The sequence below is a fragment of the Ambystoma mexicanum genome, chromosome 3q (assembly GCF_040938575.1).
Source record: "Ambystoma mexicanum isolate Mex_15411 chromosome 3q, UKY_AmexF1_1, whole genome shotgun sequence".
NCBI lineage: Eukaryota > Metazoa > Chordata > Amphibia > Caudata > Ambystomatidae > Ambystoma > Ambystoma mexicanum.
Window position 1 is genome coordinate 309,516,870 of NC_090926.1, and position 144,179 is coordinate 309,661,048.

At 46.9% G+C, this 144,179-nt stretch overlaps 1 protein-coding gene across 1 annotated transcript; it reads left to right on the forward strand.

The window, feature by feature from the left end:
- The first annotated feature begins 27,604 nt into the window (after positions 1 to 27,604).
- On the forward strand, positions 27,605 to 84,168 carry RND1 (Rho family GTPase 1). The gene is made up of 5 exons (XM_069653851.1): positions 27,605 to 28,225; positions 48,836 to 48,923; positions 68,759 to 68,868; positions 82,620 to 82,754; positions 83,184 to 84,168. The coding sequence occupies exons 1-5, from the start codon at positions 28,103 to 28,105 to the stop codon at positions 83,427 to 83,429; spliced, it is 702 nt and encodes a 233-aa protein (XP_069509952.1). The 5' UTR covers positions 27,605 to 28,102; the 3' UTR covers positions 83,430 to 84,168.
- Positions 84,169 to 144,179: the final 60,011 nt, after the last annotated feature.

Here is a 144,179-nt window from a genome sequence, read left to right on the forward strand (position 1 = left end):
GGTGCATATGTGCATGTGTCTGAAGAGTGAGTGTGTGACTGGCCAACACTCCGGGATGGATGTCACTTGAGCATTAGATTGTGTGAATGACTCATGCTGCGAAATTGACCTCTAGTGCACTCTGACGTGAAAGCTCCATTCCCTGCTTCATGACTGTCAGCTGATGTGTGTGAAGAAGATGTCTATGTCCCATGGTGCATGTGAGGTGAATGCACAATTTTGAGGTGCTGACGGTGTCTGTCCAAGGATGCGATTGTCTGTTGAGAATGCCAGACATGATTGTGCATGTGTGTTAATTGCACTAACCTGTGTGTTGTGGACGGTGATGATGGTTGTGACCTTTAACAGTGCCACTCATGTACATTTGCTTTCTGCAAAACAGACATATGTTCAGTACCCTGATGTTTGTGTTCTATGTCTCCCTATCCACAGCGACGATGGAAGAAGAGGGCGGAGAAGGCGCTGTGGAGCAAGACAGCAGGGATGCCTCCACCAGGCACAGACACAAGGCTCAGTCACGCTCCCAGCTCATATCATCTTCGGGGAGCGAGAAGACTAGTGCCGCATCTGACACAACAGCCGCAGCTGCTGATGGGAGGCCCAAGAGGGTGAAGTCAGTGGGAGGGCCAGGTGAGGTAGCACTGGGGCAATCCGATGCGGAAGACGGTGGGGAGGCATCCAGGTTGGCGGAGGAGGAGACCGCATCAGCCCAGCCCACAGGGCCCAGCGGGGGTGATGACGTGGGTGTGATTGGTGCAGTCCAGACTCGGGATAGGAGGCAGTACAGATCGCTGTGGAGGGGCCTGTGACTGACCCGGCCCCTGGGACTGCGACTGCACCAGTATGCACCTGCGGGCATGCCCCAGGCTGGACCCATCCGCAGGTGGCAGATGGTTCCACCCAAACGGAAACACCAATACCTGCAGATGTTACCATTCAGGACTGTGTGGAACCAGTGCTAGCCTGTATCATGAGGCGGACAGGCACCATCCGTGATGATGTGCAGGCTTCCAATCTGGGGCTTGCACGTCATTACAAGGAGGTTGTGCGTCTCGTAAACTGGCTAGCACATTTCCTGGTCTCGATGTGGGTGTGTGGGCTGGCCACTTCTGCGACCCACTCCTCATCTTCCTCCTCTGTGCGCCAGTCACCCTCCCTGCCATCTTCCTGTCCAGATGTCACAAGGGCCCCCTGTGTACCTGTCCCAACCCCTGCGGCAAGTCTGGTGCTAGGGTTTGACACATGGACAGACCAATGCTGCAGTAAATGTTGTTAGGTAACGGTATGTTTGCCGTGTTCACAATCATGTCTTGAATCATTCCTCGGTGCTTGTGATTTTGGTACTACTCTGCCCTGATGAGGTCCTGTGGAAATTTGCTATGGTGAGCTGTGTTCCTTCTGAACTTGTCATAAGGTCCCCTTGCATGCCACTTGCACATCCGCACTGGCTCACAGGCATGCACAATCTTTAGACTGTTTTTATGTATACCAACAGACACCTACCGACAGTTTGCAACTCCTGTTTTCACTTAGGCTTGGAATTGACACTGGCTGTCCGGATTAACTTTGTTATCGTTTTGTGTGTTTTTCTTGAGGTGTCCTTCACATGTGCTTCACCTCCACAACCACATTTCACCTATCAACATTTCCCAAGTACGGGCACTGTCTCAATGTCACATGCCCAGACAAATTTCTAGTGTCTGTCTTCACTCAGTTCCCCCTCCCAGGACTCTTTGGCCCTTTGCACACTTTTGTACATGTGCATTGCGAATGACATGTCATTTGATTGGATGTCATGTCATGTCCCTCACACATGGGAGGGTCACTCGTGTGTTTATGGGGTAACAGGTTCATGTTGTGTGTGCTCATTGAGACGCACACCAGTCAAATTTCTCTTAATGTGACCCAAATCGAGGGTGCTCTGAATTCTGTCTCGGTGTGTGTATTTGTACGTGTGTTTTTTTTACATTACTTTGTCACATGGCATGCAGGGCCGCTCTTTCGCACTTTTGTGATATGTATGTTGGGATGTGGTTGCAGTCAGCAATTGTGTGTGATCAGCTGGGACACTGATGCGTGTGGGCCAGGTATATGGCTTTTTTGTTGTTTGCTATATGTTTTGTGGACAGGAGGTTGAGGGTGGTGTCAATACATGGCTTGCAAGGAAACAGAAACGCCATCAATCAATGGAGTGTACGTGTGTCACTATTTCCGCATCTGGCATGCAGGTGGTGTCCAGTATACAGGGCCTGTCTGCAGGTTGTCGTGGCGTGTGTCACGTGTGATGGGGGTGTGCCATGTGGTGTGGGCTGCCTGCGGGGTATGGTCATGGGTAATGGGGGCTGGGGGATCCCTTGTGGTGTGGGCTGCCTGCGAGGTGTGGTCATGGGTGAAGGGGCTAGGGGGTGTCCCATGTGATGTGGGCTGCCTGCGGGGTGTGGTCACGGGTGATGGGGGTTCCCTTGAGGTGTGGGCTGCCTGCGGGGTGTGATCACGGGTAATGGGGGGGTCCCATGTGGTGTGGGCTGCCTTCGGGGTGTGGTAACGGGTGATGGGGGAGTCCTATGTGTTGTGAGCTGCCTGCGGGGTGCTGTCACAGGTGAAGGGGGGGTCCCATGGGGTGTGGGCTGCCTGCGGGGTGTGGTCATGGGTGATGGTGGTGTCTCATGTGGTATGGACTGCCTGCGGGGTGTGGTCACGGGTAATGGGGTGTGGCTGTCCCGAAAGGAGGCATTTGCTTCCCGTGGATTTCAGCGTGTATCATGGGATACGCGCTGAGTTGGGGTGCGGACGGGCTATGCGCTGAGTTTCCATGCGATTTGGTGGGGTGTGGACGGGCTAATTGTGAGGAAACACAGCGCGTCGCCCGTCTGCACCCACCAAATCACGTGGAAACTCAGCGCATACCCCGTCCACACCCCATCCGTATCCCGTGGAAACTTTGAGCGTACCCCATCTGTACACCAGCCCAATCGCATGGAAACTCAGCCCGTACCCCGTCTGCACACCAGCCAAATCACGTGGAAACTCTGCGCGTACCCCATCTGCTCCCCAGCCAAATCGCGTGGAAACTCTGTGCATACCCCGTCCGCACCCCATTCAGGTGGAAACTCAGCGTGTACCCCATCCACACCCCAATCAAATCGTGTGGAAACTTACTGCATACCCCGTCCGCACCAAGTTTTCACGTGATTTGGCTGGGGGGCTGTATGCTGGACCAGGGATGGCACGGGGGCTTGCGCCATGTTAGGCATTTCACTTGCTTTTTAATGCACGTGGGGGCGTGTTGGGGGCATTACTGGCGCTGCTTGATGTTCCTTGTGCCACGGCTAGTGAGGACTCGGGATATCCATGAATACGCGTGCCGTGCAATTGTTTCTTTGTGCTACGGCTGGCGCACGCGTGGTGCACGCTCCTTCTCGGCGGGCGCCGCTTGCGCCTTTTCTGCGCTGGATTCCATGAATCGGGCCCCTGTAGTGTAGATATTTGCCCTTGGGTGGTGTACGTTCCATTGCGTAATCTGTGTTGTTTTGCTGCTGGAGTTGTGTGTTGAGATCTGTTGGTAGGCTAGAGGAGGCTACTTCTGTGGCATAAATTCAGTTCCCCCAATATGTAGTCATTTTCGTAGGACCTCCCTCCAGACTGCCCACTGACACCTGAAAGAGACAGCATTTAGAGCACCACTCAGTCTTACACGGATACAATGCAGCTGGATATACACTATGAACTGGCAACTGTGCACCACCACATCACAACCACAGTAATGCCAGCAAAATATGCATTTTGGATTTAAAACCTATCATGTTTCTAGGCCATGTCACTGGCCCAATGTGCATGAAATTGCACAGTGGCTGCTAATTTGACACCAGTGGTCATATACATTCCATTGGGACAACATACAAATAAATGTGCCCCTCCTTCACAAAGACTCCGAGGGGAGCCCCTCGCCTACCATTTGAGGCGTTACCTCTTGCCCCCCTAGTTTCAGTCTAGTTGTGCCCCTTCTGCTGTGCCCTGAGCCTGTTCCTCGTACAACGCCTCCACGCGCCTGTTCTGTTCCCTCACATTCAGCTTTATTCAGCGCCTTGTGAGGCCTGTGCTGAAATCCCAATTTGCCCTTTTCCAAGGTTCCTTCCCCTAACTTTTGCAGCGTCCGGAGTATGCACCCATGCTGCAGCCCTAGACCTTTCTTGTGCTGTACCCCTAGTCTGCCCTTATGCAGCTGCTCTCCCCAGGCCGAGATGTGCCCTCAGTGTGATGTCAAGCTAACCGCTCGCCCCCTTATCCCAGGTTGGAGGGGTGAAGGGCGAGCTATCGCCATCAGCAGCCAGTAGCACTCTCTCAAGCGCTGTCTGGTGACATCTTATATTTAATTAATGGTTATCCACAGGAGACCCCATGGGCGCGGGGGGGGGGGGCTAAAATTCGGGCTAAGGCTATTACCACCAGTGCTGACAACTGGCAACCCCCAAACGACCCCCATGCCGCCAGGGGCAATGTCCCCGCCCCCTAAGCACTTGCAACAACTGGGGTCTTGCAAATCCTCACCCTGACAGCAGGGGATCCGGGCTGAGGTGAGAAGAGCAGATGGCGCCGCGCGACACCGCAAGAGGTGTGAGGCAGGAGGGTCAGAGAACGTATAATATCAGGGAAGCTGCTTATTCAGGGAAAGAGCCGTGTGAACTCTCTAGAAGGAATCGCACGGTTAACACGGGGCTGTAAGGTTGTTGGACTGAGCGACTTACGACAGATTCCGGACTCCTTGCTCACTATAAACACGTAGCAAGAGCAAAAAAAAAAAAAGAATTCACAAATATCGATACTGGCGATGAGCAGCGTGAGAATGGAACAAGCAACGAGGTGTGCGACTATGGCGGTTCAGGCAGTGACGTATTATTAGTATAGTATTTATTGAGCGCGGACATAGCTTCGTAAAGCAACGGATCGGAGCGCTTTACAATTATAAGGGGGGAGAACACAGGTGAGGGAAGCAGAGAAAAAAGGGAGCAGGGAGCTAACAGGGGAGGGCGAGGGTGGGCAGTTGTCGGCACATCACCCACAAGCTAACCAGGGGAGGAGACGGCAGGGGGCAGATCACCGAGTCAGAGCTAGTGGGGGAGTGCAGGGTGTGTGGGCCTAGGTGTTCATTTAAATTAATTCATCAGCAGCCGTTCCGTTTTCGTCACACTACGGACTGTGTCACAACTCGCTGTTCTTTGCAAGGCATTAGCTATATGAAAATTCAGTGCCCCCCCCCAACCCTTTACCTTATGCTTGGCAATCTGACAATAGTGAGGGGATGACAGCACTGGTGGATACTGAGGACAGACACAGGTGTAACCACTGAAAGAGCAAGAGTTACAGACACAAGGGATTCATTACGAGTGTGGTGGTGTTCCGGCAGTAAATCTGCCGAAATATTGCCAAACTAATTTACCATGGGATTACGGTGGTAAGTCCCCGTTTTTGGAGTCCATCGGACTCCATAGGGATTTTTGGCGGATTTACTGTCGGTGGTATTACCGTGCGGTAAATCTGCCAATTATTGGCAGTAAAGTGAAGAATTGTCCTCTTGCTGGAGGTAAATCCTCGACTTTTCCGCCGAAAATCAGTAGATTTTCTGCACTGTAATACCGCCAGTGGCAAATCCACCAAAATGATAATTTGGCAGTATGGGAAAAGTGGCCATAGTGGAATTACCGCCACTTCTTCCCCGCACCACCAACCTTGTTATGGGTCATGAAGGGCCTGCAATAAAAACAGTCAAATGTGGTCTGTGTGTACACTATGTCTTATAGCCTCCAAGAAGGCCCAATCAAGACACTGTGCTGACTCTCCATCCATAACCTTACTCTTGAAGCCCTCTTTTAGACAGGTTTCGATAACATATACTTCCAAGTGTGTCAGCAACTTTAAGTAGACAAGGCACTCTTCTCAAAATAATTCTCTTCAAAAGGGGCAGCCTCTTTGCCTCTCTTGTCTGTCTGCCAAAATAACAACCAGGGTTTGCCTTTGAGACTTACATCTCTCTGTCTTCCACAGTCTCTAGCACTACAGGTGGTGTCAACTTCAAAATAGTCTTTACAAAAGCCAGTTTCCCTACCCCAACTTCGTCTGCACCTTTCTGCCAATTATCAGCCCAATTGATTACCCAGAAGCCTTGATGCCACTCTTTTAGCTTCAGGTAATATTTGCACACTTGTATCTTAGGCCGATAAATTGCTATCACCTTCACAGTGGCAGTTAGATCTCCTTAACTCTGAGAAAGGTTGGGTTCAATATGAATATAGAGAGACTCTTGGCTTGGGTAATGCTTGTATTCTTCTTCAACTATTGAACACTTTAACTTCTTTAGATGAAAGGTATGCTGTGTCAGAATAAAGAATAGAATTCAGTATCGATTCTGGAATGTTGGTGAGCAGGGCAGCAGCTTAAGCCAACTGCTCCTGCTCCCTCTTGGCCTGCAGATAATACCATATTGAATATGAATAACCTTCAAAAGAAGAGAATAGCGATACCTGAGAATCCTACATCCAAGAAACCAAAACAGGGAAGTGACATGGATGAAACTCCTGGAATTAATGATCTCTACGCCTTGCTGCTGAAGGTCTCACAGGATGTTGGGGAAATGAAAATCAGCCTGAATGATCTTTTTTTCTCAAGTTGGGCACCTTGAATCCAGGATGCCTAAAGTGGGGACTGAAAATGTAATCTTGGCTTCTGAGGTGGCCGGAAGTTATAGAGCATACAAGGAACTGAGCACAGAGATTTCAGTTCTGAAAAAAAAGAATTTAAGTTTGGAAGCAGAAAGGAGAATGCATAATATGCACTTACTAGGAGTTAAGGAAGATCCTGGAAAAGGACCTGGCTACAAGAGTTGAAGGGATTTTGGCAAAGGTGATGGGAAGGAAAGTACTGAATGATGGTGATTTAGATTATGCATACAGATCTGGGAGAAACATGGAAGAGGGCAAACCCAGGCAAATTATTCTGAAACTAACCAAATTCGAGTGTGAAGGAGAACATCTTGTGTCTGGCAAGGGAAAAAGGGAAGCTGTTACTGGAAGGCTCCACATTAGCCATATATCCAGACTACCCAAAGGAAATTGTGTAGCTAAGGAAAGCGTTCAAGGTGGCAAAGAACTTGGCACAGGAGAAACATATCAAAACTATTTTGGTCCAGCCGGCTATATCAAAGATTTTCCTGGAAGGAGGGGTTAAAACTACCGGAGATCCATCTGAAGCAGAACGTTGGCTAAGGGCAGAAAGGATCAGAAATGTTACCAACTGAAAATGGCTTTGTATGGTTTTTAGGTTTTGAATTTTTTTTGGATACTTCATTCAATATTTTAAACTTTGGACAAGTTATGTTGTTCTGATGATCCATTACTGTCTATGTTTCTTTTTTCTACTTTAAATTTTTAATAGATTACCGTAATTAGTTTTCTTTGTTTATTTTTAATGTTGGATATACCTGTTACAACCATTTCCCAACGGTACTTTCGTATTCTAATACGTGTGAGGCTCGTGATAGCTTGGGTTGGTCGGGGCTAGGTGCCCTTTTCTATTGTAATGCGCAGTGACGTATGCGTGTGTAGGAAGGTGCGGATGCTGGTTTGTTTTGGAGCTTGGCGCTCCGTGCTAATGATGATAGGCTCAAGGGTTGAACGCGTGGTGGTTTACATGGCATCCAGAGCAATAATATGCCAAGCTTCAGGCATCTCACTATATACGAGCAGTGCGTGTAACGCCTGCCTTGGTTAGAGCGGTAAATGTGTACGCGATAAAGTTACGTTGCCGCGCACTTCTGGGTTTCTTGGAGGCAGCCTTGGATTACGACAGCCGGACGTGAGAGGAAGGGGGAGAGGTGGATGTTACAGAGGTTGCAGCTCCTGAGTGGGCTTTGTGGGTAAGTTTAGTTTTCATGTTGTTACACATATGCCGTGCGGATGTATATTTATTTTTCTGAACCGCATGAGGTGCAAAAAGGTTTGTCAAATAGCAAAGTGGAACTCATAAGCATAACGAGGCACTGTTGTCTCAAGGCTACCATTCTCCTTGTCTATGCCCATTGCTTAACAAACCCCAACTGCTCTTAACAGTACTTAGAGTTAAAGTGACAGTCAAGCATACACTGCCATACAGTTCTTAAGTTAGTTAATAAGTTCAAATGGTGATCTCTTGATTTGACGCTTAAGTGGAATAAATGGTTTTTCAATATGTGTCGTGTTGTGCTATTAATTCAGCGTGATGGATGTTCTGGTGTTAGGGGCTCCTATTGTTTTTGGTCCTTTTGAGCAGAATAGGTGTGTCTTTCCGGGAAGTTAAGGGCTGATAACGAGAAGGGGCTGAATGTAGTTGACACAATTTGGTAGTGGGTGACTAACATATGTGTAATAAGGGAGAAGTATGGGCTTTCCTACTAGCAAGTGATATATGAGGCAGGGAACTCATAGGGAGAGACTAGATATATGGGATTGTAAATGGGTGGATTAGTGGGGCTACAGATTTCCATTCACTGACCAAATAAAGGTGGAAATGTTTTTTGTTTTTTATCAGTTCAGGCCTGCCCGTAGACCAAAAGGACTGACGGATAAATGGCTAGCATAGATGATGTATGCTAAGTTTGGGAATGTGGAGTGTACTTCTAAAAAGGGTATGCATTCTTTAAGAACAGAATTGAATTTGCATTTTAGGACACATCCGCAAGAATGCAGGTGTATTTTGCTTGCATAGGATGACAATTTCAAGACGGGAAAACTCCAGTTTAAAGTGCAATGTGGAGAAAGTAAAATAAAGTGGATGGTTTGCTTTGAGGTGGTACGATGTGGTTCTACAGAAATAGGATGAGGGGGGTGGGGGAAAATGTGAAGGTTTATAATCTAAAGATTAGATTATTTCTAAATAGGTAATTTGAAGATTTGAATCCTTAACAGGGAGTGGGGTGGTGTTTCTTTCTACCTTACTGTGGAAGGGAAATTGCAGAGGTTTGGGTTGAACAAATCCAAGCGTTTTGTGTGTTTTTTCTTTTTTGTAAGTTTTTTTTTGTTTTGTTGTTGTGGGGTTTAGTGTGTTTGTATGTTTCATCACAGGGATTGCAATTGATAATAATGACATGGCAACCACGCAAAAGAGGAGTTTGAGGATAATTTCTTGGAATGTTAACAGGGCGAATTGTGTGAGTAAGAAACAAATGATCTTGAAGAAACTTGATGAATTAGGGGCTGATACAGCCTTTTTACAAGAAACTCATTTGTTGGAGGTGGAAGCGGATAAATGGAAGAGAGAATGGTTTGGCAATGTAGTTTGTTCTGCCTTTAGATCTAGTTCAAGGGGGGTTTGCACCTTAATTAGGAAGAACCTGCCGATTTCCAAAATGAGTTGTGAAAAAGACAAGGAGGGTAGAATTGTATGTGTCAATCTGACGTTACAAAATATTGACTATTGCACCTGTAATATGTATGCTCCTAATGGTGGGGATGGTGCATTTTTTCTGAAACTCACCCAGATGTTACATAAGATTGATGGAAGGAACATCATAGTTGGAGGTGATTTTAATACTTTACTAAACCCTCTGTTGGATAAGAGTGGGGGAACATTCACAATGACAGCAATTCTAAGAGAGAAGCCTTGAATAAACTAAGAAAGAGGGGAATTTCACAGATGTCTGGAGACTACAAAATCCTCATCTCAGACAGTACACCTTTTTCTCTGCAAGACATAAATGTTACTCTCGTATTGATCTATTCTTGACATCAGGTTTGTGCACTAAACATTTCAGCGGAGCAGATATCAAGAGCATTACAATCTGAGATCCTGCTCCCATCTTGTTGGATCTGAAATTGACCTACCCGGTTCCTAAAACCAGTTCTTGGAGCATGAATGTGACTCTTCTTGAAGACAATGACATAGTGGATAAGATAGTGAGAGAAGCAAAGTTCTTTGTGGCGGAGAACCGACCTGGGGAAGTAGAAGTCCAAGTTGTATGGGAGGCATTCAAAGCATATTTAAGAGGAATGCTAATAGGAGTCTCGAGTCAAAAGAAGAAAACTAAGAACTTAGAGATTCAAAAACTGAATGAAGAAATTGAGGTCCTTGGATGACAAAATATGCAACTGTACTCTGAGAATACCCTTGATGTGTTAAAGGGAAAGAAAGAAAAGTTGGAGGATATGCTTACAACAAGAGTGGAGAGTGTTTTATTAAAAAAAGATGCAAATTCTACGAAAAAGGTGAAAAATGCAACATGCTCCTGACACATCGCCTGCGTGTGTTAGAAAGTGAAAAGATGGTCTGTGCTATTGAAAAGGAGGATGGAACTGTGTCATATGATCCTATTCAAATTAATATGATATTCAGGGAATATTATTCAAAACTGTATTCCTCTGAAAACAAGGTAACAAAGGAAGATCTGATGACTTATGTAAATGGTTGTAATTCCAAAAGAATTGACTCAAAACCAGAGGCGAACTTGAAAAAGAACTAAGTATAGAGGAACTTAAAAAAGCCACAAGTATGCTAAACTCCGGAAAAAGTCTGGGTCTGGATGGCCTTCCGTCCGAATTATATAAAATTCTTCCAAATGAGGTTTACAAACTGATGTTGGCTATGCTACAGGATTCTCTTAGGGAAGGGCAATTACCAGCGACAACAAGGCATGCCTCAATCTCAACCTTTCCGAAGGAAGGGAAATAGCCAGTGTTAATGAGCAGTTATAGACCAATTAGCATGATTAATACAGACATTAAAATCTTTGCTAAAGCACTGGCGTTGAGAATGGAACGATCATTACCAACAATCATAGACCAAAGTCAGGCGGGCTTTGTAAAGGGAAGACATGTTTCCGACAACATGCAAAGGTTGCTGTTATCTCTGTATGAGAGTAAAGAACTTAAGGAAGAGGTGGTGGCAGTGTAGTTGGATGCAGAGAAAGTTCGACAGGATAGAGTGGGAGTACCTCTTGGCAACCCTGGATGGATTTGGATTTGGTAATTACTGTATTAATTGGATAAGGATCTTATACACCTCGTGTACAGCTTGTGTGAAGACGAATGGATATAGCTCAGAGAGGTTTACTCTTGGGAGGGGCACGAGAAAGGGCTGCCCGCTCTCGCCAATCTTGTTTGTGATTGCGATGGAACTTCTTTCCATCAAGATTAGAGAAGATGTTGAGGTGAAAGGTGAAAAGTTTGGAGAGGCTTGCTAGAAAGTTTGGCTTTACGCTGATGATATGCTTTTGGTCTTACAAAACATCAAAACATCTGTTCAAGCGTTGATGAACCAGATTTAATCTTTTCATAGAGTTTCGGGTTACAAAATCAACTGGATGAAATTCTAGGCAATGCCAGCATCAAGCTCCTGTTCAATCTTCAGTATGAATACCTATGGTTTTCGATGGTGTTCAAACAGGATGTGATATTTAGGCATTTGGTTGACAAAAGATGTGTCGAGAATGGTGGAGATTAACCTTGCCTGTGTTATACAAAACCTGGACTCAGATCTAAAAAGATGGAATGAACTGAGATTGAGCCTCTGGGGCAGGGTACATGCCATCAAAATGACATCAACTCCAAGAATCAACTATGTACTTAGCATGATTCCTCTACAGATCAGAAAAAAAGCTTCTTTAAGAGAATTGAGAGTATGATTCAAGCCTTTTTATGGGAAGGAAAGCAGCCGCGATTGAAATTGTGGAAGCTGCAACTGTCTGAGGGGAGAGGTGGTCTGGGTGTCCCAGACTTTGACAACTACCATCTGGCGTTTGGTACAAAACATCTTGTTCCCTTCATCGAGAACTCAATTGATGTTTGGACTAAGGCGGAGACAAGTAAATCCTCCTCTCTTTCTCTGAGGGCTATTCGTACCTCAATTGATGGAGCAGGCAGCAAATCTTCTTCACCGACAACCTTTATCGGAGCATGTTGGAGTGCACTCCTGAGAAAAAGCAAACAGGATATGGTGGAGAAAGCTATTACCTCAGTATGGTTGAATCCTGACATAACAGTGAATGGGAGAGTATGTATTTGGCCAAACCTGCTATTAGGGGGCATTCAATGCCTAGAATACCTAATGGATGAACGAAAGTGGATTACCTTCAACCAATTATGTACAAGTAAAGACCTCCAGGATTGCACTCAGGGGGAATACAGAAAGCTAAAGAACAAAACTCCTTCTGGTGACACTGGGTGGCATACATGGCTGAAGTATTACAAAGCTGAAGGCCACATGGCTTCAAGAGTGTACAAACAGTTGAGTCAATACAAAGAGCCAAATTTAGAACGTTTGAACACATGGTCGGGAATACTAGACTATGAAATGACTGAGAATAGATGGCTGAACATTTGTAATAATGTGGCATTAACTTCTCTAAATCTAGGTGAACGAAGTTGTCAGATCAAGATATTGAACAAGGTGTTTTGGACTCCTGAAAGGCTTCATGTACGGGGTCTTATTGATTCAGAAGCGTGCTGGAGATGCAGACATTCTAACGGAATATTTGAACATATGATTTGGGAATGCTATGGGCCGAGAGCATTTTGGAGGAAAGTGTCTTTGAAAATGAATGAGGTTCTCATGCTTGATGTAGAATTTGACTATGTGAGTGTAATCTGGGCAAGGATGACTTGGTGGCTGATCTCACATATCCACAAAGGTGCTGGTTTTACAGTGCATCTAATTCTTCAAAAAAAGTAATTCTAAGAAAATGGAAAAATGTGGAAAGACCAAAGTATGCAGAATGGGTTTCGGACCTAAGACAGGTGGCCAGAATGGAGAGATTTATTCTCTATAGAAGCAAAAAGATCAATGTATTTGATCCTATTTCGGGTAGGTTCCTAGATCTATTTTCTGAAGAGGTTTCGTGCTCCTCTAGTGGTTGTCTATTAGCTTCTAATCAGCTGTGATGTTTGTGATGTATTTGATTTTATTGTGTTTGTATTTATTGTATTGATGTTATATTGATATGTATCTGTGGTTCTATGCATATTAAACTAATACAAATGTAAATAGAAAAAAGAACAGAATTCAGTCTTTCTTTCAAAATCAGAGTTAGGCACACACAGCCACTTCTTGATATAGTTTTCATGGTTTAGAGATTGGTATATAATTGTATTCCTGTGTGGAAGTAAAGGACAGAGCCCAGGCCTCCTTTGGGAATCACAATTAGGCGCACGTGACCATTCTCTGATGTAGTTTTCACAAATTAAAGATTGTAACTCTTGTATTGTCAAAGTTAGGTATTTGCTAATGGTCTTAACAGCGTTCCGTCTCTTTAATTAGGGACACGCAACCATTCTTTCAAGTAGTAACAGTTTTTGATAATAGAACAATGGATTTCAATAACGTTAGCTTCGCACGCGAGTAAAAGACCTTTCACATTATACGCAAGTCCTACATTGCTTGTTAATGTTATTTTAGATGCAACTAACAACTTCTACTCGCTTAAAGGCTTACACGAGTTAACAGGGAGCTGTATACTGTTGCCGGCAATGCTCGTGCAATGTATTAGAATGCCGTGCTTCACTCACCGGTTTCTTAGACACTTGCTCTGTGGGTCGCACTGCTTTCCCGACTTCTGCCACAACTTCTACTGCTTCTGGCTCACTGGGGACCCACACCCTTCTCCTGAAAAGGTGTCTCCGGATCGGCCACACAGCTTGGGAGCTCCTCTCGCTCCCCAGGCCCACGGCTTGACAATTGCTTCTTGCCTCGGCCTACTGCACGTCCACCGCTCGGCAACCACAGCAATCAGGCTCACATGGAGAAAGACAGCTCCTGCATGTCTTCCACTGCGCAGCCTCTGCACTTCAGAATTTGGGGGAACAGGACCCACTCAGAACTGGCAGGTGAAATCTTCTGTCTCCATGTTCCGGCATCCCTCTTGTTCTCCCACTTTAGCTTAGTGTGCCTGCCCTCGCGCCTTCTTCCTTCTGCTACTATTGCTACAGCTTGCATTCCAGTCACAGTTCCAGCTCCTTCCACTCCTTTCAATTGCCTGCACTTGACGGGGCCTTTATGCCTCCCAGGTTCCTCCAGATGTGGGCTGTTCAGCTTAATTGCCTGACTACTGCAACTGCATGCCTCTTCAGCCCTTTTCATCGTCCAAGCACTTCTAGGATTATGGGACTTGTAGTCCCCTTCAGCAAAGTTAGCTTTTTCACCAATTAAGCTAATTTTAAAGGCAGATCTACTTCCCCACCCATCCCTAATTTCTGCCCAAAGGCTGGAAGGGAGTTCCATTCAAGGGGATGGAATAACCCTTACTTCCGCTATTTAGATTTGCTAGATATTTTCCCCTTGAATAGTGGCGGGTATCCATAGAGGTTACTCCCGTGTGTGAACAGGCAGGTGTTTTTGTTCTTTTTCTGATTTAGTGTTTTGGCTGGCGGTCTCTGTAGAAAGGATTTTGGTGAAAAGTAGGTTAGGACTTTTTCCTTGGGTTTCTCTGATCGGGGGATGGCTGTCCTAACCCTGGTTGTTGTTTCCACCTACCAGGTACTGCGACGAAGAAGAGTAACTTGGATGCACTTCCAAGCTGTGGTGTCACATACAGACTTGGCTTACTCTCTTGTCAAGTACTGTCTGCATTTGTATGGCTCTTCTACAATTACATTCTTTTCACGTTCTTTTAATTTTCTGTGCAGACTTGGTTTACTCCCCTGCCAAGAATTGCTCTCATATGCTTTACGCTCTGGTTTCTTGGTGTCTCCCCATATTGGTATGGGTCCCAGACACTTTTGCAGTATTTTCGTGGAGTTTCCCCAATGTCCCTTGTACCTCTATTTTGTAAGTTGGACTTCCAGTAATTGGAAGACGATTGTTGACGGTTCCACCTTGGTACCGTCGCTCAGCTTCTACTGCTTCGGTGTACACTGCAGGGCCTCTGCAGTGAGGAGTAATGGGGGTCCGGAGCTCCTCTTCGTATCCTATTGGTCAGGTGGAACGTTTCTGCCTCACACCCACATCTACTTATGGTTTGCCGGTCTGCTGAATGCGGACCGATCTGGGACGCCACCTCTCTGCCTCTCGCGTCCCGGGTAGCCTTCTCTGCTCCCTGACTTTCAGCTTTCCCTGCGGTGGCTCCGCAGTGCAAAAGTGTTTCGGGGCTTACCTCGGCTTGGGCCCTGCTACTCTACACCTTTCTCCCGCCTGCCGGTTGCAGATGGTCTCTGCTTGTCCCAGTGCCATCTCTGAGTCTCGGGCAGCAGTTTTCTCTGCTCTCTCCCACCAAGTCGGATGGATCCTGGATCTGGGCTCCTCCGGGAAGGACTTTCTCTTCTGGGGTTCCTCCAGGGAGGAATGGGCACCTTGCCAGCTCCCAAAGGTACCCTGACTCCCAGATAGGCACACTGGTCCACAACCCCTTCTCTGGCAGCACAGCTCCACTCATCTTGGCTCATTGTGGGAGGGTTTGACAACAGGTACTGGTTTCCCTCTGTTTCTACTACTGTTGGACCAATAGGATGTTCGTAACCACTAGACTGTTCAATATGGACATCTTCGTGCTCCCTCACTTTTCCCTTGTCACAGTACTCATTTTATGATTCCCTTGTAAGTCGGTGGAGTTCTTCTTCATCACAGTACTCGGAAAGGGATCTTCACTTTGGGAATTCCTATTCTTCCTTGTCCCAGTACTTTCTAGGGGAATGGTAGAGTGACAATAACTCATGACCCTATATGGGAAGGAGTTGTTCTTAAGGTCATAGGAATGGGGTCTAGGGTCAGGTAATGGGTGGGGGTACTGCATTCTCTTCAGATAGTCATCCCTAGTCCCACAGGTGGATCCCTGCCCATGAGATCCTTCCGCTGAGTACCACCCTCAGGGATTATCGGTTAGCAGCCTCACCTCCCAGGCCTCACAAGGAGGGGCTCCCCCTAAGGGAGAAGGATGACATCTGAACATTCAGCACACTATCCATACGTAAATTCGGGATGAGAGCTCTCATGTGGGATGCCCTATAGTAACATTCAACGTTTGGGAACCCCACCCGTCCCCTATCTTTAGGCAAAATTAGCTCCTCACTCAGAATTCTATTCCTTGCCCTATCCCACAAGAACCACAAAATCGTTTCTTTCACCTCCTTAAAAACATGGTCTGGAACCTCAATTGGCAGCATCTAAAATAGGTATAACATTTTAGAGCACATAGTCATATTCATGGCTTCAATCGACCCAACCACAACATAGTCAGCCTCTCCCAAGTTCTCAAATCTCCGTACAACTTGGTAAGCACGGCTGAATAATTTCCCGCAAACAGGCCCTCCAATGTTCTAATCACCATCACCCTGAAATATTTAAACCTTTCCATTTGGAGTCAGGTCACTCAGGTCTGCTCCCGGATCCCTATTAAAAGGGAAGAGGATTGATTTCTCAAAACTGACCTTGAATCCCGCTAACTCACCAAACTCCTGAATCACCAATATTTGCCAACAGTATCGGCTCTCGAGGGTCGCAGAGATGCAACAGGATACCATCTGTATACATACCAAGCTTATATACTTTCTTGCAGACTTGAATAACACAAATCTTCTTTGACTCCTGTATATGCTCCACCAATGGCTTCAGGGTCAGGTCAAACAATCAAACAAGAGCGGGGACAATAGGCATCCTTACCTAGTTCCCCTCTGTAAATCAAAAGGAGTCGAAGTCACCCAGTTGACCGCCACCCAAGCCCTAGGTTCAGAGTACCGAGCACTATACCTCTGCGGAATCTATCACCAAAGCCAAATGTCCTTAAGACACCATAAAGGAAGCCTCATTCCACCTGGTCAAAGGCCTTCTCTGCATCAAGTGCGAGAAGTACCAAATTCCTCACATCTCCTTTGGTTTCTGCCATCAAATTCCAAGTCTTCCGCAATCTATCCACTCCCTGTCAGCCTCAGATAAAACCCACCTGTACTAAGTGCAGCATCCTAGGCATCAAACTCTCAACCCTCATTGCCAGCGTCCTTGTGAACATTTTCTCGTCCACATTTAACCCCCACAAAAAAACAGCCTATACCATCCACATTTCATAGGGTCCCTGCCCTCCTCGTGTATAACGGAAATCACCAACACCCTCTGTAGGAGTAGAGGCAAATGGGCACTCACCGGGAGAGACTTTGCCTGAAGGGACAAGGACTCTCGTTGTTCTAAATAAACCCAAAATAATATCCTTAAATGGCTTGTTTGGGAATATCAAACAACTTAAAGGACATACAATATAAAGATTTGGATGAAAAAAAACACTGCCATCTATTATTGGCAACCAGAAAATGAATATGTTTCTTTAAGAAGAAATTACCATTTAACTGGGACAAAGAAGCTGAAGTGGAAATAGACGCCGCAGCAACCGCAGGCAGAGAGACACATAAGTTGGCCAGGGAAGCCCCCGGCAACACAACCCTTGATAGGGGAGGAGACTCCACAGACGGCAAAGCCCACAATTTTGGAAACTGCTCGGAAGCCAACAGCAGAGCATGGGACGCAGAGCATCCTTCAAGAACACAGAAGACAGGTTAGTGGCTGAGGCGTGACTATGGAAATCCTGTGGTGGACTTGCGGTCCCCAGTAATACACAAAGATCACTATGAAGCAGTGACAGCCTACCATCCGGTTACCCTTAGAGATTTCAGTCCGTACAGAGAGAGAATACAGAGCTTGAAACACCAGAGGGAAACAAGAAGGCGAGAAAGCAAGGAAAGCAAAGAACCCTAAACATTTTTCCAATTACCCTAATGTGTAACAAAAGTTATGTTCCTGGAAATGAGTTCCGATGGGTTAAAGAAGGATTTGTACATTTAGGCATTCATGTATCTATGAATATCACTCATGTGCGAAGAATAACATACGTCAAACTCAGGGACATGATTTCAGACTGTAAAAGATGGTCTAGAATCAACCTTACAATATGGGGGAAAATTGGCACGGTTAAGATGACCATGCTTCCTAAGATTTTATATCTGTTCAGTATGTTGCCTCGTCCTCTTTCGCAGTCTTTGTTGGGAGAAATTAGAGAATTTTTATGGGGGATTGAAGTTCACCCAAAAATTCAAATCCAATGTGTGCTGAGTAGAGGAAGGGGGCTTTGGTTTTGCATATGTGAGGAAATATCAAACTGCTTTCTCCTTGAGGAATCTACATCACTGGGTAAATGATGATTCTGAGTCAGCCCCTATGTGGGTAGTGTAACGGAGGCATGGTATAACAAGTATGACACTGACACAAAAGGTACAATTTGTAAAACCTTTATTCAATTTTCGGGGTTTGAAGAAACTCCTGCTTTGCCCTATAGCTGGGATGGGAGTAATCTCTACAATCAAATAATAAGTAAAACAGTCCTAGTTGAGTGAGGCAGATCAAAATGGCCTATACTAACAAAAACGTATGCCTGCCATTTCTCTTGTACAAAAAGTGTCTAAAGGAGAATATGTATGCAAAGGAAAATCAGTGTTAGAATATAAAGAATATATGTGGCTGAGTCAGCTCTCCTCCCCAAGTTAGACAGCACGGAGTAAGGCGGTCCCCATAGACCTGATGGCACACTCTGGCTCATGTTCTCAAGACAAAGGCAGTTAAAAATGTGTATCACGGCTGCCTGGCCTTCCACGTTAAAGTCTCTCTTTCCAGCTTTCAAAACACAGTTCAACAAAAAGTTCACACCGGTCTCCCTCATTCGGGTTCGGACTGTTCAAAGAACAAAGTTCAATAGGCCGCCCTCAGTCGGGCTTGGACCTTTGAAAGCACAAAGTTCACGTAGGCCTCTCAAAGTCGGGCTTGGACCTTTCAAATACAACACTTGCAGGAATTCCCTTCCCCAAGCTTAATTCACATTGTTTAGGGGTTCCCTTCCCCTAACTGATCACACTTCCAGTCTCCCTCAGTTGGGCTCGGACATTTTCCTGAAGTCGAAGACTTTCGAATGTGCATGGCTTTTACTATAGACATCCGCAGGACCACTTCGACTTTCCCTTCAGCTTACACTCTTGTGTTATTTTCCCCAGTGTCTCTTGGTGTGTAGTTCAATGTGATAAGCGCAAAAGTTCAACGTTCCCCGTTTTACTCCCGCCCTTTCTCCTGGGGTTAATTTTGATCACTTTGCTTTTATAGTTTATTCACTTTATAGCTTCATAACAAAAAAAATTCACCTTTCACAGAGACTTTAGAGTGAGCTACTTCTTATCGCCGGACCACTCTGCTACTCAGAATCACTAGTTTCACAGCTGTCAGTAATTCAAAGTTTATCACAAGTCTGCCTTCCTTCCCGTCTCATCCCCCCACGTGTAGCCTTCAATTGTGCGATACACTTTTGCAACTTCAATCTTTCTTTAACACACAGGGGGTCATTCCAAGGTGGGCGGTAAGGGATACCGGGCACCGGTAAGGTCCCTTAGCGGGTCGTGCCAGTAACGGCTGGTCTGACCAGCCGTTATGGATGGGACCCGTTAAGAAACCAGGGCGCAAATAACGGGCTTGACATTCGCGAGCCTGTTATTTGTGCCCTCCCCATTCCCATTGAGCCCAAAGTGGGCTCAATGGGAATGGGGAATGGCATTTTCAATGGAGACTTACCGGTCCTGCAAAGGTCGGACTACACCGGTAAGTCCCCATTGAACTAGACCAGAGCCGGACCCAACCTCGGGATGAGGGCCACAGTCTTTCATGTCGCTTGCCAACTCACCGGCTGTGTGCATTTCTTTCTTGTTTTTGCAGTTTTTGCAGTTTGTAGTTCACATTTCAAGGTTAATACCACCGGCTTGGCCTCGCCTCCCCAACTATGCCGTTCACCCGGGAGGGTCACTGGCGTACTTGAAACACAATGCAGTCTTCTTGTCTGGGATTTGGCCTTCTCCATGTGTCTTTCACTGCCTTTTGGAGGTAACAACCTCCCGCAGGGAACACCTGGCGTTCTCTACCCTTTGCTCTCCTCCCTTGGTCCGTCACTCTGCTCCAGTAGGTTTGCCTTCACCCCACAAGTTCTGCTCTTGCTCGTGTTCCACATTGCTCAGAGTGTGTTTCCGCCTTTGATCAGTGTGAGGAGAACTAATTGGCATCAGATTTATGCACTTAAAGTCAAGTGCCTGACTTTGCCTGACCCGATTACCGGGATATGTCCAACGAGATATGTAAGGGTTAGCCTCTTTACTCTCAGTAGTCCTCTTCCTCTGTGCTTGTGTAAAAAGAGTGGGCGAAGTTGGGACAGTGAAGAATCCCATAAAATAGGATGGGTCATATGTACGGGAAAGGGGGAACACTGCTTTTCACCAACAGTCGCCTCACCCCCACTTCCTGAATGTCCCTCACCCAGGTGATCCTCCTGCACTGGTCCACCGCCAGGGTTGGATCCAAAGGTGATGGCCGTGCCCTGACCACCTAAGAGAGAGATCCCCAGGGACTTTTAGGTGAGACACCCTTTGGTTTCTCACAGTAGGGATGGAAAAGGACTCAGTGTCACCTATATCCTTGGGTTGTCTTCTTACAATGGATTATCGACTTCATCTTGACAACACTTTCCCTAAAGTACGACATATGGTTTCTGAATGGAAACGTGTGAATCACATAACTGAGTCAAAGATCCTGCTATCTCTGGAATCATGTATCTGAAAGAATCCAGCAGGTATTTGGAAGCTGAAACATGTTTTAGAGAATAGCACATTAGACCTTGGCTTCTTGAAATTTAAATATAAATTATGTAATTCTGAAAGATCAAAGTATATCGTGCTGAAAGGAATTTTGACATCCCTTTTCTCTCCATTAAATGCCAAGATACTTTACCCTCCTGGCCTATATGTCATGTTGAAGAACTGCCCTCTCTCTGCATCTGTGGTCCACCGCCTACTCTCTGTGACCTCTAAAGTGCCCTTGGAATGGCCAGAGCACAATATTTGGGAGTCTGTAATGCATGTGCATATATCTGATTCCAACTGATTGATAATATGTAAAAGCTTGAAGAAATTCCAACTGGACATGGATTTACGCTACACACAACAGAGGGTTATAGCCTGTCTGTATTGGTCACCATGGAGGATGAAAGTATGTAAACTTTCACAATCTGATATTTGCTGGAACTGCAAAAAGGAAATCGTAACCAATACCCATATGTTTTGGTCTTGTGTGCAAGTATCTCAATACTGGGAGCAAGTCCTTTCCTGAATAGAGTTTGTAAACCACTCAGTACTGCCAAGTACTCCACTATTCAGTGTTCTGGGCTTAGCCCCAAAAGGTTTGAAGTTATCGACTGTTTTTTAATAATTGGACATAAAAAGCATTGTTACTGGCTAAGAAACACATTTTGAGGAAATGGCAGTCTAAAGGGAAACCACAAATTGAGGACTGGTTTCAGAGTATGTTTGGCTGCTGGGGAAAAAGTTTCATATGCTAAAATAAATTTGGTTGAAGACTATCAATTAATTTGTGGTATTTTCAATGACGTATATGCTTAAAATATTACTGTTACGGAATCTTATAATGTGTGTATGAATAATGATCTGCTGGTTTGGCTCACCCTTGTCCCTTTTTGCACCTAGTGTTTGCTCATGTTGTTTGTCCTGTCTTTTCTTGGGTTGTGTGTTTGTGTGTTGTTGTGTTTGTGGACACGTGTATAAAGTGGGATTGGGATATTCTGTAATATTACAGCACTATGAGATGTTTTGATGTGTTTGCCATGTTCTGCTTTTGCTCTCATTGGATTACTTGCGTTACCATTTCTTTGCTTTTTACTTGTATTATATTTTGTTAACACTGTTGTATACTGTTTGTATTTGATCGATTCAAAATGATAAAATATTAATTGTATTTTCTCTGGTGTGAGCATTGAGAGACACAGTTTCAATTGTGACGAGAAAGACTGAGGTATAGTTAGTGTTGTACTGCAAAGAAGGAGAGTCAAGTGAAGATTGTGGGGTACTGTGATCAAGAAGAGTGAGGTTCTGTTAGTGGGGCACTGTTACGAAGAAGAGTGTGGTGGAGTTTGTAGGGGACTGTGACAAAGAAGAGTGAGGTGAGTTAGTTGGATACTGTGATGAGGAAGAGTGAGGTGGAGTTAGTAGCGGACTGGGATGAGGATGGGTGAGGTGTAATTAGTGGGGGACTGTGACAAGGAAGGGTGTGGTGGAATTAGTTAGGGACTGTAACAAGGAAGAGGGAGGTGGGGTAATTGGGGTCTCTGATGAAGAAGAGTGAGGTGGAGTTATTGGGGGACTGTGTTGAAGACAAGTGAGATGGAGATAGGCGGGGGCTGTGACGAGGAAGTGTGAGGTGGAGTTAGTGGGGGACTATGATGAGGAACAGTGAGGTGGAATTAGTGGGGAACTTTGACAAGTAAGAGTGAGGTGAGGTAGTTGGAGACTGTAACGAAGAAAGGTGAGGTGGAGTTAGTGGGGGACTGTAACAAGGACAAAGTGTGGTGGAGTTAGTGGGGTAATGTGAAGAGGAAGAGTGAGGTGGGGTAGTTGGGGACTGTGACGAAGAAGAGTGAGGTGGAGTTAGTGGGGGGCTGTAACAAGGAAGAGTAAGGTGGCGTTAGTGAGAGACTGTTACAAAGAAGAGTGAGGTGGAGTAAGTGGGGGCCTGTGATGAAGAAGAGTGAGGTAGAGTTAGTGGGGGACTTTGATAAAGAAGAGTGAGCTGGAGGTTTTGGTGGACTGTGACGAGGAAGAATGAGGTGGTGGTATTGGAGTACTGTGACAAGGAAGAGTATGTTGCTGGTACTGGGCAACTGTGATAAGGAAGAGTGAGGTGGAGTTAGTGGGGTACTGCAATGAGGATGAGTGAAGTGGAGGTAGTTGGGGACTGTAATAAAGAAGGCTTGATTATTCAACAAATACGAATAAGATTGCACCTGCCTCTTATCTGTGGTAACTACCTCTATTCATTGCTAGCCAATGTTCACTGTATTTTTCCCATGCATTGTCTTTGTCTCTACTGTAACAACGCTGTGATACCTCTGGGTCTGGGCGTTTCAAAAATGTAATAAATAAATAAAATAAATAAATAAGAGTGAGGTGGAGTTAGTGGGGGACTAAGATGAGGAAGAGTGGGGTAGGGTAGTTGGATACTGTGAAGAGGAATAGTGAAGTGTAATTACTAGAGGGCTGTGGTGAAGAAGAGTGAGGTGGAGTTGGTGGGGGACTGTGATGAAGAAGAGTGAGGTGGAGTTGGTGGGGGACTGTGATGAAGAAGAGTGAGGTAGTGACTAACAATGGACTGCATACTGCATTGAAAGCATGATACACATACTATAAGGGTGTTGTATATGTAACCCTTAACCTTGCACAATGTTTTTAACATACTTTCCTTAGAGTTTGGCCTAAGCTCATGGTACGCATACATGAAACAATAAGCAGGTCCCAGACAGATAATACACATTTTATATGCATGATGACGGACTCTAATCGTATGCATTGATGCTTTAAGTATACAATGTATATCCAGACGTGTCTGTTATTTCTTGTATTATCCGTTGGCACCGACTTATGATTCTACTTTTCAAATCTAACAGTCATTGTTCAGTTTACACATCACTCCTCACACATTCAATCCATGCTACCTATCTCTGTTAGCTCTAATGATACCAACTGTATTGAATAAAATACATTATTATACTAGTACTCACCATTGTACATTCATTTTATGAGGGGCAGAAAAAGGGGACTGTGAACTGTGGCAGAAACTTGAGTCAGCCAGTGGAACCATCAACCCTGCATGGCTCGGACATGAGACCTGCTCTGACATCAGCATTAAAAGTACATGAGTAAGTACCTACCACTTTCATCCACTTTGGTACATGCTTACATGAGGTCATGTGGGTAGTATAGGCGTTAGTGCATTTCTCAACCTACCTCTTGCACTCCCAAATTGCCCAGTGTTTTTGTCAGTGCCACGACAAGAGAATATACTCTATAGGTGACTTCTGCTTCCTCTCCATGCTTCTTCTTTGTACTTCCCACTATTTCCAGCTCTCTACTCAATCCGCAAGTTTAAAATGGAGGCTCTATGTGCTGTAGTTTTCCAGCCCTCCATTTCTGATGTGTATCCAATTTGCAAGGAGCCATGCACAAAGCCCCATCTGAGCCTTCTCCTTTCTCTCCGTACAGAACCTCAAATATGACAAGAGCCCTTACCAAAAATCTGCATTGTGTGCTAGGTCATGTTCATCCTTGTTAAATGCCCTCAACTATGGCTGAAGAGCACTCAATTGGTCACCAGTCACCTACCACAGAAGGAAAACATTTGGTGCAGACCCTAAACTGTATTTGCAACAGGAGTAATGAGTCATCATGACGTGTACATATCTCCTCTCACACATTCAGTCCAAACTTCCTACTTTTAGTAGCTCTGATATGAGGCCTACTATATTGAAATACTAAAAGTAGCCAAATCTATAATAGTACTCTAGTACTCCCTCGCTGTGCTAGGTATTTTATGAGGTGCAGCAGAAGGGATGATGCATTTTTAAAAACATGTTTTGAATTTTTCCAGTGGAAATTCAAAACCCAGGGTCCACAAAAACTAATAACAAAAAACCAAAAAGAAAAAAACAAACAGCGTGCCCCGCAACTGTCAACGGCACCCTGACAACATATGTATGATTGTTCGTAACTCGATTATAACTCGGGAAAACCTGCATGAGACTCCTCGTAAACCGTTCCTGCACCCTACTACGCTGCGTACGCACACCCCCAAGTACGATTGGTACCCTGTTTGCTTGCACACACGCCTCAATCCAACATGCAAACTCACCTCCGAATTTGCGAATCCTCTGCCAAGTACTTACGCCTGCTTTCGGGTGACCTAGAGTTGGAGGGCTTTGCGTGGGCTTTACGCAGGCGAGAGGTTGCACGGTCACATTCATGAATACGCTTTGTTGTGCACAGTTGTGCGCGTGCTATGGACTGCTTGCAGCCCGTCCCTCGTAAAACCCACTTTTTCCCTTGTTCCTCCTCATTTTTTGAGTTCCGCCCCCTACTCCACCATCTGCGCAGGCCTCGCCCAATCTCTGTGTGGTGTCTTGCGCAAGGCACTCCACTGCTCGAACAGGGATTAGCGGTTTGGCGCACAAGTCTCTTTTTTTTCCACATAGCTAATTCCATCAATAGGGTCCTCTATCTGCAAGTTAGTACTTATTTTAAAGCAGAAAACATTTGGGTGTATTTTATTAAACTACTTTTTTTGCACACATTAGAAGCTAAATATTATTATTTTTTTTAAGCCAAACCGATTCTATACTGTTTGTAAGTATGACTGAACAAATTAACGATCTTTTACATTAGATTAAGCAAGAGATTAGGTATTCGAGATAATTCCATTGTTTGCCATGTATTATAAGGAATAAAGTAGCCTTGCCATAAATAAAAAGGATTTTGCAAGTCACCTCTGAGTTCTGTCACCTTATAAAAGAACTGGCCTTAAGTGGCTTGCAATATCCTTGTAAGGTATGGTAGAGGGTATGTTATGCCATATATATATTTTTGCAGTTGGACTTATCAAAACGTATTCACAAAAGTGATTAGAGATTTAGAATCGCTTGCTCCTTGAGGAGACAGTGTGTAACGGGTTAATCTTTGCTTCATGTTGGAATTAATAAGGTGTGGAATGTAGAAAACAGGAGCAGAACTGCTTGTTCGGTATTTAAAATGAAGCGGTTTCCAGAAAGCACGGTTACAGCAATTCGTGTTTGGCAGTTACTACATAAAGACGCAGCGACTGGGTTATAGTTTTCAGCAGAAATGGACAGAAACAGCGAGGGCCGAAAACGTCAGAGAAAATGCCAAAACACGATGCATGTGGTTGCACTGTTGTGCATTGTTTCTATGTAATTCCAGTCTCGTCAGAGTCCTTGCTTGAAAATACAGTAAGCCCTGTGTTGCAAGGAAAATTGCCGGGAGGCGTTTGTTTCACCTTCAGTGCCACAGTGGAGTCGGATAATTCTGGAAGCTGTGTGTATGTCACTCTTGCTGGAGAAGTGAGTATGGGTCGTGTCCTTACTCCTGTGGGTGGTTCTTACTAACTGTTGCATGTCACCCCTGTAGGGGGACATGGTATCTTCCAATGTGTGTTGTGGTCACATGGCTCCCCATGTGACCACGTTAATAAAAGGGACGAGCTGCTTCCGGCTTGTCAGTCAAGACTAGAACTGGCTCCAGCATCGTTCCTGAAGCACCATGCTGGTGCTGTGCTGCATGCGCTGGGCCCAAGGACGGGGCCCAGCTCGAGGACGGTGCCCCTGCCGGGCAACGCCGTCCGGACGGTGCCCCTGCCGGGCAACGCCGTCCCTGTGTGTCCCTCCTGCCATGTGAGCCTGGCTAGGGTGGCGACCCCGGCCTGGGTGCCCCCAGAACCGGGGCCGCGGTGTGCCGGGTGCCCCCCGGCCACGTGTGGCGCTCCAGTGATCCGGAGCAGGTGGGGTGAACCCCCCCCATGAGTCTGCGGCGTGATCGCCGCACCTGAGTGTCCCGTCGGGTGCCCCCGACATGAGTATGGGGGCTGCCCGGTGACCTGGGGCAGCCCCACCCCGAACCCTGTCAAACAGAGACGTGACCTTTATATAAAACGTGAATTCATATTTGCATAGAAAAAGTAGCGAATCGCCGATCTTAACTGCTGTCTGCTGAGTGTAAAGCCTGGTCACTATTATTTAAGTGCAGTAGTCTTCCGCGTGCCACAAAGCGCATACTTACCAACATTCTAGTTGTAGAATTTTTCAAGTTTGAAAAATAATACTGTGCGTAACAATTACATGACAGGAAAATACAAACCATACATTGTTGGCACCAATGGAGCATTTTAAAATACACAACCCATCAAGCAGCAGAACATGGAAAGATGTTCAAATGTTTAAAATGTACAATTCTGAATGGTAAATTAACATCAAATTCAATTACCTAACTTCACAGAAGGTAATCCCACAGAGCTGGAAGGCAAAGTTTGCCACTGCTCTGTAGCAGCAGCCTGGCCAATACCTATTTATTCCTGCAGTGCAAGATGAATAACTGAACAACATGGAGACTGATAGCCTCCTCAGTCTGATATGCAGATGCTGTGAGATGGTGGTACGCTTTGTCACTTGCCTTCACTGGTGGTTCACCTAAGGCCTGTCTTGGCCAGAGTGCAGGGCAGAGTCATGTGGCTGTCAGGTCACTGAATTGATCTGAGCCCATCACTCAAAGTTATCACTTACCCACCCACCGCACAGACAGATTAATTACCTGCCACTGTAAAAAGCAGTAGGATCGGTAACCCAAATCTGTAGGCGGTAGAACTGCTTAAAAACCAGTAGCTTACTGCCTAAATCAGTAGGGTTGGCAAGTATGGAAGCGTTGCCATTTTCCTGCAGGAGTTGTCGGCGTTATCCCCCCCACCCTCAGAACCCCAAGGAAAAATGTTTTTAAAAGGCTTGGCTACGCTGTCAGAAAATGCTATCCTGTTAATGAATGACTGAGCATGCACAGACCCACTACAGACACACTACGCATGCTCAGTCAGCAGGGATAGCATTTTCTGATGGATAGCAAAATCCGACGTTACACTGGGCGCGCATACCGAATTAAGCATTTATTGCAGGGCCGGAGTGGGAAGGGGAGGGGCAGTCGGCGCCTCTGATTGGATGGCAAGCCAGCCCAGCCACTGCTTTAGGATTGGCCCGCGGGGGCTCTGAGAATCCTCCTGCAGCAGCCGCCAGAGCGCATCGGCTGCAGAGCGTCAGCAGCAACGGCAGGGGGAGCTCCACACGCAGCTTCGCATCCAGCACCGCGGGCATCTTCACCATCGGCATCCACGGGTCTATCGGCGCAGCGCTCCAGCGGGAAACCTCGCCAGCAGCCGCACGTCGAGGGGAATTGTCGGAGCTTTATTTGCCGCTGCCCTCCGCAGAGACACGTGGGGCTTTCCGTCTGGGCGCCACACGCACAGAGCCTGCTGAGTGCAGAGGTTCTGCAGCAAGACGAGCAGCAAGACCCCCCTGGGAGAGCCTGGGAACCGGCAGAGCTCAGGCTGCAAGAGCCCAGCCCGCGCGGCCAGAGCTCCCCTCACTGCAGCACAGCTAAGGGGGCAGCAGCAGCACCCGAGGACACTGGGGAACGGCAGCGGAGTGCCCGGCAGCAGAGCAGACCCCGAGGACAGGCTCAGCATGAAGGAAAGGCGCAGCCCCCAAGCCCCCGCAGTCGTGAGGTGTAAGCTGGTTCTAGTGGGAGATGTGCATTGTGGGAAGACTGCGATGCTACAGGTGCTGGCGAAGGACTGCTACCCAGAGGTAACCCCCCCCCCCCAAATCATCAATATGTTTTCATCACTGAACCATTTTACGGCCTCTTTACTCCAATCCCCCCGCTCACAACTAGGCCCTGACCCCCTAAATCGTAGGGTATATTTTCGCCGCATATACACTATGATTCTAAATCATGTGCTTTCATGTCACATTATACCCCTGCATTCAACCTTAAACTCCCGCCAATCAAACCTCGTCGCATTTTGCCTACTCTAAACCCCCCTCTATTCCGACCACCTTGCATCCCTTTGTAGTAACACCACTTTACCGCCTCTAACCAGGCCGACTTGCACCCCTTTTTATATCCACCACCCTAAACCCCCTTCTATTCAAGAAGAAAACCTCCACCTTTAAAACCTCTGAATCCAGGCCACGTTCACCCCTTTGTACCCCGACTGCCGTAAAACCCTCTTTCCAAAACAGCTTAAACCCGCACTAGCCACACCAATCCTCCCAAACTTCAACCCTCTTTCCGCAGCACAATGACCCTCACCCCCTGTTTCAGGGCCGTGTTAACCATATGTTGTAAACCCTTCTGTATCCAAAATGCTTTAAACACCTTCTGTATCCCACAGCCCCGCCTGCCCGTTGTAGCAAGACTGCCTTAACTCCTCCTATCCCCAGACCACACACCCTTCTCTTCTAGGTTACACAGACTAACCAAACATCCCCTCTTTATCTTCTATATGGCAAAATCGCCACAGTGCCCTAGTCCAAAACCGCCCACTCATTTGTATCCACTGCTGTACTCCCATTTGTGAACAGACCCCCATAAACCCTTTAATCTTTTGCCAGAACGATTTAACCGGAAAGCCTTACCCACGTTGTGTAGACAGACTACCTTTACCAAACCCTCTTAACCAAGAGGCCTAATCCTCTGTTTGGTGACCAACCTAATCACAGAGTGCAATAAACTCTATCTAGAATGCCTTCACCAGACCCACCTAAGCGCTTCATTCATGCCACCTCAGAAATCCATATCAGTGTTGCCTTAACCAGCCCACATTTACTAATCTACTGTAGTAACAACACTGCCAACCTCTTTAAAGTTATCCACCTTATATTCCCCTTGGCTCCAGCTCGCATTAATCAGACCACTACACGTCCCAATATAGCCAAATCACTGTAACTTGCCCCTGCCAACCCCTTTAGCCACGCCTTACATCCAGGAACAGTTACAGACCACTGATGTGTGTCTAGGCTGGCTAACACGAAGTCCCCTTGGTCTAGTTCAGGCTATTTTAAGGTCCCTATTGCTGTCCAGGCCAATTTCAGGATGCCTTCTGTTGGGACTAACGCTCCTTAGTACAGTAGGGGGCAGGGCACTTAAAAAAAAATGTACCTCTCCTGTAGGTCAATGCCCCAGTGATCTACTCTTAAACTACCTTAATGCTTCTGTGGTCCTGGGCGGAGCAATTTCAAGTCCACTGTGGCTTTGTTGTGGTGCATGCTGCCTCAATAACGGGTCTAGACCACCATATATTTCACTAAACGTGTTTAGGACGCTCTATAGCACCCATTGTTTTGGGAGACTTTGGTTTATGCCATTCTGAGTGGGTAATGCCACTGTATGTCGCCCATTATCTGGGTTCAAGCCACCCTAACATATCCCTCATTCGAGTAAATTATATATTCCTACTGTTTGTGTAATTAAGGACCACATATTGATCCATGCTGAGTGAAGGCCAACTTCATCTGTAACTGGGTTTCCCTCTTGGGAGTCCAATTTGCAACCCGATACAATGGTCTTGGTCAAGGCAGCCTAAAAAGGTTAGTCTTCTATCTCTAGGTGTAAGCTGCCTTTTAGAGTCTTTTATTCTGCTGCCATCTTGCCTTGAGCAATCAATGGCCTGAGACCAAATTGCTTTCAGGCCACCATGCTCTTCTCCAGTGCCTGTGGATCTAGGTCTAGTGTACCGCAAGGTCGTTGGTGTTTGTGTCCAAGGCACTTAAAGCCTTCATGATCTCACTCTAGAAGACTGTAAGTCCTTCACTGCGTGGGACTAGGTCGCATTAAAGTCTCCATGGTTTTGGACCAGGCTGCATTAAGGTCCCTTGTGTCCATGTCGACTTGATGACCCCATCATCAATGTTCAGGCTGCATTACTACTCTTGGCTCCAGGCTAACTTTAGTTCCCTATGGTCTGGTTCCAGCTCTTAAATTGGGTCAACTGGGGACCACATTGTCTGTGACTAGGCCACCCGACAACCCTTATTGTTTGGTTCCAGCTTTTTGGTTCCAGCTTGCCTGAAGTGCCTCAAAGATAAGTTCAAGAGCGTCCTGGTCTGGTTCCAGGTCCCAAAAGCATCCCCATAGCCTGGACTCAGATCACTGTTATTTTGCCGCCTTTTCGGTCCAGGTTACTTTATGCAACTCCTAATCTAAGGCCATGCCTCCTTGACTGCTTTGAATGCTGTTCCAGGATGCCCTATTGTCCGAACCAGCCTATGGTTCCCATGAAGGGCCTCCTGGTCTGCCTGTAGCCTGCCTCAAGGCCCGGTGATCATGTTCCATTTTCACTTAATTGTTCTCCCTGCTGGTTAAAAGCCATCATTGTTCATTTAAGCTGCCACAATAGGGTCCTGTGTGCCTTAATGCCTCCTTCTCCATTTTCCCGGCTGCCTTCAGCGCCCCATGGCCTGGGGTTAAAGATGCTATAAGGCTTCCGTAGTCTTGACTCGTGCTTCCTTGAGGGCAAAGTGGTATGTGTTTTGGACACTCTGGTGCCCAACTATCTCACTTCAAGGTTGCCATAAGGCTTCCAGAAGTGTAGGACGAATGGGGGAACTCTTATCCATGCTGTCAAGGAACCCTTAGGAACCCCATGATCTGGACCCTATTTGCCCTAATGCTTCCTTGATTGTGACGGTATTGCCCTTATGGTTCCCTTGGTGTGTGTCGAGGCCTCTTTTACTCTGCATCCAGGGGCCTTGAGGCCTCCATGGCCTGGGTCCAATGCTCCTTAATGCTATTAAAGTATATTCTGGGCCCCCTTAAGGTCCCACCACCTAAGACCCCCCCCCCCATGGTGTGGGGCATGGCTCCTTAAATTCCACCATGATCTTGGTGCTATGTTGCCTTAAAACCAGCATTGTCCTGGTCAGCGTTTGTATTCCTCAAGGTCCCCATGGTTGGTGTCTATGCATTTTCTGGTCCCTGTGCTGTACACCAAGGCCTACTTAGAGTTCTGCTGGCATTGGTGTAAGCCATTTTAAGGCCCCAGCAACCTATGGGCATGCCACCATACATCCCGGTGGCCTTTTACCAGGATGCTGTGAGGTTCACAGGTTTCATTCAGGCAACCTCCAAGCTCCTTTAGTCTGCATCCAGGTTATTTAGCCACCCCTTTCAGTGCCCATGCTATTAACTGTTTTTTGTACTTAATGCCCAACATTGACAGACTGACTTTAGCTCCCTGTTCATTGTTCCCAGGCTGCCTAAAACTCTTCTGGTCTGTGTCCAGGCCACTTCAAGACTTTTTCCCCGGGTGGCCTTGACACCCGCTCTGCTCACCCCATTAGTTTGAATATAGGAAAGTTTAGTTCCCTGTGGTCTTGTCCAAGTTGCTTTCATGATCCAAAGGCTAATTTGACAGCCCCTATGATCTGGATCCAGGTGCTCTAATATTATAATATTCCAGGGGTCTGCAACCTGCAGGTCTCAAGATGTTTGCACTACAACTTCCATGATCCTGGCCATTGACTATGATGGCCAGGGCTGATTGGCATTGTAGCTCTAAACATTTGGAAAGCCACAGGCTGCAGACCCCTGCTGTAGTCTTAGATCATTTGGACCCTATGACTATTTTCTTGAGTGCATTAATTGACCCCAGGGACTGTCAAGGCCATCCATGGGTCTCAATTGGCGGACCCCATGGACTATCTTCATACACCTGAAAGCCTAACTTGTCTGTCCACGCCACCTTATTGTGCACATAGTGTTGATTGTGGTCTGTGTTGAGGTTTTATTAAAAGCAGGCTCTGTCTTGAAGGGAGTACACTACTTGCTGTCTTTGTTGCTGGATTTGCTTTGCTTATTTGTACTGCCCTATCAATTGAATCCTCTTAACTATTTAGTCTGAGGGCTGTGAGATGGTGTGGAAAGAGATTGGAATAGGTTGGTTCTGAGATACTTTTCAGGCGTAGAATCCTCCAAGGCATTGGGCTGGACGTTTTGAGGCCACCTTTGGAAAGAAAAGAGGCCAACTTGAAGAAAGTGACGAGAAGTGGTGGTGCTTTCTGTCTGAGCTGTAGATCTGTATGTACTGTGCCAGGTAGACTGAAGCCCTGTGCCAGGCAGGGAGAAGCTTGGCCAAACTTGCAGGTGTTTATCCTCTGACCATGATGGGCTCAAGTGTTGGATTGCTGGTCTGCCTGGCTGTGAAACACTTGAGCTTTATGCGGGCAACGTATTTCATTGAGGTATCCGACCAGAGTGTTCCACAGATCTGGCATTGGCTATTGTGTCTCCTTGGCTGCCCTGATCGTCATATCATATTGACATTTTTATGCAGACGTAAAACAAATGGATTCCTATTGAATCTGCCTCTGCACCTGCTCAAGACCAGGTGGAATCCATTAATAAATGACATGTGCAAAGCGTTATTTGTTTGATGCGTTTATTTGTTCACAAGACTGGGAGGAAAATGAGGGTAAGAGTGAGTTTGCCTCACCTGTGCCTGGTGAATGATTTAACTTGCATGCAGGGGAACGAGCATCACGTACATGCTAACGTTGGTGGTCCCTGCATGCATTTAACTTGCCATATAAAATCACCCTGTTGCCGATAATCTAAGGTGGGAGCAGTCGGAGCCTTTTATTGAAGGCCGTTACTGAGTATTCCATTGTACACGTTACTGGTGCAATAGGAATGACAGGTTAAAGAACCGAAATCTTCCCCTTAGATTTTTGTACAGTTAATACCTGCTCCTTAAATTCTTTCCATGAGCAGGAACACATCTCGGATTACGAAACCAAGTTGCACACCCCAATACTTCAAGATTCTTTCCTATGTTCAAAACCTGTGACATCTTTATGTATCGAACAACAAGATGCATCACTGGGCAAGAGTAGCGCCGCCCTCGTAAAACCTCCAAAATGGACACCAAAGGGCAATCTGGTGACCAGTTGGTAATCCATTCCCGCAACATCCACTATTACTGCCTACCAAACCACTTAATTTCAATTCCTATGTCAACAGTTCTCCGCCCCATTGGGAATTCGTCACCTTTTAGAGGGTTTTATCTGGCATGTACAGTCTGTATATGACGGGTGTGTCAAAGTGGGATTAACATCAATGCCAACTTTCTGTGTTCATTAAGCGATGGTAATATGAAGTCAGGATTGTGAGACACACTGACACTTTTTCCCTCATACAGTTCATTCAAAAAACTGTTTTGCACTTTAATGCTCTGTGCACTTTATGGCATATTGAAACATCCTTGTTTTGGAGTGTTGCATTGTACAGCCCCTTATGCTCCTAATGATCCATGTTAAGTACTGTTGTCTATATCTTATTTTTTTACAAATACATTCTTTTAAATATTTTTGAATAGATTATGGTATGTTGTATGAATGGGTGTCTTGAGGGATTTGTAGGACCTAGTTGGTAGTCAATAATAGTGGATGTTGCCAGAATTGATTTCCGACTTTGTCACCAGGTTGACCTTTGGGGTCCATTTATGAGTTTTTTTTTTTACAGGGGAAGGGCTACTTTCTTGCTCACTGATACATTATAGATTTACCTCTTCTTGTTGAGTAGTAGTCCTTTCTTAGGATAAAGATGAGCCGTGATCCCTTTAGAGATTTTGTCGAACAAGCTGTTGAGTTTAGGTGCTTTCAGACCCGTGCAGCCCTTTTCGTTTTCGTACTTTGGAGTGGCTTTGAGTGCCCTTCATGTGGGTGAGACTTTTCCCTCCATGCTTATTACGCACTTACCTGTGGAGCCCTTATTGTGTGGCAGCTGTGACATTCAGTGTGGATAAGACAGTCAGTGTACACACACCACTTTACATCTGTAAGCATATGCTTATTCTTGCACTTCACCAATGTACCTTGCACTTTCTGTAACTGGCGCCCGGATGCCTCTGGGTTTTGTGCGCTGATATAAATGCAAAAATAAAATATCCTCCATTGGTGCATGGAAAAGGGAAGTCTTTTTCTGTTGTTCACATTGAAGCCCAAAATTCAATTGGCTGAAGCCACTGTCAGTCAACTGCAGCATCCCAGACTTTCGGGGTGCCATACACGTGGCTGTTGTGTAGGGAACACCCAGACATGAACATAGGTGTATTTCCTTTTGCAGTCTAAATGGATCAGTTAGTCCCCACACATCAGCTGAATACCTTTTTATTGTCCCGTGCTTTTCATGAACTGGTGGACACAGTAGGGTTGAGGCAAATCTATGTCGCAATTAATCTGCTGCACCTGTACAAATGATCTTTTCATGCCATTCTGATATTTTAAGCCCATATAATCAAAAGTAGTACATGTCAAATTTGGTCTTAGTAAATCCTAGCAAGTTTGGATTTGCCCCCGTTAAAGACATCAAACGGGATCCTGAGCCAATACATAATCCTTATGAGTGGTCGCCAGTTTTTGTTAAGACAATGGGATTTTAGCAATTTAAACTCCAGCTAATCAGTGTAACTTAATATGGGCAATCATATTCACACAAAATTGGAACATCTAACGTCACCCTCTCCAGCTCGTTGGATTAAAAAATTGATAAAGTGTTGAAGAGAAGTGGGGCAAGCACACATACCAAGCAGCTGTAGAGATCCCTCCCACATCTTATCTCTGCAGGTTTATCCCTATGGTGATGAAGCTTAATAGATGGGGACGGAATAACCCTGTTTCAATGTAGTTTAGGCCAGTTTACCAGATCATAAGCAAACATTAGGTCCATGAAAGCAATATATAATGTAACACCCTTGCTTGATGTTGTAAGTAATAGCTTTAGGTATTGTTGAGTCTTAACAATGTATGACCTGAAACTTGGCTGAGTGTCCGAGGAGGACATCCTTGTCCTCTAACCATCCTAGCAACCCAGCATCAATGAGTTTGCCAAATAATTTGGCACTCCCATCCAATAAGGTGATCAGATGATAGGGCAAAGTAATCTGTTTGGGGTCTTTCTTGTGCATCGAGAATATAATCGCATTTTTCCACGTGTAGGGAGAGAGCCTAGTACCAGCATTGCACGAATAAGCAACGTTAATAGGGGGCCTAAAGCTCTATATTATATTTGAGCCAGTCATCCGGGACCCATTGGGGCTAGAGCACTTGAATATCTGCTTATTGCACGCAAATTACTTAACTCGGATCAAAGGGTCGTAACTTAACGCTGTCTGGAGCACCTACCTGTGTGTTTGTGTTCTACATCTACCGAATATACAGCTATCAAGAGTGGCACACTTGCTCCCTTTGTATCTAGGGCCTAGTCCACGTAGAAGCTGGGGGGGAGGGAGTGGAAACCCAGCTGTCCTCCAGCCAGCTATATTTTCTGCAGCTTCTGTAACTCCAGGCAAGGTTTACATTTGCAACAGGGGGGGTTACATGGAGATCAAACCCCTATTTGTGAGTTGGGTTCTGGATGTGAGAGGTACCCTTTGGATCTTGATTGACAGGTATATCACCAACAGGATCAGTCCTGTTCGAGTCTCTCCTAGACTGTTTATACAATAACCTGTGACTATCCTGTACCTGAATGCCTCTCGGGTTTGACCATGAATAAACCTGCTCCTCATTGGATGGGAGTATAATTGTAATTTTGTGTGTTGGTTTGTCAGACTGTGAGTTTAAACCACATTGATACTTGCTTTGATCAACACTGCAAGGTGTTCTATTGGGCACGATTGATGTGCTGGACTTTGTTTCTGTGTAGCGTGTCCCAGGACACGCACTCCATGGCACAGAGCTCAATCATTCAGCAACCGTTTGGTGAATATTGTGACATACTTATATTTGATTTCTCTTATCTAGTGCTGACCATGTTACCATATAGCACCTTCTGGGAGTTTCTGCACAAACAATGGTTTACTCTATAAAGATGGGTGGCAAAGAGGATCTCATGTGTCCAAATATGGCTTCTTCGAGGATTTTGAAGTTATTAGCTATATAGTCGGGTATCAAAGCACTCCCTGCCAGGAGTGTGGCAGAGAGCATAGCTTTGCCATTCCTGTTGGTATGGGCGGCTAATTCTATGGCAGAGTTAAGACGAGGGGCTTGTCTAGTTGACTAATTAACATTACATCTCGTGTGCCTTCTGCTCTGCAACCTGGTGTATTTTAGAGTGTTTATAACATACCTTGTTTTGTTGGTATTTTTTTTCCCCACCTAGGGCGAGATGGCTCTAGAGGGGCCCCTACGTTTCTTGGCTTAATTCTCAGGGAGATCACATTTCCAAGTCATGGGGGCAGATGGGCCGCTTTCTTTTGGGAAGTTACAGTGATGAATAAGTAGTTCTGTTTCTCATGTTGACCTTTATTCCACATAATTAACATATATTCATTTGAAATAACGTTCTGAGTGTGGTCTTGGCACCAGGTTTCATGAGTGGCCTTAGGATTTGTGTGGGGTCCTGGGAGGGCATGACCAGGTACTGGCCTGATTTGGGCACGCTCAGATGGTGCTCTTTGGAACGTTTAGGTGGGACCTGGGTGGCCACCCAGTAGACTCGGGTGTTAATGTTGAGAGGCCGGTTCAGATGATGCTGTCACTGAAGTTTCAGGTGGTTATTAGCATGGTTTGGGGGAATAGGCTTCTTTGGTAGTCTGTGACAGACACAGATGGTAGCATGAAAGTCCTAGGGGGGAGGCTTGGCTGTGATTTTAGGGCAGGTCATATTGTATTGTGGGGTAGGTCATATTGTATTGTGGGGTATCTGAGGAAAGTGAGTTGTCTGTCTGTGTGGGTGGGTTCAGATGGACAAGTTTAGGTGATAGTTTAAGAAATTTGAGGGTGATCTGGGTATATGCGGAAGGTGTCGTTGAGTTGGTTCTTGGAATATTTGGATGTATGTGGAGAGCCTGTGCATTAGGTTCAAGTGGGCAGGTTCTGGTGTTGGTTGGAGGTCCGGTTTAGGTATTGATCAAGGGGTGAAGAATGAGGTAGTGCTCTGATGTGGGTCGTGGGGGCAAGTTCACTTTGGGGTCTGGATGTAGCTATTGGCTGTAGGGCAAGACTCGATGGTGCCCTGCATGTGGATCCCAGGTTAATTTGGCGATTGAGGGGGAGATGGTTTGTGTGGTGACCTGGGGGCAGGGTCAGTAGGTACCATGCTGGCAGCATGTGGTACAGATTATGGACTGATCTAGAAGCAACTCGTGACCAGTGTTGCTTAGGGGGATGGTGGGGTTGGGCTGGGCTTTTACATGGTGCTCTGTGGAACAGGCATGGTTGGTGGTCTCGGTGAAATCTGCATGGTCAAGTTGGTGTAGTTGACTAGGGGGCAGATGCAGCATTTGGTGGTCTGCTGGAAATGGTGGACAGCTACACAAGGTGGTCTGTGGGGTAGGAATTGGTGATGGGTTTGAGTGGGGAGGGAATTGAGGGGGCAGGCTGGCATTCGGGGTCAACGGGCTCCTCTGATGGTCTCCCTAGACCCAGTTCCCCCCACTCCTCCTCTGTCGGGCAGATGTACTTCTTACCTTGTCAGTGTTTGCTATTTAGTTTGCATGTTCTCTTCTTCATTGTACCGGATTTGGCACTTCATACGAAATTTGGTAGCCATCCAGGCCAGTGAAGGCTCTGGGCTTGCATCGATCTTCCCAGCTATTCGTGCAGTGACTCAAGTGGTACTGCTCGTCCTTGGGTTTTCCACAGTTGATATGTGACACGGGGAAGAGCTTTCTGTTCTGAGCGGAAGAGTTTAGTTATGCAACCATGCTGTCTACTGAGGGCAGAGGCGGTGCTACCACCCTTCTTGTATGACCTCTGTAGTTGGGTTTGGGGGGGGGTGGCTTTACTAATACTTTCTGTGCTTGGCAGCTGAATCACTTGCAGAGCAATGCTGTCGCTCCGTGGGGATGGGGTCGCTACCAACCTTCGTTTAATCGTGTCTGTACCAAGGTGCGGGGGGGGGCTGGGGAGGTTGCCCCTCCCCAGTCATAATGCTTCCTGTACTGCGGACGACATCCCTGGAATAATGTGTGCGTATGTCCACAGGGATGGTGAGGGGGTGCACCTCGTCATCTGTTGCAGGTACTATGGAAGCCTGCATACTTTAAAATGGCTGCCTATCTATGGTAATAACGGTACTGATGTATGGGCTAACCTTTTTTAATGAGTATTATGAAGTTGGCAATAGCTATTAGTACCGTTCTTGGAGGTGGGGGAATCCAATATTCGGCACTACGTAAAAACACTTGGAAGGATTAATATTCCTGTAACAATGTTGCCCGTATTGTGGGGAGGGGGACTAGTCCTTTCCAGGCAATAAGGCTGACTGTGCCAGAGTGGTGAATAGCCGCTTAACATTGTGACTATAACCAGGCTCATACTAAGTAATTGGGAGAAGGGGTCTAGCACCACAATAATGTTAATGTCTGTACTGGGAGGTGGTTGGGGCTACTATCTGTTTAATAATGCTGTCTACCATCATTCTTAAAATGCTGGCTGTATTTTTGGGGATCCAATCCTGTAATAACTGAGTCTGCGCTGAAGGTGTGCTTCTGTTCTTGGGTGGTAGCGTGCACTGATCCTTTGTGTGGGAGTTTTCCCTGTTATTATAATTTACTGCAAGGTTATTGTCATACCGTTATAATGCTGACCGTTCTGGACGGACTACGTTAAATCATTGAAGTGATGCTGCATAAATATGTATTGCCTGTGTTGGGGGAGGGGATGGGGTGGTCTATCTTTGTAATGTTGCTTCCTGCGCTGAAGGTTGGCTACTATTCCTCTAATTGTCATCTGTGCTCTTTGGTAAAGGAGGGTGAGGACGATGAGCCCTGGAATAAACAGTACATTGTGCAGGTAGGATACCACTACCGCTATTATAGCAGCATGGGTACTGGGATGGGGGCGGGGGAGGGGTAACCAGCCAGCCATAATGCTGTCTCATTGGAACGCCCTACAGCCAATGCTGTCTGTACTGAGGGAAGGCAGGCAACCTTCCCTGTGGTTATCTTGTGTTGCTGACCCCCAGAATGACATGTGGCTAGGTGGTCCACCGTCGGATAATGGAGATGGGAGGGGCTACTGTACATGTAATGGTGCTATTTGGGATGGGGGGGGGCTACATCCTTCAATAACGAGGTCTGTAGTAGAGGGTTTGGGAGACAACATCCATGCTGTGTGAACTCTGCTATGAAGTAGACGACAGTCTTGTACATAATGTTTGTAAGGGGGAGGGGAAGACTCCCCTATACTACTATCTATAGTGACGGGGAGGGCCAGCCGTGTAATTATGTTGGCTGTACTAGGGCCTACTCCCTCTCATGGAGGGATCTCTACCGTGGAATTGTAGAGGGGGTGCTCAAGCCCTAGGCCAGTGCCTTGCAAATGTTTTCATGCTGCGCCCACTGTGAGTAAAAATGTTGGCTGGGTCTCCCCCCCCCCCCCCCCCCCCCAACCCCCCCCAACCACCACACACCCCCAAATGACACAACGGATTATATTTGCAATTGAAATCGGTCACATCCTCCCTTTAAGCTCCACGCCCCACACAAGACATCCTCCGGGCTCCCCTGGTGGCGAGGGTGCTCCAGCCACCAGAGTTTAAAGACTACTGTACCGGTGGCTCCCTCCCAATATTAATTCAGAGCCTTGTCTCACATGACCGTGCTCTTCTGCACTGATGGTCGGTACCGCCTCGTCTAGTGTCTCGTAGCGCCTCCTTCCCCCGTAGTGTGCCTGGTGGCCCATGCTGGAATTATTCTGGTATTTCTGGTGTACCTTGGTAACTCTCGTGTCGCTGGACTGTTATGGCTTATCCCTCCCTGTGGCTGCTTCAAAGTGCGAGGAGGAGAAAAGGTGGGAAAAGGCTGTTTTGGTTGCTTGTGGAATGCTGCTCTGAGCTTCAGGTTGCTGAAGGAATGGGGGAATATTTTGGGGCTATATGAGAGACAGGTGGTGGTATCTAATAGCCTGGAAGGGTGTTCGTGTCTGTTAGGACTGTAGTTGGTACCTGTGTGGTGGTGTCTGGTGATGGCTAGTTTGCCATGATGGCAGTTGCACCATAACACTGTAATGCGCTGTTGTGTGGTGTCGTCTGGTCTTCTGCTCTTCAATGGCCGACACATCCACGAGGCACTGAAAGGCGAGTACCCCGCAACCAAGGGAAGTAGAGGCTTCTCTGCCTTTGCAGCATTGACACTAGCAATTCGAACTGTCACTTAAACGCTACATTGACAGCAGAAAAACACGTAAATCCACTAAACTAACATGCGGTTGCTAGAATTTAAAATCGGGTATTCAAAGGGAGATGGCTGACCCTCCCAAACATATATTTAAAACGTGAGGAGATGGACTTTCAGAATAGTTGTTGAATCCTGACAAGGTTCGACATCTAAAAGCATAGGTGAGGCAGGAATAGACTTTCTGGTAATCGTCAAGCAAACCAGAACCTAAGTTTTCCAAAGTTGGCTTTGCTGAAATCCCCCCTCCCCCCTTGAAACTAGCATTGGCAGTCTGCAATGCAGGCTTTTTTGTAGGCATGGATAGGCAGTTGCCAGGCACTGACCTAATGGTACTCCCTGGCCGTATGATGGTAGCGCCCAAAAAATAATGAATCCTATACACAAGCCAACACTTTTTTATGCCACGTGTTGGGCAACATTCTATGCAGTACCCTATGGGAGACTGCACCAGCCTTGTCCTCTTGGCGATAGTTAACCCTATAAGTCTGTACTACACAAGTTGGTAGAGTGACTGAGCAGCAAGGCTTATCTCAAGATGGGTCAATGTGAACTGTAGGGTTATTACACACACAGTGACAAGTATTCAACTAAACACTTACTCTCCAGGTTTCTTGATTAACAATAATTAATTTATCAGTCAGTTGAATAAGCCTTTAGAATGGAGCAAATATATGTAACACAAAAATATACTTTAAAATACACACTTGGTTTCTTTAAATCAGTAGGTACCCATTTGTGTTGGCACACAGATACTTCCTACACCCTTAGGTGACTTCAATAACTAGGACACTGTGGACATTGACATATCACTGGCACATTTAGAGCAACACTGACTTTGGTGTCAAAAGAGAAAGATGAGGGGAATATAACAATGGTTAACAATTATTCTTTAGCAGGTAAGTACTTTTTAAATTGTACCTTTCCTCGGGAAAGGTAAAGCACAAAGTCGGAGGTAAGAAGTCTTTCGGGGAGCCAGGATAGCCAATGTTAGTTGAGCAGAAGTCTAGGTGAGCTGTAGCACTTTGCAGGCAAGTAAACGTCTTGCACAATGTTTTAGTTATATAATGAAATCGCTGTAGGGGCACAAGCTGGGAGGCTTGTGAGGGGCAAAGCTGCAAGCAACTCTGCAAAAGCAACCAAGACAAGTCTCAACTGAGAATTAGCAATGCTACACAACAAGAGGTATGTCGCCTTTACAGTACCTTGTTAGAGGAAAGTGGCTCCAGCTTGCTTCTGTTCCTGTGTAGGCCTGCAGATCCTGCTGTTCCTGGGCCTCAGTTGTGGGGACAAGAGGGAGGATGGGCAAAATTCAGATCGGCAGCACTTCGCGGTTTCAGCTCCTCACGGCTCTCGCAAACAGCACCACTGCAGTTCTCGGATACCACTATGGACTTTCCTCGCATCTGGAGTCCAGCACTCTGTTGAGGTGGCTCAGTCCTGCTTCATGGGAGTCAGGAGGATCTTCCAGGATCTCGGATCCGACTTAAAAACGATGCACTCGATTCTGGTGTTCCTCTCCTTGGCAATCGGTTCCTGTAGCAGCAATGTAAGTACAGCCAGCTCCGAGAGGGTGTCTAGGCGAGTGCGCTTTGGGGTTGATTGGTCCCACCAGCCCAAGGGGAGAAGTCATCCGTTGCAGGGCTTCTCTAGTCTAGGCGAATTTGGAGCTTCAGCGGGCAAACAAACATTTCAGGAATTGGACCAAGTGTCTCTTCCAAGTTCTTCTTTGTATTCCTTTGTCCGGTGGTCGACTCTGCCTACCAAGCAAAAAGTCTTGCCTTTTATGCAGTCTTCTCCCTTCATTCGCAGCCTAGCTGTCAATCAAGCAGCAGAGTGGCTGTCCTCTGAGGACAGCCGGCCTGCCAATCACTCTTTGGGTGCATTCCCGTAACCAAGGGGATTAATCAGAGTGAGTTTCGGGCAACTTCCTCTTTTCCTGCCCCTGCCAGACACGCTTGAGCCAGAGGCAGGCTTCACCAGTGAATCCTGCCAAAGACCAAACGAACAAAGGGACCAAACCTGGTTTGGCGCACAGAGTAAACCTCCAAGGACCTTTACAAAAGGAAATGGTGAAAAAAGACCAAGGCCATTTTGACAAAATGGGTGCTTTAGTGCAGTTGCAATTGCAGCCCGCGGTAGAAACCCGCAACAGTAGTAAAATGTAAACCACTGCCACCAGCCATTAATCGTAGAAAGGGTGACATCAAAATGTTACATGTCCCCCTAGACAAAGGGGATACTAAGTAATCCCTCCAGCACCTTATTGGAAGATGGTGTGTGTGCTGGCTCTAGAAAGTTACAAAATGTGTCAATTTCACTTCACTGCTCTTGGAACCAGTTTCGCCAAGAGAAGGTACTTAAACCTTTGGGAAATCTAAGACTTCCCTGTGTCACTGCACTGAAGGTGCTGTGTGTCGCAATGTAAAGATGATGCCTATGGAGTTGTCAGACTCCAGTCAAAAAGAACCACAGAAAAACATGGAATTAAGTACAAGTCCCAAAGTTCAGCAACAGAGCTGGGGGTCTCTAAGGTGGGAGGAATTTAGCACTGAACTGAAAATTCTCCCTAACAGCACTATAGTGCAAGGAACTGATGCGAGAACATGCATACTCATTACAAATCATAGGGGCAGAAAACCTACTTGGGTAAGGAATGTAGTAAATTAGTAGCACATTTACAGCTGCAATTAATTCATTAACTGTTAGACTGCTTTAACACGGGTAGGCCCTATACATATGAAGTCTGTTTCTGCCAGATAAAGCTAGGAGGATGCGTTGTGGGGTGGGTAGTAGCAGGTAATGAGTGGGAACGGCAAGAGGGATTTCCATGGACAGCCAAGGGGTAGTTGAATAACCAAACGGCCACAAGCTGTGTCAATCCTCACACCGAGTCGCACCCCCCACACACTCTGTGCTGCAGTGCTCACATCTCCTCTCTATCTGTACTCCAGTGCAATCATTTTGGCTCAAAGATGGCACTTCGGCAACACATAAAACTAAAATAGCCACAGGTAAGTGGCTCTGCGCAGTAAGTCCTGGGTCAATTTAAGTGACCTACTTGCAAAATCAAAACTTTAATAAATCTCCAGTGCTGTTGCTCATCCTACCCTTGTTGTAATATATAGCCTTGTTGGTGTTGAGCTAAGAAGGGGAGTGGGAAAAGGTGAGTTTGAGGGCTGTCAACTACTCGTGAGCCAAAGGACACTAGCAATAAGGATAGGAACACTGGCTGTAAAGCCACCGTCTAGATCAACTGGGTTTGGTGGGTGAGCCGAGCCCTCCCCGTTTGCGGAATGATGGAGGGAGCGACCCACCCTCCACTAGGCACTCGCCCTGCCTACAAAACCTGGAATTGTTTACAACCCTGCCTATGACTGCATGCCATTGTGCAAAAAACCGGAGTCGGCAAACGCAGCCTGTTTTCAGAGGAGTGTACCTACTGTTACATCTTAAAACTGTTAGGAATTGACACAAGGTGCTGTAGAAAATGTGGTGCTTGTATAAAGTACCTGGAATGTAGACTGCTCCAGCCGCATGCGTTCACTTTTGGACACCCCACCCCCCAATGATGAAGTTGGGTGAAATGTCAACCCTACTACCCAGCTGATCAATAAAATCTGTCCTGGACAATGATGAGCATCTAATTTAGTGGCGCGGTCCGCATGGTAGTCCATGCTAAATCTGGGCTCTGCCCTTTTCTGCTTGGGTGCAATACCCATGGGATATTACCCCAATTCCCTGCCCCCCCCCCCCTTCCCCTCGAGTGGTTGGGATCTTGCAGCAATTCCATAAGATTCTTTTATTTCTTCACATGCCTTTGTTTTCTTTTACTACTCTTGCCGCAGTGTAGGTCTTTCTGTTGGTCGCTAGTATCCGCATGGTGTATGCACAGATCATTTGGCTCCTGGCCTCTACTCCTTGTGCTGGGCACAGATTTGTAGAGCCTGAGCGCGCGCTCACACTCACACTCTGCCAGCTCCAGGCGATTTCGTATAGGATCCCTGTACATCAATTTAAAGAGTTTGCACAGAGGAGCTGAACATGCATGCTATTCGGAGCGTTGTTGCTCTCGGTTGGTATTGAGATGCTGAAGGATGGCCGGCCCCTGCATACTGGCTGGTCATATTGCTGTCGGTGTTTGCAAACATTAAGGGAGAAAAATGCCCAGCTGGGCCGTGCACACTACTTGGTTGGACTGGAACTTGATTGCCATTGTGTACCAGCGGCTAAACCAAGTGCCCTATCTATTCCTACTCAGTAGGTAGACCCACTGGTGTAGTAAGTGCAGGGAATGAAGATCCCACTTCCCAGGCTTGACCGGTTTGCAGGCACTATAAGAATGGGTCTGTCCAAGGAGTACACATTTGTGTCCAGCATAGAGAGTACAGGCTAGGAGCCTGCTTTTGTTACGTCTGGCCCTGTTCTTCCCGACTATAAATGAGGAGCTAATGTGTCAACCTAAGCTAGAAAGGCATGTTAAGTCTGGAACGTGACTAGCCCCTGTGATTGGAGGGGTGTGCTCTAGAGGTGCCATGATTGTAAACGTTCTCTGTTCTATAAACCCTTTAATTGCCTCTACGTGTGCATAGTCTACTTCCAGCCGCTCTGTAAGGGTCTTGCAGGTCCCCTGGGCCGGCCTCGTGCCACTGGAATGAGAGCCTTGTTCAGGGCAGGCACAACATTCTCAGCTGTTAAGATGCCCCCTTAGAATTCTTTCCTTGCTAATGATTGAGGTGGCAGCCTTAGGCAAGGTCTCAAGGGAAACGGCTGAACTCCTTCCCGCAAGTTCCGCCCTCTGTGTGGGGCGCAGGGGGTTCTACAGAGATTAACGGCTGCAAATGGCTCCATCTGGTTTGCCAGTTAATGCAGAGCAATAGTTCTGTTAAAGCCTGGATTCCTTAAGGTGTTGCTTCCTTTCCATTCACTAGACTGTGATGAGATTAGATGTCTTGTGGGACTGAGCTAATGAATGCTTGCGATTGAAGGGGCATCCTGCATAGGAGTCCTTTCCTCTGAACCAGTGTCTTTGGACATGGGGTTCCTAGGGTGACCTAGTGCTCCGACGTCGGTCCTTCCTGCAAACTGCCCACACTCTTTTTAGTATCTCTGGATTTTGTGTGTGTGTTATAGATTGATTACAGGTCCTTCCTAAATGTGTGTGCAGAGATGGCCATCCAGTTCTTGATTGAGAGGATTGTAGCTTGAGCTTGCTTGCACCATTTGTGGTGCTTGTTCTGAGATTCCTCCCACACCCTCTGCCTTTCTTTGGACCTGCCCTGGGCTATTGCATAGATCTCGGGCCTCCCACTGCCCGTCCTCCTCTTTAGGGTTGGAACTTCTCTGGGATCAGATTCGCCTAGACCTCCTGGCGCACAAATCCATCCTCTCCACCCTCCTTTCAAAGTCGCCTGCCGTTCCTCCCAGCTCATTTCGTGGGAGAGTGTCTGGATTTAGTTTGATGGTTGGCTGTGAGTTTATTATTATTTTTTTTTTTTTAAGTAATTTAGTGATTAGGTTCCGTACATCTTAATCTTTATGGCTGGCTTTGGCCCCACCTTTTGGAGACTAGGAAACTTAGAAGCAATGAGCTGCCAACTGCTCTACATGGTTTTCTGCCCACCCTGAGTACTTACATTGTATCCAGAAGGTTAGACTACAGGTCAAGAGGGGGGGGGGGGGGGGCACTTGATGCACCAAGTGACCTTTGGAGTACCCCGGGACACCATCTATCACCATGTTCTGCTGCAACATTGTCATGCTCCCCCCCCCCCTTCCGTCTTCTCTGCCTGAAAAATCACTTGATTATGTTGCATATTGCCCCCCCTCCCCCACATTGCCTTCTTTCTCAAAGAAGGCAATGTGGGGGGGGTCTGTTTCAATATAATCGGTCTGTTTCTCTCCTGCTTCTAGCTTCCCTACTGCCAAGAGATGACCGCCCTCACCAACTCTATCGACGTTATCTTCATAATGTCAAGCACACTGTCTTCTTCCTGTGTGCTGTCTACTTGCCCAACAGCTCTAGTCGTCTGGCTCTTTCATCCAGCTTCATCTGGTTCTCGTTCTTATGCTTGCGCTTTGTGGACAGGTTTTGGGTTGACGTGATCTGTGGTGTCTTCCTTTCCTCAATCTTGGGGAGGAAAGCGATTGCTCTGTCTGTGCTGCATGCAAGACAGATGACAAATCCTTCCTTGGGCATGGTTGCTGCGGCACTGGTGTTGGCTGCTCTCAATAGTGCATTTGTTAGTTGGGCTCTCAATTCATCATCCTCCACTGGGTGTTGCCTCCATGTACTTCCATCCCCTGAGAGCTACACCATCTGCACTGATGGCTCAGTGGACACATGAGCCTCAACGGGGCTAGATCTAAAAGCTAACATGTTCTCTGCCTTTTTGTATTTCCAACAGCATGTTCATGCATTGAGCATCTTGTGGTTGTGCTTGATGTGTCGTACCAATGCCTACACACAAGATACAGGGGAAATCCAGAGGCAGTGAGCACGGCAAAAAGTCAGTGAATTGGGAGCCCTGTCGGGTCACCAGGCTCAAACTGCTTGAATTGTGGTAGCGGGGGAACGAGTTTGCAGAGAGGTGGATCTGAGCAAGAACAAGGGGTACTTCTCGTTCATAAAATGACAGACCGTTCTTTTAACCAATGTGTCTTTACTGGCATTTAAATCAACATATTCAATACGAAAAATCTTTACATTTCTGTGATGAGGATTAGACCTTGAGACTAAATCTAGACTAACAAAGAATGGGAGGAAAAGTCGAAGGGAGTCGGTAATAATGGTCATTCTGTGTTGTTCATTAAGGCAATGTTGGCATGCTTCTAACACTGGTAAGCTCCTTGAGGAGCCGCTTCAGCAGTCTGACAACTAGCTAGGTTAGGGACGGGGGTGGGGGGGGTCAGAAGACTACGGAGGCTGTAGGTCACCTCTGAGCCAATGGAACACACGCACAGCCGATAATAAGAAACTGACCTGTGATTACACCAGTTTTCCTGCGACTGGTTGTGACCCTGCTCTCATTTCTGGTCCGCCCCGAAATAGAGTTGCAGGAAGCTACACTTAGCCCCATCTAGCCTTACATCAGAACTAAACGACAGCTAGCTTAATTGGAGCCTTGCCTTGATGGACGCAAGTCCATAAACTGGCGTTTGTTCTGTTAGGCAGTAAAAACGGAACTAATTAATATGGCGGATTTTCTGCAACCTTTCCTTACACAGCTGTTGGGTGCACTATACATGCATCATTTTCATTCATACCTACTACCTTGCTGCGTATCTGTGGAAGGGCAAGCAAGGGATACAGTCCATGAGGCTGTATTCCAATCGAGTAGAATGAGATGGCACCTGGTTGCGGTGTCGACTAATGAGCCACCTGAGGCAAGACCTAGCTTGAAAAGGGGTGGAATAAGGAAAGGGGGTTCTTCCCAAACAGCAACAACCATCCGTTCGGTGTCCACCACACCCTGATCCCCTTGTGTGACCGGGATGATAAACCGGATCCTTGTGCAGCTCAACCAAGCGGGAATGACCAGGGGAGAGCAGTATGAGCACATTTGCAGATTAAGGGAAACCACCACAATAATCTTATGAGTCCAGGCTCACTTAATACTGATGTACGGTGGCTCGAGGTCTGCTCAGTGTCTCTGCTTTCTTTTTCAGTAGTCCGTAGTGTTAGAGAGGCTGGTGTGTGTGTTCCTTTGGAAATGGTGCTCAGTATAGTAGTGGCTTTCCAATGATGGTGTCCTGCCTCTGGGAGCTGTGTACTTGATGGAGCTGCCGCTGTCTCTGATAGTGATGTTAATTTTGGTGGTGTTCCCTCCTCCCGCGTCCCCCCATGTTGTCTACAATGGTGGTGTCCTCTATAATGCTCTGTATCTCCAGTCGTGGTTTCAATGATGGTAGCATGTCCTTCTACTCTGTGTAACGTGTTGTTAAGCAACTTATGTGTAGTGGATTAGCACTGCTTATGTTGGGTTGTTCTTATTTCTTTGCAGTGATCTGTCTCCAATGTGTATTTCCTCTTTCTTCCTCCCCTGCCCCCCTTTTCTATACTTTATTTTTTTTTTCTCTCTCAATGTCTACATATAAGGAATTCACCACTGCTTGCTTTTTGGGGTGGCTGGTCGCTGTCCATTGGTCTCGCCTGTGGCTCTGTCTTTTCTTGTTGGCCGTGTGTTGTAGCATTGGTGTCAGTCATTGCTTTCTATGTGTCTCTCTCTGTTTCCAGACCTATGTCCCCACAGTGTTTGAAAACTACACAGCCTGCCTGGAGACAGAAGAGCACCGCGTAGAGCTCAGCCTCTGGGACACCTCGGGTAAGTCCTGCTTGGTCTTATCAGATCGGACAGAATGTCCATTCACTCTTCCTACTCCACCCCACGCCTATCACACATATACCCCAGTGCTGCCCTATGTATATTGAGATTCTGTTCATCTCCATGCCTTCGCTGTACTGCCATTTCCAGTCTGGGGGGGAAAATGCCCGATCGTTGCTCTCTGCATCAGCCTTGCTGGCTTACCCAGCCACACTGCAATGCTGTTGGGGTCTGCTCGACCAGCTACACTTCTGCTCTTCGTATGCAAGCTGCGATTTGGTGCTGTGAACCGTACATGCTAGGTCTTCATGTGACACATTTACATCACCTCTTGTTCAAGTGAACACGAATGGAGTACAACAAGAGCAACATGGATGGCCGATGATCAAATTGTAGCGGGATGGGGGAAATGAAGGGTGAGTGTGAGCAAGCCATGGGGTAGTGGGCCAGTTGGCAGGGGAGGTGGGGGGGTTATAATAAGCGTGTGGGAGCAAAGATGTGCTGGGTGGGGGCAAACGAGGGATGAATTGATGATTGAACAAGTGATGGTGGAAATGTCGAATTATGGTGCAACTGAGTTTGTTTTGCGCAGTGTGTGTGAATTGCAATGTGAATGGGGCGAAAGGTGGATAAACTTGGGTGTAGAAGGAAACGATATGTTGCTGAAGGTGAACTATCAATTGATGGAGGTAAAAAAATCGATGGACTGGTCAAGCTATGGGATCCTAATGACAACTGAACAGGTTCCCCTGCTTCCTTTGGATGTGTGCATGCTGCCAAAGTTCCTCCTGGCCCTGCGTCATCTTGCCTAATCCCACGTTTACTAATCATATGTGCTTAAAATGTTCATGATTAGAAATCTTGTACCTGGTTCTCTGCTTTTATGTGTTCTATCCGGTGACTACTTTGGAAGACATGGGTGCTACTGTCCTTTTTTGGCATTTCTTTTATTAGATGGGACCCTCTGTCTGACCCTAATGAGCATATTCTGAATGAACTGTTGTCTGGCATGTCTGATGCAAAGCCGCTGTGAATGTAGCCGCCTCTCCCCCTCCCCTCTCCCACCCCCCCCCCTTTCTCTTAATCTCTGTGGTCAATTGTTTTGTAGTGTTATATACCTTTTAGCTAACATTCACTTGTTGGGACAGCTGGTGATACTCACGCCTTGAGCCTGCCAGTGGGATTGGGTTCCTAATCACCAGTCTTTGGGTCTGGTTATGCTGTAGCAGGTTGCTTCCTTGGTGTGTATTTCGCTTGCCCCTTGACCCTTCATGTTCTGATGGGCTCGTCTTGCTCTAGCTGCATCTGGGAGGATTGCCTGGTTATTAAGATTGTGGCTTTTCATGGTAGGTGTATTTCAAGGGCCCCGTGTCTGTGGCAGTCCACTGCTGTGTATGTCGTTACCCCTCTGTTTGCTACCTATTGTTTTAGATGGGGTGTATTGGAATGATGACAGGTCACTTCTCTTCACTGCAGCATTCCCCGGTGGCATTGCACAGTTCCCCTTGGTTCAGCCTAGGTCTAGTATGCTCTTGCCACTTTATCGTGTACTCGGGTTTTCTCAATCTTTTGACATGATTAGCCCTCAGATACTGTCTGTTTCCTGTCTACGTCAGTCCAAGGATGTTTAATGGACATGGTTCTAATATTCGTATATGCTTCTTTTTGGGGCATGGTGGGGGAGGGGATGGGATTGTTCTGTTGGTGTGTTTTTCCTGTGTTGGGGTTTCACTGCCTCTCGCAGCTGATTTCCTTTGGATGGCTACTTCTTTTAATAAGGGGTTCCTTGCCTCTATTTCCAGGTGCTGTGAAGTGACCTTAGCGTTTGTTTTGTGAGTATCTTGTGTTGGAAATGTACTGTCCCTGAAACTGTTTATGGTGGTTCAATGTTACCCGATCTTGTTGTTTTGGAGGTGACTTTTTCTTGCACTGTTACATGCCCCTGTATGGTTCTGGTGGGAATGTTGGGCGTCTCTCGGCTTTTCTGTTGCTGTCCGTTTCCTTTATTCTGGTTCCCCCTGTATGCATTTTGGACTGCTCAATCCCTACTTCGTTTAGTACTTGCTTACCAATTGCAGTCTGACTGTCCTGTACCCCTGGTTGCTTATGATGGGCGTCTTGCTCACCCCCCTCAGGTCGTGTTCTGAATGTATTTATTCTGCTTCTGGGGTTTCACTATCCTTTTTGCTTCTGCATGTTTACAGTGGTATTGGTTTCTGCTTCATCAATGTGTGTTTTCATAGTTCCTTGCCCCATGCACTCACCATGGAATTGTCATGTACCTAACCAGCCTCATTGTTTCGTTGGGTCCTTTTTTATGTGACATGGGTGTTCTATCCCTTGCGGTCATCTACTTGCTGTGGCTTAATGTCCCGTTCAGTACCTGTTGTGTTGGTGTTTGCTTAGTGTCTGGGGCATTGTTTCCTTAACTTTTAATATTTTTTTTTTTCTTTTAAAGATTGTAAATGTAAAATCATCAACTTTGTATCCAACGTAGTCCTCCTGTAATGTATGGTCCAGTTAAAGGTTTGTAGTCCTGCGTTTAAACATCTTTAATTTCTTTGGTATCAGTAATAAAGTGCCAAAACAATTCTATTCTAAGATGCAAGCAGAAACCATGTTGTCGGCGCACTAAGAGTGCACTAACATCATAACGTGTAGCATTGATCTTCTGCAAACGGGACTAGGTTATTATTTTTTTTTATTTTTTTCCTCACACTAAGGTTTTATCAGATTCCAATGTAGTATTTTAATAATGAATCTTTTCAGAATCTACTAGTTAATGCGTTATACTTTACCTGTGATTTTTAAGTGGCCCTTCCGTCTGCTGGCTTATGATTACCCCCCCCCCCCCCTCTATTGAGCTTCACAAATACCTGCTCTTGTATTCATTCTCCTGATGCTGTGACTGGATGCGTCCTTAAACCAGCTCTGCCGTTGCCAATATGAATTGGTTGCTGCGTCCCTGGTCAAACTGGAAATCCGTGCATGTCTTGATGGAGTTAGTGTTTGTTGCATATGAATGTGCTCCATGTTTGTTATCTTTTTGAGGTCTGGCATAGTTTCTTGAGGCTTGGGTTCACTGACACGCATGGGACTCTCGAAGGACGCTCCATGACTAGTGCTACAGATCCGTACCTGTTCATCGGCTGATGCCATCTTCAGCCAAAGCACTGGCACTGGTGAAGTACAAGCGCCTTCATTCCTGGGAGCATTGTTAACAAAAAATACACTTGATGGAGTCCTTTCAGCATCTCAACAGCCTCTTCCCTCCTGCGAAGGAATAACTTCTGCTTTGCAGGACTACAGTGATGAGTAGTTCCTGAGTCCCACACTACCGCTAAACCAGCAATGATCCCAATCGTAAAGGTGAAGCGTGCATAGTCTGACCAGTGTTCCTCCTACACCTCTTTTGGTAACTTGGGATGAGGGTCGGTTTTCCCTCCAGGAGGACATGAGCTGATGGTGGTAGCAGCACAAAAAACCTTTTGTACAATGGATCCAAAATAAATGTCCAATCAAAGGTCGATGAAAAATGGGGACTTTGACAAAATGTTCAAACTAATCAAACATCAAAAACCCATACCTGTAGAAGAAACACAGAAAATTAAGAACTTGGATGTGGCAAGGCTGCTCTGGGTTGAAAAGCAGGGCTGCTCAGGCAAGAGACTTCCAGTAATATCAATTGTTCAAGCATATGTCTTTGGAAGGTATACAAATGGGGTGGTGGCTTAAAAATCACCACGGTCCTTTTAAAATGCTCTTGGGGGGGACAGTACTTCATCAAAATGATGTACTGCTTGTGTTTGGGCGCTTGCCAATGCAGGGCTTGTAGGCACTTTTCTATGGTCAAGCCGATGTTAAGTGGTGCACTCCCACTGGCGAGTCAGCTGTTAGATGGGTGGGCTCTCGTTGTTTCAGGTCTGCATTCATCAGGGGCGGGTGAGGAATGCGACCATCCACACAGGTAGAGGGCGCTGGCCTGGGTTATTTTTATTTTTAAAAATTATTATGAAGAATGAAGGATGGGAGATCAACCTCAGGAAAATGTGCGGCCCTTCCCACGCTCACTGCACCGCAGGAAAAATAGTCATGTACTCTGGGAGGACACAGCTTACTAGCACCGCCCTCCCTGTCATGTGTAGATGACACCTGACCGCTGTGGGTACATCAAAAGCCTCTGCCCGTTGGCAGCTTGATAGCATTTCAAGGCCCCATGAATTTGCATCTCTATTGTTACATCTTGCTGGTGGCAGCAGATACTGACAAATGTTAATTAGCAGGCCGCAGGGAAGGCCTGGGTGGGACCACAGACCAACATCTTTAATGCAATGTGGTAACTTGGTACTAACACCCCTTCTAAGTATGAAAGGGCAGTGAATGTCCTGTCTGGAACCACAACTTTCAGAGCAGGGAAGTATGTGAATTGTAGGACGACAGTCTGCCTGCAACCCATCCCCTACTTCAAAGGAGGCCCATGTTGTGACCAAGTGCGGCATAGGGCTCATATGATTAGGGAGACACTTTGATGTACAGCAGACAGGAAGATGGGTGGGACTTGGAAGTATATGTTGTCATCCCACCCCCCCCCGCTCCGTCTGTTGCAAAGTGCTCACTGAAGATTGTTGGTGGAGACCCAGGATTGGTTCATTAAGGTGGGCTTAGTCCGCACCATCACTGGGGCCAGTTCGGCTTTAAAAGAGGGATGAGCCCCTCACTGATCAGATCATCTGAAGACTTTGTACCTTCAGCTCTGGTCCAAATGAGTCCTTATTCTTTGCAGTCTACCTTGCATGTTCCGCCATTGAAGGAAGGCCAGGAGTTCCAAGAGGGAAGCCAGATCTTCCCCTAAACAGGGATCAGAGGGCGATACCAGATTTATAGGACCCGTCCAGTAGCTCCAGAACCCGTACCCAGTGAGCACACATCGTGCCCTGCTAGGTTCTGACGGTAGCTTCCTAGGTGGGAAGTGCTGAGACTCTCTGGACAAAGGACAAGGCTGTTGCCTAACACCCTCCTCAGCTTTGGCCCATCCGCCTTGAAAGGACACGAGGCCTGTAAGAGGAGTGCCACCCAAGCATCATCCAGCGTCCATATTTTTAAGGACAATTTCGACAGTTGAGTTCTCGAACCGCATCTGGCTACCCCGCCAACCGTCATGCTGAAGCCGTCCAAGATGCCTCGACCAGCATTCTAGATCCGCCAACCAGCACTGAGGCAATGATTCTTGGCCTGAGCTGCCGTGCCGGACAGACTGCAGACGACCACCCTGCCTCGCTTGCTGAACTGCCTGTCACCTGGTTCCTGCAGCTGTTTTCCCACCACTAACTCTATGTCCAGGGCAAGTGCCCTGGAACCACCCCGACACTGTCGAGCACCAAGAACTTCTCCAGCACTAGATACATTGTGGTTCTGCCCCCACCCCGCCATCCCCCCCTGGTCCTTCTCTGAAGGCCCCTAGAGACGGCTACGGCCTTTTGCCCCTTTTGGTGTTGGAACGGATAACCAGGAACAGTAAGACTGATTGCTTTATCAACTAACCTCCTGTCAGTATCCAGAGTGCATCTCCTTTATGAAACTCTGTCCTCTGTGTTCCTTTACAGTGTCAGTTGTAATTGTAGTGTGCTAGAAACTGTCTGTTGTTGTAGTAATAATTAAGTTCATATTTTTATACAACCTTGACTGGACAGTACCATCATTGGGTAATTTTGCTGTGTTGCAACTAACCAATGATCCACGACCTTTCGGAGATAAGCCGTCCATGTTAACAAAATTGGACATGGAGGTCTTATAATTTACTTGTATTACAATCTCTTTGTTTAGAAACCGATATTCATCCCTGGACCACCGGTGCCCCGGAAGTTGATTCGTAACAGTGAGCACATCAGGTCGGCGTGCAGTTTTCTTCTGAGGTGGTCTGCGGCAATGGGACAAAACAGCATCTGAATGGCTTAAAGTGCAGCAAGCAGTTGAAAATGTTGAAGAGTGTCAAGCGTGTTTGAGCCAGCCTGTAGATGTCTCGAGGTGATGAAGCGGACAAGCTTTCTGGTTTGCTGGAAAATCTGGGCCTACATGACCAAGTGAGTCATTCGGTTCTGCGCTTCTGCTTCGGGAAGTTGACTGGCACCTACAGAGTCCTTCATCTCCAGTGAAAATGATCCTGGGTCCAGTGCAGCAGCCAGCAAAGAGGCCTTGGTCCACAGAACTCCGCCCATACTGTTGCTTGGGCGTGGTTAAGGAGCAGAGCTTACCTCTACCTTGGAGGTCTTGTCTGTCCTAGCGCTCTCATGCCTCTGGGTTCTGTCTCCAGTGCTATAGGAAAAAAATATAATGATGATAAATGCCTCCTGTTTTTGGAATAGGCTGTATTCCCAATATAGATCTAGTACATCCTTCGTGCCTTGAGCACTTGCTACAGGATGCTCTTGCAAGTGCTCTTCGTCTTCTGAAATCCAACACAGTGCCTTGCTTTGCAAGAAATACGGGTTGGGGGGGGGGTAGGAATTGGTAAAGAGCCATCACAGAAACAAAATGGTGAACCCGCGATCTTCCCCTCCACCCTGCTCTCTCCACTAGCTACTGTAACTCTGCCCCCTTCCAGTGGCCTTGTGCATTCCACAGCGGCAGCTTCCTGCCAATTGTCTCACATGGCAGTTTTGTGGATAGACTAATAGACCTTATCTGTGATAGCTTAAACCCTGCTCACAGGGCTGATACTCGCATATCACCTTTCTGTGGCTGTATAATTTTGAGACTTTAGTAGCCACCATGCCACCCCATGCATGACTTGCATTTAAAGATTAATGTTCCACTAGGTTGACTGGGTTACAACATTAGTAGTTTCAATCGGAGGGTCAGGCAATTAAGTCAGTGCGGTCAGGTTGTGTTCTAGCAGATGTCTGGAATGAACACGGGGCTTTGAACCTGCCCTGTGCCACTGCACACTTGACTATTGTAGCAAAGGCAAATATTTGCACAATAATTGGGCATGCAACACTTATGAAGTGCTAATTTGTTGACCTAACTTTCATAAACCGAATTACCCACATCATTTAAATTAATGAACCAGAAAAGGGTTTGGGCTTTTACACTCTCGCAGATGGTCTGTGCGGAGGGGAGGGGAGGAGAGGGGAGGGGTGGAGTGGGGGGGGGGAGATATCATCTTCTGGTTCTGCAATTAGAGCAGCTCCCCCAGTAAAACCAAGCCTTGAACTGGGCGGGATTTGGGAGCGACATGGAGAGGGGCCGGTGGTGGGGGGGCCTGTTGGAAGGCATACCAGAGTTATGGAGGACGGTGTAGGTGTGTATAGAAATATGCTAGTTTGCTATGCACCGACGCAGCATTATATATGTTATGAAGCCTTTATTCTGCGCTACATCATCATGCTTAATTTTTCTCGGAAGTAGGCGCGTATAGTGTGCCCATATTTGAGGAAAGGCACAACTGAGGCTTGACGTCCACCTCTTTAGAAAAGCAGACCTATTTTGCTGCTTCTATTTGTGCACGCTCCTTCTCCCCGCCCCCTCATCTAGGTTTTTTTTTTCCCCCCCAAGTATGTTTATGCTGAGGCCCCACTGGAGTATAAATGTTGGCGGGCCGCCCCTCCAAATGATGCCCCCTTCTGATATGTTCTATAAAACGCAGTCTCATCCTTCCTCTTCAAAGAGCCTTGCGTCCCACCACCTGGCCTCCCTTACGGGGCAAGTGCCCAGGCAGTCCCAAAGGGTGAAGATCACTGCCTTTTTTCATTTTATTTTTTTCGGGCGAGAGAACAAGAACAGTCTTTTCAGTTGCCAAGCCAAGGCCCGGTCCTCCAACTCCGACACTGGGGGCACCCGAGACGTCCATGTATAAAGATGCTTCACAGTGGGGTGTGGGGAGCCGGTGGCAGCGTGGCGGGCCTTGTAAGACGTGCACGGCCCGCATGCAGTCATTGGACGTCGATGGCTTTTGCATCCGCATCCACGGATCTCTTCTGGAGCAGGTCTGGTCTGAACTGATTAGCGTTGTGGGTGGGCGAGGAGAGTGTCATGTGAGTGTGTGGATGAGTGAGTGGCCATCCATTGAGCGACTGAGTGAACGGATGGGTAAGTAAATGCTTGGAGGAATGTGTGGATTTGCTTCAGACTGAGGACAGTGTAGCAGTTTTGCAAGCCCCTCGCAGTGCACCGTTAAGTCCCCCGTCCCTCCCCCCACTTAAAACTGAGCCGAAAAGTGGGAAGGAACTGCGTGGAATTGGCGGGCAGACTTCAAAGGGAGTTCAAAACAAATCTTGGATTATAAGAGGCGGGGTAGTATTTGTGGCAGATTTTGTAGCCACCAGTGTTGTTTGGATGGGCTGCGAGTCTGTGCGTTCTGGTATGTTGGTTTCTCCTGCACGCCCCTCCATTTCAGTGGTATTTCCCACCCCCTTTCCGTCCAGTTTCCATGGTAACGATTAGGGGGTGTTTGTCATTCAGAGCACATAGTGTCTGCGATGAGGGTTTTGGTGTAAGGAGGTGGTAATGTTGGAGCGGACCTCATGGCTGGTTGGGGGCGTCCAAATGCCCCACGGGGGGGTTGGGGGGGCTTAAATGCTCTCCCACAATGTACTGCTACATCCATTTTTTTTAAAATCCAGAACATTTACGATTCTCGAATATAGCTAAACTAACCTAGAGCTTAAAAGGGGGGTGGGGGGGAGAGTTACAAGACAAAGGAGACCTTCATGAAGTGGGTGGGGGCAGTGAGTGGGCTGCTACCTGTGTAGATTGTACATGGGTGAGCGTTTCACGGTGTCTTCCTGGGTGCTCGTCATAACCTCTACGCTTTGTCTAAAATATTTTTCGCATCTGCTTTAAAAGGTAAACTAAAGTTTGACTTGCAGAGGAAGGGTGTGGGGGGTTCAGAGAAAGTGGGTGGGGGCAGGAACTAACCCGAATCGCCGCCTTCCCGGTTAGTACGCTGCCGGAGATGTCAGAGAAGGCAGGCCTTGGGCGTTAGCGCCCGTCGCCGCGCTCGTCTTGCAAGCTGTGTCACGTGGCGCCGCCCATCTAGGTAAAATCTGTTTGCCTTTCTCCATCAAACCCAATTACCCAGCGCCATGTTGGGCCACCTGTACCCAAAAAGACAGCCGGCGTAGCTCCCATCACACAAGGGAGGGTACAGGCTCGCGCTTCAAATGGGGAATCTATCCCCCGGGCAGGTTACACACCTCTCCCAGGGTTTTGAAGAAAAATAACGGCTGTGGTTTCACGAGGTGCCTTTTAGGCCACACAGATCGTACAGGCTCAGGCGGGCCAAAGACAGCAGAGCTATCCCTCGGAGGACACAGGTGTCCGCTACAGTGCCTCGGACCACCACATTACCCTTGTGATCTATTGCTCAGATAGATGTTACTGGGGGCAGTCGCACTGTAGAGTTTTCTCCTGTTTACACACTGTTAGCTATTGGCTTCATTTTCATAGATCGTTTGGCATCTATGCGTACAGTGGCCATTGTGATGCAGATTCTCCTGACCTCTGGTGTGCAGCGGGAGGTCACTGGACAAGAGTACCTCTGCATGGGCTCCACACAGGACTCACTTGTTTGGTTGCTCGCGCCTGAATGCCTGGCTTCCAGGCCAAACCTTTATTACCGCCCACCTCACATGACTCTGGCTTGCCCCTCTCCCACGTGACCAGCCCATGCTTGGCTACACCACATTCCTCCCAAACCTAGAATGCGAAACTAACATTTAACAATGTCTCTTATTGGTCACCATCTATCTGCCTCTGCACTTCGATGGTAGATTCCTTGCAGTACATATCCGTGTAGTCGGGATGATGGCTGAGGTCTCTCACAGCTGATACCATGGGTGTGTGCCATACCTGCCTAACCTTTGGATTTTTCCCGGAGACTCTGGGTTTCACTGGTTCTCCAGGAAAGACCCTGGAATCTCAGGAATTTTGTATTTCTTTTCGGGTGGAGGTGTGGGCGGGACCCGTAAACGGCGCACAGAAGAGCAGAGGGAGCTGCCGTGAGCCCACTGAGCCTTCCTTCCTGCCTTCCTGCAGTGCTGCAGACTGCCATCCTTGTGCCGTGCCACAAATTAAAGTAAGTGCGCTAGTATTTCATTTTTGATTTGGATTGAAAGCCACATTATTAAGGCGGTGGCGTCGCTTCATTTCCCTTACTATAGCATTAAAAATCATTCGATGCTATAGTAAGCAAAATGAAGCAGCGCCACCACCGTAATAATGCTACCGAGTTTACCTTTTTGACAGGTGGGCGGGGCATGTGGCTGGAGCCGTGTACAAATGGGCAGAGTCTTGTGTGGCTGTGGCCGGGGTATAATTCTCAGGAATTTTTTTGTTTTTTCAAATGGAGGCAGGTATGTTGTGTATGCGGGTGTGTTCTTTCTGGCGGTTCGCCCTCGACTCTTGCAGCCATTGAGTTCTGTCCTTGAGTTGAAACTGGCCCGGGATCAATCTGCCGGGAGGTGTCCTGGTTCACTCTTGTTGGTGTCTCTGGGTCGGCCGGGAGATTCTAGTCCAGTCTCTGTTCCTGTTTGCTCCCTCCAGTGTCTCTGTTCCCATTTCGAAAATGGGATGTTTCGCGTCACTACTTCTGTCCCTTGTGTCGCTGTTATCATACTGTGATTGGTCTCCTGCACTGTCCACGGCCAGGATTCGTATAGCGGTGCTCTGTTCTTCACCAGTACCAGATCTCCTGGCAGTAGTTCCCTATATTGGGCATGGCAGGCTTGACTTTCCTTCTCGTTCTGTCTGGCTCGCCTTTCTTCAATGAGGGTTGTGTCCGGCTTTGGGTTTACCCAGCTCGGGTGTAGTGGCAGCTCAGCTTGTACCAGCATCCCAAACATCCGTGCTGCTGGGCTTACACCAGTTGGGGGGGGGGGGGGGGGGGGGGGGGTGTGTGTGTGTGTGTGTGTGTGTGTGTGTGTGTGTGTGTGTGTGTGTGTGTGTGTGTGTGTGTGTGTGTGTGTGTGTGTGTGTGTGTGTGTGTGTGTGTGTGGTTTATTGATGGGCTCGCTGGAATCTCTACACTAACGCCAACCATGCTTGGTTGTGGTCTTTTGCAATGGTTTTGTTCAATTAGCTCATGAAAAGCTCTGCGTCCCTGTTTGCTTGTGGCCAGCAGGGGTTAATCTTCTGTGTTTGACACTTAAGTTGGTAAAGAATTGCTTGAGTACTTGGCTGGTGAACGGTGGGCTGTGCACCGCGAATACCTTCGCGAGGGCTGTGATAACTGACTCTGCGTTCGTAGATTTGACGTGCTCCACTTCCAGGTATCTGTTAAATTTGTCAACTAGTACAAGGAGGTACCCCTCTCCTGCAATGGTGCAAAAATCCATGCTCACAGACTCTCACTTTGTATGACTCCTGGGTGTGCCGGTGATGGGTTCAGGCGTTGTTAATCTCCTGGAGGATTGGCACGCTGCGCAAGCTTCTACTAGTTCTGGCATGCAGTGTTGCATCCACATCCTCGTTTTTTTTTTTTTTTTTTTTTTTTTTAGGTATGCTTGGGTCTTCACTATGCCCTGATGACCTCCGTGCGCTAGTTTAAGAGCTCTTGCTTTCAGTGACTCTGGTATAACGATTCTGTGCCCCTTCAGCACAATGTCTTCTTCCGTCAGTGTGAGCTTGTGCCGGATGCCAAACCGCGGCTGCAGCTTCTCTTGAGCTGTTGTGGTGCGTTGTGCTACTGTGGCTAGGTAGTTTCTACAGTGGCCTGTTTGGATGGTTTGTTGAAGGCAGGTGTCAACCTTTGTTTCCTTTATTTCCAGCAGCGTGATGGCTCGTGGGCGAGCGTAGCAATAACGTGGCATACGTGCTCCTGTCTCAGCAGCGTGTTCCTCCTCCTATTTGGTTGTGGGGACATGGATGGCGGGACAAATGATCTGCAGGATTGTCCGCTCCGGCTCTGTATGCAACATCTATGTTGAACGGCTGCAATTGGAGCAGCCATATTTATTTATTTTTTAGCCGTGCAGAGGGCTGTGGTGTTAGGGAGACTTCTCAAAAATGTGCTAATTCCTCTCTACCTTAGAGACCGCCAGGATTTTGAGGATTTGATTTTTTTTTTTTTTTTTTTTTTTTTTTTTTTACTGGAGAGTGCAAGTTTTTTCCCACTCTCTCATGTATTTTTATGCGTGGTTTACTCTTGTGTTTTTGATTATGGAGTTTTAGACCACTCCATAGGCATCATCTTTTCATTTGTGTCACACAGCACCTTCAGTGCAGTAGCACAGGGAAGCCTTTCAGGCTTTCGCAAGGTTTAAATAACTTCTCTGGGATATACTGTTTCCCAGACAAAGTAAAGTGAAATTGGCTAGTCTTAGACCCAGCACACTCTATCTTACAATAGAGTGCTGGAGGGTTTACCTAGCTAGATACTCATGTAGCAGTCAAATGCTACCCTTTTCTATCGAGATGGCTGGTGGCAATGGTTTTACAACAAACTACCATGATTTTTCCTGGCAGCGTTCAATCACAGGAGCCATGTTTTTCAAGATGGTGTCTGAGCCCCCTTTGTTTAAACAGGTCCCGGTAGTCTTTTCGCCATTTCTTTTTGGAAAGGTTCTTCTGGAGTTTGTCTCTGCGTGCCAAACCAGGTTTTGGTCCCTTGTTTCATCGCCTTTGGCGGGCTTCAGGACTGAAGACTGCCTCTGGCGCCTGAGTGTCTGGAGGGGGGCAAGAAGTGAGGGAGGTGCCCGAACCCCCTGTGTTTGTCTCCTAGGAGACCCAAATGCACTCTGGCGTGATTGGGTGGCTGACTCCGGCAAGGACAGCCACCCTGCTGGGTGAGTGGCAGCTAGGCTGGAATGAATGGGAGGAAACTGGATAAAAGGCAAGTCTCTTGGCTTGGAAGGCCGAGTCGACCACTGGAACGAAAGAACCGAAGACTAGCTTGAAGAGGACGGCTGCTGTAACTCCTGGACCATTGGTTTGCCCGGTGAAAACCTGCTACAGGGACGACTTCTCCCTTTTGAGTTGGTGGGACCAGAGTTGGACCAATCGACTCGTAAGCCACCTGTATACCATTCTCAGAGCTGGTTGTATTTTACTCAGAGTGCTGCATGAAACCAAATAACCAGGGAGAGAGACATCAGTTTCTGTGCTTGACTACAGCTGCCAGAATTGAAGATTTGCCAAGTGCCCGCTTGTCCCGACGCCCTCCCTCTTGTCCCCACGACTGAGTCTCCGGAACAGCGAGATCTGCAAGGAACAGAAGTCTTCAGCTGCATCTTTTTCTTCATTGTAAGATACTGTGAAAACCAGACCAAGAGAACTTGCCTCTCACTGCGAAAGTGCTTGGAACTTTGGCAACTTGTAGGCCTAGTCGGCTTGTGATCCAACATATGAATCTTTCTTTTACGAACTACTTCTGAGACCATTGGTAAAGACTTTTTCCATTTACTACCAGAACTGCTTTGTCCTATACAAGACATTAACCAATTGACTTTGGCCTAACATATTGCATTGAATCAGCTCCTTTGGTGAACTCTGACTATTTTGCTCCTCCTTCAAAGTAGTTTAAATGCCTCTGACCCGTACTGTGTTGAGTACAGAAGTATATTTTTGTGTGATATTCAACAGCGAGTTAGGAAAGATTCACTAGTAGGAGGAAATCTATAAGTGTTTAACCAAGAAACCTTGTTTGTAAGAGTTTATTTGAATACTTGTGATTGTAGACCTCTAACATTACAGCTCACATTCCCTCTTGAGATAAGACTTGCTGCTCAGCTCCGCTACCAAAAACTGTGTAGTGCAGACTTACACCAAAGGTTGGTTTTGCTTACACCTGTAGTCGGATTGGTCCCAAAGGGTACTGCATCCAAACTCTGCCTAACATGCTGTGCTGACCCACTGAACATTGGTATTTATGGTTTATGATCTGTTAACACCTTTGCTGGGTGTGCTAGCAGATGAAGTGGCGGCAGCCCCATATGATCGCCAACACCTCCTTCTCAAAATCAATCTGTGCATAGTCTTGTTCTGTCTTTTTTTAGCGCTCTGCTGACAAATACAATGGTGTCTACACTGCCGTCTTTATTTGTGTGAGCATAGCTCCCAACCCCACTGGACTGGCGTCTACCAGGAGTTCTGTGGCCCAGTCTGTGTTGAAGAATGCCATTTTTGTGGTGCTGGGTAGCAAGTCTTTTATGCTTTGGAATTCTTGCTGGTCCTGTTCTGTCAATTCCCATGGCTTCTTTCTTCATGAGCTCCCTCAGGGGCACTGCGTGGTGGCGAGGTTGGGTATAAATCTTGATAGTATGTGGCCACACCCATGAAGCTCATCACCTCATATGCAGATGTGAGGGCTTTGGTGCTTTTCATATTGCAGTCTTTGGAGTTGGAATACATAGCCAAAAAGTTCAGATCACTTTTGATGATTCGCATTCTTCTGTGTGTAAGGTGAGGCCTGCTTCCTTCAGTCGTTTGAGGACTGCTGCTAGTTGCTCGAGGTGCTGTATACTAGGATGTCATCACTGATGTTAGTGGTAATGGCAAGGCTGTGTAGTACCCTCCTGATATCATTTTGGAAGACCTCCGCCGCTGAGGAAATGTCAAAATCTAGTCCTGTTGCTGCATATTCTCACTGCATTAGGTTGCTGTGGTTTTTGTGAGACCCATGGGGTGGGCCCGGATGTCTTTTCAATTATCCCTTGTTTTTTCAGCTTCTCCAATTATTTCTCAACTGCTTGTCTCATATGGAAGGGAACTCTGCAGTGTCGTACGGCTTTGGGCTCTATTGTCAGATCGATGTGCAACTTGATTGGTCTTCCGTGGAGGCTCCCAATCCCTTGAAATACGTTGGTGTTTTATGGGGGAGATCATGTGTACAGTGTTCCTTTCCTCTTTTCTTCTGCCTTCCTTTTCCACATCTATCTGGGGACGCGCTTTCGTCAGGACTCTTCTGTCCCGCTACTGCTGGGCGATCTCTGGGAAGTGTCAACTGCTCTAGCTTTTTCTTTCCCTTTTTGTTGTCGGTAGAAGGTGTTGTTCGTTTGAGGCTCTCGGAGCCGTGGGGTTCAGGCATACAGTTCCAAAATGGTTCAGTCGTTTGCACTTCCGGCACATTACTCCCCATGCTGGGCACGTTTCACCTCTGTGCCAGGGGCTACCACACAACTTGCAGGTGTAATTTCGCCCATGTGTGTCCCGGTCTCGTGCTGTTGGGGCGCTTTTCCTTCTGTCTCCGTGTGTCTTGTTGACCTCTGGTTGCTGCTACACCCCCCCCCCCCCTTATTTTTATTTTTTTTGGCGGGTTGTCCAGGTGCTGCATCGCGGCTTCCATAACTGCCACTTGGTCGTCTGTTCGCTCTATGAGTCTTCCCGTTGCCAGTACGCGATCCAGCGGAATGTTCTTCTGATGGTACTGTTCGTCGTAGCTTCTCTGACGATGGCCCATTAATGACCTGCAGACGGATTGCGAACTCCTCTTTGGGGAATTCCCACGCAATCGGCAGTTCTGTTTGCCTCTCCCGCTGGCGGGTCATGCAGAAATGAAATCTTTCATAGTCTGTGTTCGGTTCGGGCTTAAATTTGTTTGTTAGCGCTGCTTTGGCTAGGTTGTATTCGTCTGCTGCCCCTCTGTTAGGAAGTGTGTTGGCGTAGAGCTACAGCGCCAATGTTTAGCAGCAGGAGCATACGTTTCTTCTTCTACTCTGTGATGTCCTTTGCCTCTAGGTGTAGCTCAAATTTCTGCATCCATATGCCCTATGAGTGCTGCTCCGTGGTGTACGGGCCGAATGGCTTCATGAGGGTGGTCTTTGTTGTTTTCAGGCTCTGAGTGTGCTCTCTTCTCGTAGCGGCACTGCTGCTTCCTCCGGGCGGGCTGGTCTGTGAGCTCGACATAGTTTTGCCACCTGTGTTGTGGTGGGCCTGTTGCGCACTCTTCGGAGCGCTGTATGTGCCAGTAGCATCACGTGTACCCACGTGGGTTTTGTGTTGCTGGCTTGGGAGTTATGCAGGGCTTCACCTGTATCCCTCTAGTTTTCGGCAACTTTTTTGTGGGGGCCCAGGGCGTTTTCCTGTCCTATCGCGAGCCTAATTGGCATGCACGTAGGGCCTACAGCAGTTTTTGCTGGCGGCGGAGCGGTGTGTGAGTGATTGTGTCTTCAGACGTTCTGGGCCTCTCGGTTGTGCACGTTGCCTGAGTTGTGTGGGCAGCAAAGCGGCGTGGAGAACGGTCGTTTTTCTTTTGTGAAAGACACGCAAAGTGTTGGAGACTTCGTCGCCAGTGTGATGTAGATTCTTCTGACTTCCATGGTGCAGCAGGAGGTCTGGGGACAAGCATACGCCCTCATGGGCCTCTCCATGCTCCAGACAAAAATATGCAGCAATCACTTGTTCGGTCACTTGCGCCGGAATGCCTGGTTTCCAGCCCAAACTTTTATTACCGCCCACTTCATGTGACTCCGGCTTTCCCCACGTGACTGGGACCATGCTTGGCTACACCACAACCATCATGCCTTTCACTACTGAGAGATGTCTCAGAATAATTGGAACTGGACCAATTTCGCGCCCCACAACAACCTTCCCATACCTCTCAACTTGCATGCTTTTGATGGGTGTCGCCCGCCCGCAAAGTATGTCTCCCCCACACAACTATACTACTCTTCCATGGAAACAAATGGGCTTTCACCCGCCAAAAGCAAAATGGGTGTTGGGGTGACAAAACGTTGAGAGCTATCCTTCCACCCCATTGATTTAGGTTTTTGTTGACAGAGCAGTAAGCTACACAGTGCCTTGTTACAAATGCAGGAAAGTGGCAGTAATTCCATTACTACTGCACCACTGTACTCGGTGCTTAAGTGGGGGTGGTAAATTGAGGGGGACTCTCATTGGGGCTGTGGTGTAAGTATGAGTGCTTAGGGCACGCCCACCAACAAGACCTCTGCCCACCCAGCCCTTTCAGTCAAGGAGTGGTTAAAAATGCATGTGGGGGTCACTGACCCTCCCAGGCACCCCTTTAACCACACAGCTCCTTGAATGCAATGGCTGCTTGCTGCGTGATGTCCGTTTATTCCGAAACAGTAGGAGGACTAGGTTGGCCAGCCTCTCCTTTTTGCTTGAGTAAAGGGCTATCGCGCAGTGGAAGCCTTTAACCAAGCCTGGTTAATGGGCTTCTTGCTGCATGTTATCTTTTTACTCGGAAACAAAAGGAGAGACTGGCCAACCCAGCCCTCCTTCTGTAAACACTTGAATCTACTGTTAGTATTCAAGTTTTTAAATCAATATAACTATATCAAAAATATTCTATGTCGCCGATATCAATTCAAATAACAATTCCACATATGTGTATTTAAATCCAGCTAAACTGCATATTGTCTGCAATTGATCAACAAAAAAACATGTGCAAACACCCCATATTGCATATTATTCAGAAATGCTGATGCAAGTTCATCAACCGGCTGTTTCATGCCTTAATTCTTCCTTGAAGTGCAAACGTGCTAATTGGTTGACATCGATTGCATATATTTTCATCTTCCTATGAAAACGGACACATAAGCATAGGCACTATTAGAACTTAAAAGCTGTAAAGATTTGCTGCAGTTGCAACATAGGCGATCATGTGTAATCATAGAAGTCAGCCGCTTGAGATTCAACAAGGGAACTCGCCAGATGAACAAACGATAAACAATCTTACAGGTACAAAAAACTCCAGTCTATTAATGTAGTAGAAAATAACTAAAAGATTAAAATTACCAGCATGCCACGCAAATGACTGGGATTGGCAGCAACCCACGCCGGTTATGCAACGTTAGAGAAAGGACCTTTGGATCTTTTATTTAGCAACTTAAGACGACCAGCAAGCAAGTAAAGATTGCTGAGCCAGAACAGATCACCCCTACACTGCATGAGCACTGCGTAAGGGAGAAAAACTGCGATATGTAACGAAAGCAAGAGACGTGTACTAACGGAGTAGATATGTCTCCAAGGGTACGTTTCGAGACAAAGTCGAGAAAGGCACACTAGCGCTGACACCTGCCATGAGGACAATCATGTAAGCGTGTAATGAAGAGTGTTCGGTATGCCGTAAGTGGTATCCGGTCATATTTTCGAATTCTTTTCGAAACGCAATTTCGTCAAACATTTTGGTGAAATGGTTTTTTCGAATGTATTTTTTTTTTTTTACATATATTTTGGGGGGTTTCAAGTGGTTATAAAAAACAAAACGGGGGTTTGGGGGGAACCCCCCCCCCCATTTGAAATATATAAACCGCCGTAAGTATACTATCGATAGTTTTGTAAAACTCCTTGATTTAACAGTTTTGCAGCTCGAGGAATGTCAGACTCTTAGACCATAACGCTCCCGGAGACTGACCACGAGCGCATACAAGGAAACTGCACGTAAGATGTTTTCTTTTCGCTAGTTCGCCTAGGAGGTAAAACGGATGGAGAGAGACCACTGGCGTTTGCTAAGGCACTTAAGTAATGAATTGGGATAGTCACGAGACTGCTGAAGGATAAAGGCAGCAAACAGTGATTTGGAAGAATGCCAAAAATGATAGCATTGTGAAACTAATACGTGAAATATCCTGTGTCGGTTTTTTAGAAAACTCCGAGATTGCTAGATAATCAAGTAACACAAGATGTGTGCTATTTAATTGCAGATGTATAAAGTGTAAGACCTTCGCAATCATGCGGAAGAATACATGTACAAACTGCTCAAGAATTTGGATTTGTTACAAGTAGTGAAGAATTTCTTGATTCACCTAGTGGCATGCACCGGCTTGTTTGTAGATTAATTAGCCCTTAAAGTTCCACTGATTTTAATTCCCATGCCTAAAGGAACATAACTTGTTGGGCAGGCTGTTTTTTGTAATTACGTTATAGGAAGATGTTTTTATATATGCAATCGATTTCGCTCAATTAGCACATTTGCATCAAGTATGAAGGAATAAAGCAGAGCGGATTGATAACTTGCGTCAGCATTTCTAAGCATAGGGTGTTTGTGTTTTTTTTTTTTTTTTTTTTTTTTTTTTTTAATTATTTTTTTAAGCTATTGCAGACAATAGGCAATTTAGTTGTATAGTAAACGTACATGGAATTGTTATTTTAATTATATCGGTGACATAGAATATTTTTGATGCAGATTCCGGGTCTCTTGGCTTATGATTAAGTGCTTACAGAAGTTATTTTACCAGGGGCACTCGTATAGTCTTTCGTACCCTGAAGTATCTTGTTTAGTGGGCTAGATAGCCCGGCCCTCCTCCTGTTCCTGAATAAAGAGACATCACATAGCGGGTTTGTCCCAAGTGCTGCACGGTTAGACGGCTGACTTCAGGTGTCAGCATTTTGGATTCGAAAAAAGAAAAGGCAATGCCATGGAGGTTGGTGTGGTTGGGGCTATACTGGGAGAGCCCCGGGTTGGGAGTCATCTCAGAATCTGCCGGGGCTTGGCCACAGCCCACTTAAAGCCCTGACCGTACTACAGGTTTGGGGGTAAAGCGGAGGATGTACCTCCAGCCAAATGTTGAAGTACATCCTCCAATTTCCTCTCTGCCACCTCAAGCACTCGCCTTTAGCACAACTATTAGTGCTCACATTCAATCCTTAAAAAAATATCCATGGACCCCTGAAATGGGGAATTTACACCATCATACCACAATACGTACCACACAGTCTCAGGGCTCAGAAAGCAGAGCTGTCCCTCAGTTTGTACACCTCTCATAGGCTCACATCAGTACTTTATACTGGTGTTCTTGTGACCTGGTACGTGAAGTGCAATCGCACCACCTTTACTTGCTTGAACCCTTTTGTGATCATTGAACAAGCCCATGAAATGTGATGTGGGGGTTCCTTGTGTCCCCTTGCTCACCCAAATGCTGTTTCCTCTCCTCCAGGTTCTCCTTACTATGACAACGTGCGTCCCCTTTGCTACAGCGACTCTGATGCTGTTCTGCTCTGCTTCGACATCAGTCGCCCCGACACCCTGGACAGTGCACTGAAGAAGGTGAGTGAATGGGTGTGAACTCGACTGAATTAGTTGGGGGAGGGGGTTTGCGGCTGACCCTCATCCCCGGAGGTGGAGAGTGGTAATTGGGGACAGAAGGTCGGCCATAATCCATTCCTTCATGTGACCATTTATGGGCCGTTGTGTTGGCTGTACTGTGCTTGTCCATTAGTTCATGTGCCCCCGTCAGCTCAAATGTGGCTGTTAGACTGTAGTTCTGCACACATAGGTATGTAGTTCTGCACACATAGGTATGTGTGACTTTAGCCCTACCATCCTAGGTGTGGAATGGTCACCCAGCAAGTCCATGGGCTTGTGTGACGAGGTTGAACAATTTTTTTAAGGTGGGTACGGCTGGGACAAATATAGCGCGCATGATTGTGTGTGTGTGTGTGTGTGTGTGTGTGTGTGTGTGTGTGAGATATATATTGGTGCAAGTCTAGGTATGTGTTAGCTTGTAGTGCATCCAGTCAAGGGGGGGGGGGTGTGTGTGTGTGTCTGTTTTCGGTAGTGTGTATGTGTGGCTGCCTCCAAGCCAATCCAGATGTTTGCACATAGTCGAGCTATTGAGGTACATAGCAGGGATTATCCCAATTGAAGCCCCCTCCACCCCAAACTATGTTATGTTACGTTACTTTGCATTTATATAGCGCCTTATATACCATTGGTATGGTCTGAAGGCGCTGGTAGGTTGAACGCCCTTGGGAACCGAAATTCAAGTCAGTAGAGAGAGTGTAGAGAGTCAAAGGTGCGTGTGAGCACCGGGTATGTGTGCAGCTAGTGTGGCATTCGTGTCATAGCTGCTTCTTAGCGGTAGGTGTGGTGGTTTGGGAGGTCAATAGTATGTGTTCGTTCTGGCAAGAATTATCCAGACCGATCATGGCTGCGTTACGCCTGAGGAGAACGCCTGGCTGGGTGGTGTGTAACCAGCAGTGTTTAGTTAGAGTGATGGGGAGTATGAGGCAGATGTTGGTATGAGAACAGCTATACCGAATGGTGTCATAGTATCACGGTGTTCTATTTGAGTGGTGGTGTAAAGAAGAGAGTAAGCGTGGAGATGTGAGTATGGTGGTTTACTGTAGGTGCTTGAGATCGCGCCCACTCCAATACTTCCATGAACTTCATCCGTTCCATGTACTCCAACTGTTCCATGCATTACGACCGTTTCAAGCACTCAGACCATTCCTTTCAGTGTTCTTTCAGACATTCCATGCCCTCCAAACCATTTCATGTACGTCCCGCCATTCTGTGCACTCCCATCCGTTCCATGCACTCCCATCCGTTCCATGCACTCCCATCCGTTCCATGCACTTCAACCATTTTATGCCCTCCACCATTTTATGCACTACTCCCGTCATTCGGTCTAGCCACGTTATCCTTTGTCCATGCATCATCCATACACATAAATCATCTTCGCACTGATCCTTTAATTCGTTCTACCCATGTTATCCTTACTCCATGCATCATCCATCCACATACGTCATCTTCACACGTTCCATTCACTTAACTATTTGTACCACTTCCCTCGTTCCACCCACTCCACTAGTTCCCCCCACTTCGCTGGTTCCAAGCACATCACCCTTTCATTCACCTACTTCATCCGTTCTACCATTTCACCCGTTCCACCTACTTCACCCATTCTACGTCAGTTCATCGGTTCCATCCACACCCTTCATCCGTTCCATCCCCATGCTTTGCCCGTTCCATCCCCATGCTTTGCCCGTTCCATCCCCATGCTTTGCCCGTTCCATCCCCATGCTTTGCCCGTTCCATCCCCATGCTTTGCCCGTTCCATCCCCATGCTTTGCCCTTTCCATCCCCATATTTCACCCGATATAGGGCGTCGACTTCACCCGTTCACCCTATATAGGGTAGACTTTCAAGACTTTGGTACAGTGACGTTGTTTGGGGCACTGTCAAATCCCGCTATGCCAGAGTGGTGGTGATATATACACTTCTAGAATCAACTTTGTACCGAGAGGAAATTAGGCACACTTCTAAAATCAGCCAAGGCTCGTTAATAGGCACACTTCTAGGTACAACCAGGGCACGCTATCGGGTACAATTCTAAATTCCACCAAGGCATGCTATTAGGCACACTTCTAAGCTCAACTTTGCAGAAATAGGATAATGGGCAGCCAAAACAATTTTGCAGTGGGGATGATATTAGGCAACCAAATTTAAATTTGCACAGTGAGGATATACAACTAAGGCGCACTAATGGGCACACTTCTTGGTTGCTATCAGGCACACTTCTAAATTCAACCAGGGCACGATATTAGGCACCCTTCTAAAATTCCGCTTTGCACGGAGAGGATTTTAGGCGCACTTCTAAATTCAACCAAGGCGCGCCGATAGGTACATTCCCAAATTCAACTTTGGACAGAGAGGATATTAGGCAACCCAATTCAACTCTGCACAGAGGAGATATCAGGCACACTTCTAAATTCAACCAGGGCGCTTTATTTTGCACACTTCTAAAATCAGGCAAGGCACGTTATTAGGCACACTTCTAAATTCAACTTTGCACAGAGAGGATATTAGGTGCATTTCTAAAATCAACGAAGGCGTGCTCATAGGCACACTTCTAAATTCAGCCAAGGCGTGCTAATAGGCACACTTCTAAATTCAGCTTTGCACAGAGAGCGTATTGGGCACACTTCAAAATTCAACGAGGGAACGCTATTAGGCACACTTTCAAAGTCAACCGGGGCACGTTAATAGGTACATTTCTAGAGTCGACCAGGGCATGTTATTAGGCACACTGCTAAATTTAACTTTGTACAGAGAGGATATTATGCATACTTCTAAATTCAGCCAAGGTGCGCTAATAGGCACACTGCTAAATTCAACTTTGCCCAGAGAGGATAATAGGCACACTTCTAAGTTCAACTTTGCACAGAGAGGATAATGGGCACATTTCTAGATTCAACTTTGCACAGAGAGGATATTAGGCATGCTTCAAAATTCAGCGAGGGCATGCTTTTTGGCCCACTTCTAAGGTCAACCAGGGCACGTTAATAGGCACATTTCTAGAGCCAGCCAGGGCATGTTTATAGGCACATTTCTAAAGTCGACCATGGCATGTTAATAGGCATACTTCTAAATTCAACTTTGTGCAGAGAGGATATTAGGCACACTTCTAAAGTCAACCGGGGCACGCTCGTAGGCACATTTCTAAATTCAACATTGCACAGAGAGGAAATTAGGCACACTTCTAAAGCCAACCAGGGCATGTTAATAGGCACACTTCTAAATTCAATTTTACACCGAGAGGAAATTAGACACAGTTAGTGCACGTTACAAATGTCCTTTAACATTATCACCGCCAAGGTGGTCCCCCGGTACTCTGGCGGCTCTGAAAAAGCGACGCAAGCTAGGGTTAAGAATCTAAGTGTGGTGCATGTTAAGAATCACATTTCTATCTGGACGAGACGGAGCCAAAGTTCAGAATTCCATACGAGTGTGGCACATGCTAACAATCCCATTTCGATCTAGATGCAGTGCAAGCTAAAGTTCAGTTCCCTAGTTGTGTGGCACTAGCATATGCATCACGAAGGCAACATTTGCAGTCCATTTGCAGTGGTCAAAAGTCTTCCTAAGTATGTATTGTTTAAGTCTATGGCAGTCTACGCTATGGAAGGTAAGGTAGGGTGACGGGGACTTTCTGGGAGTAGAGTAATTGCTCTACACCCCACCCATGAAACACTCACAGTTTTGTTGGTGTCTGCTGGCTTCCTTGGCTTCCCCTGCGGACACCTGCTGACACTTCCTGGAGCCGCCTCTGTTGGAGCTGCCCTTGGCCTTGGGGCCCTTAGCCGCGGGGGCTGCCGGGCAGGGGGCTGCCCTGGAAAGGCCGCTTATGACAGCCAGATGGTTCAATCAGGGGAGGTGGGAGGGTTGGGGAGGCGGGAAGAAGCCACGAACAGGGAAATGGAGGCAGGGGAAGGGGCTGGGAGATGGGCTGCACACAGGCACTGGGGCACATGGAGGCCTTAAACGAGTACAGCGTGGCCCAGGAGGGTCGCTAAATGGCCTGTAGCTCACCTCTTCCCAATGGAAATGGGCGCCAGCACGGTGCTCGCGCCGTGTAGGTCCCAGGAAGAGTGTAATACATCACATCAGCAATTGTTCACTCGCAAACTTTGACCAGCACCAGTTTTTGATTGGAAGAAACATATCACTTTATTGGCGTTCCCGGGCTCCAAAAGAGGATGAGCTCCCGCAACCTGCCCCATTTTATGTGCCTCCCCAGGGCCAGCTGGACCCTGGGGGCATGCCCCTTGCCCCCCCCCCTATAGGAGAGGAGGTGATCTGGATAGAGGGGCCAGGATTGCTATGCCAGCTGCCCCTCTAGCACCCTTGTTGTAAATAAGAGGGTCACATAAAATATTGTATTTTTTTCCAGAGAACATTTATTTTTTCTTCAAATTTTGTTAGGCTGGTGCTTTGACTCATTGATCAACTTTCTTTCACTTCGGTCTCCCTTTAATGCAGTTAAAATGCCGTGTCTTTATTGCACGCTTTGGTACCAGGACAGCCTTTCCCACAATGCAGCCTCAATTTCGGTCTTGTGTAGACACTTGCTACTTGGACTACATTTCATTTTTTTTTTTTTTCAGTGTCTTATGCTCTGCTTTTTTCATGCTATGGATGTATTAGTACTTTTCCCAATCCGCGGCATCGGGCCCAACTATTGATTCTGTACTTCCAGTGCCACTCTTCAACCATGCATAGTCCTTCTATTTCTGCGTATTCCATGCTTGGGTTACCCTGGTTTCTTGCAGCACACGTATCTGCTCCCAGATACAAGTGGCTTCTCAACAATTCTCGCATTGGCGTCTCTGGCGTCCCTTACTCCCTAGACTCTCGAGGATTCTCTGCTGACTTCTGGCACTGCCTTGAACCCTCCAACAAACAGGTTTCTCAACACTCCATTTCTGTGGGAGAATTATACCTCGGCACCGATGGTGTTGGTGTGAGTAGCATGGATATTAGGGTTTCATGTGATAATATCCCTGCAATAATGTCGGCATAAAAGAACAGGGCTGGGTTTTTTTTGTGGCAGTATTACCATATGGGACCTGCGGGGGGACACCCCCGCTCCCAGTTATCCCATATATTGTCCTCATAAATGTCACCTATGCCATTTCCCAGTGACTATGTATGGCGACATGATTTATGGGGATATTACCTGATACCGATATTAGGTGATGTTTTCTTCCAGTGGCTAGTCGTGTGTAGTACAAGAAGGAAAGTAGAACCGTGCGTAGTTTTAGTTAAGGAGGCACAAACCATCAAGAAGCCATATATAACACGGTTAAGAAGGCATGAAACAGCTTAACGGGATACATAATGGCTGCCTCTCTCGCAAATGGATGAAATGTACATGGTGTGCAACAAGGAATACAAAGTGGCAGATGAGGGGAGTGGCCAGAGTGAAATGACAAGGGATCAAAAACGATCTAAGAGATGAAAACCAAAGGCTCTCGTTTCACCTTGGTTCACATACTTTGTGCCATCTCACCACCCGTGATTTGGCTGACCCTTAAATGCGGCGGTAATAGCGCTACCGCCACATTGAAAGGTTACCACCAAACTCGTGATGAGGCCTTTATTCTTTAAAATGACATTTCTGCAACTGCTTGCCGAAGCACCCCTGCTCAAGTACCCAAAGGGCTATTCTTTGTGATCCTTTCACATTGGTGGGCTTTTGCTTGTATTATATAGTTATTGTAGTATTGTTTTTATAGAGCCATTAATAAACATTTTGTAGTCTTTGTATTGCCATTTGGGTTGTTATTGTGATCACTTGGCTCCCCTAAGAGTATAGCCTGCCCTTTTCCCACAAAGGGTAAAGGAGGCAGATCTCTTGCCGTGCCTGTCTGCGTTTTAGATTGGATCACTGCTTGTTTTGTAGTAGCATGATGCTAAGCAGGCGGTTTAGCCACTACTTCCATGCTTTCTCTTTCCCTTCCTCCTCCATGTACTCCTCTGAGTCAATAGTAGTTGCATCACAATGTGGGTGGGAGCCAGAATTCTTGGTCCTATTAATTTTTCCCCAGATAAGTCTACCTATTGTCTCCCAGGCTTCAAACACACATCACACACAGACCAAAGGACACCGCTTTCCTTTCTGTGGTTCCTGAACCCACCTGATGTTGATGCGTCTCCTTGGTCCGATTATTGGCTTTATAGTTATCTACAAGAGGGGAGCTGGCAGGGAGCTCGAGTGAGAAGACCCGAAATGCCCCAGAGTGTATATATTTGTGCTGGGTCTTAAATAGTGCAAACATAGCAGAGCAGCACAAGAGTCCTTTACAAGGAGCTATAGTGAGGGGGGCGGCAGGGCAATTTTCTGGATAGGATTAAGATTGACCATATAGAAAATGCTCAAAATTACAGGAAGAGGGAAATGCGTAGGTAGGGGATGCAGGTTCAGAAAGTAAAGGTGGTTGCTCTGCAAATGTGCTCCCAGGGACACAATTCATGTGAGTTTCACACAATCGGGCCTTCCAAACCACACCCCCATATCTGCCTCCGCGATTCTCTGATTTGCCATTTGCAATGAGAGGAAGTACATTATGCTCCCTGTTAGTCCCTGCGGAAGACCACAAAGGTGGTGAGTCATTGAGCGGGGACTGGGGCAGGTGTGTGTGTGTGTGTGTGTGTGTGTGTGTGTGTGTGTGTGTGTGTGTGTGTGTGTGTGTGTGTCTCCGTCCGCCCATAATGGAGCCTGTCTAGGTGGGCAACTGTAGCTCAAACAACCAGATGTGATAATAGCTCCAGTAGTCTAGCTGGGGGTTATAGGTTCCAAGCCCACACAAGTGTCGCTGTAGTCCTGGAATTCTATGTGCAACTGAATCACAGCCAGTCTAGTTGTGTGTACACGGGAGATTGTTTCTTATTCTGTTTTGCTCTGTAGGTCTGTGCGTGTGTTTTGGCAAGTTGGAACTCTGATACCATCCCAAGGTCGGATGGGACTGTGGGGCCTGGGAAAGTGCATATTCCATGGCGGTATCACCAGAGCCGTGGGCTACCAGGTGGTGGGTCGGGTGGGAGGGAGAGCCACAGAGCTCCCACCCCAGATCAATGACAATCTCCTGACCTGAGTAGTGTGGCCTTAGTTGGGAGACCAGACAGCAGGACTAAGCTTTGGTCAATACCTGATCCCTAACTCTTGCCCTGTAGGTTTGGGAAGACCATGCCCAATCCCCTAGTGTCACTGCAGTGGGCAAGACTTGTCATGGAGACTCTAGGTTAAGGGGTACATTTGGTGTGGAGTTCAGGTGGCACTGAAGAACTAACCGTGAAATTGCCTAGTAAGCCTTTAAAGAGAACGGACACCACATTTGTCCAAGTGGGCCACCATGTTGAAGAGTGAAACATTCTCCTGATGTGGTGGGCAGCCAAAAAAAATAATTGAGCTGCAATGTTTCGCTCGCTAATCCCCGCTCACAGGCAGAGATCTGTGTAATTGTACAAGCCCTACCAGCAACCATGAGCCGAAAGTGCGCAGAATGATGTGCGGAGGGCTACAGCAGAATCCTGCAGCCCACACAGATCTGAGGCCAACGGAAACAGTGGCGCAGCGTAGACCCAGCATGGCTGTTTTTTTGGAAAGCTGCACACTCGCAACAGGATGGGCAAAAGAAACACCATCCAATGTGAAGTGTCATGGTTGGCTTAAATAATTCCATAAAACTCAGGAAAATCCGTTCAAGGGTTTTAATTGTTTCATTGGACTGCAGGTGGCCCCTTACTCGTCCCTCGAGCTCAAGTGGGCTCCCTCAGCCATCTCCGATTCTATTCATCAGTAATGCAACTAGAGATCAGTAACACCTAGCGTTTAATTGCTCCTGGTGAAATTGTAAGTCCTGCATCCTGATCTGCCTTACCTCCTCCATGACTTTCTAAGAATACCCTATCCTCAGGTCTCCCACTGTTATCCATGATATTAAAGAGCATTCCGGTCTCATTACAAGCTTTCTCTCATTCCTTTCCCTACTCTTGCCTCTCTTTGCCCTCTCTCATATACACCTCTGGTCCACTTGATTCTCTTTCTCGTCTCTTTTCTCTCGTCCCCTCTTCCACTGGTTTTTCTTTTCTCTCCACAATCCCCCCTCTTACCCACTGCTCGCCTGTCTCCAGATGTCCCGCTCTACAGCTGTCTTCTCTTGTCACTCCCATTTTCTCCTGTCTCTCTGCTTTGTTTCACCTATTAGTCTCACTCTTCTTCCAATTCTACCTTTCACTCAACCTATACTCTTTAACAATAACGAATGCAACCTTTTCACACATGGGTACCACTCTTTCTCTCTCATCTCTGATATGATATGGCATTTATAACGCGCCTATACACAAGTGTTTCAAGGCGCGACAATGCAGGGGAGAGGAACAAAGGGAGGACGTACAACGATCCTACTAGGCCAGGTGTCATTCAGATTGCGCAAGTGCACGGGAAGGGGGCAGGGACAAGTGCCGTACATGGGATAAGATAACAGGTAGTAACGGCCAACAAGTGGCAAGTGCCAGGGTAAGTGCATACATCAGGTGTCATGGTCTGGTAGGGGGACTGTGGGGGGGATCCTCAAACAGTCCCCAAGTGCAGGGGTTGCCAGGTGGGCAGTGCAGGCGTGTGACGCTGGCACGGGAGGGACCTGGGCCTGAGATCAAAGGGTGTCCAGCTAGTCGGTGCAGTTCCGGTTACAGCCAGGTGGTCAGCAGAGGAGCAAAGGAGAAAAGGCAGAAGCAAAGAGAAATGTTTTGAGGTGCTTCCAGAACCGGGGATGGTTCTCCTCCAGTTTAAGGGAGGCATGGAGGCTGTTCCAAAGGGAGGCACCAGCCGAAGAAAGATCTACCACCAACACGTTGCTTGGAGAAGCGACTGACCCTGAGGGATTTGGAGGCGGATGAACGAAGAGCTTGAGAAGGAAGATATTTAGGAAGAGAGTTGAAGGTATTCGGGCCCCAGGCCCAGAAGGCCTTGTGGACGATGCAGAGGGTTTTGAACTTAATCCTCGCAGACACTGGGAGCCAGTGCAGAGATTGCAGTCTTGCAGAGATACGATCCCTGGGCTTGAGGCAAAGGACAAGTCTCACAGTCCTGTTCTGGATAAGTTGCAGAGGGCGGAGAGTAGAGGAAGGCAGATTTAGAAAGAGGCTCTTGCAATAGTTAAGCCTAGAGAGAACCAGAGCTCTGGAGACAGTGAGCTTCTGCGGGAAGGAGAGGAAAGGAAGAATACCTCTGAGGAGGTGTAGTTGGTAGTGTGACCTCTTAGAGACGTCAGAGATGTGAGGAGAGTGTGGAGTCAAAGATGACCCGAGGTTTTTAGCCTTGCAGGTGGGAGCAGGAAGAGGGCCAAGAGAGGCCAGCCAGAGAGCTGCAGGGAAGGAGGGAGCGGGTGTGCCGATGAGGAGAATCTCAGTCTTGCTGGCATTAAGGCAGAGGTCTTTGGCGGCAAACCATTCTGGATAGCAGACAGGCAGTCAGAGATGATGGAAGGAGAGGAGGAGGCCGAGGGTAGCCTGAAAATGAGCTAGGTGTCATCCACATACCATTGAAAGTTGGGGCACAGAGCAGCGATGCGGTGGGTAAGGAGTGCCAAGTATTGGTTGAACTGCCAGGGAGAGAGGTTAGACCCCTGGGGACACTACATGTAGAGAAAAAGATCACGGAGAGGAAGGACCCAAGTTGGACCTGGGAGGTTCGGTCAGAGAGGAAAGAGGTCAGCCACGCCAGAGCCCGACCAGTGATACCCAGGTTATCACAAACGGTTGAGCAGAATGGCATGGTTGACAGTGTCAAAGGCAGAAGAGAGATCCAGCAGGATGAGGACGCACAGGGTGTTAGAGTCAAGGTTGGAGAGCAGGTCTTCACGGATGTTCAGGAGTGCAGTTTCCGTGCTTCTGGCAGCTTTGAAGCCAGACTGATGGTTATGAAGACGACCAACGGATTCAGTGTGGAGATTAAGCTGGGAGATGGCCAGTTTCTCCAGGAGCTTGCCCAGGAAGGGACTGATTGAGAGAGGGCAATATTTAGCCGGGCAGGAGGGGTCAGCAGAGGGTTTCTTAAGAAGGGGGTGCACAAGTGAGTGCTTCAGTGGGGATGGGAAGGTTCCGGTGGCGAAGGAGTGGTTGCGGAAATCAGCCAGGGCAGGAGCCAGGGAGTCGATGTGGTCCTTGATGGTTTTGGAGGAACAGGGGTGAACCTGTTTCGACAAGACTTTCATAGATCGGACTTGTCTAGAAACTTTGTCAGCGGAGAACAGGGGAAAGGCAGAGAAGGAGGGTGGGGAGGTGGCTGCAGAAGGGCCAGAGGAAGAGCAGGGAGTAGGGGGGGTGGGAGGATAGGAGGAGAGTGAGGAGGAAGAGCAGGCAGTAGGGGGGTGGGGGAGGATAGGAGGAGAGTGAGGAGAGTATGTCCTGGGTTTTGGAGATGAAGAGAGGCCTGGGCCATGCAGGGCCTGGGAAGGGACGGGAGAGGTAGACTGCGGCAGGATTGGCCAGTTCCTTGCAGATTTTAAAGCGTTCAGCCAAGTTATTAGATGCCGCAGAGACGCGGGCTTGGATATGAGCTGCCTTCTTGGTTAGGACAGAGAGCCGGTATTGCCTTTGCAGTAGGCTGCAGGCCAGTTTGTCAGAGGATGTACATGAAACACGCCATTTCCTCTTGGCCACCCTGCACTTGCATTTCAGGGTTCCGAGGTCTGAGTTGTATCAGGAGTTACACTTGGCTTTGGGCTTCAGGCAAATTCTCATGACGGGGGCAAGGATATCAAGAGTATCAGTTATAGCAGAGTGGAGCGTGGAGAGGGCTGCGTCAGGTTGAGAGTCAGCCAAAGGGGAAAGGGGGGTGAGAAGGTGGTGGCAAAAGCCTCAGCTGACACGCTTCATGGGTCGGATGACTAAAAGTGGGTGGCAGTGATGGAAGTGGCTTGGCCCGAGGGGTGGGGAGGGTGAGGTGGGAGGAGAGGAGAAAGTGATCCCTCCAGGAGAGAGGAGTGGTGAGAGGGATAGAAAGGGGAAGGTCTGAGGAGATCAGAACATCCAGAGTGTGCCCTGTAGAGTGTGTCGGGCCAGAGGGGAGAATAGAGAGTGAGGGAGAGTCTCAGAGGTCGCGAAAGAGTCCAGAGGGAGGACAGGAGGCATCAGGTGGATGTTGAAGTCTCCAAGAAGGAGTTGAGTGGTTGAGGCCAGGAGTGAGGAGGAGAGGTCCGCCCACTCAGACGAAGGAGATCTGACCAGGCGGTCGATAGATAGTAGCCGGATTAAGGGAATGGCCAGGGGAGAGAGCCTGCAGACGAGGCATTCAAAAACGGAGTAGGCCTGCGTATGAGTGACGGAGGCAGGAATCCACTCGGGGAAGATCAGGGCTACACCCCGACCAGAGTGGTTGGACCTGTGTGCAGAGAGGATCTTGTAGCCGTGAGGTAGGAGTGTGTCAAAGCTTGTGACAGAGCTGCCTGTGAGCTATGTCTCAGTGAGACCGAGGACATCCGGGTCAAGTTCTTCCAGGAGGCAGCAGATATCAGAGGAGTGTTAGACAACAGAGCGAGAGTTAAGAGTGGCAATCTGGAGAAGGTTGCCATCCTTGAAGGACTTCCGGGGAGGGGTTCAGATCGGAGGTACGCCCTGCAGAGGTGTAGGAGGAGGAGCCCGGGAAGGCAAGGTTGCCAAGGAAGAGGCAGTAGGGGCAGGTGAGTTAGTCATGTAGAGGGGACAGCAGGAGAAGGGAAATTGAGGCGTGGGGAAGCGTCTATCAAAGAGGTGAAGGTTGGCCTGAGGGCCTTGGACCAAGACAGTCCCATTGGAGTAAACATTAATGATGACCTTAGAGGAATGGAAGGAGGCCAGGAGGGCGTCCCAACAGGTGCCACCATTAATGGGAGAAGAGGAGAAAGCACAGAGAACGTCTGAAGGGGCCATAGGTCTGGCGAAGACACGACAGAGGATGTCCGTGAGAGTTGCCTTGACGGAGGCACTGGTGTAGGTGTCGGCGACAGGGAGTCCTGGGTTGGAGACAAGGATGTCCTTTTTAAACTTCTTCCTACCAGATTTAGTGAGGAGAGCAGGATAGTCGATACACCACACCACTGGCTGTCTGAAGATTTTCATACCTTTTTTTAATTCTGGACTCCTCTGATATTAATGCATCTGGTACATTTGGAGTGCCACATTGCAGACCAAAAGGCTGAGTATCCTCATCCGAAGGTTTGTGATGTTAAAGACTTGAAGAAATCCTTCTTTGGTAAAGGCTTAAAAATCTTTTCCTGCGTCTTTGGGGGCTTCGCAAAAAATTTGCGATAATGGTTTTTAAGCCAATGGCGCCGTAGTTTTGACTGTAGCGTTGGTGACTTCGACACAAGCTTCGACGGCTCCGATGCCAAAGGCATCGATTGAATAGACACTGTTATTGTCGAAGCTGTCAACTTCTTTTTCTTCGATGAAGCCCTCAAAGGCCTGGATTCTTGACTCATCAAGGTCCTCAAAGATTTCTTGTCAGTTTGAAGCCTTTTTAAAAAACTTAATTTACACATCTACAACAAAAACCCAAGACAATCCATGTACAACAAATAAAACATGGTAAACAATACAAGAAAAGCACAGCATTTTAAACAGCTCAATGTAAAGAGTGAGATATACAATACTGCAAACTCCCAATCAAACAAATCTCTCAATCACCCCCACCCAACAACCACAATGTTAGAATAGCTGCAAAAATCTAGCCCATATTTTTTCAAACAAAGCCAATTTACCAAGTCTCCTATACATCACTCTCTCCATATTTGCCAATTCATGCATCTCAGACAACCACGTCTCAACATTCAATGTCAAAGCATTCTTCCAGTTCCTTAAGATACTTCTTTTACAAGTCATTGCCCCTCTGAACAACCACTCGTCTCACTCCGAGTGAGATCATCCAAAGACTCATCACTCCCCAATATGATCACACTAAAATCCAAGAACGGGAGACCAACAATCACTTTGTCACATATATGTCCAATCTCACCCCAGAACAGCCTAACCATCCTACAATCCCATAGTAGATGTTCCAGTGTACCAATTTCACATGAACACCTCCAACATTCTGCACTCTCCGACATCCCTCTTTTATGCAAACTTCACGTTCATACACATGTTTTGCCACAAGCACTCCGTGATATCCGATTCTCACTCATCTCTCTCGCATCCAATAGCTTACCTGCACTCACATTCCACAGTCTACTTAGCACTCCACTTCACCTTCCTTCTGGTCTCTCAGTCCACCACCACACCACCTGATCGCACCCAAAACCGTTCCTCGTTTCCTTAATCGGGGCTTTTTTTTATTTTTGTAACTGGGTTCTTTATTTCTCTAGTATGCCCCCCCCCCTATGTTTATCATTAACTGGCATGCAGAGAGCCACAAACTCACCAAGATATCCAGATGCACCCATGTCTCATTCTGATTGGCTTTTCCGTCCTATCCACACGTAATGACAACTTTATTCATACTGCAAAGTGGTGGTGGTGAAGGCCCCCCCCAACCCCCTGTTTATAGACTAATTATCGGTTTCTGCGCATGCCTACAGCCTCGCTAGACGAGGTGTTTGTGTGACTGTAGCCAAACTATTCCAGAGGTTTATAGCCTGGCCATTCCCTGAGCGTGCCAATAGCCCAGACACTCCCGTAGCATGGACTATATCTAGATTTGTGCTATCACAGGCTGTTTTTATTTTTCAGTAATTGTTCTTTTCTTCCAAATACAGTGGAAAACAGAAGTGCTTGATTTTTGCCCGAGTACCAGGATGCTGCTGATTGGCTGCAAGTCTGACCTTCGCACTGACTTGAGCACACTCATGGAACTCTCCAATCAGAAGCTTGTTCCCATCTCCTATGAGCAGGTGGGGTAATTAATCTCGACTGTAAACTACAAGTGGGTTTTCCCAACCGGAAACAAAAACCAGTGGGTCTCGCCTCAAACGGACACAGGAGTATACCAGGATGATTGAAAGCAGGTTGGGAATGGGGCATCCCCACCAACATATAAGGGCAGTTGCTTCTCAGTGGTGGGCAGTGGTTGGGCAACACTTTCATACGTAGCAACGCCTTGAAGATTTTAGTATTCTCTCCTTCCTGGATATTTGTGTTTTTGGGGGCGTGGGGGTGTGGTGTGTGTCCTGGGAGTCTCCACTACCAGATTTGGGTTGGCAAAGGAATTGCTGGATCATGTAATTGGGGGGGGGGGGGGTTATTTGTAGTCTCTCTTGTGGGTAAGCTACTCCTCAGTTTGACTCTGTTTCAACCAATCTTTCGTCTCTTCTGCCCCCCAGGGTTGTGCTGCATCCAAGCAGTTGGGTGCAGAATCGTACCTTGAGAGCTCGGCCTTCACATCTGAAAAGAGTGTGCACAGCATCTTTCGAAGTGCCTCTACACTGTGCATGAACAAGGCACCACCCCCAGAACGCAAGACCCCTGTGCGAAGCTTGTCTAAGCGTCTTCTGCACCTGCCCAGCCGTTCTGAGATCATCTCCTCCACCTTCAAGAAGGAGAAGACCAGAAGCTGCTGCGTCATGTAAGGCCCACAGCTCCTCCCAGCGCTGGGAGGGCGGGTCATTCATTGACATTGGACATTATTTTGCGTTTTTCAAGATCACCGCTTGGCGGGAGGGGGCATAGGGAGCGCTTTAACAGGCTGGGCCTGCGGTCGGGGGCTGTGCAGGACCAGACCCTTGTACCTAGGGGATACCCGGTGGGCACCCCGTGGGTACCCAAGGGAAATAAGACTGTTGCAGCGTGGGCTCGGGGATGCGGCGAATGGCGGACCATTCCCCCTCCGTGACAGCAATACATTTGCACAAAGACTTTCAATGCACATTAGGGGGATAGAGGGGTTTATGTGAACATATGTTACAAATTGGTTAATATTCTACCCCTCTCCGAATCTCCTACATCTTCTCCTTCCAGCGCTGGCCCTCTATCTAAAAAGTGGAACGCCACCACAAAGCCAGGCAATTAAAAAAAAAAAATGGACAGTGGATGAACTACCAACCTTTTTCAAAACAAAATTAAAAGGATTAAAGAAAAGTTGGTATTAAAGATCCCTCCACCGCTAAGGGGATATAGGGATGACAAGTGCAACATCTGGGGTGATGGGACGGTCACTTCCCATTTCCTTCTCCAGGCAGTGAAATACGTTTTCTCATTTGGGGGAGGGTGGTGGGAAGAAGCAGGTTTAAGTTATAATTTTTTGTAAGGTTACATCTAAGTGTTTGCTGAATGTTACAGAAATAATAAAATTGTATTTATTGAAGGGGATATATTGGTGATACTTGAGAAAGGAGCCGAAGAAACCTGGATGTAGTCCTATGAGGAAGACCATGGCATGTGTGTTGTGCTGTCCTGTCCATCGTGTGTGTGCTTTGCGGTTCTAAGGTGGTGTTATCCCGGACCTCGAAGAGAATTCTTACAAGACAGCAATATGTGGTGGGGTCAAAATGAGGTTGATCTTCCAGCTACCTTTTTTTAAATTTTTTTTTTTTTTTTTCTCCTCCAACTTTGTGTTGCATGGTTAACACCAATATTTCCTTTACTAAGTTGCCCTAAGGACCACCACATCTAAATGGAAACATTGTACCACTTTATTATTTTCTCCAAGTCGTCCCCTAAGAGTTCAAATATTTGGGGGTGCAGTGGTCTCTTTCATTTATAATTTTGTTTCCCTTCACTGGAGTTCCATTAAGAGAAATCTTTCTGTTGGTCTTTGTCAATGAGTGTTGCAACTGTGTACATCTTCCCATTTTCTGCGACCATACAGGGAGTTGGGTGCAACTGCATCTTTCATTCGTGTGAGTGTGTGTGTCAGACCTTTTCCTTAAGCATGGGGTAGATGGTATTGAATGGCAGGTCTATGCTATACTGCAGGGCACCACACATCCATTGGGCTGGGTCTGTCTGGGCTAAATAGGATTCCATATCCCTATTGGTCTAACTTTTGGTAGATTTGGTTGAGCGCTCCACACATGCCAGTAAGGGTGGTGTGTGGGGTAGTACTACAGAGGGGCATTCTAAAATCTGATGAAACGAGCCCCAGTATATACATCACCCTGTTTTTCAGTTCTTTGCTCAAGAGATTGATGCACTATGCAGACTGCTGGAACAGGCCCCTCGACATCGACTAACCTATTACTTTGGTCTGCAGACAAACTTTTACCATGAAAAGGACCACGGGCTGCTAACGGGAGCAACCAACTGAGGTGGTGTGGGTGGAACTAGAGTACATGTTCACTGCGGCATCTGGTGGGATCAGGGACATGGAACCAATGTGTTTGGATGGCGGTTCAACCTGCATATTTCAAAAGGGGCTTCCGGCAATTTAATCAATTACTGCAGACACTCGTCGTCCTTGCAAAGGAGGGATCCACTTTTGGAATTTATCAAGAACATCATACATGGAGTGTAAACTAGCCTAGCCTAGCCTATGCGGGGCGGGGTGGCGAGGGGCCTCACGAGGCAGTGGCAGGCCCCTACTAAAGCTTGTGCCTGAGCCAGAGGGGGCTACATCGGTTAGTTATCAAAGAGTGGTAGGAACTGAGACTGAAATGCACATGGAGTGATCTGAAATTGAAGGTGTGGCGGCACCAGGTGGTGTTGAGGACCTGAATCTGTGTGATGCACGCACAGCGCCAAATGGTGGCAAGACCAGAGGGTGATGTGACACTGAGCCTTAGGGTGTCATGATGCAGAGTCGGGGCGGGAGGGGAGAAGAAGCAGCCCAGAAAGAACTGATGGTAACCAGATACTGAACCAAAGGGTCAAGAAAAACGGAACCAAGGGGTTAAGGCAATTCCTGACATCTCACTTGCTGATGCAAATGTTGAAGCTGCTCGTGAGACTTGACTTTGAGAGGGTTTTGAGGAAGATGAAACCCTTGGTGTTTTTTTAAAAAAAAAAAAAGTTTTTTAAAGGTTTGCTAGAAATACACCGATATGGAAGATGAGCAAGCATCTGACCCGTGTTGGGTGCTCTGGGAGCCAATAGCTATAGCATAATGGCTGGGCTTTTTCATGAAGTCCAAGAAACAGTAACCCAGTCTTGTGTCCAGAGGCAGGCACCCATGCTAGAAGTCATTCCTAGTGACCAGAGTTGTATTTGAATATTCTATCAATCTATGAAAGTCCAGCTAGGTACTGTAAAAAAATAATAATAAAATGAACCCAAGGAGACCAGGTAACCCGTAATTCTAAAACAAAACTATCCCAGTGAAACTGCAATGTCAAGCATTCTGGGCGGACCTGAATATGCAGAAGGTTAGTGTTCAGGGTCTGGGGCGTCTGCTTTAAGTCTGGCTGCACACGGTCAAGAACGTTGGGCATTCTGTTCTGTTAAATGACAAGGTACATGCTGTTCCGTAAACTGGGCAAGGCACTACAACACATCGGTTGTCATTAAAGGATGCAGTGGTTTTCACCAGTATTTTTGTTAAGACAAACCTATACCCGTAAAAAAAAAAAGTGTAAGCTGCTGATGCAGAACTAACAATACAGTATTTGAAGATGAAATGCACAAACGTGACATGCAGACCAGGGTCTGAGGCTGATGGTTGTCCCCTGGTATGGTTGTGGCGAACGGGTGCACAGGGGACAAAATGCTGCAACCTTTGGTTGGATCTGTGGTCCATTCAAGGTTCAAGACCACTTTCTTGACTTAAATGAATTGGGGGAGATCACGGCTCCACCTGACCTTGCAGACTTTGCTAGGGGTCACTTGTTCAGTCAAAAGCTGGTTTTCAGTTGTCTAGGACTCTTAAACCCTGTCTTCTCCTTTAGCAGCTAGCAGGCACAGCCTCAAGGGAGGGGTTCCTAAGCAGTGGTGCATCATGACGTTGACTTCACTCTCAATGTTGTGCTGAAGAAAGTCTGTCGGAGCTTTGCTGGCATTGGAATTTCCCCTAAACCTCTTCTGCAGTGTTTTGCTATGTTGGCAGCTTGGGGCAAGAGACTTCATCCCTAGCCTTCTTTCCAAAACTTCCTCAAATGCCTCGTGCAAAGCACGCCAAGATGATACCTCCGACCACAGTCGGACTGGTACGTTCTTGCGAACCAACTTGACATGCATTTTCCAGCATGGAACCCTGGATTGCAGTGGGTGTAGCTTGAATTAAGAAGCCAGGCAGTCGCAAACGCTGCTGGTCCGGGGCTATCCCAGTGACTCGACACCATGACTTGGCTTTATGCAGTCCACCATGTGAGCCCTGCGGTCTTGATCGTGTATGAAGGGAACGATCATGCAGACTGGCGGTATTGCCTGTAAACCATATCACTCCATGGAGAACTGCAAGATTTGCTAGGGGTTCTTCCAGAAGACACTCAAAGACCATAACTGGCGGCTCATTTGCTGGTTGAACGAAGGGGCCTATCCGGGATCAGAGGTTGGTTCAGCCCATGTGGGCAAGTCTCCCACTTCTGCGGCAAAGCGGTCTCCTCCACGCCAGAGGGCGCAGTCTGCGGAGCTGGTGCCAAAGAAACCACGCCCGGGTTTCAGAGAAGGCGATGTGACGAGGCCGGTGCAGACCGGCATGGGGTCTGGAGGGCTTGCTCAAGACACAGGTGCCACGGCCTGGAAAGTCGAAGGATTCCAGTGGCCGGATGGGGATCCATTGCACAGGCCCTCGTATACGGACAAGGAGAATTCGCAGTCACATAAGTTCTTATCGACAAAGAAGTCGTCGACGAAGGACCAGTGTCAATCTCTGTCTGGCAGAGTCTTCTAGACACTATTCCAGCTCCACATCCAAGCGGTCATCTTCGCTGACGAAGCCCAAGCTGCCAAGTGGGGCCTTGATTCCGTGGAGGACGATGGTGCCCCTGTCGACGACCACTGTGATGGCACCAATCCCTTCGCCGACTACCTCGTCTACGGCCTTGCTGGCGACCACGACTTTGACGACTGCCTTGATGACGGCTGTTTCAGCAGGTGTGGGACTTCAGTTCTGCAGATCTGCTGGGGTCTGATGAAGATCCATTGCCTTCCGGGGAGGTGCCGTGGCAGTCTGGGACCGATTTTGCGCTTTTGCTCCTGATTCTACAGCAAGATCTCTCCACCTACGATTTTTGCCTCATCCATTCCTGGACCCTTCGGCTTTGGGGCTACGGCTGCCGGTTCCATCCACGTCGGATGGCCTGGGGGCTGTTCCGCCTCAGGATCTGTTGGTAAACCCGCACTCCCTGCTCTCAATGCAGGTGCTGACTACGCTGAAGTCGCTCCTTGGATAGTTGAATGCCCAGCTCCCAATACCCCAAACCCCGGGGGAGCCCTTGGGGCGGGAGGTTCCAGCCATTCCTCGACCGAAGGATGTGGGGGGGTACCCCTCGCCAGGACCCACCAAGGAAATCTCAGGTTTGGCCTCTGGTTCCATCTCCTAGGGGGATACACCCCTGCTCATAGGGATCAGGAAGAAGTGGAGCTGGTGGAGTCTGAACACGATAGTGTCCCGTAAGAGACGCTCTCAATGGTGTCATCCTCACCCAGGTGGCGGATACCTGGGATACGGACCTAGAGGTGGATCCCTCAAGCAGTCCAGCACAGGCCTAGGCCCAGGACGATGTTGGTGCTCTTCATGCCATGATGGCCAAGGCTTGCCACAAGTTTGGTCTTGCTCCGGAGGAGGGGCGAGAAGACTGGTTTTTATTCGATCATATGGGGAAAAGGCAGTCTTCTCTATCCCCATCTTGGACCACATGTGGCAGGAAGGGCTTTGGGCGATGCGCCATCTTTTCACGGAGCCTGCGGTAAAGGGTTGGTAGGAGAAAAAGTTTGCGCCCAATTCCATGCCGGAGTGCCTCACGTTGCAGCCCACGCCAGAGTCTGTGGTGTCGGCGGATGCCAGTAGGAAGGTGTGTAGCCAGCAAAAGTGTGTGACTACCCCAGACAATGAGGGCTTAAGCTGGATGCTTTTGGCAAGAAGGTGCTGGCGGTGGGGGCGACGACAGTGAAGGAGGCCAACTCGTTGGCCATTATGGCGCGCTACAACAGGGAAATGTGGCAGAGGTTGGTGCTGCTCCTGGACCATCTGCCTGAGCAGCAGCGTAAGGAGGCAACGCTTCTGGTTCATGAGCGGGAGGAAGCCTCCAATCCTAGCATTAATATTGCAGTGGACCTGGCAGAGTCAGGGTTTAAACAGATAAATAATGAGGTCATCCTCCGGCAGCAAGCATGGTTGCACTGTACCGATTTCCTACCTGAAGTGCAGCATAAAGTGGTGGACATGCCCTGCAAGGGGGAGCAGCTGTTTGGGGGAGAAAACTGACGATGCTCTAAAGAATATGAAGGAGGATTCGGATATGGCGAGGTCTTGTCCCTTTCACTCGTTTCGGGGAGCATCGGGGAACACAAGGTTTGCGGGATGCATGACAAAAGGTACAGTTGCTCTGGCTATTACTCTCAGGGGTTTTGTCGATCTTGCCAGTCAGCTCAGCGAGCCAAGGACTATCAAAGTCAGCGGAAGAGAGGTTCCGCCTCCTCCTCTACTAAAGGCTGCCAGTCCAAGCCTCAATGACTGCCACAAGGGCAGTCGACTTGGAGGGAGAGTGGCGCAACATGTCGACAAGTGGCGTTTGATTACAATGGACCAATGCGTGCTGGATGCAGTAAAATACGTCCGCTCGCTGGAGTTCCGGATTCTACCACTCCACCTTTCCCACAGTGAAGGTCTCACAGCCACATCTGCAGGTCTTGCGACAGGAGGTGCGCCTGATGCTGGAGAAAGGGGCTACAGAAAAGGTCCCGAAGTCGGAAAGAGGACAAGGAAATACTTGTATAAAAAAAAAAAAAACTGCTGTCCCATTCTGGACCTGAGACTGCTGAACCAACATGTGAAATGCCAAAAGTTCAGGATGCTAACGTTGCAGGATGTTATTCGGGCGGTGCAGCCTGGGGATTTCCTGGCGTGCTTGGATCTAGAAGATGCTTATTTCCACATCCCAATGTACCCCAAACAGTGCATGTTTCTACGATTTGTGGTTGGCGACTAGCATTCTCAGTTTCGGGTCCTCCCACTTGGCCTCAAGTCGGCTCCCAGGACAGTCACCTAGTGCCTGGCTCCGGTGGCGCTTACCTCTGCAGGGAAGGTCACCATGTTTATCCATACCTGGACGACTGGTTGGTAAGGGTGGCGACTCGTCAGCGGGCGTTGGGAGTCTCCAGGCGGCTATGATCCTGTTGCAGTGTCTGGGCTTTGCGGTCAACTTTGCCAAATCTTGTCCGACGCCCTCCAGGGACTTGTCTTTCTGGGGGTTCATTTTCATACGCATCTCAATATGGTGAAGCCATCTGTGGAAAGGATAAGAGAAGCTGTCGTCCATGGCAGGTTCCTTGGTGCCTGGAACATCGATCACAGTCCAGGTATACAGGTCTCTGCTAGGCTCCATGGCGTCCTGCATCAGACTCATTCCGAATTGACGGCTTTTCATGCGTCCAGTGCAGGAGTTTCTCGCTTCATCATAGTCACAGGTTCTCGGTTCTTGGTCTGACAAGATTCTCATCTCCCGGGCGCTGGCAGATGCCCTGCAATGGTGGACTTGCTCTGGCAACATAGTACAGGGTATGCTCCTGGTGGAGCCAGACTTCAAGTATATAATCTTAACAGACGCTTCCAATGTGGGTTGGGGAGCTCACTTCCAGAAGTTTCATGTCCAAGGCCTATGGTCCCTCAAAGAGGCATTGTTGCACATCAACGCTCTGGAGTAGTGGGAAGTACACTGGGCACTGAAGTCTTTTTTTTTAAAATGTATTATTTTTTTTGCCCCTCATTCAGGGCTCGGTGGTCCGGGCTTTGACAGACAACACCACAACTATGTTTTATCTCTGCAAACGGGGAGGCATGCATTCATAGTGCCTATCCAAGGAGGCTCAGGCGGTGTGGCGCTGGGCCATAGTGCACAAGATTCAACTGGTGTCTTACTAATTTACGGGAGTTCAAAACGAGCAGGCGGATGCTCTGAGCAGAGACTCGGTTGAGATGCATGAATGGCGACTGAAGGACGGCCAGGTGGCGAGGATATTCAGGAATTGGGGGACTACCCCGCTGGACTTATTCACCAGTCCAGAAAACCGTCAGTGCAGTCTCTTCGCCAGCAGGGTGGCTCAACCGGACTCTAGGGGGGATACATTGTCATTACCGTGGACGGGCCTGTTCGCATACGTGTTCCCTCCTGATCCGGAAAATGATCCAGATGATGCGCAAGGTTCCGTGCAAGGTGATCCTGGTAGCCCTGTTCTGGCCCCGACAGACCTGGTTCTGACCTTCTTCACCTAGCAGTGGACAGCCATCTTCATCTGGGGTCAGAGCCGGATCTTCTGTCATAGAACTAAGGAATGGTGTGGCATCATGACCCCGGCTCCCTCAGCCTTGCAGCGTGGCTCCTGAACACACTCTGAATTTGGACACCAAAGCATTCAACAGGACTGTCGCCGCATCTTGGTGGCCACAAGGGTGCCATCTACCAACGTGTCTTACAGCTGAAAGTGGAAAAGGTTCTGTGCTTGGTGCTCACAGCAGCTGAACTTGCAGGTTTCACCTCCAACTCCTGCCTCATCTTCTGCTGTTGGCGAAGGGGGCGGGGGGCTGGCGTTGTCCTCGATCAAGGTCCGCTTGGCTGCAATCGCCAGGTTCACGAGGCAGCGCAACTCTACACCGCTGTTCAGTGACAGGCTGATTAAACATTTCCTCAGAGGCCTTTTCAGGATGTCCCCCACCCCGTCCCCAAAAGTTTTCTCCAGTCTGGAGTCCCAACTTGGTACTCTCGGCCCTCATGAAACCAGTTTGAACCCATGTCCACGAAGGCGGTGAAGTTTCTCACGTGGAAGGTGTCTTTTCTGGTGGCCATCACGTCTGCCTGGAGGGTCTCTGATCTTCAGGCTCTGGTTATCGACCCGCCATACCTGCGTTTCATGAGAGACAAGGTTCTCCTGTCTACGAATCCTCACTTTATTCTGAAGATTCACTTTTGCCATGGCCACCTTTTCCCAAAGGCGTCCACTCCAGCGGAGAAAGTGCTACATTCCCTAGATGTCAGGAGGGCATGGAAGTTTTGCCTGGACAGGACTCAGTCCTTCAGAACGTCGAGACAGCTATTTGAGGCTTTTGGCCCCTCTAACAAGGGGAAGCTGATTTCAAAGCACGGCCTTTCCTGTTGGGTATCGTCTATGATTTTCTTTTGCCATTCAAGGCCAGCAGGCCATTGCAATCGACTCAAAGAGCCCATTCTTTGAGGTCCACGGCATTGTTGGCGGCACTGTTGCCCGGCATACCACTCGGTGACATTTGCCAAGCAGCAACATGGGCGGTGCCACACACCTTCACCAGGCACTGTCTGGGTCGACAACATGCAGAGGATGTGCAGGTGGGGCATGCAGTCCTCCAATGCCTGTTCCAATAAGGTACGCTCTGGAGCTTCAGGGGTTTAGTTTTACTGATGTTTTTGGTCTTTAACTGTAAATGTATGCTTGTCTATTGTTGGTTCAGGATTGCCTCAGGCATGGGTCTTGTTTGCCTGTCGTGCACCTCCAGGTTATCTTACTGCTATGTAGTCTATTCACAGCATGTGAATCCGTGAAAGATCCAATGCTGCAGAAGGGAGTTTTCTTCCATTTCTCCAGCGTAGGTATATTTCATGTATTCACACGCGCCCTCCGGCCTTCCCCCTTAAGGCAAACATGCGTTTCGAGTTCCTCCATTCTGAAGGGAAGCCGCAGGGGCTGAGCTATTTATGCTGGACGTCTTATTGGAGCAGTCTAAAGCACCCATAAAGACGTTGATACGACACTTAGTGTCGAAGTTTTCCATAGGAAAACTGCTATGTTAAGGTTACTGAGGGTTCCCAGTCTGGCGCCGGGAAATATTGGAACCACCACGAACAATTTACGTTGGGGCGAGATCATCCTTGCATAGTCTGTTTAAGTTTCAGTTTTGAGGACAGAGGTTGGCTTTTGAGACACAGCAGTGACAGACCTTTTGGACTTCTGTGACAGTTTCACTTGTTTTTTTGAGGCAGGGAAACCCCTCTTAGCTTTAGGGATGAAGAGGCATTTTCCAACCCTTTCTTGATTAATAAAAGTCTGGACTGAAAAGAAATGCCACCATTGTATCCGAGCCTTACTTCTGCACCTTTTAGAACGTATACTAGTAAAATGAATTTCATGTCACTGGCACTAAAGTAACAACTTGCAGGAAATGTTAAACTACAAGAAACAAATGGCTCTGAAAGGACCAAGCAGCAATTAACAACCCAGGAAAAAAGGGTTCCAACCACTGACTGCTAAAAACATTGAAATAGCAAAGACATTATTTTTTAAAAATCGGAGAGATGCAGTCCAGTCCCTAAAGCTGTGAGCAACTGCATTAGAGGCAGCTCCCTATTGTTCAAAGTGCCTTGCCACCCACACATACATGTTGATAACTGTTCTTTTAACTTGGTTGCCTTACTTGAAAATATTTGAAAAATTATTAGGCGAACACGATTTACTGTGATATTACCGGGGGGAAAAAAAAATCACAAAAGACCAAACTTTTTTTCTCTCCCCATTTGACCCTATATAATACTGGCACACACAAAGGGCAGATGCAGACACAGGTTCCAATATTTACCCCCTATATTGTCCCCATATATAAAGTCGCCTATGCGGTTTCCGGCGACTATATGTATGGCGACATTATATATGGGGATAATATTTCCTGATGCCGGCATGGTTTGTCTGCAAAGAAAGCACAAGATGCTTTCCCAGAGAGGCAACCCTACAATAGCAACACAATGTATCCTTCACGTCTTCAGATGGCATATAGATCGGGTGCCATGCCAGACAGAGGGACACAGAGGCGAAGAAGGAAAATGCAGCTGAGTAAAAACACACAGCAAAGTAAAAGAGCAAGTGACAAAAGATGTGGGCTTTCAGACGCAAGCCAGCAGCTAAAAGCACATTACAATCGTATGCATGGTACGTGTTTCACAATCCCTTTCTCCCCTTGGCGATTCACCCTTAGATGCTGATGGGCATCTATATACTGCCTCCAAGAGTGCCCTTTACAGAAAGGCCAATTGAGGAATTCTTGAGCAATATCTCCTCATTCTGAAGTAGGGCGAGGTATGGGAAACTCCTGGGATATCGAGAGGTGTGATGGAGCTAGAGACTTTCTAAGGGACGTCAGGTGTGCAATGGCAAAAGCACAATAATTTATTATCACCCGTACATGTATGGGTACCAACAGTATCAATAAAATAGTATGGGAGGAAGGATAGCTCAGGGGCAACACGTTTGTCGCAGAAGCAAGGCAACGTGGCGAAACACATTTGAATCTCGATCCCGCGCTTAGAAACCACTGGCTGGTATTAAGCGTGTTTATAAATGAACAATAAAATAAATAAATGAGTAGTTGCTTGATCCAACCTCCCATGTCGGGGCAGTAAGTGATCCAACCGTTTTAATATACTCCTGTTTGCATTTGCCACCTTAGCCACTAGCCCAAACACTCTACTATAGGCCTTAATGAGGGCAGTATCGATCTGGCCCTCGCCATCCACTAGAAACCAGCAGGAGGTAGTCAATAGGTGGCACACTACCGATCGTGGTGAACAGATCTAGGGCCACACAGGTCTGGAGCATGCATGCAGACACACTCAACCTCCCGCACTAGGGCCTGGACTACATCTGCTGTGGCATTGGTGAAGAACTCCAGTGAGGCAGACGTATTAAACTGTAGCCCCCCTCTCGTTTTCCACAAGCCCCCAGGTTGGGAGGTGGATACGGAATAGGATATCACCAGGGGTGGACTGGGAACCAAACCGGGCAGTGGCCCATATTATGCATTTTGAGCAAGCCCAACCCTTTTCCCATAGGAACATTTGGAAATAAAATGGGTTACCACACAAGAGACCCATGATGCAGAGGCTTTCCGGGAAATCTTACGAGTTCCCTTAAGGCCAGTCCAGCCCTGGGTATCATACCAGTTGGGGAGGTTTTCTAGGGGATTTTCCACCACCCGCTGTCTGAGCCTGCTTGGGGCGTCTTGAGCAGCCGTCTGGGGAGTGAGATTATATGAAGAAAAGGTTACTCTGCCTACAGCGTATTTTCCCGTCCAATTCTGAGAAAGCGCCTCGTATGCATATTGGCCTCCTAGCTAGTAGAACCTGGGGTGGTATAAGAATGGTAGACTTTTAGATAGGAAAATGCTTACCATCAACACAGGGTGGGAACAAAAAGGTGGGGGGGTGGGGGTGAGTCCAACAGGAACATAGGTCAATAGTGTTGCTGGCAGTGCCTAAGGAGGATACATCTAACCCTTTACCAAGCGGTGCTATTGCAAGACCTTTAAAGTCGAAATTATTAACTGCATATGACCCCACTGGGCAATATCCTAGTAGCAAACAGGTGCCCATTGATATAGACCAGGGACTGGGTGCAAAGAGAGTAATGTCCCACTAGAAAGGCTTGAGTATTGTGACATGCACTAAAGGGCGTTTGCTTGGTAGGGTTCACCCTCAGAGGTATAGTTCTCCAGGCTGGTGTTTTCGCTTACCCCTAATGCCTTGAGCCAAAGACGGTCCTCGTACGTGGGTTTCTGAGTGGGGAGCGAAGAGGGGCAATCTTTGCTAGTGGTGTCGAGGACCATTTGTGCACACACGGCAGTTACTTAAATTGTATGTGCAGGCCACAAAGGTTTACAGATTAGACTGCATTGCCTGCCCACCCAGCGGGTTTCCTCCAACCAAACAGTGGCCCAGACCATTAATAAAATGATCTTACGGCACCCTTCAGATCATAGCATCCATGGCACAGGAATCGGAGAGGCATCCCATTTCACCACAAAGGCCCGTTGCTAGTAAGGACTGTCCAGAATCCTCGGTTTCCGCCTTCCCTCTCATGCCTGAGCAAGCCTTAACTGATGGGTCTGTTGGATTCTGCCCCAGGAATTAGAGTTGACTGGGTGCACAGGCGACAGTGGCCTCAGAGGACAGTGAGTAGGGGCACAGTAAAGGGGTGCCTTTCTCTCTGTTTGAGTGACGCGGATGCCAAGGGCTTACTTATGGATCTGAAAGGTGCAGGGCTCATCATGGTCATCCTTCCCAGGCAATGTCAGAAGATGCCACGGCACCACTCCTGCTGGAGCATTGTTACTTCGCAAGGATGTTTCGTTACTTTTTGGGCGTGGTGAGTATGTATTCAATTACCGGAGGAGTATAGATGCAAAGGACTAAGGCAGGTGTCTTCCTGCCCAGGGATGGGGTGGGTGCCTGCGAAAGGCATCTGGTGCCTAATAATGGATGGGGCCAGAGCTGAGGTTTCAGTTGTGGGTAGACCCCCCTATGGGAATCCCTACATGCTTGTAGTGTTGGGAGAAGATCTCTGGGTATAGGATATCCGTCAGCCTAAACGTGATGGCGAGTGCAAAAAGTGCCACCTATAGGCAAAAGGAAAGCAGGGTTGCTGCATTGCAGGCTAACACAGGAACAGATACCCCACTGGCAGTGAGCAAGGGTTACACTTGAATGACACCCAATAAGGCCTGTACTTTGTTATGGGAGGCATATGTGGTTTAAATGACCAGAACACTGCTGTGAGGGCACCCAAAGAGGCACAAGCGCAAAGGGCCAAAGAGACCTGTTAAATAAAATGCTCAGTTTGTGATATTTTTCTGGGTGGCTTAACCACAGGGAAAGTGCATGCAGACGTCTCCCAATACAGTTCAGTTTTGTCTCTGGTTTGCTTTGGAAACTTTGTAAAGTAAAACTTTTTGTCTGATCCCTCTTCTAACAAATTAACTTAAAACACTACAACTATTGTCTGGGCAACTTCTGAGTAAGGAACTATTTTTAGCTCCTAAAACACTATTGCCCCTGCTGTATCACCTGCCACCACATTCCCTGGCTATAAAGTTCTGATTGTTGCGTCACAATCACCATAACTTGGAGAATTATAGAGTAGGCGTGTAATATAGGCCACTTTGTTGAATGGAGTGCCCCTGAATTTGAGGTATCCTGCTAGGTGGCCTACGGTTCCATGACATTTCATCGCGGGATGTTTTTTCGCAGGGTTTTATTGCAGATTTTTAAAAGAAGAAAACTCAGACTTTTATTTTTTTATTTTTGGGGGTTTTCCCCCAAGCCCCCATCAGCTTTATTTTTTTTCTATTCTCAAATACCCACACCTCATATATATATTTGTCTACCCCCCCTTAAATATTCGGAGTTGTTTTCGTTAAAAAATTTGCGGTAAAAACCCCCATGAAAAAACATCCTGTGATGAAGGGGCATCGTACCCCTTAGACTAGCCTTACAATCCTAGTTGGCACCAAAACCGAAGACTAAGCATCGGTGCAAATGACTACGGGGGGCCCACACAAAAATAGCACAGGATCACATGTCCAGCCACTTGAGCTGTAACTATGGGTTCCAAAAGGGCTGTGTCTACCATACACATGTTTTATAATGGCACAATAATATCATAGTTACCGTCTGCGGGCAGACGCAACATAGAGCCAAACTCAAAGGTTGGGTCTCCCACATGTAGTGGTGTTTTCCATTCAATATCTTTGACCATCAATATGGACACAGTAGCAATTTGAATGCATGCAGGTAGGGTGGGTACTTCAATTTGCTCAAGGGCATGGTGGACTTTGCTGCTCTTGGAGCAGCATCTGGTCTGGTGAATTGGTAGGCCCAGCACAGCTGAGCAAAGGCTAGCCTTAAGGGCATTGCAAGCAGTTCACTGAGAATTATTTCAGAAAAGGTTATTAAGGGTGGCCTCCTACAGGGGGCTTAATAATGACAGCATAATTAGGGATCCAATCTCAGCCATGCACAGTAGAGCTCTGGCATCTAGAGGACCAGTGCAATTCAGGACATACCTAGTGCTTGTTGACCCGGTCAAAGATTTAAACCTATTATTTTTGTATTTACTCCATTGCAGCTTTGTTTTTAGTTAATGGAACGTCAACTAATTTGTGTCCTAAGGCAGTGTTCAGGAGAAGATCGGCGGGGCATGTATGAGCCTTGTAATCATGATCAGCGCTAACTGGACATAGACATCCTTTATAGGGAGAGGTGATTGGCATCACTAGATCTTGTTTCAAAAGATTATATATTATTGGAAGTGTCCCTTTCTCTACAGCTAAACTTGGGGGAATACTGTTGCATGTAGGGCAGTGTCACATTATCCTTAACAATCGTAATGGGTTTGCATGACTTTATAAGGCCTATGTCATTTGGACCCGTGGACTAGAAGCATTCTGGGAACAGAGCAAACCATCGGAGCAATGTTTCTTTGGCTCTGCTGTTTGGGCTGCAAGGATGGCTAGGAGATGGAAGGTGGGCTTATGCGCTCCAATGCGACACTTTACATCTCCAGGAACCATTATATCACATCACATTCTTCCAGCCAGCTGTAAATAATAGTCCCTAATTTGGCTAAGAAGGTTTGCTGCTTGGAAAGAGGGGCTATGTGTTGAACCTACAGGGGCAGCGAGTGGTAGAGTCATGGCATTGCTTTTCACTCTCACAATGGGAGCTGTGGACCCTGAAAGGGGCAACGCCTGCAGTATGCAGTGGAATGTTCTAGTATCTGCAAAGAGTTTGGTTTGTTTGCCTTGAATGGCAGCTGGTATGTAGGGCGTTTTGGTGGTCAATGCTAGGGCCAATGCAGTGATCTGAATATCTGGATCTGTGAGTTGTCATTGTGGCTGGAACTGAAGGTTCCCTTGTCCTGATGGCCAGTTGCAGGGTTACCCGTGGCTACTGAGTGGGGCTAGCAGAACTGACCATTAGCATTATCTGCGGTTAAGATTGGGTGACCGTGAAACTCTGGGGCTCAGAGTTAAAAAGTGATGTTGGGGGTCCCATTGGCTGGGTGTTCATTTCGGCAGGGTTAGGTCTGAATGTCGGATATTGAGTTTTTAGGACATTGACCTTTCCAATGGTTAGACTGTCAGCAATAATTGCATACTGTATTCAGGGTTATCTGGGCTGGGAAGGATTGGGAAATGGGTCGGGTGTCTATTTTGACCCTGGGTGCCCCACCTACGCCCATTGGTTTTATTGGGCTGTCATGGTTTCTGTCCCTGACAGTACAGGCCTGTAATCTGCAGGGCACCTTGTGATGTGGTGGGGTCTTCCTTTTTCTGCAGCTGCAAGGCCATGTGTGTTCCTTAGTCTATGATTTATTTTTGCGATGGACATTCCATTAGTGATCTGCTCAAGCTATTATATAGGAGTATCCCATTCATTCCCACTTCATGCAGTTCGTATGACATCCTGCATGATGCTTAGGAGAAGGAGACCCTCCACAAAGGTGGAGGATGTGATGGGGGGGGGGGGGACTGTGACACCAGAATGACTCCTGGGCGTACACAATCCAGGAAGTCTAACGGGGTGCTCATCCTCCCTATGAATCAATGCCCTAATCCTCTCCCAGTCATTAGGCTGGGACACAATCTGTTTCACCACCTGTAAAATGACATTCCTTTTATTCTTTGACAACAATATCCACATGGGTTAAATCGACGGTGGCACCTGCCTATTGGGCAAGACCAGGGAGAATAGGTTCTGTGAAATCAGCAGGCTACTGGGCATTCAACCAGGCCATGGCCATCTGTCCAGCCCTCAGAACCACTGTTGAGTTGTGCCATGTTGGAAAGTGTGGATTTATATGCTGCCACAGTGTCCCTTGATTTAAGGAGAAACCTAGTAGGATGTGTAAAGGGGAGGAAATTGCTCTTTAAGTGCCAAGTGTTCTGCTGGAGTCCAGTGTGTGTGTGAACATTAGCACGCTTATAATTGTCCCGAGCAGGAATCTGCTTTTCCCAGGTCCTGACCAGGTTAAATGAAATGGCTTTGCATGTGCTGGAGAGCTTGAGTTGGGACCTTAAGGTTTCCGAATCCATAGCCTGGCTCAGTTGAGGACCCAGAGGGGGCGGCCACAGGAGAGACTCTAGTGGTAGAGACAGAGGTGGTGGGGTTGGAAGTCGGTGGACAGGAGTGGCAAGGGGTGAGTTCCTAAGGGCTGGGAACATGACCCTGACCTGTAACTTGTGTGGCTTGCTGGCCCGAGTACAATAAGGGGCGCATTAGCGGGATGCATAAGGTGGTGGAAAGATGTCAACAATATTTGGGAAACAGTCTAGCTTCTTTATCTTGCTATTTCATGTCCTACAACTTCCTTTCTATCCTTGGTTGCTGCTCTCCCACTGCAGATGAATGTTCCTCTTTCTGCCCTCTTCACATTTGCACTCTGCAATAGAAGCTTTATAGTTCTAACTTGAGAACAGCCATAATGAATGTCTACATTCTAACCTCTGGGGGCTCCTGTGTGTGGTTGTGTGACTTCAAGACCCAATTAACAGCATAACAATATAATCAGTATTTCTCTCTTTTCCCACTTTGCCAGATAAGTTGTCCATGATGTAAACATGTCAGAAGCTTCAGTACAACAGAAAACCTAAAGGTAGCCAGAGAAGGGACAGGAGCATGCTTAATTAAACCAGGGATATGAAATGGAAGGCAGCAGAAAACATTAAAAACGGTTCCCATGACCTCTGTGATGAATCCTGTGGAGTCCTCACTAAACCCCAGCTTAATGTCTCCTCCCATGTGGCCAGGGGAAGGCATCCGCTACATGATCCTAACCTTCGGGGTGTTATCTGGGGGGGGGGGCGGAGGAAGGATCACATGGGAGAGATGAAGGCTAGTAAGGGGATGTGGTGACTGTTAAGGGAAACACTGTATTCTTCTTCTGAGGATGAAAGTGAAATAATTCCCAGATAGCCATCAGTGTACGAACCCCCTCACCCCCTTATAAATACACAAAGAACCTTTCATGAGAAATCAATCTTCTAACCAGAATACAGTTGGTACCTCAAGGGTAAGGAATTAAATATAAGAACCTAGAATTGTCATAATTTTGACATAATTAAGTGCTCAAACTAATCTGAAATTCCAAACTCTCTGTGCAGCCTCCCTTACTCTCAAAACTCCCAGCTCATAAAGCAGTATGAATGAAATTAAAGTAACCTAGATCATACTAATGTTACACAATCCTCTATGGACTTCAGTTCCAATAATGCTGGAAGTACTGGGATGAGGAAGAAGGGTTCAGAGGCCATGAGGCCTAGAGTGCAAAGGTGGAGTCTTGTTGCTGCCGACCAAGGCGCCTAAGTGTTAATTTAAAGCCCAACATGAAGCACAGCTGTGGAATGCAGGTGAAGCAGAGGGAGAAGGCCAAGGAGTTGCTGAAGGCTGTGTCGCCGACGTAGCAGAGGAAGCTGAAGCTACCCAAGGTTCAAGAGTAGCCACGGCGAGAACCACACCATCAGAAGTCGCCACAGAGGGTGAATTCAAACTAAATTGCGGAGTATGCGGAGCGGGAAGTGGTGCACTAAGAAGAAATCCCGCTGGAGAGGAGATGTGCTCCCAGAGCAGCATACGGCAGACCGGTGAAGTCGCAGACGATCAAAGTAGCTGCCCGAACTCTAGAAGAACCAGAGGTTCGCAGAAGAGGGAGAGAGTGGGCTGAGCGCTGAAGCGCTACTGCCAAGCCTAACCGCGTGAATGAGCTGCCACAGAGAACCAGTGAGTTGGCGGAGTGTAAATGCTAACCCCGGGGCGCTCTGTTCAAGAAAATTGTTACAAAGTAACAATTCTGAATACCGAACAATTAATGAATTAAAACAGGAACCTTTTTCTGAATGTCAAACAAGTAAAGAAACCGAACAAAAGTGGCAAAAAACGAACATTCCCTTATAAGTGAATAGCAGTGTGGAAAGTTTATAACCAGCATTATAAACAGCCAATAGACTGCCAACAGACTTTTAGTAGAACTACAAGTGGGAAATCACCTTTAACCAGCATTACCAACAGCCAAGTGGCTATGGGAAAGCTCTATTGAGAATACCACTGAGAAAAACTCCTAACCAGTATTTTCTATCGGCCAAGAAGTTATGAGAAAACCTCAATAAAGCAACCAAGGCATACATTCAATTATAAGAGGGATACTTTTGGGAAAGCATATATCTCACATTGCCAACAGCCAAGAGACTGTGAAACCATTCAGAGGTGACAAGGGTGGAACTCTTCCTTTTTGGGAACTGAATTGGAGCAAACTTGTAACCCAACCTGTTATCAGTCAAGAGGGTGCCTAGAGGCTATTGAGAGACACTTTGAGAATAATTATTCTATGTTCCGTTCTCAGTTTGGGGACAACTGGAACTCAAGTTGTCCAGAGATTAAAGGACAATTGTTGTTCAATCTTCCTTCCAAGAGAGATTGGCATAGAGAATCTTGGAATCTATATTGCCATCAAGTTGCAAAGTAGTTACAGGAGTTATTCTTCCTGGCAGGTGAGTATACCAGAAAAGGGCATATAGTGGTTAGTCGTGGCAGGTGAGTGGACTAGGAAAGAAGATGATTTGGTAAAATACCCTTGTGGCAAAAGGTGTGTTTATTGACAAGCAGTGGCATTGCTAAAACAAGTTGATTTGCTATCCTGACAAAAGTATTTCAATACGATGTATTGAGAAAGATGAAAGTGCTGTCTTGACAAAAAGTAGTTCTTTTGAAGAAGGTGTTACATGATAACAGAACAATTACATTGGTTGAACTTGTTTGTGATAGAAAAACAATAATCTTTTCAAGAGGAATATTGTAGAAATTATCAAATTGCTTTTGAATTATCAACCAAACCTTGAGTAAGCGACATTTGTTGTGTCCCAGAGAAAGACACAGAGGTTGACAAAGACTTCTATTACCGTGAATAGAACTTTGTTGAATCCGAGCTGTAATCTAGGTGGTCCTGAATTAATCCAGGAGAAGGAAGTTCTGGAGCCTGGAGAACAGAGCATCCAGGTCCACAGAGGTGCAGCAGCACCTACCCCTGCAGAAGCAGTGGTGTCAGCATCCATGCTGCAAATCGGCTGCTCAGGTAGGCACCTTGCCTTAAACCCTGACCCCATCATCGAAATTTGCCCCAACTCGGAGATCGCCGTATTAGCGCTGCACAATTTGTGGCATTTCAGGATAATATCCTGTCTGGCTTCGACTCGAGCCTCAAAGCCCCATTTTCGTTTTTATCTACGTGCCACCATTGGAACCCTCGAGGTGAGCCAGTTCCAAGATGGCCGCTGACACCCTCACTACCTTACCAGCGTCCACCTGACCGAAGCGCTTATCCCCATTGGCCAACCTCCATCTCATCAGGCCAATCACGCGCCGGCAGGCAAACGCCGGCCCCTTCCCTAAGGATCCCTTCCACAAGGATCCAAGCCTGTCTGGAGCCTGTCCGGAAGTGTCCGAGGCCCGGCCCACGGCCTTTGTCCTTCTGGCTTCTCCAGGAATTCAACAGCATCCACTCCATTCCTTGCAGAAAGAACACACGCGCCTGATCCCCAGGACCCTCGGTCCACAATGCATCCGGATGCACCACAACAGATGACTGTACCTTCTTCCTTGGGGAACTGGACCTGACTACCCACACGAGGTAACATTCAAGCCCCCTGCCACCCACATCTTTGCCAGCCACGCACGCATACCCACCTAGCAACCTGCCCAAATAGCATTCAGCACGGCTGACCTGCACTCTCTAACACTCGCAGAACTACATCTTCTAACTCCCACGCACGTGGCATGTGATCTTATCCCACCTAATGCATTGTACGGCCAGCGCACTTGCACTGCCCCAACCACCAGTAGTCCATGTCCAGCCCATCCTGAAGTAGGCGGCATCCTGCACCTAGTCTGTGCACTGCCTTTAGATGCTGCTTAGCTCACAAGCAACATACCTATTGTTGATTTTGCACTGCTTTAGCTAAAATTGAACCTGCCTATTGTTGATTTGGCACTGCCTTAGCTAAAATTGAACTTGCCTATTGCTGATCTTGCATTGCTTTAGCTATAATCGAACCTGCCTATTGTTGATTTTGCACTGCTTTAGCTAAATTGAACCTGCCTATCATTGATTTTGCACTGCGTTAGCTAAAATCGAACTTGCTTATTTTCGATTTATTGTTGATGCATTGCCCTAGCTAAACATTGAACTGCATCTACCATGCTCCTTAGGGCGCTCCTCCTCGTATTGCTCCACTCCTTGTCAACCGGAATAAAAATCCTCACTCAGCCAAGTGCACATCCGATATGGCCGACTTACCCTCAGCCACCCAACATTATGTCTCACCTCAGTCCGGTCTCACAGACGTTGCGCATGGCGAATTCTGCATTGACACCCACCTTAGGTACCCAACACCTCACCACCGATCTCAATCCCTACCTCAATGACCCAGCCCTCTGGCTTGAACACTTTGCCGGCAAGCCTACTCCCAACCAACCATGCCCTTCTTCTCTTAGAAATAAAAGATTAGGCACCAGATTCCGCATACGCCCTACGTGCTGCAACCTTCCCAAGCAATCACGACACACACTCCCGTGCCTACCAGTAGCACCCAACAACAACAAACCCCCCTCTTCAGAGGCGAAACTGCCTGTCCTCAAATGCGTCCTTATAAACGCTAGATCCCTCCCTGCCCACGCCTTAGACATAGCAGACCTTATAACATCGTCAGTTCTTGACTTCATTGCCATAACCGAAACCTGGCTACATGCCGCTTCTGGTCCGTCACTATCCCTTGCCATACCACCCGGCTTTAGCATAATGCGATGCAACCGTACCTCTGCTTCCAACTCGAGAGGTGGTGGCCTTGCCATTATCCATAAAATCGCTTTGGACCCAAGAGTAATGACCAATACCAAACTTGAGTCAGCTGAACTATTATCAGTCAAACTCACACTAACACCCAACCAAACAGCCACCCTCCACTTAATCTACCTGTCCCCAGGCCTTGCACCGACCTTTGTTGGTGACATATCCATCCTCCTCCTTGATAACGTCAAAACTAACTCACAAATCATCATCCTTGGCGACCTCAACTTGGGACTTGGTGACCCTAATGATCCCTCGGCACTCGATTTGGAAAATGCTCTCGCCAATTCCAGCTTCACCTTGCACATCCTAGTGCCCACGCACTCCAAAGGCAGGACCCTTGACTGGTTAGCCAGTTCTAATTGCAACATCAATGTCCTAGCCACTACCCCTTGCCTTTGCTCAAACCACCAAATTATCACTTTTAATATTAAAGCCACCCCACGCATCCCGACCGTGATAGCACCTGTGCTCCCGACCTGAAACAAAAAGGACATAACCAAAGAGAAACTCCTCCCTCTACTGCTCCCTACACTTAATTCGGCCACTGACTCCTGTAACGACCCAACTGCTTTAGCTGACACCTACATCTGCAGCATGCTGACAGCTAAAGATACTATGGCCCCCATCAAACTGAGGAAGGCCAAACCACGTGCACACTTGAATTCCTGGTTCACCCCACAACTAAGAGTACTCCGTAAATCCAAACGCAGCACCGAAAACCATTGGAAAAGTCACCCATCTGATGTGCATAAAGACGGTTTCTTCCTGGCCTCGCTTACATACAAAACAGCCATTATAGAAGCGAAAAAAAAATTCCTAAATAATCGCATTCTGCATGCTGACTCCAACTCTAAGGAACTATTTAAGAGCCTAAAAGAGCTTGAAACCCTCGCTACCTCCCCTGACACCTGCATTGAAGACAGCAAATGGTGCGCCAGTATTCAGGCAGCGTTACTGAATAAAATCACAATGCTTCAATCTAAAATTACAGCCAAACAAATTAGCCTAAAATTGGACAATCACCCTCCCACTTCCGCAGGGGCCTTCTTCCCTGATGTCCCAAACTGCAAACTATTTGCCTTCTCACCGCTCACCACTGCGGAGGTAGAAAACATTATCCTGAGGATCAAACCGTCCAACTGCCAGGGCGACCCCTGCCCTGGCTCAATTATTAAGGAATTCGCCCACGATCTGGCCCCTTTTATCACATCCTTCATCAACGCATCCTTTAAAACGGGTACCATCCCTGACAACCTCAAGGATGCTTGGGTGATCCCCTTGCTTAAAAAACCCACCCTCGAACCCAGCATATCTACCAACTACCGACCCATCACCACTGTCCCGTTCCTGTTAAAAATCCTTGATCGTGCAGCATACCTGCAAATCCAAGAGCACTTGGAAGCCAACAATCTCCTAGGCCTCAGACAATCCGGCTTCCGCCCCAGACACGGAACTGAGACAGCTCTACTAGACTTAAAAACCCAGATCGAAGTGTTAAAGGACAACGGCAAACTTGCCTTGTTACTTCTACTTGACCTCTCTGCGGCCTTCGATCTGGTCAATCACCAAATCCTATGCAAGCATCTTCACTCAGCCGCCCATTTCTCACCATCAGCTACGGCCTGGATCAAATCATTCTTGAGTAATAGATCTATGCGGGTCTTTTCTCAATCTGCAGCTGCAGATCCTTCCCCGATTCACTGCGGCGTCCCCCAGGGTTCTTGTGTGTCGCCAACGCTCTATAACGTTTTTACAAAACCACTCTTTGATGTACTTGACTATCTTGGTGTCTCCTATACGAACTACGCGGACGACACCCAGATACTCATTCCTATCACTGGTGACTATGTGGCGGACACTAAGGCCCTGAATGAGGTCTACCTGGTCATCCAAGCCTGGATGGCGCAACACCAGTTATGCCTTAACGATGACAAGACCGAGCTCCTCATCCTGGGCACTACACAGCGTCTCAGTAAACTTGAGCCATCCTACCGATCATTTATCATCGATGGCAACACCATCCATATTTCGAAAGACACCAAAACTCTTGGCGTCTATCTTGACGCCACTCTATCACTAACCCGACAAACGCGCTCAGTCAGATCCTCTTCAGCCTACACCTGCAAACTCATTACAGCCTGCAGGCCATTTCTGACTACACCCAACACTGTCACTTTAGCCAGAACTCTCATCATGGCCAAAATTGACTATGGGAGCGCACTCTACCTTGGAACGAGCCAAGAGAACTTGAACAAACTGCAAATTACCCAAAATAACGCTATCGGAGCAGCCCTAAACATCCCACGAAACCACCACATCTCGGAATCCAGATCCAACATACACTGGCTACCGGTCAAACAGAGAATTTCACTGAAAGTCTTAGGCCTCACCCACAAATGCCTAGCTAACCAAGCCCCACCATACCTTTGCAGCCAGCTTTCCCGACACGTGCCTACCCGTCCGCAAAGAACAGCTCAGACCCACTGCCTAACCATTCCCAGGTTCAAACTCCAAAAGGCGGGCGGATCTAGCTTCCCCGTCCTAGCCTCCAAGCTCTGAAATGCTCTCCCTCTCACCATCCATTCTGAAGAAAGCTTTAACGCCTTCAAATCTAAAACCAAATCCTGGCTCTTTAACCAGTATGATGCCCAGACCCACTCCGGCAAACGCTTGCCCCAAGCTACGTCTGTAAATATGTATATATTGCTTGTATGCCCTGATTACTCTGTACTGTCAACTTGTTGAATATATGTAACTGTTTGCTTATGTAACCATGTCTAAGTTGCGCTCTGATACCTCCGGGCCTGATGGTGCCCGTTACAAATACAAACCCTGGTGGCAAGGAATGCTTTCAAGAACTTTTTAAGTTTGAATTAAGAAACTGTTGTGTTGAGTTAAAGTTAGATATACTCTCCTTGCATAATTTTGGTGTATTTATTAGCGTGAGGGCCAGAGGTATTTTGGACACTAGGTCAGTTTTCTTTAGTTTTAGTTTGCTAGGCAGGGACCTCTCTATTAGGTTAGGGAAAGTTAGGCGTTTATCAAAACCCAGTTTTATTTTGAATAAATGGCAAACATTGAGAAAACTTTACCTTTGTGTCTTCCATTTCGGACCCCTCACACATTAATCTAAAACATTTGGCATTGATCCCCTTGTCCTCCATTGCCATATATTCCAGTTATCATTATAAATAAATATCCAGACCAGATTCAATCCAGAGCCAGACATCCATTCATATAAAATAACACGAGTAAAGCTAACCAGACTTCATTGACTATAGACCAGACCAGTATATCTAAAGTGACATCTAAAATCCAGAGATTTAACGCAGCGCACGTTAATCTGATCTGACCTAAAAAAACAGAAACCTAACTAAAACACACGTCATTAAAACCGACCTGATTTTAAACTGCAGTACTTTCACGCAGAAACTGGGCTGTTCTGATCTGCAAAGCAATGTCCCAAACAGAACAATAATAATAATAATGGGACTCCCCTCCTAGTTGGTCCGGGAAACAAGACTGCAGAGCCTGTAGCTTACCTGAGTGATCGCTGAGGTGTCGCGGTGCAACTAAAGATCAACTGTCTGTGATCCAAGATGTGGGCACCACCAGAAGATGCCAGAAATCCTCTGTCTGGCCCCGAGCTAGGACGCCCAACTCTGCGAGGTGAGAAATATTTAGGAGGCGCGCTCAAAAGGATGATGCATACACAGGGGTCAGTTCGCAAGCGAGAGTGCACTGCTGTACTTTTTGCAGCACCTCAATCTCATAACCGGCAGAATGAAACCAAAACCACCCCGCCACCCACCAAACCTCCTTTCCAGACCATACGTCGCAGAGCCATAAGTTGTACAGACATCAGAACTGACTGTAAACTCAAGGTAATGTTTCTCTGCCAGAGGCGAACTTACGATAGCAATAAAATATACCCTTCACGTCTTCAGATGGCATATAGATAATGTGTCATGCTGGCCAGCCAGAGGGAGGGACACAGAGGGGAAGAGGGGAAAATGCAGCAGGGCATAGTGAAAACACACAGCAAAGCAAAAGATCGAGCGAGTGACAACAGATGTGGGCTTTCAGACACAACATGGCCGCCAAAAGCTCATTACAATAATAATGAATGGTACATGTTACACAAACCCCTTTTGCCCTAGACCCAACTAGAGTAGGAATGGCTTCATTTTGGAGTAATCAAGATGAAACCAACTCATGATGCACAGCAAACCATGGTGTGGATTTGAGAATTTCTAGTACTGTTATAAGGACAGTATTCTGTCGCAATGGCAGAGAATGGTGTCCTAAAAAGCCCCCTCAACCACACCACAAGCAGTGATTGCCACAGGTTCCACACAATGCGCAGAACACATTGCTGCTATTGGGGGTATGGGTAAAACGCCCAATGGCAGATCAGACTGTTTTCTAAGATTCGATTTTATTTTTGAGCTGGTGCAAGCTACCACGAGCATTTGAAAATCTGAGTCCCATTTAGTCAAACGTTTGAGCCCCCCAAGTTTAGACCCATCACAAGAAATCGACAATGGACGGCCAAGGCATGGTTGCCCAGGTGCATGGTTTTAGATTTTCCAATATTCATCATATTGCTGAGCATTATGAAATCTATATATTTATTGCCCAAACCCTGCAGAGCTTTCTCAATTAAAACTGGCTTATGAAAGTTGAATACGCTGTCCTGCCAAGGACAAGGTCTCCCCATTCACTTAGATGGTAATCTAAGCCCCTTATGGGTGCGTTGAGAAGAAGGGGGTGAGAACAGACCCTTCCCTCTTGCCCCCTTACAGAGGGGAGAAATTAAAGACCTGAGATTCCTATGTGGTACCTTCAGGATATCAAAAAGGTTCCGTAGCATTCCTTTGATTTATTATATATTTTTTTAAACCATTTTTATTAAGTTTTCCAAAATAAACACAACATCACAACACGCCCGACGGCGAAAGCATTACTTATTCAAGCATCTTATACCTTAGCATATGTTGTCGCCGTCATCCCTTCCCACCCACCCTTAACTCGGGCTTACTTGTTGCACCTTGGACCTAATGTCTCCTGGGGCACTTCTTCCTCTGTGCCCCCGGAGGTGTCATGTTCACTTAAGTTGGCACGCGCGGGCTAAGTTAATGTAGATATTAGCTGCCTCCAGGCCATCAACGCTCCCACTTCTTCGTCTTCCCCATTATTGGCTGCATCATACCATGCTGCTGTTTCCGCTTCTGCCCATTTTAGTAAGTCATGCCACCACACCTCTAACCGAGGTCTCTGGCTTGCTTTCCACCCCATAGCTATTCTGCGTTTGGCCAGGATGTACGCCAGATCTTTAAATTCGTATATATGCTTCATTTTACTGGGTCTGGCAAATCCTCCCACCATACATGCCCACACTGATTCTACGTCTAGTGTGATCCCTTTCTCAGTGAGGCGAAGGGTAACTTCTCTCCAGAATTTACAAATCACTGGGCATGCCCAGAACATGTGTGCCATCCCTGCATTCACTTCTCCACATTTGGGGCATTTTTGTATATGTGTTTCGAAATTGTGCTATCCTTTGAGGGGTCATGTACGCTCTGTGGGTTATATACAACTGGATATGTTGTAATCTAGCATTCCTAGACACTTACTTATGGTATCCTTGTGCTCTTTCCCATTGCCTGTTTTGCATGGGTTCCTCTGCATCCTCCTCCCACTCTCGTCTTAGCTGGGTCACCTCCTTCCCCACCTTGGACATTAAGAGTTCATATATCCGGGACACCTCGTGCCCTCCCTCCGAGATGTCGTACATTGTCTCTATGACTGGATCTGGTTGGTCCTCTAATACTACTTCTGACCATGTGGCTTTCATCTGCCTTAACACCCTGGTGTGGGCAATATATTGCCCAGGGTGCACTCCGGTTTCCTCAATGTTTTGAATTCCAGTGCCCTCCCTTCCCGCCACGCATCCCCCATTGTTGCTATGCCCAGCGGTTCCCAATACCTGCGAATTGTTTTCCTCAGTTGCTCGTCTACTCCCCTTAGTGCTACCAGCGGCGTATGGGGGGAGCACGGTGACGGAATCTCTATAATCTGGCATGCCTTATGCCACATTTTCCACCCTAGTTCTAACAGTTTCGGTCGTCCTTTCAGCTCTGATCTAGGCAGCCATATTAGTTTTTTCAGAAAGAAGGGTGCACATTCAGCCCTCAGCAGTCTGAACTCTGCTGTAGTCTCTTCAGACAGCTACTTGGCTACATACTGCAGCTGCCCCGCCAGATGGTATATCTCGAAGTTAGGCAGTTTTATTCCCCCTTTCTCGTACGCATTTTGTAGTTTCCATAAGGTCACCTGTTTCTGTGCCAGATGAACCCTCTACATAAGCTATGTAGTTTACCGAAAAAAATGCTTGGGTGGCAAATATGGAATGTTTACAAAAAAATGCAATAATCTAGGCAATACCACCATTTTTAGCAGTGCCACTCTTCCCATCATGGTTAAGGGGAGTTTAGCCCAGAACTTCATGCTGTTTTCAATATTAGCTACTGCCGTCTCCCTATTAGATTTATGTTCGTCTTCCACCTCATGGTAAATATCTATACCCAGGTATCGGAATGTGCTAATTTTCCACGGTATTTGTAGTACCGGCAGCTTGTCTGGCGCAACACTCCTGTATATTCCCAAGGGGAAAATACTCGACTACCTCGGGTTAACCGCAATAACGGATCGTCACTGTCGCAAATCATTTCATCACTTCTAGGATATATTGCAGATTTTCCTCCGGGTACCGCAGGTAAAGCAGCATGACATCCGCATATAGTGATATGAGATGTGGCCCTTCTCTGGTGTGGACTCCTATCTCTTCATATTGTTGCCTTAGGTATATTGCTAAAGGCTCCAGTGCTAGAATATACAGCATCGGGGACCAGGGGCAGCCTTGTCTGGTGCCCCTACTGACTTGCCACTTATCCGAGATAATCGCTCCTGTCTTGACCCTAGCTATCGCCGAGCTATACAATAGCGTCACCCATCTCAAATAACCGGGCCCCATTCCATATTCCTCCAAGGCCGCAATGAGCCAAGGCCACCTCACCGAGTCGAAGGCTTTCACCGCATCTAGCGAGACTATTGCTACTTCGTTTGCATCTCTTTCTGTCTGTTCAATGACGCGGTGAAGCCGCCTATGGTTATCAGCTATACTTCTCCCTGGAACATAACCCGTCTGATCATGGTGTATCAATTTATTTATAACCCGACCAAGCCTATTTGCCAGCACAGTTGTGAGTATTTTGCTGTCTTGATTTAGCATGGATAGCAGTCTGTATGACCCACAGTCTGTGCTAGGCTTATCAGGCTTAAGAAGCGGAATAATCGTTGCTTCTCTCAGTGATTCTGGTATCCTCCCAATGTCAAACGCTTCATTTAGCATCGCCATTAATGGGGGTAACATCGCCAATTTATACGTTTTATAAAATCCGCCAGGGTGCCCATCTGTTCCCGGGGCTTTGCCGGTGGGTAGCTGTCTAATCACCAATTCCAACTCTTCTAATGTAATGGGGGCCTCCAGGGTCTCTTTCTCTTCTATACTCAATTTAGGCAACCCAATGTCTTCCAGTATCTCTTCCATCTCTCTCTCCTCCACTCCACCTGCATCTGTGTATAAGTGTTGGTAGAATTTCTGGAATTCCTTGTTCCCACTCTCTTGGGTGTCTAGTATTTGCCCACTCTCTTCCCTTATCTTAGGTCTGGGCCTCTCTTGCTTGAATAGCCATGCCAACAGCCATCCTGGCTTATCTCCTTCAGCATGTTGCCTTTCTATGTACTACTTGTAATTTAGGTTACATAATCTCTCCCAATATCCTCCACATTTTTGTTGCAATTTTCTCATGGTTTCTGCGTCTTCCCGGGTGGCATCCCTTTTGTTCATCATTGATTCTAATTTGCTTTCTGTTTTTTGCAGCTCTTTTACTATGTCCCCTGGAGCCCTTTGGATTTTGATATCACTGCCCCCCTTACCACTACTTTGAATGCCTCCCACAGGGTACACTCTGAGTCTACGCTACCGGTATTTTTCTCAAAATATTAAATTATCTCCTCTCTCGGATCCGCCCTGAGCTCTGTGTCTTACAGTGCTTCGGCTCTAAGCCACCACGTTGGAATCTTGGGTCTGGGGGGCTGGTATTGCCACTTCAGGAGCAATGGTGAGTGGTCTGATAGGACCCTCGCTTTATACTCTGAGCTCGCTATCTCCCTGGTAAATTCAGAATTGGCGAAAATATAATCTAATCTGGTATATAGGTTCTGCGGAGCAGAGTAGTGCGAATAATGTCTATCGTTGGGGTGGTGCATTCTCCATACATCTTCTAGCTGAAGGTCGCCTAACAGGGTCCGCAGCACTCTAGCTGCCGGGGTGGGCCTATCCTGCTTATTATCTGACCTATCCTGGGGTCCAGTGTGCAGTTGAAATAGCCTCCCCAGACAATCGCGCCTCCTAGATATGGGCTAATGTTTCCATACATGCCGCTGTGTCTTGATTCGGGGCATACTGCACAGCTCTCTGTTTTCCACCATCTCTCGTATCCCCACCATTCTCCCGTCTGCTTCTACTGTGTGCTGCAATAACTGAAAGGGCTAATGTGGCGCTATCCAAGTAATCACCCCTCTGGCATATGCCGAATACGTTGCCCCTATAACGGTCCCTTTCCATTTTCTCTTTATCACTTCTTGTTTTTCTTTCGTGAGGTGGGTTTCCTGCAGCAAGGCTATATCAATTTTCTGCCTCTTCAAGTACAACATGACCCTGTTCCTTTTCAGATAATTGTTGAGTCAGCATTCCCTTTAATTATGACGACTACCAGGTCAACTCTGTCTACAAAAATGGGAACACTATACCCTGCGCTGTATTTGTCAACCTACAAATATTGAGTCGATGCATGTTCTCTCAATCCCAGAGCCTCACAAAACCGAATTAGCACATCAGAAATTGGTGCATGTGTATTGTATCTATTTTATGCGCACTTTCTGTAGTGCCTTACGAATATTTTCCACAGCATCTAACAGGAGTATAAGACGGTAACACAGAACACTTGCTCTGTTAACCTTTTTGAACATGGGTACCATAGCCACATTCTTCCAGTTAGCAGGAATTTTCTTGGTGATCAATAAAGCACTGAAAAAAAGTACTAGCGATGACTCCCAAAAACATACATCAAGTTTCTTGAGATCAATAGGACAGGCATCCAGGCACAGGCTTTTATTTAGGGCCCTGCAACTCCAAACCTCTATACAAGGGGACTTAAACCTTTGGCTCTCCAGATGTTTTTAACTACAACGACCATCAACCCTGGCCAGAAAAGTGAATGGTGCGATGTCATGGGAGCTGTAGCCCAAAACATCAGGAGAGCCAAAGGTTGCAGACCACTGGCCTATACTAAACCACATTTGCACCATGTTAGATCAATCTCAAGAAATACACAATGAATGATTAAAACTAGTGCCAATTTTGATGTTATCCTCTTATTGGACATACTGCTCACACCGTGCCTAGCTTGCCTGTGACCTTGAGATGCCCAGTCAACACAGACGTCCATATCTGTGGCTTATGTTCACTTTCCATACAATGTTCCACTTTAATGTTAACAATGTTAATCCATTGGCCGGCTCAGTCTTAAAAAAAAACTACTAAAACATATTTGCCCGCATTACAAATTTGGCAATATTCTGGCAGTAAAACCACTGGAATAAATGGAATTACCATTACTGCCACTTGGTCTGGCGGATTTACTGCCGGATTACAAGTGGTGGCAGGTGGAGTTAGTCCTCCTTCTTGGGAGTCTACAGGACTCCATGGGGATTTTGGCAGAATCACCGATTTTTCAGCAGAAAGTTGTAGGATTTACCAGCAGCATGATGCTGGAGGTAAATCCGCCACTCCAAGACCAAACTGGGAAAATGGTGGAGCGGTAAAAGTGGCAGTAATTATGTTACCAACACTTTTTTTTTTTTTACTGCTCTGTCATACTCTTAATGAAGGCCCTTGTGTCCAATACCTGGTCCCTTCGTTGTTGAGTCTAATGACAGGAAAGGCCTCTTCCTTGTGCATGTTGTCGATCCAGTGCTTCTGTCCAGAAGATGATGCAACGCAGGGATCATCGCTAAGGCTCTCTCCCTGGGATTGTAACAGGAAAACGAGACTGGAAGTCGTCACCCTACGACGTAGACAGCTCCCCCAGACTTTACGTGGCTTAAGGACAGTGACAGCACTGGCCGGGGGAGCCAGTGGGAATTGACAACAGCAAAGATGTCACAGCTGTGGGTAGGGTGCCAGCAAAGGAGATGGCCAAAAGGTAATTCCCAATCTTCAGTGGACAAATAGCCATGGTAAGTAAGCAGAGATAAAACAAAAGACTGGTAAGGTGGGAGAAGGAGATGACCACAAAGAATGGTTAAGCGAGATGAAGCAGGAGAAATAAAGTTAGGTAAGAACTGGTAACCAGGAAAAAAAAGGAGTGAACAGAGTAGCAAACGACAAAGAACTGGTATCGTATGGAGTGCATTTAAGACGCGTCAGTCTATGTCAGTAGTGTGTTTAAATAGTCTGGGGGCTTGGAAGTCGTAGCAATGTGATCCAGTGTCATTGCCATGGTAACCAATGACACTTTCAGGTTTGCACATGAGTGAGGAGCAGACACTGCTCCTTCACGCATGCTTACTAATCCGGGAATGGCAAGGATCGTGGTGCTATCAGAGATCTCTGCTCGCTTGAAACTGACCCTGCGCTGCCCATCTGGATTGTGGCCTTGTTCTCCTGGCTTCCCCTGCTGCAGGTGCCTATGCGGAAATAATCGCCAGGTAGGTAAAAGCGGGCTGCGGCTGTGACATTCTGAGCGCATCACACCACACCCCCACCCCCTCCCGGGGCACCAGGTTTCCATGGAAAATGATGAAAGAAGCGTGTTGTGAATGCCCGAGGTAGGTTCCCAGGAGCGAACACAGGCCAAATAGCCTTTCCAGTCACTAAGGAAGAGCAAAGGCCCCCTTGGTATTTGGAGGCACGGGTGTGCTTGACCTCATACTCCGGCAAGCCATTCACATCCACAGGAGGCGGATGGGCAGGATTACGCCCAAAGGTGTCATTCAGGTAGGGCCTCAATAATGAAACATGAAACACCGGGTGAACATGCCACCCCATGGGGAGCTGCAACCAAAAAGCTGCAGGCGAAGATGCCAGCTTGCAAGGCAGGTTACGACCTGGGAGATCGTTACTAAATAATGATACCTGATCACCAACATGGTAGCAGCGGGCATCAGATTTCTTTTGATCAGCCGTGGCCTTGTATCGCAAACTGGACTCCCGGAGGGATCGTGCCTCACGTTTTGGGCATGAAGAATATCTTGAAGCAAGGCATCAACTGAAGGCACAGTACTTTGATTAGGCAAGGCAACCGGAAATACCTATGGATTTAATCCATGGGTACAATAGAATGGACTGCGCTTGATGGAGCCATGAAAAGCATTATTATATGCAAACTCTGCAGTGTCCAAATAGTTGAACCAATTAGATTGCAAGGCATTGGCGTAACAGCGTAGGTATTGCTCCAACATTTGATTAGTCGGTTCTGTTTGGCTGTTACTCTGTGTGTGGCAACTGGAACTCAACGCCCGTTGAATTCCCAATAGAGAACAAAGTTCCTTTCAGAAACGGGAGATGTATTGTGGTCCCCTACAGACCACTTTCACTGGGAGGTCATCTGTACACTTCATGAAGAAACACGTTGGCCATATGAGCGGCAGGGTATCCAGTCAATTTATCTTAAACATTACAGAGTGGTACATTTCAGACCATAATATTGACTGCAAACATTAATTAAATAAATAAATAAAGGGTAGTGGGGTAAAGGGGTTAAAAAGATAGCGTTACAAGAGTAAAAGAATGGGAGGGAGTTGTAGGGGGCCCCCAAATTAAAAAAGAAAATAAATGAAATTGGTGTTTTTCAGTATTTTTCCACAATTAAATTTACCACTCTGTAATTGTGGTTAGTAAAATCACATGTAACCGAGCGGCTGTAGGTAAAGCTGTTAACGGAATGAAATGAGCCAAACAATCGCTCACGACCATGGCACATATATAACCATAGAATTCTGGTAATTCCACGATGAAATCAGTGGCAATGGTATGCCATGGATAGGGTAGTATTTCCAATGGTTGTTGAAGACCAACAGGACGATGATGACGGGTTTTGCATTGGGCACAAACGGGACACTGGTTTACGTAGTTCTGAGCTTGCTTCCTAAGGCCTGCCCACCAGAAATTCTGCAGCAGGAAGTCATGGGTGGCTTTTCACTCCTATGTCCTGCAATTCGTGAATGAGGAAAACAAGACAGCATGTTACATCGCTGATTGGTAGAAGATGGATACAGACGATGTTTATGAAACAGAAGACCATTGACAGAGTGAATGGAAGGATTCTATGAAAGAGTAATAGCCTGCGGATCGCATGATGTAGCTTCTGTCATCTGTTGCATGTATGGAACGGTTATACTTAAGAAAGGTTTGGCTGGAAGAACAGTCGTTGCCTGTTTGACAGTAGGTGATTCATGGTCATTTAAACATGATAAAGCATAGGCTTTCGTGTTTTGAGATCTGGGGATATAGGTGATAATGAAATCACATGGAGAGAAGAAAAAGGCACAACGTGCTTGACGACTATTCATACAGAACACCATTCTGAGGAACTGGATATTCTGGTGGTCATTCCATACTTTGAACCATATGACGACATCCAAGTAGGTGATGTCTCTACTCCAGAAAAGCTTCTTTGATAGCAATGATCGGAGGGATGTTCGACCCACATGGGAGACAGCTGCTCAAGGCCAGTGACATCACCCCCAACCATCTTGGAGCTCTGGCTGGCCTGTGTTGCAGCTTCTCCCTCCAGGAAAGGACAGGGACCCTGCTACAGCTCCCTGGAACCGCAGCTGGGCTTAGGGACATTTAACCCACATGGGAGACAGCCGCCCAAGGCCAGGGACATCACCCCTGACCATCCTGGAGCTCTGGCTGGCCTGTGTTACAGCATTTCCCCACCAGGGAGCCCCGTCAGTTTGCCAATACCTCCCCAGAGGGAAAAGCTATTACACAGCCCATCCAGAACACCAGGACCGTTGGAGGTGATGTCCCCGGCCTTGGGCATCCATCTCCCATGTGGGTCTGACGTTGCCAAGCACAGCGGCAGTCCCACAGAGCCCCCGCAGGGTCCCCATCCCTTCCAGGAAGGAAATTCTGTAACGCAGCCCAGACAGAGCTCCAGGCTAGGCTTGGGGACAGTCGACCCACATGCAAGACAGGCGCCAAAGGCTGGGGACCTCACCCCCAACAATCCTGGGGCTCTGGCCTGCGTTACAGCTTCTCCCTCCAGGATAGGACGGGGACTGTGCCTGGCCTCCCTGGAACCACCGCTGGGATTAGGGACGTTCAACCCACATGGAACACATCTGGCCAAGGCCAGGGATATCACCCATTCTGGATGTTGAATTGGAAGTCTAAGAAGGAAATCTAATAACCAACATTTTGAGATTAAAATGCATTATTTCAGATGACGAGACATTGGAGGTGGAGAATGAGAAATTAGCTGCCAAATACCGACAAACAGGATATGCAGACCGTGTAATTGTGAACGCACAAACCAAATCCAGTCTAATGCCACGTGAAGATCTTCTGAAGGGTAAAACTAAGTCAAATGAGATCTCTTTCTTGTATACTTTGAAGTATTCCCGTCAGAGTCACCATGTGACCCGACTCATCAACAAGAATTGGAAGCTTATACAGTTGGACAATTGCAAAAACTTTCCAAGCCCTCCACTCATAGCTTACAAAAGAGGTATACACCTCAGAGACCAATTAGTGAAAGCTGAAACAACAAAGCCTAACCCACAAACCATACTTCAGAACAAGAAAAGTGGCATGTTCCATTATCTACACTTATAATAACATAATTAACCCCTTAACTGCTGAGGGCTTTCCTTCCCAGTGCTAAACCCTTTTTTGGAGATTTCAGTATGTCGCATTCAATCCCTTGTAACCTTTTTGTCACAAGAGCTCTCTTTATCAAATGTGGTCTCTTTTATTCTCACATCTAGGCGATCAGAACACCACCAATGAATCCTAGTTTGCTGTAGGGGGGGTGAGAGAAAATAACAAAAAGAGGGCATTTTGTGTTTTTTCAGAAAATACTAATAAAAGTACGTACAAAGAATCCTGTGATTTCGTTCTTGTAAGAGCTAGGAACAAATGGTTTGCAGTTCTGAATTCGCCACATTCGGAGCTTTCGAGAACAGGTTGAGTGGAAACAAAAAATTTTTTTTTCATATGTTTACCATCAGTTTTGTAAGTATACCATCAGTTTTGTGTGAGGTAGGTGATTTTCCCCTTTTTTTATTATTATTTTTTTTAATAGGACCTGTTTGGAAGGCATGGAAGGGAGGGTAGGAAATCTCGATGGGAACCCAGAAAGGCAAATGTTTCTGAAAAGTAGACACAATTCTAAGTTCAGGAAGGGGTGCTTTGCGCAGGTCAGGTAACAACTATGTACCTAAAACTTCTATAATTTGGGAGAAAATTGGAAAAGTTAGTGAAAAAAAAAGTATGTGCTGGACATGTTTGGACTGGTAACATAATGGCTTCTGTCAATATTGAGAAAAGCAATGCACCGCTACAGTCCCCCGACTCATCTAGTTGGGAAATCACACATTTGAGGTAATGTTTCACAAAACAAGCAGTACCATGAGCTAAAAATTGAGCCATGGTACACAGGATTCTTATGCTGACGGACTAAGCAGATGTACGTAGAATTAGAAAATAAGGAAAACGAATGTGGTGAAAAATGGCAAGCATACATTTTTTGAAAGAGCACAGGCTGACCTTTGGAAGGATAGGTGACTTGTGCAGATTAAAAAAGTGCAGTGTGCCTAAAGCAGCGACTAAATGTAGGTCACATTTGGGAAATTAATGGGCTCTGTAACAAAGTCCAGTAGGAAATGTGTGAAAACGTTCTGAAAACCAAGACAAAACAACAAATGTCCTACCTTCCCAAAGTTTCCCGACAAAAGCGGTACCTCACATGTGTTGGTGCACTGACCGGGGCGCAAAGAAACATGGTACATCAGACGCCCTGGGGAATAATGTTTTTCGCCGTCTGGACAACCCACAGATTTGGGCCTGGGGTGTTGCTGCCACCAAGGAAAATGAGGAACCCAATACATTTCTGAAAAGAGGACAACCAGGGAAATCTAAAGGGGTCTGACCTTTCCCAATCGCCCTAGAATGTATTACCCACGAGGCCTGACAAACTCAAAAAGTGGTGAAAACCAACACAATTTCCAGACATTTGCCACCAGGAAACCACTGAAATACGCCGGCAACAGCACATGTCCTACCTTCCCACATTCCCACAGGTGTCTGTGCACTTACATGGGCACAAAGGGATAAGGCTAAACCACTGGTAAACCAAAGGGCCTAGAAGATGAAATTCTTATGGTATTTAGTGTTGTGGACAGCTCACCGATTTGGGCCTAGGGAGTCTAAGCCACCAAGGAAAACCTGGGAACCCCATACATTTCTGAAAATAAGACACACGGGGGAATCCAAAGAGGTATGACTTTTGCTAATTGCTACAATGTATTACCCACAAAGCCTGACAAACTCCAAAAAGTGGAGAAAAAAACACAAGTTTCAGACATTTGCCACCAGGAAACTATTGAAACACACCGGCAACAACACATGTCCCACCTTCCCACCATCCCACAGGTGCCCCTGACTAAAATGGTACCTCACATGTGTGGGTGCACTTACCTGGACGCAAAGGAAAAAAGGCTAAACCACTAGTACACCAAACTGCCTAGGAAGAGGACATTCTTCTGGTTGGGGGTGATGTCCCTGGCCTTGGGTGGTCCTCCAGAAAGTGTAATTTTGGTCTTCCATTGTGAATTGTATGCGCTCGTGTACAGAATTTAGATATTTCAAATATTCATCCACTTCACTACGGTCACCTCTCCAGATGACAAATATCTTGTCTATGTAACGTTTCCAGACTAGAAGTCTGGTAGACCAATGTGGATGCCTCAAGACCGTATTTGTTTCGAAATGGTGTAGTAGACCACAGCACTAAGTACCTAGACAAGTGGGAAGTAACTGCAGCAGTGACACACCAACCAGTAGAGATGACGCAAGGCTGGTGAACACTATCAACTTGACCGCATCGGGACAGGGGAACATAGCCAACATGACACCTAAAAGGATTTTTCATAATTCACAACCTGCATCTACATCCTCTACAACAGCGGTTTCTTCTTTTTTTTTTAGAAAGAAGAAAACACGATGAGGCAACAAAAAACCTCTGGTCAAAAAGCAAGCAGGGGAACAACTAGTCAAGAGACCCAAGCTACTCCTCACTGATGAGCCCCAACAAGGGCGAAACATGCTTGGGGATGCTTGTGGTCTCGTGCAGAAGGGATGTGGCCTAGCAGTTCGGGCTGGACTGCCCCTTTTGGGGTGGGGCCAAGCCTGATTTGCATATGGTCTTTCCCTTCTGTAATGGCTTGGCAGGCGAAGAACGGTGGTCTGGAGGGTTGCCCAGAGCATTGCCAGTGGTTAAGATTAATTCTAAACCTTCCAGCCATCACCTCTTTGTTTTTGCTATGAACATTTCCTCGAAGCATCTGACTAAAAGTCAGATTGAAGTCCTGAACCTAGGATTGTCCTTCACTCCGTCTCAGAATTCCACTGCTTGAAGAGAAAACAAAACTATACAGATTGGTATGCAAAATGAGACTTATCTATTTCGAACTCCAGCCTCCACAGGAGGAATTGTCAGTGACTTCTAATTAGATGAAAATGAAGCCCAAAAGCTCATTTGATCCGTAAATATAGAATATGGCCATCAAACTATTTGAAAGACAGTTGCTGATTGATATGAAAAAGACTGATTTTAACAAATCAGCTAAACACAACATAAGAAAACATCAGTCGCAACTAATACGAAAAATCGCTAGTGACTGTACTCTGACCTTGAAACGAGCGACTTTCCTTATGGATACACATTTCTATAATCAACAATGTATGTCATTACTCAATGACATTGACACCTATGTACCGATCAATAGAACAAGATCCCACAATACTCATTGCTGCGTTTATCAAGGAAACTTGGGACAAGGCACTGGACAATGGCTGGATAAACTCAAAAACTCAAACGTTCCTTAAGAAACAATTTCTGATTATCCCTGTCTTCTACGGGTTACCAAAAATACACAAGAACACAACCAATCCATCATTAAAGCCAATTGTTGTGGGCACGGACAGTATTTTTGACCTGCTGGCCCTATATGTAGATCAGGCACTGCAACCTATTGTACAGAAGACTGAAACTTATTTGAGAGACACTATGCATTTCCTCAGCATTCTGAAAGAAGTGGACACATTTCAAACAAATGGCATATTGGTATCTTTCGATGTCCAAAGTCTCTTTACATCTATCCCTCATGAAGATGGTCTGGAAGCCTTGGAGTGGTCTCTACTATAGGAGAACTGTAGGGCAGCTAAAATGTTCATTCTTGAATTTACTAAACTGATTTCGTATAACTTCTTCAGATATAACAACATTTTTATTTGCAAGCAGCAGGAACATCAATGCGGTCAACCATGGCCCCTGCATATGCAAATCTCTTCATGTACCATTTTCGAAACAAATACGGTCTTGAAGCATCCACATTGGTCTACCAGACTCCTAGTCTGGAAATGTTACATAGACAATGGTCCACATTACGGGTTTGGCAGTAGCCGTGCCTGTAAAAAAGGCACGGCTGCCGCTAGACCCGTGATTTTACCAGCACCCGCATATGGGCAATTATCGGGTCATGCTGAGGTCGGCGGACTCGGTAATTGCCCATTCGCAGGTGCCGCAATAAGGGACCCCCCCATCCCCATTCGGCTCCATAGGGCTGAATGGGAATGGATAAGGTGGTAGCACCAGTACCGTTAACAACGGTATTGGTGCTACAGTCCTGTCCTGCTCGCGGGTGCCGGTACGGCCACAAGCAGAATTCATAGTATGGCAGTACGGTAGCAACGGTGCGGGTAGCGCTGCCGGCACCGTTGTTACCTTACCGCCATACTTGTAATGAGGCCCAATATATTTATCATCTGGAGAGGTGACCGTAGTGAATTGGATGAATTTTTGAAATAAATTCTGTGCCAGCGCATACAGTTCACAATGGTCGGTACACCAAAATTACACTTTCTGGATGTGGAATTGGAAGTCAAAGAAGGAAATCTAATAACCAACATCTTCCACAAACAAACCAACGTCACAAATTCCTTACACTATTTGATTCAACATCCTGGACACTTAAAAGACAACCTTCACTATTGCCAATTCTTGAGATTGAAATGTATTATTTCGGATGATGAGATATTGGTGGTGGAGAATGAGAAATTAGCCACCAAATACCGACAAAGAGGATAACCGGATAGTGTAATTGTGAAAGCACAGTCCAAAGCCAGTCTAATGTCACATGAAGATCTTCTTAAGAGTAAAACTAAGTCAAGTTAGATCCTTTTCTTGCATACTTTGAAATATTCAGTCAGTCACCATGTGACCTGACTCATCAAAAAGAATTGGAAGCTCATACAATTGGACTCACTATTGCAAAAACTCTTTCCAAGCCTTCCATTCATAGCTTACAGAAGACGCAGAAACCTCAGAGACCAATTAGTGAAAGCCATAAGAACAAAGCCTAACCCACAAACCATACTACCAAACAACAAATGTGGCACATTCCGTTGTCTACACTGCAACAATTGCAATAGCATAATTAAAGGCAAATATGTGACGCATACATGGACTGGAGTGAAGATCAGGCTCAGAAATTTTGCAACGTATGACTCAAGCTGGGTCATCTATGGCTTGAGCTCCCCATGTGGCATTTTCTGTGTCGGACAAACAACCAGAAACATCAAAGAAAGATGTAACGAAAATCAGAGCAATATAAGAACGACGAAACCACGTTCACCAGTGATGAGGCACTTTACTGAGCAAAGACACATTGTAGCCCAATATAAATGCATGGTCTTGGGAGAGGTACGCAAATCCAATAGAGGTGGGGATTTTGCCAAGAGACTTCACCAGATAGAACTTTATTGGATAGAGAAACTAGACAGCCTTACCCCTAGTGGTATGAATGAGGAGTTCTACTTGGGACAATTTCTATGAACAAACATTGTGTACCCATATCGAGATATTTTCTATATGCACAGAAATGCCTACCTAGGAACACGTTTCTTCAGGAACAAAGATTGTGAATCCATAATTGACACATCTGTTGTATGTATATGAATTCCCACTAGACTTTAAGCATGATCTTCCTTCTGATACATTATCCTGGAGTACCTCCAGTCAGGTAATATGTACCTCATATTGATATAGGGGAGCGCTTATCCCCCCATATTGCCTTGATCTACATTTTTACAAACCTGTTCATTGAACACTCCTTGTAGTCTGTTGATTTTGATGGCAGGCTATGCCAATAGATGCGACTAACAATGCATAAGATTGACTTTGCTTCATGTCAATAAATAGTTCTCACTAGTGAGAAGTCTCCTCCGGTATCCGTTAGTTTTAACACACTAGGGAACGCATGACTCAGCAGATTAATGTATTCTCTACGGCACGATGTGGCCATTAAGAAGATCAATGCTTTGGAGCTTGTAGACATTTCTTTACCAGGCTACTTCCATATTAGATTGCTGACTACTGTGTGTGATAGCATTATTATGACATTATGATGGCCTTTAGAAGACTTTCCGCCGCACTTTGTTTACATGTGACTTCATCGTGCAGTACATCTCTATTTTAGGTGGCCATTTTGGAATGCCGTGACGAGGAAGGATCAGAGGATGAACGCAGGAAGTTTTCGGCAGCAGTACACTCTGTAAGCATTTATCTTGACTCTCAGTTCAGATTGTAGTAAGCCTGTGAGCCATAGGGGCGTGCTGTTATATACACTAATGGGACTTATTCCCCGCCCCTTGTATAGGCACAGTTCCAACTCAAAAAGTAGAATCCATCGAGAGACGTGAATCTTATAGTTACATCCCTCTCACATTGGAATCTCTGCGCGAGGTAAGATCGGTTACAGATTGTATGCACACCTGAGATTGATGCACATTTTTGAGCACATGTGATACTGAATGTAGGCTTTTCATAGAGAGAAGCAGAGGCACAGACAGGGTAGGGCCTGAGGGACAAGGCCCACTCAAAATCTGTAAATGCCCACTTGCTGAGCACTGTTGATGCAGCCCGCTATTGGCCATTCCACTGCCAGTTCGAAGGGCAAGATGGGAAGAATAGTCTAAGCACTTCATGTCCTGATCTTGTCAAAGTTATTCTGACTGCACAAGGAGGAAAAACTGGCACTCTTTGGCAAGGCAGGACTTCATTCAACCAGATTCTACAGCAATCCCACTACCTGACTCCCTGCCACTACTGCTCTGAATGGAATCTGAGCAGGCACCAGTCGCCCACCTGATTCCTGCCTCTCTCCGATCTCTCTGGCGACTGCTGATCATGGGACATTCCCAGCGTGGCACAGCCAGGCTTGTAGTTGTATGAGCCTGTCCTTTTGAGTCAGCCTGAGTGGGAGAAGCCGGGTGTCCCGGAACCCCACTGCTGTGGCACAATAGCAAGACTGGGGCAGTGTTCACGCATGGTGGTGCAATGCCTCATTTCCGACCTACCTCATCAGTTTCATGAGACTACCAGTGAGCTGGAGGCTTGGAGTCAGTGAGCCATCAACCCTCGAGGAGTCTCATTGGCAGTGAAAGCACAGGAAGTAAATGAGCCAAGAAAATGCACAATCCCGATTCTGCTCATGACAAAGGAACTGGGATACCGAGTGCTGCTACTGGACCTGCAAAGGTTAAGCACCGGGTTTCTCCATGGCTCCAAATTTGTGGAGGACCATTTGAAGGAGTTTACTGAATCTTGCAGAATCACTAGTCTCTGAGATCCAAGAGCTATGCAATTGATGAGCTAAAGAAAGGTCATGATCTGGTACTAGAGGCTTCTTGTTGATCAATGCATTCGCCAGTTTGCAGAGTTTAATCGACTCCAGTCACGACTGGCAATAATCTTCGTCGAGTCTTTGAAGCATGAGATTGAAGTTGACTACATAATGGTCGGTCCATGTAAGTGGGAGAATAGCGGGACCTGTGTTCGCAAAATGGAGCCCAGTGTATGGCCTGCTATTCATGTAAGGCCCGTTTCACCGTGCAAGAGACCTACAATGACTACATTAAGATGCTGCAAGGCAGTAGGCATGGAGACACCCTCACACCACTCATTGAAGTCAAGATGAATAACAAAGGGAGGAACGTGAATGAAGAAAACATTGTTCCATGAAATCAACAAGCATGTGAGAAAAATGGGAATCGGTTTTGAGCGGCCTATACATGAACAGAAAAGTAAGCTGACGTTTAGGTGTAAAATTAGAACCTGCCATGGAACATTCTGCTTGTAAAACACATGATGGTATAGAAAGTGCAGAAAAGCTATTTTGATAGATGAAGGCCAATCCACTCCCAGTGGGGAGTAAGATGATTAGTGCAGAGTATTCTGTATTATGAGACTAAGTCCTGAAGTGTCTGTGAGACGAAGGTAAACCAGGTCCTCATAAGAAGAACTGGTTATTAACCCACCAGTACGTAAAATAAATTATTACAGCAAGACTGGGCTAAAACCAATGAGAAGTTGGCTACCTACAATCTTTATAAGGAATATGCAAAGCTGAATTACAAAAGGGATTATACGTTTAAATACCTGCTTATTTTTCCCTGTTCAAGAAAAGAACTCTCTGGAGAGAGTCAGTGGCTGGAAAACGGGGCCGGGGAATAAAGACTACAGGTTTTGTGGCAAAAACAATCTAAGAGTGGTGATGGGGTGCACTGCTCTAAAGGAAGACATAGTTACAAATCTGGGAATAACCAAAGGTAACGAAGCTCTTTGGGCTAGTCTGATGGGAGGTGACCTACAAAGTTTGATGTTGGCTATATGTGGGTTTCTTGGAATCATCGTAAAAAAGCTGCAGCTACTAAACTTAGGGGACGCAATTGAAGAAAGGTATCTGAAGCAAAATCCTCGCCTCCCTTTAGTTTCCCCCCTTGCTTCTTTTTTCTTCTACTAATGTGCTATTCCATGTGCAGTGTGTGTTTTATTCGGTTTTTTAGACTTCCTTATACTTGGCCTTCTATCTTTTTCTTACATTCTGTAAAGAAATGTATTTTATATTCTCTTAAGTGGTTCCTTTTTGTTTCTCTTTTTTTTAATTATTTCTTTTGTGCTTCTTTGCTTTTCTTTTTACTAATGAAGAAATATATTATGAACTTTGTATTGCTGTTTTAAAAAAATGTGTTTTGTGAAAGGTTTCCATTTGCTTGTCTGTGAACACCAAATCACAATAAAAAAATCAAATAAAAAAATGGCAATGCATGTATGCGTAACAGCAGTAGGAAACGCCTAAGCTCTGGGGCTGGGCATAGTCATAGGTAACGTTGCATCTTCCTATATAAATGGATTACCATAGAGGCAGCTTAATAGCTTTTCAAACTTTTCTAAATGGAGGTAGTTGTTGTACCAGTGCCATCTATTACGTTTTCTCTCAAATACTTGTTTCATTTTACCACACGACTGGGCAACCTCAAAATTAGGGTATCACTCAATCTTTGCAAAAAGGTCTTCAATCAAACTAGAATAATTTCTCCCCTCGTGGGCTTTTCCCTTTACATGATTATCTCCAATACACGTTAGAAACCTGCATGCAGGAGTGAGTCATACGTGATTTTATATAAATTAGACCCCTGAGTGGTAATGCAAGTTATCAGGTGATTGGAGCCTCCCTTGCGTATTGCACTGTTACACCTAAACAGACAGAAAAGCGTAACAAGTCTTACGGAGCGTATCTGCGAGTAGCGGAATACCAGCAGAGGGTGAAATGAAGGAAGGAATCCAGTACACAGGCGAGGTTCGGCAGCAGCTGATCTAATATGGAAACAGGACATAGAACAGAAGAAGTCTGTGTGGCGTTCTGGATTGTCAATATTTTTTTTATTTTTGTTTATTTGTATAGCGCACAAGACCCGAGGGCAACCGGGCGCAATAGTCTGTCCGTAATGATGCACCAGGGAATAGACAAAAGGAGGTCCGATTAAACGTAGCCGTAGTCAGGAATCAGTATCTGAGTTCAAAAAGTTAGAGTAATGCTACAAATAGAAGTGTAGCAATGGCGCGGAACGCAACTTTTAAACTGAAGAATGAAGGTTGAGTTTGTGAGGCTGCGTGGCGTGCGCAGACAGCTGACGTGCCACGTGATGCAGTCTAAGCGCTGTGCATCTCCACGGCAACTTCACCATTGCCAAACAGGAGCAGCTAAGCAACGGGCCACAGGAAACACACGCCTACAAGCGCGAGGAGCAAGCAACCCCTTAGGTGTAACACCAACACAGCAAAATCTAAAATCCTCATATTCTCCACTTCAGATGGACACTTAATGGTATACCTATTGAGAGGACATCTGAAATACGTTACTTGGGGTATGACCTGTCCTATGTTTCATCTCTTACAAATTTGCATAATTCACTCAAGCAGAAATCAAGACCTCTTACATCACAACTAAAACTCATTTACAGAAGGTACTGCAAGATTTCCGTTATTCCTGCTATCGAATTCTACTTACTCAAAGCAGAAGCTATTCTTTTATACGATTTGGATATGTGCCTCCTCGATATTGATAGCATTTTAAACTCCATTCAAGCGCAAATGTGGAAACGCACATTGGCGTTGGCTAATTTGCTACCAAATGCTTGTATACGCCACAAATTGGGCTTGTAATCCCTGTCTGCACGTTTCCATTGGAGGCAACTTAGTACCTATGCTTCTTAATCCACTGAGAAACTCGGTCTACAAAGATCTTTCAAAGATGCTTCTGGAATCAAATCCTCCATCCATGGTGTGGTTTGGCATAAGAGTGAGAGAGATTGTGGATAGTATTAGCATCACAGCTCATCACCTCACTGTACGACCTGCCTACGCAAAAGAAACTTTATGAATACGACTGGTTGTGTACAATTGATGAAATTGGAGGTTACAAAGCGTACCATGAATATTCTAAATTCACGAGTAGAGGACACAAGACTGATGTATTTGGTATGCTTTCCTTGTGAAAAAGCATGCACTACATATATGAGGTTCAAACTTATTCAGATGCACACACTCGAGCGCATCAAGTATTGGCAACCTCACATACTCAGGCACATGTTGATTCAGCAAACATAATTCTAAAATCGAAACCTTAAAACATCTAGTGATCTACTGTCCACATTATGAAATATTGAGATTTTTGCACCTGGGTGAAGTATCTATAGGCAACACTACTCAATCGAGGGAACTGCTATGGTCAAGATGTATGGGGGAACAAATAAATCCTTGATACTCTCCCTAGCTCACATGTTAACTATAATTGATGCTGATTTGTCTAATTATTCGATGACAGCATGACCATAGTCTTTTAAGACATATTTGGCCGACGATGATTGCATAACATCTGGCATTGTACCACTTTCAGACACAAGACACCGGCTTGCTCTATCTTTCTTCATGGATGACTACTGTATGTGAAAATCATTGCCGTGGGCATTGCGGATGTGGGTTTGTGATTAATGTCATGCCATTGATTCCATGATGTCATCAAGGTGAAATCATTTTTAACTTTGATATAACATTTATATGCTGTCTCAACTCTTTAAATAGGAATCTGCTTCAGAGTATCAGAAGATATGTAAATGCATGGTTTAACCGCAAGGATAGTGGAAATAATGTATGGTGGATATTCTTGCATATCTTTTGTACTTGTATTGGATTTAGGCAGATTTGAACCAAAGAGATTTTGTATTGATTGCACTGTATATTTTGACTCTTTCCTTTAAATGGTTTTTATGAAGAAAGTAGTAATTTATATGCAAATTTGAAGTGTATTTTATTCTGGAAAATTATGTAACTCTGTTTTGTTTTGTAAATCAAGAACAAATAAAAAAAGAAATAAGGTGGGTTTTGTCAAGATTGATCACCGGGTCGTGATCAAGCACAAACTTGGCCAATTCATACCTGAGATGGTACGAGCAAACATAATCAGGTTGTCCGCATACAACATAGACACCATGCGAACGTCCCCAATCTTAGGAGGGCACCAAGATATAGACTTCAAACAAGACGGTAGGTCGGACATGCACAGATTAAACAACAGTGGAACCAAGACACATCCTTGCTTGACTCCCCTATTGATCTTCACCCAAGTTGTCACAGTACCCCTATTATCCAAGCGCACAGATGCCCAATTGTTTTCATGTAGCTCCCTTACCATTTGCAACTGCCAAGTAGGGCATCCCAACTTCCCCAGTTTGGCCGATATCAAGCTGGTCAAACGCTGATTTAAAATCAACAAAAGCCATGTAAAGGGCAGGTGCCCTCTTAGAACGAGCCTCCTGGATTATGTGGTCAAGTGCTCTGATATTGTGAACTGTACCTGAGCCTACCCGGAAGCTTGTCTGAAAAGGATGGAGGATGTTATTTACCTGCACCCATCTCATCAACTCCCTCAAAACTAAAGTAGCAAAGAGATTGCCAGGGACGTCCAACATGAACAACAACCTGTTATTGTTGACATTTAACCGATCTCCTTTCTTGTACACAGGTATATAAAAAGGTTGCTGCCATGAGGATGGCACTGCACGCTCCCTGCAAACCCTTGCAAACAATATCAACAGCACCTGTGCCCAGTTGTCTGGGTCACCCTTTAGGACCACGTTTGCCAGACCATTCGGGCCAGGTGATCTTGAACTCTTCAGTTTCAAGATTGCCTCCATGATCATGTTGTATCCCAACGACAATGGCCAAGGAGCACCAGTGTCCACCAAATTGGTAACCAAGGATGAACCTGAACATTTCCTGCCCACATGCTTCCACCAAGCTTCACCCGGAATGGGGTTTATCCATTTTTTTCCAATTGGAGCATTGGTCAATGCCAACATATCCCATATTGTACGGTATTACGTTTTTTTAAATGGTGACATATTTTTCCCAGACCTTCCTATGCTTGTTTACTTTGTGAGATTATAGCCAATATCTATAGTCCTTGACAATAGTAGTGATTTTCTTGACCGCTATATTGGTCAAGATTCTGCCCTTAAACCTGGCTCTGTCCACTCTAATGGCCCTCCTTTTAAGGTGTTTTGCATTTTGTATGTTAATGTCAAACTGCTTGAGATTCCTTATCCCACGGGTAACCGTTGGGGTCTGGACTCCCACCCCCACTCTGTGTACAAGAGCAATCAACCACTTCTCAATATCATTGGCTTTTTTAACCCTGTAACTTGTGCCAGCCAAGCTCACCCATAGGAAAAACTGACCTAGGTAATTTGTCAGGGTTGGCCTTAGTCCATCTGATGGCATTGCCAGCAGGATTTGATGCTTAGTCCCCGCATGCCTGAGTTCGGGCCTCTAAGGTGCCCACATCAATCTCAAGGATTAGCATAGTTTGATCACTATGCTGGCTGGAACAGATTTCAAGGATCGAACCATTTCTAACAAGGTGTTATTCGCTCCAAAATAGTCCATTTTTATTTCCACTAGACCACGTGTAGGCACCTGGGTTATCACCCACTGCCCGCCCATTCTAAAGTATCATGTCCCAATCCTTGAGCTTAATGAGCCACTGTGATCCCTGAGCATTTGAAATAGAAAATTACATAGAGCTGAATTAATTCATATGTTTGTATTTTGGGGCACACTTTTTGTCTGTGCATCTGGTATTCCAATCTCCACATAGCACCACTGGAGTGTCAGCTGTCAGCTCACCCCATTGTGTTAGAATTAGATCTAAATATTCAAATACAGCCTCAGAGACTAGACCACCAGGGGGGTCGTTTACATTGACAATCAGTACGCGCCTGTCAGCGTCTTCTTGTGAGAGTTGGACTTCAACCGCTGGAACATTCCCACCAGGGTCCCTTGGCAAGACCAGTGTAGAAACAATCCCAATCAGCAAACCACCTTTCGGTCTGCCATGGAGACCCTTTACAGCAGCAGTCTGATAAATGACATGGCCGTCCATCTTAATGTCAAAAGATGCCAGAGTCTATTGGAGAATAAATATATCATGGCTGTTATCTCCGCCAAAGAGCCAGAGTCTTTAACCAAGTGGGGAAAAACCCCAGGAGTTCCAGCTTAGAATCGTCATACTTCATTGGGTTATGCCAAATCTAGGCAGGAATCGCTGTAGCCAGTCCCAACCCTAAGCATCTTCATACTTCTCATTCATTTTAGTGTGGGCTTGTGGGTTGACGATGTTAAGTCTACTGACTTTAATCGATGGATGTTTACTTAAACATAAGGCGCAGTAAGGTAGAACCATTGGATTAGCAATTTCTGTATCCAGAGCAAACCTAAGTATTTTAGTGAGGCTTGATGTCATCGCACTAAGGTCGCTGTTTCTGGGAGACAACAATGTATTCTGGATAATTTGCTAGAGAGAGTAATCAAAGGTTCCACAAAGTCAAAATCACACGAGGACAGTAATCTCAAATACGGAATGTATGCAAAAGTACCATCAACGCAGATTGATGTAGGTTTTGATTCTCTTTGGTCACATTCACTGAGCCGAATAGTGAAGACTTTAGGATCAAGAACCTCGTCAACCGGTGATACACTTTTGTAAGCCTGGTTTGGTATACTCTGCTCTGCGACTAACGGTCCAAGGGCAGGGGGCTGACAGATATGCCCTACCTGGTTCTCCGTCTGATCGATCTCCTCAGGGTCGCTGTCAACAGCTAACATCAAGCCCAATGGTTGCGCTGCACCATCTTCTTTAACTAGCCAGCTTGTTAATGAACAACCAAGCTGTGCAGACCTCCTTTATTTACAAGCTTCATTTTTCCTTAAGTTCTTTGATTTAAGTCTTTGGACAGGCTCTAAGGGTAGCATTCAGAGGGTGTGATGTTATCTCAGGGCTAAAACCATAAGGAGCCTGTGGTACCCTTTTGTTTTTAAGCGCCCGCTCCTGAAGGTGCTTCGCAAGTCATTGTTGTTTGCTCGTTGGGTATGAAGATGGTTAGGGAACTTCCTCGTCATTCTGAGAGCATTGTTCCTGATTTCCTAATGGAATAATGTCAATCCCATTCTGCAATGGACTCAAGACAGGATCAATTGGACCTGCTGTTCTCTTAATAAGTACTGGAACAACCAAGTCATGCAGTTGTGAGATTACCTCACACTGTCGTTTGAGGTCCTCATGAATTGCACCATACAAGTTAAGTAAGATTTTAACAGCAAAGTTTAACACTCCTGGATTTGAATATGTTGTTGAAACTTCATTGTCAGTATTGTTGTTACGAGGGAGTGGCTGATGGTTAACAGGCAAGAGTAGAACTGTGTCCTTGCTGGTGTTGTAAACCAGTTTAGGACTCTCCGAACATCTTTGTGGAGTCATTGGTTGCGGGAGAGCCTCACTGGATATGTTTCCTTCAGTCACTTCCAGGCGTCATGATTGTTTCTTCCCTTAGTACCAAAGCGAGGCAGAGATTCAGAAGTGAATTATTGACAATATCATGAAATGTGCCACTAATACGCTCTTGTTGAGTAACCGTACAATCCAATGTTAGGGGCAAAGCATGAGGCTTAGACGTCTTAGAATAGAACGTTGTGATTTTAACCTGCTTCTTTTCAAGAATCGGATCAGCCCACCCCAATACCTCCTCATCGGCCTCTTCCTCTTTTATCATCTGGGGAGGCCGAAGCTATCGTATCATTAAACCGTTGTTTCCCGGGCCATTGGCCGTGAGTAATGCTCGCCTTACTATAGAGTGAGGGTTACCCCGGCTTCCGGGGTGTTTTTGTTTGTTTATTTGTTTGTTTGGTAATGCGCACCAAACCCTCAGGACAGCAGTTACAAGAATACTTGAAGCTTAGTTACAGAATACAGATCATTACATGAATCATAAACATTTGTATTACATACAATTGGGTAGGGGATACACCATACCAGATAGTTACATTGATGGGGATAATGGAGGTAGACACATATAATCGTGCAGATTTATGCAAAGGTCAGAGGCCCAGGTGGTAAGCAGTTTCTTAAATGTCATTAGTTTGCAGCCAGTTCAGCAAATTCCTTCTAAAGCTAGAGTATGGTTGTTCCACTCTGATGGAAGCGGGCAAAGCATTCCAGGAGAGAGCAGCTTTGACAGGGAAGCTAGTTCCACCAGCTTTGGAGAGTCTACATCTGTGAATTTCTAGGCAGAGGTGGTTGGAGGATCTAGTGTGGTGAGTCGGGATTTTTCTAGTCAGTCTGGCAGAGAAATAGGGGGTAGCAGCGTTGTTGAAGCATTTGAAGGTGATGGACGCCACTTTGAGTAGTATCCTGTTGCCAATTGTTAGCCAATGCTGGTCTCCTCTGAGATTGGAAATATGCTCTCTACATGGTATATTCAGGGCTGCTCTCAGAGCATTATTTTGTAGTATTTGAATTTTGTTGATGGTACTTTTGTTAGCGCCAGCATATAAGGCACTACAATAGTCTAGCTTAGACATTATTAATGCATTGGCAAGCGTGATGCAGCTAGATTTGTATAAATATGGTCTACAGGTCCTCATTAATTTACAAGTAGAAGCTGTAGATGAGGCCATGGAGCTAACTTGTTTTTTTAAATATAGTGTAGAATCCAGGTAACTACTTTGATTACGTTGCCATCGATAGTAAATGCAGCATGGTTGGGGCTTAGTTTTTTTAGATTAGAGTCAGAGCCCAAGATCAGAATCTCAGTTTTGTCATCATTCAGGCAGAGTCTGTGTGAGGCCATCCATGCCTGAATGAGGAGGTATATCCTGTTTACCAGCGCCGAGTCTTCCACAAAGTTGCCCGAGAGGGGAATGAGGATTTGAGTGTCGTCGGCATAATTACTATATGTAACACCCAGTCGGTCAAGTTTGTCGAAGAGTGGCTTGGTAAAGATGTTATACATTGTCAGTGAGACGCATGAACCTTGTGGAACACCACAGGTAATTTGGGTTGGGTCTGCTGAGGCCGACGGGGAGAACACTCTCATCGTACGGTTAGCTAGGAAGAATTGCACCACAGTGATAATATAGACGGCTCACTTCAGACTTGGAGCTCCGTTAAATGTGGGATCAAAGTCACCCATCTGGAATGCGCCCTAAGCCGGGGAGAGATATACTTCCCTACCTCACCTACCAGAACACTGCCAGAACACACTGCGCACACCGCGCACGCTCTGAGATGTGTGCAGGTTTTTAAGGTATTGCCAGTCTCCACTTCCAAAACAGCAATCACTGGTGAAAGACTTTGCACAAGTCAACGTAGCAAGGGAACTTCCATAACACACCGTGCACACCGCTTACATTATGTGATCCTGAGCAAGTCGCCTTTCATCGCTGTGCCTTATTAGATAGGAAAGTATAGATTAGATAGAATATTAACTATCGGTAGAGAAAGCCTCACTTGTATGGATTAATACTCCATAGTGTACTCATAAATAATTTTAGGAATTTATGTTAAGCCTGCTGGTGAGGAAGCGGGATGGCAGGTGAGGGTCTTGTGTTGTGGGGGGTGTGTACATAGGGTACAGATATGAGTTTTGTATTGTGTTGTGGGCTCGGGATGCAGGATGCCATAGTCATGCCATCTCATGGTTGACTCTGGGAGCGAACTCAGACTCCCTGGTTCAGCAAAGGCTCTGCTCTACCAATGAATTCTCTAGCTTTGCCACCTCTTTACATTATTCTAAAACTAAAGATGAGATGGGAGGGGATGTAGCTTGCTATCAAATTACAAACTGCAACACATTGAAAACTGGGCTCAAACCCCAGTTTTCCAATTCCACTAATTATATTATCCTGGGAAAATAATTTTACTATGTTTGGTAAGTGAGAGAATTTTCAGGGGTCAGGGTCTCTAAGAAACCACAAACATAACTGAAAAAGATGTTGTATGAATCGAAGGCAATGTCAATAATGTCTACTATATATACCTGAGAATGTACGGGGGAGAGGCTGGTATTGAGTTTACTTGTTATGGAAGTTGGGGATGCTGCAGTGTGGGCTTGGGCCATTGCACTATGGGCCAGAAAATTGAATGTGCCTCTCCAGGCAACGTGTTGCCAGTCCTCCCCTGCCCCCATGTCTCCTTCTCTGTCTTCCATCTTCCCTCTCATACATTCATTCCTCCCATCCTATTGGATCTGCCCAGGTGTTGAAGCAGTAGACTCCACGCCTCCAACCCTGTTCTACTCCTGGCATCGTTTCCACACCTCGCTTCCAATAAGCTCCTCCAAGGTGATTTGTTTTTCATCCTCCTTAACCTTCTCCCTGCTTCCCTTCCCCCTTACCTTTCACTCTTGTCCTTCTCATATGGGTCTTCTCTTTCACCCTCCTTCACGTTGTCCTCTTCTTTTTCTACCTTCTTGTTCCATTGTTTCTTCACCAATGAAAAGAAGTAAGTGAATCGCTTCTCGTCATTCCTTCTTGCCTCTGTTTTAACTCTTTATTGTTCACCCAAGGAGTTGAGGAGGCCCTACACCCTCCTCCACTTCTTCTTTTCCTTTGGCTGTTTTCACCACTCATGCCTTGTCATTTTTCTTCCTCCTCCTCCTCTTCCCCCTCCCCCTCCCATCTGATTTGATCCTTCCACCACTTCTGCTTTATTTTCTCTCTTTCCAGGTCTGTGCATGCTCTTTTCTCTCTCGCCCTCCTCTTCTCTCGGCTTCTGATCCTCTGCCTTCTCTTTCTTCTCGCTGTCCCCTTCTCTCTTTTCAGTAAGGCCACCCCTTTGCACCTTCCTGCAACTCCACTGGCAATGAAAACGGGCTGCTTTTGTAGCATTGCAAATCTGCCATCTTTCCTGACTAGGGGATTATTCGCTTTAGCCTATGCCAGAGATTCCTGGTCCTGACCTCGTGGGATAGAAGGCCTGGGCCAGGCACTGTCCTGCCCTGCCCTCACCCCCTACACCCACAGCATATTCTCTCCATCCCCATCACCCAGACGGAAACGCGCCCTGACCTCGCTGCGAATGGGCGTCCCCAGGTGCAGGACCCACGGCGGAATCAGCAAGGTCTTTGCTCGCCTCCAGGTTTGGACTGGGGCATAACATTGGCTCGGGCACCATTGGAAAAAGTGCCCCAGTGTCCCACAGCAATACATTCCTTTTGTGACGGACTCCTTGAGTGATATGAAAGGGGGAGGTTTTGCTCAACAGTTCTGCAATTTCTGGATTATAATTTTAAAGGATATGTGTTTAGTAAGACTTGCTAGTTGCATAGTGAAGTAATGCTTCAAAGTAGCCCACTTTGGCACAAAAAACGGTCCCGCACTACCATGTTGTATTTTCACTTTGGGCCTTGCGCTATAGGCCAGTCCGAGCCTTCTTGCCTCTCTGTCGTGACATAAAACCGGAAAACTCGGTTACTGATTTTTGGCATCACTCTGTGAGTTGCAAAAAAACTCTTTATACTAATTTAACACCGCCTGTTGAGCTAGTGCGGCTTCAGTTGTTTCTTTGAAGACCTGTCCTTTTTTACTACCTGCCCCTTCCTCTCGGGTTCTGTGGGGTGGACCTGGTGTGATGAACGCCGCCTTTCTTCCTTTCTGTATCATTTCCCAATCCATGTTTGAGAATGGACCGTATCTCGCGTCGAGCCTTGTGTTGCATTTGCAGGAAACGCGTCGTGATGTATTTGAGCCACCATAGTAGTCACGCAACCTCTTTTTTCATAAGGGTTTTCTCCAAATGGCCTTGAAGTGCCAAGCAAAAGATGTTTCTGTGGGCAGCGGTCGGTGCTGCTGGTTTACGCTGTGTCTGCGGTACGTGTGTAGTACCAGTGTCCCATAGTCTTGGTTTGGCGGGCCTTTCCTTAAAGTCTGCCCATTCTACTTGGGTGTGCTTTTCCTGTGCTTGTGGAGAGATAGCTCCCATTCGTGCAGTGCTGCATGCCTGACTGCTACTCAGGATGTATTGTCACTTCCGGTTGCTTTCTTCATTGCATTCTGGGGGTGCTCCCAGGAAGCTCTGCCTGTCTATTTTATCATTTGGGAATGTTTTCAAGAGAAAAGTGGTATTCCTTTTTGCTTTTAATGCAAGGGACGCTGTTCAGGGAGAATGCTTTACTCCGTTGTGTGGCCCATTCTGTTTACTAACCGCTCGAGGACTGTTTGGTGCCTGACATATCTTTCCCATAGATATGCCCTGAAATGTGTAGGCCAGCGTTTCCCCCTCTATAGCAGGTTAATGTTTCTTTCTACTTGTTTGTGGGATTTGGAGGCGAAAGCAGTGATGTGAACAGTTTTGCTGTCTTTGCACGAAGCAGCGCCCAGCTGTGGCCTCCATTGAGACAGTTACGTGCAGCCTCATATCGAAAGGTGGCAAGCAGGGTGCATTTGGGGTATGTCTTTGTTGTGTTGCATCCCACCTATACACATACCGCCTGTTGGGGGGTGCTCCGGGTCACCGGGCAGCCCCCATACTCATGTCGGGTTCACCCGACGTGTCCTGCTGTGCCGCGATCACGCCGCGGATAATGTCGTGGGCATCACCCCACGGCGCTCCAGGTCACTGGAGCCCACACAGAGCTGGGGTCACCCAGCACATGACGGCTCCGGCTCTGGGGGCGCCCAGGTCGGGGTTGCCACAACAGCCATGCTCACATGGCTCCCCACACTTCTTGGGACGGCGTTGCCCGGCAGGGGCACCGTCCTTGTGCTGGGCCCCGTCCTCTGGCCTAAAGCACGCGGTATGGCGCCAGGAGGGCGCGGCACAGGAACGACACCGGAGTCAGTTTCAGTCTTGACTGACGAGCCGGAAGCAGCTCGTCTATCTTATTAACTTGGTCACCAACCATGTGACCACACCACACACTGGGAGATACCATGCCCCCTTCACAGGGGTGCCATGCAACACCGCCGAACATTTATGCGCTAAAGCACTCCTTTTTTTAGTGGTATTCTAACACAAATAATATTCTACTATTCCCACGTAGGATTGCAACTATCCTTCTCCTAAGGGAATGGGGCCTCCGACCAACTTTGTTTTGGGTGGAATGCAGGACTTTGGCGTTTCCCGAGTAATAGTACCTGCGTTCCAGGCAACTGCATTCCTCTCTTCCGAGTTGGTAACTGCGTTCCTTTAGCCTCATCAGTACTTTGTCCAGTGTCATCACGCTCTACTTCTGTACTAGCATGGACCAGGGTGTCTCCTCCCCCCTTAAATCACATTAAACTCCATACCCCTTTCTGCAAGAGCACTCTGTACCCCTTTCTGCAAGAGCAACACACTACGCCTGCTGAGCTCTGCTGAGAAAAGGCCTAATAGTAGCCCCATCTCTGCTATAGCTTCACCTGATGGTAGGCTCTCCTCAGGTCTCATTTTGTGAACACATTCTCGTCAATCAACGACGTCACGAGTTCTGAAGAGACGTATTTACAGATTACTACTTTGTTGAGGATCCTCAGGTTGAGGCTCTGTATCGCTTGTTAGATAATTCCTTTCGCGCGACCACATTGGGGCTCAGCCATTTGGTTGCCTCTGCTGGTTTGATGACTGTATTGCGTGTTAATCCATTCAGCACGGTTTTTCCCCTCGCGGCGTCCGTTACAGTATGCTTGTGCTTCACAGGGGTTGCTCCACTCAGAATGTGAATCACTCGGATACAGTCTTCAAGGGCCCCACTCCTTCGTGACTGTACAGAATGTTCCGCTCGTTTTTATCTTGCGTGATCATTATATGCTCTGCCTGCCTGGGTATAGGTCGATTTTACCGAAAAAGAAAATGGTTGCAATGACCAAAAGTTCTAAAAATGCTACCAACAAAGGTTCGAACACCAAAAGTTCGAACATTTGGTGCTAGTATTGTAAAAAAAAAAACGGGGATGCGGGGTTATCCTGCGCATCGCCCCGCTCACTATACTTTATGGTATAGTGAGCGGGGGTTGCAGGGGACACCCCCGCAGCCTTCTGTTAAAAAAGAAAAAAGAAAAGAAAAGGACCCTGTGGCGCCGGTTCCCGATCATGGAAGTGAAAGGGAACTGGCGCTGCAGGAACCCAGCGTGAAGATGAAGGTAAGTGGGGTTTGTTTATATTGGGGGTGTGGGTGGGGGTGTGCTGAGGGTGTGGGGGTGTTATGGGAATGTTGTGTGTGTGGGTGTGAGTATGTATGTGTGTTCGCATGAGAAATGTGCAAACTTTTGGTAGTTCGCACCTTTCACACGCAAACGTTTCGCCCACTGTAGTTTCAGCCGCGGGCAAATCACTTAGATTCCCTGCCTGTGGATCAACTTTGCCATTGAACATTCCATGATGTGGCCAGCTAAGAAACAGACATCCTCACCTGGCAGTGTATTCCCTTAACCCCTAAGTGCCAAAGGCGAGGTAGTTATTGCACCCTTGAAAGGAATGGTGCACCTTCTGTAGCCTTCCAACATGGCGTAATCAGCTTTGAAGTTTCCTGGGTCTATGCCAATCTTGTGTAATGTGCACTTGTCATCCATCCAAAGTGTCATGTGTTTCCTATGAGATAATTACCATGGGATACTAGCCCCCCACTATCACTTCACAGTAAGGCGTGGTCGTCGTCTGGCTGGGAGCTAGCCCGCCTGTGATATGTCCAGGCTACAGCTTTCTGCGACACACTTTCTTCTCTGTGTGCAATAAGTTTGACTGTCCACTCCTGCACCGTTGCAATGTGGCATCTTTTGATGAAATCAGAGCAGTCTCTCTCTCTTTCTCTCACTCTCTCACTCTTATAGACATCCCTGGCTTTCCATGCCTATTGAATGCTCTGCTGGTCCCGGATTTTGACCTGTAGTCCTTTTTCTCTGTTTCTCTTGATGCTCTATTCCTCACTATGCTCCCCGCCAGTGTTGTGGCTTGCTGCGCTATGGACCTTTCTGCGGTGTTCGTGCCCCTGGTCCCTCAAGATAATTTTTATACATATTCAACTGCAGAAAAATAACATTCCTCAGAACCGTAAAACATGCATTATCATTTTAATTTGAGCTACTAGGTGGTGAAAGCCTGAACTATCAACATTTGAGTACAAATAGGATGGAGCTGAGATGCTAAGCCCTATTGAGAATACCCGCCCAGTACCAGCCCCTCCCTCTCCAAACACTTTTATCAGGCTCCCATAGTGATTCTTAAGCTATTTTCTGAGAATTAATGGCTTATCTGCATCTGTAAATGAGCTCCCGGAGTGATAAAACAAGTGTGCTTTATATAGATTATGTGCTTCCTTGCATCTGTTCCTTGCACTGAATTCCCAGAACGCATTGGCAAAGCCAACAGTTTTGGCTTGGGCAAATTCATTTGCCAGTGACTACCACTATATGTCAACATACTTGCACCATTTCCAGCTGTTATCTTCTGACCAGGTTGTACCTTTATGGGAAATGCCTATCCCATGCATACACAGAGGCCAAAACTGTGTCGCGGCCAATGCTTGTTTGTATAGGGGTTCACTCAGTGTTGCACATTCAAAGTTGCCTAATCATTCTTCTCTAGCACTGGGGACCTTTAGCTCTATTGATGTTTTGGACTGCATCTCCCATCCCCTAATCAGCATAGTCAATGGTGAGGGATAATGGGAACTGTAGTTAAAATAATCTGGAGAGCCACATGCTGCAGACCCCTGTTCTAGCTCTGAGATTGAATTTAGAAGTATTTACAAGACACATAAATGAACATACCGAGTAGAGAGACCTCTGCATCTGGGCGCAGGTGTCTCTGAAGATAATAATTTGTATAGACCCTGGCCAGTGTGATAGGTAATTAGTAAAGCAGGGAGGGTGATAGATTAGGCATAGAGGAACGTTTACAGATGTTTACGCAAGGTATCCAGTGAATCCAACGAACGGAGGGAGAGAGGAAGCTTATTCCATAACTGCGCAGTCTAGTTTCCATCCACTCAACCTTGCAGTCAATGGGGTACATTACTATAAATTGTCAATGGCAGCAGAGTATTTGCTCAAGGGTGATTGATTGTCATTACACCAATCACAGGTGTTCTAGCATCTCAAATCTTCAGGACTACAATTAAAAAATCCAAAACCTGACTCTCCAGGAAGTGCAACTACTGTTTAAAAACAAACAAATGGGACTGGCCACCAGGGGGCGCACGGATGACTACCTATCCCGTGTGAGCTCCGTCTCCCATGGTCCGTGAAGTGATTTGAGCCCCCCTGTCGCGACCCACCCCACGGTGACAAACCCGTGGATTGGGCGTCGGAACATCCCCCCGCTGCACAGGATGACTACCTATCCCGTGTGAGCTCCGTCTCCCATGGTCCGCGAAGTGGTTTGAACCCCCACGTCGCGACCCACCCCACGGTGACAAACCCGTGGATTGGGTGTCAGAACATCCCCCCGCTGCACAGGAGAAAATCTGAGTAAAATCGGGTCTGGGAAGCCCAAGAAAATCCAATTTGCAGTCTCGCCGTGCTGGAACCCTGAAAGTGAAACCAAAACGACCCGACACGGCCACGCTGGAAGGCGGGCCTGCCTGGAGGGGAACGCTCGATTTTGAAGGTACCCGTCGGAGCGCCCCCCCCGGCCCGCAACCCTCAGTTCTGCAGTGCCTCTGCTGGCTCTCCGGCGCGGACCCCACTCCTAGCCCGCGGCCCGTGACTGGAGCCTTGGTGTCCGGTGGACTTACTAGACCCGCTCGCCTGCGAGTGCTCGGTGCGGGCGTGCGGCGCACTACGCGGCTTCAGCACTGACCATCACCACACACGGAAGCATGCTCCGATTCCTGCGGGGGTGGTGCGGGTCCCACTGAGAAGCACCCGATCCCCTCAGGGGGACTACAGCCTCCGTCGCCCCAAGCTCCATAGGTGAACAACACAAAGGAGTGGAGACTTGGCCCCCCCTCTGCAGGGAGAAACTGAGATGCTGAGGCTAACGTGCTGAGGACATAACAATCTGTATGACCCTGAAAATCACTTATAAGCCCTCTGCAATCTGGCACGCTGAGGCTGTATGGAAACAGCGCCCCTGTGAGAAGCAGTGTCACTCGCTCGCATGGACCCCGAGAGCACAACGCTAGGAGAGTAGATTGAAGCACATGACTAAAGACCTCCCAATTACCGCCCCCTCACAGGAACAGCGCTACATAGACGATCTGTTGGACACTCTCTATTCCGCCCGAGTGGACAAACGGGGACTTGATGCCCAGTCGATCTCAGCGCTACATCACGCACTTTGCCCTGGATGCCTATAGCACAGGGGCAAAAAAGGAGACCCCTTGAGAACACCGATGTGGGCAGAGAAGCGCAGCAAGTTTACATTGTAAACATAGGTCGCTGAAGGACCTAGGAAAAGAACTGAATCGCCCCTATCCTGAAGGTCCACTGGATGCATCCAGAGTACACCCCACAGGGCCCAGACTCCTCCACGAGTTGATCCTTGCTCATCGGGGTGCCCAGGGAATCTCCACACCAACTCCACATACACATCCCATACTGTTATGATGGCGACACGTGTCCGCCCCTTGTGATCGGCACTTTGAGGTCCTTGGTGCTCCTGACAGACGGCGATAACTCCAGAAACGAGGTACCAGACGCTGCCACAGCCGACCCTCCCACCCACGGAGCACAACTTTGGAAGTATCTTGGAAGGAATTGCTGCATGTCCCCACTGAATGCTCACCGCATACCCTGATGGCTATACGTCGTCCTGCACGAGATACCAAAGTTAGGGACCAGCCTTGAACCCGCAGTCCTGTATATCATCACAGAGGGTAGGGCCCCCTACTTAGGGGCGTGTGCCTCCTCTGATCCGGGTTGCACTGTATGGACCCACTTAATAAACTAGCCAGATTTGCTTACGACCCGTCCCCTCCGCTCAGCAGACCTACAGCAACTATGTCCATGGACACGTCAGAGGCGAGTGCTGCCGCCACCAAAGGAGACATCACCACGCTACTAAATGAGATAAAAAACATGGGGGCCAATCTGGGTGGTAAAATTGATAAAATCACCCAGAGAATGGACAGATTTGAGGAACGATTGGAATGTGTGGAGAATAATCAGGCTTCGATTGACACCCTTGAAACTCAGATGGACGTACGGATTCGTAACATTGAAAAAAGAGAGGTTGAGGCGCGGCTCAAGATGGATTATTTAGAAAACAGGGAGAGGAGGAACAACCTCTACTTTTTTGGCATTCCAGAGCGCAAAGGTGAAACTGAAAAGGACCTCAAAGACACCATCCACGACATCATAAAAATACTCACTGCTGATGAAGAAATTGATGAGCCTAAAACCGAACGTATACATAGAGCTGGCGGACTGCCTGGTGGCCCGCGTTCCGTCCTGGCCAGGTTTCATCGATACCAAGATAAAACCAGGATCCTTGAGAGGGCCAGGTCTGGGAGCCCACTCACAATGGGGGGGCGCCCAGATCACGATCTTTCAGGATTTATCTTCGCTAACACTGGCACTCAGA

Bases quoted from the DNA above. Each gene is read 5' to 3' on its own strand.
- RND1 (XM_069653851.1), top strand. From the start codon at position 28,103: ATGAAGGAAAGGCGCAGCCCCCAAGCCCCCGCAGTCGTGAGGTGTAAG. The intron at 28,226-48,835 runs GTAACCCCCCCC...CTCTGTTTCCAG, and splicing joins CGAAGGACTGCTACCCAGAG to ACCTATGTCCCCACAGTGTT. The intron at 68,869-82,619 runs GTGAGTGAATGG...TTCCAAATACAG, and splicing joins TGGACAGTGCACTGAAGAAG to TGGAAAACAGAAGTGCTTGA.